At 39.0% G+C, this 112500-nt stretch overlaps 2 protein-coding genes across 2 annotated transcripts in view; one reads left to right on the forward strand and one right to left on the reverse strand.

Annotated features, from left to right (window-relative positions):
* LOC144970270 (uncharacterized) overlaps positions 1–17046 on the forward strand; it is a 52306-nt gene extending 35260 nt beyond the window's left edge. Inside the window, exons 11-12 of the mRNA XM_078909735.1 lie at positions 8834–9010; positions 9317–17046. Of these exons, the coding sequence (XP_078765861.1) occupies positions 8834–9010; positions 9317–12756 (3617 nt within the window). The 3' untranslated portion in view covers positions 12757–17046. The remainder of the gene's footprint in view (positions 1–8833; positions 9011–9316) is intronic.
* A 32821-nt stretch (positions 17047–49867) lies between these two features.
* Positions 49868–102181, reverse strand: LOC144970276 (presenilin-1-like). Its single transcript, XM_078909748.1, has 12 exons — positions 101955–102181; positions 99082–99253; positions 96319–96575; positions 94255–94396; positions 88758–88825; positions 74521–74741; positions 69336–69434; positions 65496–65591; positions 57878–58024; positions 56158–56322; positions 54550–54662; positions 49868–51772 (listed from the first exon to the last, which is right to left on the reverse strand). The coding sequence occupies exons 2-12, from the start codon at positions 99241–99243 to the stop codon at positions 51617–51619; spliced, it is 1626 nt and encodes a 541-aa protein (XP_078765874.1). The 5' UTR covers positions 99244–99253; positions 101955–102181; the 3' UTR covers positions 49868–51616.
* Positions 102182–112500: the final 10319 nt, after the last annotated feature.

Consider the following 112500-nt stretch of genomic DNA (forward strand, 5'->3'; position numbering starts at 1 on the left):
GGGCTTTCATGGGGAGCAGGGGGGAGAAATGTTGCATTCCACTCTTGCAAAGATAGAAAAACTGACATCAGGTTTAAGGTCAGAGAGTAGGAAACGTGCTTGCGTCATCGTGGAAGCTTCTTTATTACAAACAGATCCAGAGCTTTAAGTTTAAGTTTAAGTAAAAGGAATCCTTTCATCACGTTTCTTCTTCACACAGAAATCAGATGTTGCTATGCCATTGCTAATTAACAGAACAATTTATATCTATTGTAGATTTGGAAACTTACACAAAATTCCTAGATTTTATCTTTATCTGTCATTCTCCTGTCCAGTACTGATTTTATCAAGACCATGTATCTGGTTTTTTTTTCTCACCAACTCAAAAATTCTTGATAAACATGTGGGACACCCGTCAATCTCACTCAATGCACAGGCAGCTTATCATAAACACACAATAATAATAATAATAATAATAATAATAATAATAATAATAATAATAAAAATATCACAGGCAACTTATAAACACACAATAATAATAATAATAATAATAATAATAATAATAATAATAATAATAATAATAATAATAATATATCACAGGCAACTTATCATAAACACACAATAATAATAATAATAATAATAATAATAATAATAATAATAATAATAATATAATAATATACTACCATATATCACAGGCAACTTCACATAAACACACAATAATAATAATAATAATAATAATAATAATAATAATACTAATAATAATACAGTGGAACCTCCCGATTACGACACCTCCGAATAGCGACAACCTCCTGATAACGACATTGGCCCGTGGTCCCGATTTTTTTTCTATTTAAGATCAGTAAAGAAAACCTCCAAATAACGACGCACTTTTTGATAAAACCTCTGAATAACGACATCATTTTGGCGATTTTCGGCAGTTTTCGTAGATATCTGATACTAAAAATATCGAGTATGAGTACTCAAAGTTTATAATAACGATTCCTGCTTAAACCAATGATACCGCAGCTTTTGAAACCAATGAGAACGCAGCTTTTTTTTTGGACGAATCTTAGCTGATGTGCATTAACAAAAACCAAGGTAAAAATGTAAGTGTAAGCAAGTAAACACAAAATCTTGGAAAATGTGATATTATGTGGTGATAGTAATAGTAGTAGTAGTAGTAGTAGTAGTAGTAGTAGTTCTGTTTTTGTGGGAGGAGGAGGAAGAATTTTATCTAACTTGCAGCGTCCGAATTACCTGTTTTTGTTTGTTTTAAAGGGTTTTATAGCACTTGTGACTCATCTATGTCATATCAGCACCAGTAAAAAGGAAGAAAATTGGATAGTAAAAATCATTCTAGATTTACAATTGAAATAACATAAGAAAAAGTTAGACAAAGGGGAATGGTTTAAATAGGGAACAGATGTAGATTCCAGGAGCACACTATCAGTGTACTCAGTTCAGATCACCTAAAAGTCTCATCCAGACACACGCACAATTACCCTCTAAGAGGAATACACTACAATGTTTTATTTGTTTTGTCAATGTAATTAAAAACTGGTCCCGCGGGCCTTACCACGCCCACTTTGTCTGCCATCTTGGAAACCTCTAAATAACGGCACCTCCGGATAACGACATAAAAACTCAGTCCCGTGGCATGTCGTTATCAGGAGGTTCCACTGTAATAATAATAATAATAATAATAATATATCACAGGCAACTTCACATAAACACACAATAATAATAATAATAATAATAAAAATAATAATAATAATAATAATATACTACCATAATATATCCGTATACACAACGAGCGCAAACCACCAAACCTGCCTATAAAGTATTTTCTCATGTTATAAGACTAGGACAGCCAACATGGCAAAAGTGTTACTGCCATGGACAGCTGTGGTTATTTCATTAGACTTGCAGACAGAAAAGGAGTTAGTGGACTATATACTGTATCTATTTGCCTACAGTCATATCAAAATCCATCTGAATATTACGTGAACTTACGGTGCTATGATTTTTTTTGTCAAACAATTTATAATAAATGCAATTTACAATATATGCCATTTTTAAATGTGAAAATGTGATGTTATCTTGCCTGTATGAAAATTGTTGTATGCCTAGGCAGTCTTCTTGAAAATATATTTTCAATGATAAATCTGTAAATTTCGTCTTATATTTATAATTATTGCAAGATTTTTGATGACAAAAATGCAATCATCATACAACAGAAATAAGCTGTTATCCAAGTAAAATTCTTTCCTGCTCTGATAATCATTGACTGTGACGTGACCCCAAAAGGCACATGCTTGTAACTCTGCTGAAGGTAGACTAAGTCATGAGTCGAGATTTCCATGATGGCTGATTTACAAACAATACGAAGGAAAATGTGAGGGGGGGGGGGGGGGGGGTGGGGTTGGTAAAGGTGGGTTGTTACAGTGGAGTCCCATTATAACGAGGTGTAGAGTTGACCCATTGCTTGACAGCCCAATCTAAGGAAGTTTAATCCCAATAACCAAGGACAGGGAGATAACTGTTGCTGGAAATTTTACTACACAAAAAAAAAAAAAATCATTGTGCCATCTCTATTAGTGGTATTGTGTTAGATAGAGGAACAATTCATCTTCATTTTGATACCAAGAAACATATGTTAGATAGAGAAACAATTCATCTACATTTTGATACCAAGAAACATATGTTAGATAGAGAAACAATTCATCTACATTTTGATACCAAGAAACATATGTTAGATAGAGAAACAATTCATCTACATTTTGATACCAAGAAACATATGTTTGGCCCGAAAATGCCGAAAAATGTTCTAGTTTGACATTGTTTAGAATGTCTGAGTCTGACCACTCTGGGGTTGGTTCTGGATCACTATTTTCATCAATATCGGATTCTAACGATGTCTCTTCCATTTCAAAATTAACTTCAATGTCCGACTGATCACCAGAATCACTACCAACATTGTCACCATCATCTGACATGGACACAAGGACCAAACAGTTTAGGAAATCAAAGGCCATTTTTTCTGGTTTTTCACTTCTTTTTTATTCTTTGGACCACATTGAAAAATTTGCAACCTCGCTAATAATTGTCAGAATAAGATACAGGAAAAGTTACTTCCACATGCCCCTACAGAGAGAACATCAACATGGTTTTTGCGCATGCGTCTCTCGTCCTCGCTTCCGGTGAAACCGCGCGGTTCGTCAAATCGTTTCTCAGCGATCTTTAAGTTTTATCGAACTGTGTGTTTAATTCTAAACATTTTTTTCTCTCACCCCAATAACATTTTATTTTAAAGCTTGATATTACTTTTCATTCTTTAATTCTTTTTCATAATTAGTGAAATCTCTTTAACCAAAGGAAAGATATCCTCATTTGAAAAGTTATAAGTTTTTAAATTGTGATCTCTACAATGCGAAAGTTTGGTTAGTGCACCTTCGTTTTTACAACTTGTGCTGTAGGACCTTTTAGCATCACTGCAGTAGGCCTACCATCACCGTGCCCTCCACCAACTACTTATTGGCATTTTTGACGTATATCATGGCGCACAGACCAAGAGGTAAGATTGTGGTTTATTCGGGAACCTGTTCTTATAACTTGAAAAAATTTTTTTTTTAAATTGAGCTTTTATATAGCGCAATATCCGCTGAAAGCACTCAACGCATTTTACAAGGGTCTCAAGCCAACAGCAATACTTAACATGTAGGAAGAGACATGACGCCTGTTAGACGATATTAGAATTTTCCTGATAGAGATAACGGTGTTAACGGCCAGGTACTCATTTTACACCTGAGTACAGTAAGAGACTGTGAATAAAGAGCTTGCTCCAGGGACTTAACTATGCACTGCTCAGCACTCAAACCCAGGAGCTTCCAATCCAAAGGCAACTGGCATACCACTATGCCACATAGCCGCACATAATGTTAATTAGATACCTCTTTAATTTTACATAGGCTATAATAATGCCAAATATTAAATCTTAGTGGGAAATATTTTCATGCAAAATTGGGTCTTAACTTTGTGCTTTAAATAATCTATTTTTTATCATACTACACCTGTAACAAACTTTTTTCGGTACTTACTTAAAAATGTGGTCCTTGCCGAGCTGAGTAATTCTAGCGGTATTTTGTTAGCCATATGTTTTAACATGCCCTTACAGAGAGAACATCAACATGGTTTTGCGCATGCGTCTCTCATCCTCGCTTCCGGTGAAACCGTGTGGCTAGATAAATCGTTTCTCAGCGATTTTTAAGTTTTATCGAACCATGTGTTTAATTCTAAACATTTTTTTCTCTCACCCCAATAACATTAAATTTTAAAGGTTGATATTAATTTTCATTCTTTAATTCTTTTTCATAATTAGTGAAACCTCCTTAACCAAAGAAAATACGAGGGCTCTTTCATAATTAACCGAAAAATGCCTGTAAAATCCGCGTTTTTTATGCTATCAACAAAATTCTTGCACGTGTTCATACCTTGACTCGTCCTTCATTTCTCTACGTAATAGCCAAGTCTGTCGACACACTTCTGCCAACGCCGCACCATGGAATAGTTACCCTCTCGGAAGAAATTTCTGTCAAGGTTTTGTAGCCATTTCCGCACATGGTCAACAAGCTCTTCATCGACATCAAAGCGCTTTCCTGCCAGCTCACGTTTCAGTGGCCCAAAGAGGTGATAATCAGATGGTGCGAGGTCTGGACTGTGTGGTGGGTGTGGCAAAATCTCCCATCCATATTTCTCTAGCCAACCTTGCGTCACTCGTGCTGTGTGGGCACAGGCGTTTATTGCTTTCAGTTTAGTTCGCCAGGTAAATCTAGCCAGTCTAGTGATGATGAGTCATAGCTTTACACTGAGAGAGGGAGACAATTTTTTCGCCGTTTTGATCGATTATTTCTGAATTTCAAACTAATGTAGTATTGCCGTTATTATGTGTAGCAAAAATATTTTTATACTACCAAACAGTTTATTAACAGAGTTTTCATTGATTATATAATCATAATTATGATGGTGTTAAAAAGCAAGAGGGATAACCCATGAAATTGATACATAAATTTAAGTGAATTAAAATTTTTAAGAGAATATTTTAACATGTTCAACACCTAAGATTTTAAAATTAAAGTAATGGAAATAATGTTGAATATCTGTAGAATGTAGACATATAAATTTTATACCAGTAGATTGAGGCGTTTTTGAGATATCAGTTCACCTGTACGTAAAAGTAAGGATTTTGAGTCAGGTAAAATTGAAATCCAATCACAGCATTGTCTTAATAGACATTTTTCAATAAACCAGCAACATAGTCAAATGTGATTCACTTATATTTATCCCAGAATCAACGAATTATAATAATTCCATTAAAATTGTTATATAAGGACATTCATTTAAAGACAATCAAAACTACTAAGAAAATCTTAAAGAGTTCTTATAATTTTCATAACCTTATTTTTGAGATATCCATGCCCATTACTTTTTTTCATGTACTTGACTTGCACCTCTTTTAATTTGTGTGCCATATAGACTGCATATAGCACATCACTGGTGAAAGATTAGGATCATATTCACCTCATTAAGTATTGTTTCTTGTTCAGAGTTTTCTCATTGAACCAAAGGTATCAATACCTGCATCGCATTTCTTTAAATTATGTATCAGTGAGATACATTTCTCGCAAATCGAAATATTTAAATATGTCAGAATTTCACATTTATATTTATAGCAATTGTTGATAACGTCTAGAGTGTTTTAATCCTCTCAGCACGGCTCTGTACTCTTTCACAACAAATTCGACATATTTCATTTGTACTGGTGTGATGACCGTCTTTAGTGTGACTCTCCATAACCTGAACAGAACTTAAATAAGTAAATTTAAGAAATATCTAAAATTTCCGCTTAAATTCAATGAAATCAAATTAAATAAATGTCTCTTATCATCACTAGACTATCTAGTTTTATTATTGGGTTTCTAAGATATCATGAAATATTCTCCTCTTTGTTGGTAACAAAAATAATTATTGAGATTCCTTTCCACACCCTCTATTCTTAAATCCCTGAATCTACATAATAAAGTATATATCATATGAAAGATAATTTTATCTTCTTTTCTCTGATCCCTCACACTTGATGGTAAAAAGTGTTGGTTTGATATTTTGAATTTTTAAATTTTTCGTAAACTTATAATTTTAATATTTATTTCATAAAAAACTCTGATTATTCAAAAGAGCAAAACACAAACTTATCATTTAATGATGTAAATAAAAATAATTGCGTCTTGTAGAGGAAAAATTGGCCTTTCCATCCATATATGTTTGAAAATTATGAACAAGATGCTGCGTCCACAACGGGCAGAGAAAATTGAGTATTTTGATGAAATTTCTACTACTCTCTGCCTGAGAGAAATTCAAAGCGATGAGATTTACCTGCAGACATAATTTATTGCCAGTGCACCCCGTCTTGACAGGTGTTATCACTGTGGTTGACGGTGGATTGTTTACATTACTTGACGGTAGCCAATGAGGGAAGAAGTAACTAAACTGAAAGTTTGGGCCCTATTTAAACGGCTGTGTGGGGTGTAGTGTTGTCGTGTTGCAAAATGACCCCGTTGGTCAACAGCCCTGGGCGCTTTCTGCGAATGGCCTCCCTAAGCTTGTCAAGAGTTTGGCAGTACCTTGCAGCATTGATTGTTTCTCCAGGTTGTAAGGTTTCGAACAGAATAACACCACGACTGCCCCAGAAAACAGTTCCCATTATTTTCTTTGCTGACCGCATGACTTTGAATTTCTTCGCGACAGGTGAGGATGGATGTTTCCATGTCATCGAATCTTGCTTTGTTTCTGGGGTGCAATGGTGCAACCAAGTCTCATCACCGGTGACTATGCTGTCAAGAAAAGTCACATTGCATCCTAGAAAGTCTCCGCCGGCGTTGGCAGTATGCCCGTCAACCCTGCGTGAGCTCTTGCTTCTTCTCAAAAGTTCCCTGCAGATGTCCAATCTTTGTTCTTTATGATTGTCTGTCAATTGCTTAGGAAGCCATCTTGCGCTGACTTTTCTGTAGCCAAGTTCATCAAATACAATTCTATGGGCAGAAGTTTCCGAAATTTCAAGACTGCTTGCGATTTCATGAAGTTTCAACCTCCTGTCTTGACGAATAAGCTCATCAACTCGCTTCACATTGTCTTCTGACGTCGCAGTTATCGAACGCCATCTCCCTTCCCTGTCTGTCAAGTCGGAATGGTCGGCTTCAAACAAATTACACCAGTGATAGACTTGTGTACGGCTTATAACATGCTCACCATATACACTCTGAAGTTCTTTATGAATTTCGGTAGGATTCAGACTTTTGGCGTTCAAAAAACGTATGACAGCTCTGATTTTCTCCTTTGACCAAGTTTCAAGGTGGGCCGCCATCTTTAAAATCGTCTAGAAATTTATTGTGCAAAATGATGCACTTCATAATTTCTGGGAATATCCGTAAGGAAATAAGAAATATCATGTCGTTTACAGCATTTAAAAATCTCCACTGGTTGCTGAGCAACGGGCATTTTTCGGTTATTTCTGAAAGAGCCCTCGTATATCTACAGTTGAACAGTTATATTTTTAAATTTTGTGGTCGATAAGGTGCGAAAGTTTGGTTAGTGCACCTTCGTTTTTCCAATTTCTGTTTTAGTATCTTTCAACACCGCCCTTCACCGACTCCTTATTGGCATTTTTGACGTATTATGGAAGATAAAAGATATAAGAATTGTAAAATCGGAAGAAGTAGTAGTTATAGAATAAGTAGTAGTAGTAGTAGTACCGTTTTTCTTTGTTTTTTTTTTGTGTATTTCCTTCTCAAAGATTTGACCGCTGCTCTTAAAACCTTGCCCATTCAACCCCCCCCCCCTCCCCCCACCCCCTAATATTGACACTACTGCTGCTGCTACTACTACTTTTACTACTACTACTACTACTACTACTACTTCTACTACTATTACTACTTCTACTACTATTATTATTATTATTATTATTATTATTATTATTATTATTATTATTATTATTATTATTACTATGACTACTTCTAGTACTTTTATTTTATTTGTTTTCCGCCTGAATTTGTGTATTGTTGTGCTGACGAAGGGTTTGTACCCGAAACGTTCATTGTATGTATCGTTCCTATACGAAGCCTCTCCATTTTCACTCTTTCGTTAGTATTTTCACAATCACAGGCAGCCTCTACCGTTTTCTACTATAACAGTAAATAACGCTGCAGAATCGAGTGGTGTTCCGCTATCATGACTTATAAAGGAAAATAAATCATTAACTTTCATTTATTATGGAAATTTTGTGTTATGTCTACATCGAATAAAAGCACGCTTCGTCATGTTAAGGACGCCTAAGATGACCTTATTTGAAAGCGGCATGAGACACTTTACCGGAAGCGAGGACGAGAGATGCATGCGCAAAACCATTTTGATGTTCTCTCTGTAAGGGCATGTTATGTTTTATGTTGATCAAGAGAAAAAGCAGCCTTTTTTTATGTAACCATAAAAAAAAGTAGTCAATTTTTATTCATGTTGCCGAAAAAAAAAGGATCAATTTCTAACACAATGTTGCCAAGAAAAAGAAGGAAAAACAAATTCGAAAAGCTTTGCTAAAAATGAAATTACATTTGTACTGACTTGTGAAAATATGACTCAGGGTTGGTAGTCCACCCCCACCCCATTCATGATTATATTTTTTTTTTAGCTTAAAAAATTCTCCGTGTCTCAGTCAGAAAGAAGAAGATACCCCCCCCCCCCCCCTCACAAAATGAAAGTATAATCCGAATAATAAATTTGAATATTTTTTCTGCTTGACAAAATACAGGTCAGTCTCCTGACCGGAGATTTGAGCAGCCCCACAATTTTCAAGCAGAACAGAAATGGTTTTCATCCTGGTTTTTAAAACCACCTAGTATCGCTGGTGTTGACCGTGTAGAGGATTTGGATGATTTCAAAGACATCATTTGGAACAAACCCGGCAGAGTCATGCTTGCTGAATACGGTAAGTAAACTGCTCAGCTGAAATACAGTCGACAGATTGACTCTTACAACTGGCTGCATGCATTGAAAATGTTATTTTACTTTCAATCTTTGGCTAACTACTGTGACTTTTAAGTATCGATTTTACTCATGATTTCAACGTACGCGAGAGAGAGAGAGAGGGGGGGGTTGTGGTGGTGGGAGACAATGCTTTCGTACAGTTTCTTTCGTGCATGGTAACATATGAACAAAGTATTTTTCTAACTAAGTTTAACGGTGATAATGAACATTGTATAAATACTTACTCCTACTGTTTATATTTACGCAGGGTGCACTCCAGATGAAATGGCTCAACTCTGTAAAGAGGGCCAGGAAGGTTGGATAATGTCAGGCCACATTTCATATCTCCTGGAGGCAGCAAACCGTTGCCAGTACACTTCATTGTGTCTGTGCATGGGCGTGTCGTCCCCTGGGGAGTTAGGAACAATGATCCAGCGGCACAATTTGACCAACGTGGAGCAGCTGATTCTTTTGGCAAATGTGGGGAGGATGCCTGACAACAATGTCTATTTGTCGACACAACAGCAGTCAGGGTCACACTGGGTTCTTGTGACAGTTGAGTTAACCAAACGTCCCAGGGTTCTGTACTGTGATAGTATGGCTTGGGGGGTGCCACTAAATCTACTGGATGAACTTTCCCGCTACACGGCCCATTTTGGACTGCCAAGGCTATTCGAGGCTGACATTCAGCTGATGCACACTCCAACTCAACTTGGCCACAATCATACATGTTCCGAACACTGCAACTACTACCCATTACAAAATTGCGGCAATGTATGTGGCATTGTTGCCACAATATGTGGCGTTATAGCAGCCATTGACCATCCCATGTTCAGAAGGCTGACAAGCCCCAAAAGTGGACTAAGCGACATTTTTCTTGTAGACCCCACCAGATATGAAAAATATTTGCGGCGGGTCATGATGTACTGGTTTATTCACGGACTAGACATTACCCTTTTACAGCAAGGTCACAGCAATGACAGCTTCGATTCTGAAGTTGATGACTTCCAGTGTACAGAACGCTCTTACTCTCGGAAAAGAAAAGCACCCAATTCTGAAACAAAAAATCATGCACAATCAAGTTATCAAAGCAATCCCGGCAGTACTCACAGTCACAAGCAACCAAACAGTCGAGCAGAAGATCAAGACAGTAAATCCAATACAGCAGATTCAAGCAGTTGGACACACAATCCTGGAAAATACAAAACAATAAAGAGAACACAAGATCCTGCAAATACAGAAAATGGTCAGGTCTCCGATAGTAAGACTTCTGTCCCACTCAAACCAGGCCTACATGCTTGCAATAAAATACATGCCTCGCCAAACCTTGACATAACCCTTTTACAACAAGGCCACAGCAATGACAGCTTTGATTCTGAACTTGATGACTTCCATTTTACAGAACACTCTTACTCTCGGAAAAGAAAAGCACCCAATTCTGAAACAAAAAATCATGCACAATCAAGTTATCAAGGCAATCCCGGCAGTACTCACAGTCACAAGCAACCAAACAGTCGAGCAGAAGCAAGTTCACCTAAAATGCAAAATCAAACTAGTAAAGCATCTTTGCCCAATTCAAGAAAGAATGTCGGTACCAATGGAAGAGGAAATTCAATATGCCCATTTTGTAACAAATCCTTGGCAAGCAAACAATCACTGTACGAACACAAAAAAAAACAACACCGACAGCAGTTCTTAGAAGCACAAAGAACTTCTTCTCTTTATCATTGTCAGGCATGCGATTTCGATTTCAAGACAGTTAGAGATATGATTGACCACTACAACTCGCAACATAACAAAGACATTTTCATTTCCACGCGTAGATTTGACACTGAAAATGATTTCATGACATGGAAAAAAAATGTTGAAAAGGACACTTCCTCGCTGTATGTAAAACCCTGTGGTGCACGCACCACCGCAACATGCATACAAAATTATTTTTATTGTAAGAGATCAGGTACACAGAAATTATTAGCTGATCGCAAACGAGCTTTGAAATCTCAAGGATCATGCAAAATTGGATTTCGTTGTACAGCATATATGATCAGTTACAAGGACATTAAAAAGGGGACTGTGACAGTAGAATACTGCTTACAGCATGTTGGTCATGCTTCTACGCTTGCACATACAAAGCTGTCCGAAAATCTGAGGCTTTTGATTGCAGGGAAGTTGACACAAGGACTAGAAGTTGAAACAATATTAGATGAAATTTGTAACCAAATCACTGACGTCGATAGGGACAGTTTATTACCAAGGCAAGACATTGACAACGTTAGGAAACAGTTCAATGTCACAGGAACAGAGAGGCATTCTGAGGATGGGAGGAGTGTTGATTTATGGGTTCATGAGCTCCAAACTGATTCGGACAGCCCAATTGTATTCTACAAACCCCAAGATGCACCCCATGGAGTTCTTCAAGAAGAAGATTTTCTATTAGTTGTACAAACACATTACCAAAGAAACATGATGAAGATGTGCGGACACAAAATTATCTGTATCGACTCCACCCATTGCACAAACCAATACGATTTTCAATTAACAACAATCTTAGTCCTCGATGACTTTGAAGCAGCTGTTCCCGTTGCATGGGCGATTTCAAATAGAGAAGACGCAGACTTGTTAGCTGTCTTTTTTCATTCTCTTCTCGAGGCATGTGGTCAGGACGTTGTCACTGAGGTTTTTCTGAGTGATCTGGCCAACAATTTTTACAATGCTTGGTGCACAGTTTTTACAAAACCTACTAAACGTCTTTATTGCTCCTGGCATGTGGATATAAGCTGGCGCGAGAAAATTATAGAGTTGGTACAGTCTCGGGAGGATCAATGTAATATTTATTCATACTTGAAAGTGTTGCAACATGAAACTGACGAATCTACATTTCGAAATATTCTACAAGCAGCGTTAACAATCTTTCAAGATATTTCACCTGTCTTTTGCAATTATTTTAAAACCAATTATGTTCAGCAAAACAAAATTAATCTATGGGCAGCATGTTACAGAAAATGTTGCATTGCAAATACAAATAAGTTTGCTGAGGCATTCGACCATGTTTTGAAAGATGTATATCTCCATAAGAAACAAAATACGAGGCGTGATAGACTTTTAATCACTTTGTTGAAAATAACCAGGGATAAGACAATAGAACAATTCATTAAGTCAGAAAAGGGAGCTGTATCAAGTCGAGTAAAAGACATGAGATCCAGGCATACTAGCGCAAACGATGTCAAAGGAATTCAAAGGAATGATGACGACGGAGAGTGGACTGTACCATCTACAACAATTGAAGGAATGATTTATTTAGTTAAGAAAGTAGATGTTACGGCCTGTCATTGCAAAATAAAGTGTGATTCATGCCATGTCTGTGTCTGTATGTATGAATGCACATGCACTGATTTTTTAACAAAAACAGCTACTTGCAAACACATGCATGCTGTCCATATGCTCAGTTCACCACACGATCAAGCTGATCTCCACAGTCAAGATGATGATGACGATGACAAACAAGATTTTTTCAAAACTGTTTTATCTCGAGACAGGCCCGAAAATAGCAAGAATTTGGATTCAGTTAAAATGGCTGCTCTAAGCAAAGCAGGAGATATAATTGAATTTTTAAGAGATACTGATGACATCAGCATCGTTCAGAATGCATATAGGCAGCTAAAAAATGTTTTAAATATCTGCAAAGAGATGCAGCAAAATCCTGTATGAAATATGTTTGAGAAGAAGCAAGATTTTCCTCATAACAAGCATTTTGGGCATCAATGGCGTCTGTATTCCACGAAGAAAAAAAGTGTCACAGCAAAGAAATTTAAATTAAAGAAACCGGATATGCATGAAACACTGCAGATCCATGATGCATGATCATCTGTTATCCCCCTTTTCTGTGCGGTGTGCTGCTGTGAGAGAGATCATTCTGGCAGAGAAGACACTCATTGGGTCCAGTGTACCGCTTGTTTGTCATGGATTCATAAAGATTGTGACTTACGTGTGGTCAATGATGGAGATGGCCATGTGTTCTGTACCTGGAGATATAAGACGTAGAGGAAGAGGGAGTCGGTTCTAACAGTTTTCATTATTTCACGACCCCATAGACGCATAGTCACAATTTACAATTAAATCTACAGTGGATAACAACAAAGTTGAAGAGAGATATCAAATGCTTGGAAACTTCAAAAGCAGTTTTGAATGCACTTGCTATGGACTAGCTCGTCAGGATGATCTGTGTGTTTCCTTGATCTGCAACAAAGCCTTGGGAAGAAATGTGGAGTGAGTCGACCATCTTGTCGAAACCCTGCCGAGCCCAAGACGTGGTTGGGGGACGCAGGGCGATGACACAATATAAATGAATAGACAAGACATCATCCATGCTCCCAACCTAGACTTCCATCATAAAGATATTGACAAGTATACTTTGACTTCACCAAATGGAAACACACAAAAAAAACCATAGATCCTTATTAATAGAAAATTGAGAACAACTCTTCTTGATGTTAGAACAAGATGAAGTGCAAATATTGGAAGTGATCATGACCTCTTGATTTCTAAGTTGAAACTAAAATTGAGAGTCACAAAGAAAGGAGCGTTTAGAGAAAAGAAGGTTGACATCATTAAACTGAAAAATCTGGATGTTCTAAAGACCAACCTTGAACTGAGAAACAAATTCAATATTTGAATGGATCAAGAGGAAGAAATAATTATAGGAAATTTCACCCAGGAAATTATTGAGACTTGCCTAAAAGTCATAGGACACCTTGGCAGGAGGAAATAGCAATGGATACCAGATGCCTCTTGGAAGCTCATGGATGAAAGAAAGGAAGTTAAGAAGAAACTGTTAGGAACCAAATCAATGAGAGTTAAAGACCGATTACAAAAGGAGTATACAACAATGGACAAGGAAGTAAAACAAAAGGAGTATACAGTACAATGGACAAGGAAGTAAAACAAAAGGAGTATACGACAATGGACAAGGAAGTAAAACAAAAGGAGTATACAATACAATGGACAAGGAAGTAAAACAAAAGGAGTATACAATACAATGGACAAGGAAGTAAAACAAAAGGAGTATACAACAATGGACAAGGAAGTAAAACAAAAGGAGTATACAACAACGGACAAGGAAGTAAAACAAAAGGAGTATACAACAATGGACAAGGAAGTAAAACAAAAGGAGTATACAACAATGGACAAGGAAGTAAAACAAAAGGAGTATACAACAATGGACAAGGAAGTAAAACAAAAGGAGTGTACAATACAACAATGGACAAGGAAGTAACAAAGTCAACAAAAGCAGACAAAAGGATGTACTATGAAAACCTTGTACTGGAGGCAGAAAATGCAACTGCAAAAAAAGAAAAGTAAAAACGACATGAAAACGCTCTTCAGAATCACCAGAACACGATCATCTAACTTCAACTATAACGATGTACCTATCAAAGATACAAAAAGACAGGTAATCTCAAATGGTAAGTTGGAAAGATCACTTTTAATCTATTTTGAACAAAGATGCTACGAAACTGAAAGCAAATATTAAAGCGGCAGACACAGATCTTAATATAACCCCCCCCCCCCCCCAACAGCCGCAGAAATTAAAATTGCAATATACTCCCTACTAAACGGGAAAGCTGGAGCAGAAAATCAAATGACTGCAAAAATACTCAAAGCCGATGATAAAATTAGACGTCTACCCCGGAATTGCTTAGAAGGAATATTTGAAGATATCTGGAATGGTGAGAAAATACCAGCTTAATGGAGCACAGGTCTTCTTGAAAAACTTTCTAACATGGGCACAGGTCTTCTAGTAAAACTTTCTAAAAGGGGCAACTTTTCTGAATGAATGCAGAAATTGTCGGGGAATAATGCTCCTTTTAGTCACAACAAAGTCTTAAGTACATACTCCTAAACCTCATACATCCAAGTATAGAACCACAATTAAGAAAACAACAGGCAGGCTTTCGGATAGGACAGTCTTGCTCCGACCATATTTTCTCATTAAGGCAAATCATTGGAGCAATGAATGGAACGTATATTTATATGCAAATTTCGTAGACCTTGACAAAGCCTTTGACAGCATTCATCGCCAGGTTCTATGAACATCATGAGACACTACGGTCTGCCCCAAAAGATAGTAAACATTGTAAAAAAGCTTTATACTGACTTAAAGGCAAAAATAATTTGCAAACAAGGGCTCTCAGAAAACTTTCAAATAGAGACTGGTGTAAAACAAGGCTGTGTGTTATCCCCATTTCTCTTAAACAAACTTTGGAATGCCAAGAAAATTTCAACACACGTGGAATTATACTGAACTGTCTGTCCCACCTGGTCACCTGTTAACGGAAACTACCATATTACAGATTCATTCTTTTATTAAAGACAAACTGAGACCAGAGATATATATATATTTAAAAATAGACACACCTCGCTTGAACTTGGCGTCATTCTGCATCATGACAATGTACCTGTTCACAAGTAAAGAGTTGAGATCGAGCTTTTTAAGGGCGACTCGTAGGAATTTTTGGAACACTCAGCGTATTCACCTGATCTTGCTCCATGCGACTTCCATATCTTCCCAAGGTGAAAGAAATGCTGTGAGGTCAACGATTTGAAGACGAGGACCAGATTCAAGAGGCGATGAGGAATACAATCATGGCCTTGGACAAGCAGCCACTGGTCACCATTTTTGACTTTGATCGTTTGATACACCAAATGCAGAAGTGTGTTGAACTTAAAAGTTCTCATGTTGAATAAGTAATTGAATAAAGTTTCATTTGATACCAAATAAAACAAGATTACTTGTAATATTATGTGAGTACAGCGTGACAGGGAAACTTAATTCTGAGTCATATCTTGCATGTCAATAAGACTCTCATTGATGGGTCTAAAAATAAAAAAGGGGAATAACAGACAATTTTGGAAATACATCAAATCTGAATGAAATGGCAATGCATCTCCTGGTTATCGATGTATACCGGACCGGACCTTGAATTAACAACAGAAGGTAATTCAAACTTCTTTCCTGGATCTAAACAAAGCAAGTGGTCAAGATAACATTCCCAACGTGCTATGGAAAACTTGTGCAGCTGAGCTGGCACCTAAAATAAAATCGTTGTTTAAGCAAAACATGGATTCGGGAGACTTGCCATATATTAACCCTCAATGGAGAATAACATCTATACTTCTCTTCAAATGGATTTGGGTGTCAAAGGACTTGTAATTACAATTGATGACATAATGAAACATTATTATGAAAAAGGAGAAAACATCAAAGCCATTTTGACAGTTTCCCGTCACAGACTTTTCCACAAGCTTGAGCATTATGGAATAAGGTGAAACCTTCTAAAATGGATAGAATCGTTTCTGACACAGCGAAAACTGACACCATATAAAGTTATCTTCGGTGTACCCCAAGGTACAGTCGTGAGGCCACTTCTCGTATCATGCGGGACTGGAATCTCTTACCAAACACCCCCACCTCAGCCACCACTGCTGACACTTTTAAATCTGCTCTTTTGACTAAGGCAAAGGAATTAAAAGTTTTTTTTTGGAGAACATTGGAAATCTTCAGCATAATGCCTGCCATCATTGAGATCAACTGAGGTAACTTTTGCAGATTCAGCAGATACAGATACAGATGACAACAACCGCTGTATAAACTACACGCTTTTAACTTCAGGCATGCTTCATTACAAAACTATCTGATTCTGAGAGGTGTTATCGTATCCACCCACTTTCATAGACTGGTGAATTACCGGGCAGTGAACTTGTCCAAAATAAGACAGGGAAGGAGGCGACCCCAACTGATGATGGCGACCGAAATTCCTTGGAGCTGTTGTAAAGCTGGAGGCCTATTCGTGCTTGTATGGAATCAATTAGTCTCACATCTCAAACTAAATTCGAGGCAATCATAAGAGCATTGTTTCACATAGCAAGCAAAACTGCCGAATCGAGTGCTGTTCCGCTATCATGATTAATAAAGGTAAATAAATCATTAACTTTCATTTATGGAAATGTTTGTGTTATGTCTATTTGAATTAATGTTAAAGCACACTTTGTCATTTAAGGCCCGTAAAGCTGCCTCCAGATAACCGTGCTTGAAAGCCCCACGGCTTGCAGACCTGCCATACATACCGGATTTTCCAGGATTATCCCGATTTAAGCCGACATCCCGGAATTGTGCTGATAATTCTGGATTGTCAATGCCGGGTTGTTTTTTTTAAAATAAAAAATTCTTACACTATTTTTTATTTTTTTTTTTGCGAATTTTTAAAATGTATGAATACACGTGCGATTAAAGGCGTAATCGATTACGGAAAGACAGTAAGGTATTGGCTTATTATGTCTATATCGAATTAAAGCATGCTTCGTCATTTAAGGATGTCTAAGTTTCCTCCAGATGACCTTACTTGAAAGCGGCATGAGACACTTCACCGGAAACGAAGATGAGAGAGGCATGCGCAAAACCATGTTGACGTTCTTATGTAAGAGCATGTGTTACTTTCACTTTCATTCTTCTCGTACTTTCGGAAATTCGCATGTAAAAAATATAGTAATGTGTTTTCCCGACCAAAAAGAGCTTCAAAACAAAGCACTAGATATGGGAAATCACTGGTCGCAATCGGGCGTTCTGCCGTGACCGGGCTGGGAAATCAGCAGCCATAATCAGGTGTTCTGTCAAGCAATGGGTTTTGTGTCTTATTTCATTCAAAAAAATTGTTGATTACACACTCGGCATGCGAGATATTTAACCTACGAATCCGGTACCTAATCGCTACTAGTATTACTGTCATCTGCATTTTTTGCCAAATTGGGACCTAAAATTTGCCAAAATTTGCCCCCAAAAAACCCTAAATTTGCCAAGAAATTTGCCAAAAAGACCAAAATTTGCCGCACTTTGGGTCCTTATTTGAAGATTTTTTGACGAAACGATCCTACTGAAGTTGGAAGTGTAAGTGACTCGATTTATTTGACTTGAGAAATGAAATGACTGTGAATAGCGTTGTTACAAGGATTTTAAAGGATCATTATCCGTAGAGAGTAGCTTCCCTTGGTTTGGGACTAGGCAAAGCTGCAACATTTCTCAAGTTTCGCACTTTTTTTAAAGTTATTTTGTTTTCGCTTCTTTTTTTTCCCCAAAATTTGCCACGCGATTTGCCAATTTTCCCTAAATTTGCCACGATTTGCCAATTTTGGGAAATTTGCCAAAATTTGCGGATCGCCCTGGTATTTGCGGCCGCAAATTGCCATTTGCGGCCGCAAAAAATGCAGATGCCAGGTAGTAGGACTACCCACAATTATCTCTCCCATGCCTCTCTTCTTTCTCACCCTATCTTCCCCACACCTAATCACTTTTTAAAATTTGTATAGTATCACTATTTTTAAATCTAGATTGAACAATCATTTATTTGATGAGAAATCTCGTACACAGAGCCTTTTATTGTATTGTCATATCCACGTGGATTGAACAATCATTTATTTGATGAGAAATCTCGTACACAGAGCCTTTTATTGTATTGTCATATCCACGTGGATTGAACAATCATTCATTTGATGAGAAATCTCGTACACAGAGCCTTTTATTGTATTGTCATATCCACGTGGATTGAACAATCATTTATTTGATGAGAAATCTCGTACACAGAGTCTTTTATTGTATTGTCATATCCACGTGGATTGAACAATCATTCATTTGATGAGAAATCTCGTACACAAAGCCTTTTACTATTATTGTATTGTCATATCTACGTGGATTGAACAATCATTCATTTGATGAGAAATCTCGTACACAGAGCCTTTTACTATTATTGTATTGTCGTATCTACGTGGATTGAACCATCATTTAATGAGAAATCTCGTACACAAAGCCTTTTATTGTATTCTCGTATCTCCGCGGCGTGTTATTGATATGTGTCAATTAACAGTATCAGTGCAGTCTGGATCATTCCAATTTGATGGGAACCGCCTACTGACCAGGCTGTATCAAAATTCGATTTCTGGGTGGGGTTCCCGGCCTCCCATAGTGAGCAGGGAGGTATATACTGTGTCTTCTATCCCCTTATATCTCTGTTTTCCAACATGCTTTCTGTCTTTGTCTTGGAATGAGATTACTTGGTTTTGTCCTGGCCCTGGCTGGGAGGGAAAAAGCCAAATATGCATAGTTATTGTTTTGGGAGATGATATTTTTTTCTTTGTAAATCATCTCTCTGTTATGTATAATTATATTTGTTATTTTGAATGTATATTGTAAGAATTTGAGTGTATTCCTCTTTGTTGGGTCTTGTGCTTTTGTCCGGATTGGCCTTATAAGTGATCTCAAACTAAGTACACTGGTGGTGTTCTCTTGGAATCTACATCTGATCCCTATTTGTTCCCAGTTCCCCGTTGTCTTACTTTCTCTTGGGTGCTTTAATTGTAATTCCAGAACTTTTTACTATCCCATTTTCTTCCCTTTTAGTAAAAGTGAAAGTTTTACTGGCGCTGATATAACCTAAATGTGTTGCAAGCGCTGTAAAACCCTTAAAAACAAACAAAACAAAATGCGATTTATTGTCAAAAACAAGGGAAGAAACCAAATTTTAATCTTATGATGGTGTTAATAACTTTTTGAGCGCTGAGGCTATATTCGCATTTCCGTCACAAAATGGCTGACACCTGATACTGATAGAGGCAGCATGAGAATGACAAGCTAAGACAAAGCAGCATTTGATTTTGACGCAAAATCTCATTTAAAATACCGCTTAGGGCCAATTGAATGTTTTGACAAAAGAAATGATACAATTGGTTCATTTTATTTATAGTACTTTTATAGAAAGTAGGATTGGATTACATTATTATTTTTGCTTTTGATTCAGAAAAGTGAGTGGAGCAGGCACTTATGTTGGTAACAACAAGAGATGAAGTGAGTAGAAAAGTGCCAGAAGACAATAGAGAATAAAAAAAATTTTATTCTCTATTGTCTTCTGGCACTTTTCTACTCACTTCATCTCTTGTTGTTACCAACATAAGTGCCTACTCCACTCACTTTTCTGAATCAAAAATTCACCCCATATACCGGAGCACACTCAATGTCTCAATCGTTTCTATGTTATATGTTTGTGTTGAGAATATTGGCTATTAAGCTTAACTGCTGGTCAAGTAACTTCGCGATGGTTGGTTGGCGAGCGAGCCCGCGATCTCCAGAAGTGGGTGAGAGAGAGTTCTAGAAATGACCTGAGTTTGATACGAATATTTTTGTGTTCGTGGATAGCTCACACGGTAGAGCCACGCTCTCACCTGCCAGGCGGAGTTGTCGTACCAATAAGGTCGCAGGTTCAAACCCCACCAACGCCGCGAATAAATTTTTATTCTCTATTGTCTTCTGGCACTTTTCTACTCACTTCATCTCTTGTTGTTACCAACATAAGTGCCTACTCCACTCACTTTTCTGAATCAAAAATTCACCCCATATACCGGAGCACACTCAATGTCTCAATCGTTTCTATGTTATATGTTTGTGTTGAGAATATTGGCTATTAAGCTTAACTGCTGGTCAAGTAACTTCGCGATGGTTGGTTGGCGAGCGAGCCCGCGATCTCCAGAAGTGGGTGAGAGAGAGTTCTAGAAATGACCTGAGTTTGATACGAATATTTTTGTGTTCGTGGATAGCTCACACGGTAGAGCCACGCTCTCACCTGCCAGGCGGAGTTGTCGTACCAATAAGGTCGCAGGTTCAAACCCCACCAACGCCGCGAATAAATTTTTATTCTCTATTGTCTTCTGGCACTTTTCTACTCACTTCATCTCTTATTTTTGCTTTTCAAGACCGACCGCACTGTGCAGCCATTGGCCAGTAGAACTGAATCTGCTCTGGTCGCACAGTGCAGCCAATGGTGCTGAAAGAGTAAGTTAGTCCCTAAAGAAATGAAGCAAATTGAATGAATAGGTTAAGGTTGGACTAATGATCATAAAATGAGACACTGAGAGGACTCATTACACACCGTGGCTTAGCTCAATGGATAGCCAATAGCGTGCTGTTTTTTTGTGTGTTGGGAGCAAGCCGTCAAGCGTGCTGACTGCCAGTGGTGAGAGTAAAAGAGAACTTTTGCCTAACAATAACAATAGAACAAGTGATTATTTACTGTCTTGAGTGCTGTGTGTTGTTGAGAAAAAGAGAGGGGAAGTTTTGTATTATGCATAACCTTCATAAGACAACAGGCCACGCTAGCTATATGGATTTTGGAGAACAATGGGGGAGAATGCATAACAGACTTGTGACATTGTTATCGAGACGAGTAGGGAATAGCCGTAGCCAATGCATGATGGTGAACTGGCCATGCAGTATGGCGACACGCCTAATGTCCTGGAATTCTCGGATTTGTCCCGGAATTTTGAAAAAAATCATGTCTGTCTCGGAAAATACTTTTTTGTTTCGGTACTTTAAAAAATCGACCATTATTATTTTGGCTCCTCTGGAATCCTAATCGTAGTCTACTGTGAAATCATCATGTACATCCTACTCATCCCGATTACCACTATTACAGCAGCCACCTGGTACATACTATGTCTTCTCTCCTCCAATATCTGTTTTCCAACATGCTTTCTGTCTTTTGTCTTGGAATGGGATTACTTGGTTTTGTCCTGGCCCTGGCCGGATACTCTGACTGAGAGGGAAACAGTCAATTGTGTAGTTAGTTTTGGGAGATGATATTTTTTTCCTTGGAAATCGTCTCTCTGTTATGTACTGTATTATTTTTACTTTATGTATGATTTGTAAACAATTGAGTGTGTTCCTCTTGGCGGGGACCTGTTCTTATGTCTGGATGAGACATTTAGTGATCTCAAACTAAGTACACTGATGGTGTGCTCTTGGAATCTACATCTGTTCCCTATTTGACTGAACCAATTCCCCTTTGTCTGCCTGATTCTTGGATGCTTTAATTGTAATTCTAGAACTTTTTACTATCCCATTTTCTTCCTTTTTACTGGCGCTGATATGACCTAAATGTGTTGCAACTGGGTGGGTTCCTGACCTCCCATAGCGGGCAGGGAGGTACACACTGTGTCTTCTATCCCCTTATATCTGTTTTCCAATATGCTTTCTGTCTTTGTCTTGGAATGAGATTACTTAGTTTTTTTCCTGGCCCTGGTCGGAGTCCTGGCTGGGAGGGAAACAGTCAAATGCATAGTTATTGTTTTGGGAGATGATATTTTTTCCTTGTAAATCATCTCTCTGTTATGTATTAGTATATTTGTTATTTTGTAATGTATAATGTAAGCATTTGAGTGTGTTCCTCTTTGCTGGATTTTGTTCTTGTGTCCGGATGAGACTTATAGGTGATCTCAAACTAAGTACATTGGTGGTATGCTCTTGGAATCTACATCTGATCCCTATTTGTTCCCAGTTCCCCTATGTCTTACTTTCTCTTGGATGCTTCAATTGTAATTCTAGAACTTTTTACTATCCCATTTTCTTCCTTTTTACTGGCGCTGATATAACCTAAATGTGTTGCAAGCGCCGTAAAACCCTTAAAAACAAAATAAAAAATAATGTGTTGCAAGGGCCGTAAAACCCCTAAAAACAAAAACAAACAGCAGCCACCACCACATCATCATGATCCCCACCAGGCCACCAGCAAAACTACCACATCATCATCATCATCATCATCATCATCATCATCATCACCTTTTCCACAACTACTGCAACAACCACTGCATCACCATCATCTCTGCCACCACTACTACAACCACCACCACCACATCATCTCTACCACTACCACTACTATTGCAACACCCACCAAATCATCATCTCTACCACCACAACTACAACCACTCCACTACCACATTATCATTCCTACAACAACCACCACTACTACAACAACCAAGATTACTACAACCACCACAACTACAACAACCACCACAACCACAACAACCACCACAACTACAACAACAACCACTACTACAACAACCACAACTACAAGAACAACCACTACTACAACAACCACCACTACTACAACAACCACCACTACTACAACAACCACCACTACTACAACAACCACTACTACAACAACCACTACTACAACAACCACCACTACTACAACAACCACCACTACTACAACAACCACCACTACTACAAGAACAACCACAACTACAACAACCACCACAACTACAACAACCACCACTATTACAACAACCACCACCACTACTACAACCACCACCACTACTACAACCACCACCACTACAACAACCACCACTACTACAACAACCACCACAGCTACAACAACCACCACTACTACAACCACCACTACTACAACATCCACCACTAATACAACAACCACCACAACTACAACAACCACCACCACTACTACAACCACCACAACTACAACAACCACCACTACTACAACCACCACTACTACAACAACCACCACTACTACATCAACCACCACAACTACAACAACCACCACCACTACTACAACCACCACTACTACAACAACCACCAATACTACAACAACCACCACAACTACAACAACCACCACCACTACTACAACCACCACAACTACAACAACCACCACAACTACAACAACCACCACTACTACAACCACCACTACTACAACAACCACCACTACTACATCAACCACCACAACTACAACAACCACCACCACTACTACAACCACCACTACTACAACAACCACCAATACTACAACAACCACCACAACTACAACAACCACCACCACTACTACAACCACCACGACTACAACAACCGCCGCTACTACAACAACCGCCACTACTACAACAACCACCACTACTACAACAACCACCACTACTACAAGAACAACCACTAGTACTACAAGAACAACCACTACTACAACAACCACAACTACAACAACCACCACAACTACAAAAACCACCACAACTACAACAACCACCACTACTACAATAACCACCTATACTACAACAACCACTACTACAACAACTATCACTACTACAAGAACAACCGCTACTACAACAACCACCATTACTACAACAACCACCATTACTACAACAACCACCACCACTACAACAACCACCACTACTACAACAACCGCCACTACTGCAACAACCACCACTACTACAACAACCACCACTACTACAACAACCACCATTACTACAACAACCACCATTACTACAACAACCACCAATACTACAACAACCACCACTACTACTACAACCACCACTACTACAACAACCACTACTACTACAACCACCACTACTACAACAACCACCACTACTACAACAACCACCACTACTACATCCACCACCATTACTACAACAACCACCACTACTACAACCACCACTACTACAACAACCACCACTACAACAACCATCACTACTACAACAACCACCACTACTACAACAACCACCACCACTACTACAACCACCACTACTAAAACAACCACCACCACTACTAAAACCACCACTACTACTACAACCACCACTACTACTACAACAACCACCACTACTACTACAACCACCACTACTACAACAACCACCAATACTACAACAACCACCAACACTACTACAACCACCACCACTACTACAACAACCACCATTACTACAACAACCACCACTACTAAAACAACAACCACTACTAAAACAACAACCACTACTACAACAACCACCACTACTACAACAACCGCCACTACTACTACAACCACCACTACTACTACAACCACCACTACTACAACCTCACCACGACCCCATCCTTCCTAACACCACTGTTTTGCCAAATTGGGACCTAAATAAAATTTGCCAAAATTTTCCAAAAAGACCCCCAAAATTTGCCAAGAAATTTGCCGAGGAGAACTAAGCGTTTCAGTAAAAATTAACACGCAATACAAAAAAAAAAAAAATATATGTATATATAAAAGACAATTTATTACATTTAAGGAGGCTACATTTATTAATTTACACAATGTAAAGCGATTTATGCGCCCAAACTTTCAGACAATCACACACACACACACACACACACACACACACACACACACACACACAAACGTACACTTTCACTTTCAGTCAGTGGCGTGGCGTATTGACGGCATATGGTGGTGCCATGATTAGAAGAAGAAAAAAAATTCTAAAACAGTGAACAGGATTAAGAGGACAGAGGACATGTTAAAAACTCTCTTTTTTGGAAGGGGGGGGGGGGGTCGATGGTTTCTACGAGTGGACAAAACTCACAAAAACAAATAATTCATGAAAACAACAAGCCACAACACTGAGATACAAGTCCGGTGTGAAAAGGTCTTTGTAATTATTCTTTGTCCACCATTTGAAGGATTGGATTTGGTAGATGGTGCAATCAATATGTGATAAATGTAAATCAATAGAGAAAATAAACCTTTGACAGAAATTACTTACTTTTAGTACTTGTGAAGAAAATCTGCAAATCTTGTTATAATTTGTTTATTGAAATCTGGAATGGCATCTATTTCAGCTTTGTGAATTGACAGAATCATTAACGAATTTAACCGCTGCTGTTTCATTGAATTTCGCAAGAAATTTAATTTTTCACTCTTTTAGAGGTGCTAAAACAACGTTAAGGAGGTCCAGAAATACCATGGAAGTGGTTAAGGTCAATATAGCCTATAGATGTCTATGATTTGTCAGTGTTTGTTGTATCTGTAAAAAGAAGACAATAAAAACAAAAGAAACGTTTTTTCTAAACTAACTGTGAACCATTCATGTCTGTCATACCATGTCAGTGAAAAAGAGCGTTTTCGAGATTTCCACACCTGTGTTAATTCAAAATCAGTTGGTTGGTGAGAAACTAGTCTTTTCATTTCTAATTTGTCATCTAGTGTCAATCTCCCAAACGGCAAAGAGTCAACTTAATTCATTGCAATTCATTGTTTAACAAAACAAAATTTCAAAGTATATCTCAAATAATGGAAATCAGTGGAAGCATCACAAAGAAAAAAATCACTCCACTTAAGTACTACTTAAGAAATCAAAATACACACCAAAGTATAACTGATGACATTCTTCGCTTTCTTTCTCTGACTGACACAAATACACACGCACCAACACACACATACACACACACACACAAACACTCATACACACGTAACCAACTCGGCACTACAAGCAAGAAAAATGTTGGTAAATTCGTCCACAATGCTTCGTTGCAAATGATTACTTTATTCAATAATCGTGAAAAAGAGGTGGGGGGGGGGGGGGGGTTGATATGTCATATTTTAAAGTTTTACGTTGTTTTTCTTTGCTACTTACAAATAAACTTGACAATGATCAGTGTTTTTGACAGTTAATGTAATATTTTGGATGGCTGAATTTACCCAAATTATGACGTAAATGGTGCAACATTGGCGCATCCCTCCAGTCCCACGGTGGAGCTCTCAGATCCTGGCACAAGTCGAGGGGATTTCCGCTATTTGAAGATAGTATAATTCGACCCAGTTTCTCGCTCAATCAGCTGTAGCGATACTAATGGATAGAGCATTAACTGGAGCTTGGATTGCTTTGCACCACGGTGTTGATTCAGTCACTAATTCGCGCAGTGATGTCACCAACACACGAGTCGGCGCAGTGCGTGAATCGGAATCTTGAATAGAGCGGAGACTAAAAAGGCAGTATGTTATTGGTCAGTTGGCGAAAGAAAGTGGAGTTAAAATTTGTTTTATTATTAATTAAATTTTGCTGTTAATGATTTTTAAAAATTGGTATGCAGGGATGTAAATCTTTCAGAATTTTTCTGAATTCAGAATATTTCAATTCATGAGAAAAAAAATGAAAATAAAAAGAATATAAATAGATCAAATTGATAAAACAAAATATTTTAACAAAAACGTATTATTAAATACGACTGTAATATAATATGGTGCATATAGGCCCAGGCATGACAAGCACTTTCTGTGTGCACTGAAACACTCCACTTGCTGTTTGGTGCGGAAGAGGTTATTTTCACTACAAACGTGATAACGTTATTTCCAGGCCATGAATTCAGACAGAAAATTTCTGACTGATTCTGAACTACATAGCAGTAATAGAGGTTTTTCAGAAAAAAAAAATTCTGAAATTTTGTTCGGTAAATAGCCACTTTGGCTACATATCGAACATAATGTATAAATACCACTACCGGATGTTTTGTTTTCCTTTTTCGCAAATCAATGGATGCTTGTTGAAGTGTGGCGGAATTTGTGAATTTCTTCTTGGTTGAAACCCGAAGCTAAGTTGATATTTTTAGCAAATCTATTTTGTTACTGTCGCATGTGTTTGTTTTAAATTTATGTTACATTGATTTCTCTGGTTTTGGATTCGTAATTCTGATACTTAGATAAGATTCTAGAAAATTCTAGGACGATCCAATCACGTTGTTTTGTTTGGGTCTTAGTAAGAGAGTGAACTTACAGAATCAATCACAATCAGTCAATCAGATCTCGGCATCGGGTGATTTTTAAACTGAGAATCCTCAATCTTTATTTTAGATTCACCACTTTTCTTCACTTTAGTTCTTTGTAGTTATAAATTTAGACAGGCGTTTTTGAAAATGGCATCAACAAAGGTGACTGAATCAAAATCAAAACATCGATTTGTTGATAGACAATCTCCTATTGATGTTATAGATGTAACATCAACAAACAAATTTAGATGGGAATGGTTATCCCTTACTTAAAGACAATCTGGGGGATTTCTTTTCAAGTTACATCAGAAAGATAGAGAAGGATGGGTTTGCATGGTGTTGCCTTTGTAAATCTGAGATTAAATATAGTGGAGGTGGTGTTCGATGCCTAAAAGTTCACTCTAAAAGTAAATCACACGAACGTAACAGAGCCATAGATATTTCAAATCAAAGACTCCCAGCAGCCATGCAAGCTACCAGAGACAAAATAGATGGAACATTTTCATCTTCTAGTTTGACAACATTGCCTCTCCCATATGGAGCAGCTCCTAATTTAGATAGTTTAGGACTTGCTATGGAAGACTCCACTGTGCCTACTGGCCCCAGGCCAGTTTCACAAAAGGATAGAATTACTCACCAGGAGGCTTTCCTGTGTTCTTTTATGGCCGAGCATACTCTACCTCTTTCCATGGCACCTCACCTTATTCAATTTGCACAGGAATTAGCAAAAGATCAAAAATCATTAGCTCAAATGCACATGGAGAGACAAACAGCCACTTACAAGCTCCGCTATGGCTTATCTGAACTGGAGCATGTCCGCCTGGTCAAAGTCTTGCAAAATAGCCCCTTTTCACTTAATATTGATGAATCAACTTCTAAGGGGTCAAAAAAGAGAGTTCTTAATGTTTTAGTTTGTTACTATTGTAATCATTTGAAGAAAAGTGTTTGTGATTTATATGCTAGCATTGAAATGACAATTGTAAATGCAGAGACAGTGTTTGAGGCTGTTAGGAACCAGTTTTTAAAAGATCAGATACCTTTTACAAATTTGATTTCAGTGCTTTCTGACTCAGCTGCTTATATGAGGGGCTCATTAAATGGCTTTCAGACTAGATTAAAGGAAGTTGCACCTCACATCATTGATATTGATGGAGATGTTTGTCACCATATTCACAATGCTGTGAAGAAATTCACATCAATTCTTGATAGTAAGGGGATGCTTATCAGGCTCTTGGATGATTTATTTGGTGACTTTGATTATAGTTCAGATATACGAGATGACTTGAAGGAAATTTGTAGACTGATAGAGTTGCCAGAGCACACTCCCATTCAGAGAGCTGGACATAGATGGATGTCAATTTATGATGCCTCAGTTAGATTCTTAGAGATAAAAGATGCCCTTACAATTTTTTATTCAGTTTGGCTCACTGTAGAAGAAAAGAAAGAACAACAACAAAAAATATCTGCTCTTCTTAGACATGTAAAGAAAGAATCTAAGACTAGGATAATGCTCATTTTACACAGACTTAAAAACAAAAAACTTACACCAGCAGGTAGGGAGAGAAAAAGGAGGATAGTTTGCAAACTCTTTATGAAATCAAAAGAAAGTTTATTACTAGTTAATACCATTGTCAGCATTCTTCCTCTCTTTAAGAGTTTCATTCTTACCTTTGAAAAGAAAGAGCCAATGGTGCATCGACTTTTTGATGAGGCTGTGTTAGTTTTTAAGACTTTTTTGACTTGCTTCTTGACTCATGAATATGTAAATAAGTTTAGTAGGGACATCAGCAAAATCAGCATTGATTGTGATAAGATACATCCTTTGAAAAGAATTTATGTAGGTGATGCTACTCAGAAGATTTTAATTGACATGGATAGTCAGGAAGCAAATGCATTCAGGAAAACAGTGCTGTCAGCTTTCAGAGAGACAGGGAAATATCTTAAGTTCAAGCTTCCCATTACCAATAAAAACCTAGCTCTCCTTTCAACAATTGATCCAGAATTATGTGGTCATAGCAGGGCTTCATTAGGCTTACAAGATATTTATGATTTATTGCCAACCATAGTCAAACCTGAGGATAAAGATACATTTTCTACAGCAGCTTCCACCCTCCAAAGTGATACCAAATTTATTTCATCAATAAAAGAGAAGAAATTAGATAGGTGGTGGACAGAGGTGATATCAAACCCCCAATATGAAATACTAGGTCCGGTAATAAGAGCTTGTCTTTCTATCTTCACAGGGCCTAGAGTAGAATCATCTTTCAGTGTAATGAATAATATAATCACAGGCACAACAAACAGATTAGATGTAGGGACTTATGAAGCCATCCACAAGATTAAATACAAATTCCTTAAATGTGAAAAGAGCTGTGTAGAGTATTTCCATAGAGAAGATCCTGTACATAGTCCTGTCGATTCAGCCTTTGCTACTACATGCAAACAGCTGGAAAGAGAATGAAGACTAAACATGAAAAGCCAGCAAAGACAAAGGTTTCAAAAATTAAAAAAGTATCAGTCCATCAAAGAGCAGATGAAGTAAGGATAGCAATAGAGCAAAATAAGCCCACTGGTCCATTATCTAAAACAGAAGAAAAAGAAATTTCAATGCCTTCTTTGAAAAGGAAATTTGTTGATACTGATGTTTGTAGTAGTAGTAGTAGTAGTTGTGATAGTAGTAGGCCTACTTGTAGTGGTGGTAGCAGTGATAAAAGTATCATAATTAAACAACCATCCAAGAAGATGAAATCAGGTGATGATCTTAGATCTTTCTTTAAAGGAAAGTAGAAATCTCCACTTCATCAATAGGTCTTAGTTTTATGCAGTATACATATTATCATAGTGATAAATTGGCTACACATACTCTACTAGTTAAAATTAGCTTTTTACAAATACATCTGTAGTTTCAATTTTTTTAAAAGGAGTGTGCGAGTTGGTTTCAGAATTTTTTTTTATTTGCCATTTACATCCCTGGGTATGGTACCTGGCACCATTCGATCTAATGGCCCCACGCCACTGCCAGTCAGACTCATCAAAGGCCTAGTTTTCTTTTACTACTCAAAAAAAGAGGAATCGATAAACTTATTGTAGTCAAGGAAAACTAGTCCTTTGATGTTGTTTTCTGTGAGTCTACGCCTTCTGGAAGACAAGACAAGATTGTAAAGAGAAAAACTTCGCTCAGCATCAGCTGACGAGCATGTTGAGAAGGCATGCCGGGACGCCAATGCAGCGAGAGCTGGAACATAATCTGTCACAGACTTCCAAAATAGGGTCAGATCTATAATTCCAGTATCAGACTCTCTCAAAGCACTGGGCCCCAGTTTCTCAATATACCTCGTGAACTCATGCTGAGGAATATCACAAAAATTGGGAATTGCAGTGTATGCAGATACACTGCGAGGCATGAGATCATTATCCGTAGAGAGTAGCTTCCCTTGGTTTAGGCCCAGGCAAAGTTGCAATTTTTCTCAAGTTTCGCACCTTTTTTTTTTGTTATTTTGTTTTCGCTTCTTTATTTCCCCAGAATTTGCCACGTGATTTGCCAATTTTCCCAAAATTTGCCACGATTTGCCAATTTCGGGAAATTTGCCAAAATTTGCGGATCGCCCTGATATTTGCGGCCGCAAAAAATGCAGATCACAGACACCACACCAACATCATATTTCCTACCACCTACCACTACAACCACCACCACTACATCATCACCCCTTCCACCGCTACTACAACCACCACAAGTACAACAACCACCACTACTACAACCCACGGCTACTACAACCACCACTAGTACAACAACCACCACTACTACAACCACCACCACTACATCATCACCCCTTCCACCGCGACTACAACCACCACTCGTACAACAACCACCACTACAACAACCACCACCACTACATCATCACCCCTTCCACCGCTACTACAACCACCACCACTACTGCAACCAACACCACTACATCATCACCCCTTCCACCGCTACTACAACCACCACCACTACATCATCACCCCTTCCACTTCCACCGCTACTACAACCACCACTACTACAACCAACACTACTACAACCACCACCACTACATCATCACCCCTTCCACCGCTACTACAACCACGACATCATCAGCATCAACAGACCATGTATTATAATTTTGAAATTGGTACCTACATAAGCTATTCTCTATCACAGTGGTTGTAGAAAAATTTCCTCCTTTTTTGTGATCAGTTATTCCGATGGTGATGATGATGTCATCTTGATGAGTTATCTAAGTGATATTGATATTATATTCTTTAACCTCCCACAGTGGGCAGGGAGGTACATACTGTTTCTTCTATCCCCTTATTTCTGTTTTCCAACATGCTTTCTGTCTTTGTCTTGGAATGAGATTACTTGGTTTTGTCCTGGCCCTGCCCGGATACCCTACCTCGGAGGGAAACAGTCAAATGAATAGTTTTAGTTAGAGTTTTGGGAGATGATATTTTTTTCCTTGTAAATCATCTCTCTGTCATGCACTGTATTGTTTTGTTTACATATTATTTATAATTTGTAAACATTTGAGTGTATTCCTCTTAGTGGGGACCTGTGCTTGTGACTGGATACGACTTTTAGGTGATCTCAATCTAAGTACTTTGATAGTGTGCTCTTGGAATCTACGTTTCCTATTTGAACAAATCCCCCTTTGTCTTCCCTTTCCTTGGGTGCTTTAATTATAATTCTAGAACTTTTTACTATCCCATTTTCTTCCTTTTTACTGGCGCTGATATAACCTACTTAATGTGTTGCAAGCGCCGTAAAACCCTTGAAACCAAAAACAACAATATTCTTTAACCTGTAAGTGAGGAAGCCTGTCCAGGGGACAGCGTGGCTCTGCTGTACAGTTTGCTTCATCCCCGAAAAGTATGGAGTTCAATCACCCGCTGTTGCGTTGTGTGGCCTTGAGCAAGTCACCTCGCCCTAGCTCAATTTGCGGCGCTGCGCTGCGGCTGATGCCTGGGTTATTCCAGTCTTCCCTTGGAATAGACCCTTAAGACAAATTTCCCCTTAGGGATAAATAAAGGGAATTTTATTTTTATTTATCTTTTCGGAGTGGCTATTCGTCAGTACTGACCCCCAGGCGCTGGCACCTGCGGGTCAGTACTGACGAACAGGCACCGGCGTCTGGGGGTCAGTCCTGACTAATACTATTACTTGTACTGATGCCAATTGGTCAGTTCTGACCTGGCCACGGGCGTTGACGGTACCAAAATTATGGAAAAATGTCATTTTTTAAAATAACTTGCTCTACGACAAATAAATCATCATTTCCTGTCCCATACTAGTCGCAGGGAAGCCCTTGTTTTCACTAAATCTTTTTGTCGGTTTACGTGAGATTTGTTTAATAAATATATCAATTAATTAAACAAGTGAAATTGTCCAATCCTGAGAAAAAGACCAAATTTGGTGTTGAAACGCCAAACGGGAAGCCCTATATTTCGGTTCATCCAACGCGCATGCTCACTGCACTGATGCGTGGCGCCAGAACTGAAAGTGAAAGCTCTTTCATTGTCTCGTCTTTCTTCATTCCTGTCATTTGAAATTCGGCTTGCTCGCATCTTACTGAGACAGGAAAAGTAGAAAACGGTAAGGGCTGCCTGAAGCCGGTGATCGTAAAATACTAACGAAAGAGTGAAAATGAAAGGCTTCGTATGGGAACAAAACAGACAATGGACGTTTCGGGTACAAACCCTTCATTAACACAACAATACACAAATAAACGTGGAAAACAAATAAAATATAATGAAAAATAACTTGTATCGTCTGTACTCAATGGTGGTTGCAGTATGAATGAAATGTTAGCGTGGGTAGAGGATAGGGTGCCCCAGGGGGGTGATCTGATTGATAAGAAAAGGTCAGCGTCAGGGAACAGAACCTTCCAGAAAATAATGGAAGATAAAAGACATATAAGTAGTAGTAGTAGTAGTAGTAGTAGCAGTAGTGGTAGTAGTAGTGAGTGGTAGTAGTAGTAATAGAATGGACAAAGTATTATAAAAGAATCGTAACAGGAAATATTATATAACACATTTTCCTCTATTTTTCTTTAAATTAAGCTATAACGAAAATATACGGGGAAAAAAAAAACAATAAAAACAAAATAACCCAAAGAAATAGAATGGACAACATAAAATAAAAAAAGAATCTTACGGTGGCTTGAAATAACGAGTCATATCGTTGCCCCAACGGCATCTAACGCGTGAGAAATCAAACTTTATCTAAGTGACCAAGTGTTACTGTGTGCTATCAGATAAGTTGACCCGAGAGCCTGGAATTTTAATTGTTTTGTTTTTTTAATGGTGACGAATAAGTGCGAGGAGGTCTTTGCACTGACGAACAGGTCCGATGTTCGTCAGTGCTGATCAATGGTGGGCGGTGGCACAGACCGAAGAGAGGTTGTCTGTGGGCGGTGGCACCTGTTGTTCAATACTGACCAATAGACACCAGGTTATTGGTCAGTACTGACCTCCAGGCACTGGCGTCTGTTCGTCAGTACTGACCCGCATGTAGTGCTAGCGCCTGGGAGTCAGTACTGACCAATAGCCCTCGCCTTATCTTTTTGTAACTACTGACACCATTGTAATCATATTATTCCCTTATGCTGAAGAAGGGGTTTGAGCCCGAAACGTTCTGAGTTTGGTATTTTGTTGTTTTTTAAAGCTGTTCTATTCATTTTTATTTTATTTCTTTTCACACTTGATATTGTCTGACAAATGTTTATGAAGCAATCATAGTCAGGAAATGGATATATGTTTATTTATTTATTTGTATCATTTACATACTGATTTATTTATTTTATTAATTGCGGGTGGTTGGATGGGAGCATCACCCTTGAATCATATACCTATGATGTTCGCATGGGTGTACGATCCGATAGTGATGTCGTTTCTTCTTCTCTTTACTGCCTATCCTGCTTCTTTGGTTTGTGATTGTATTTTTGACAGGGGATATTTTTTTTTCTGTAAATCTTCTGCCTGTTTGTTCTTGGTTATTTATAATTTAGCTTATGATATCTTTAGGTTATGATTTTGATTTACATTTGTACTATTTTTGTTAGATTGCTTGTTTTTTTGTTTCAGCGGTCTCTCATATAACCTCATTTGTGTTGGAAGAGACCTAAAGCAATAAACAAACAAACAAAAATTTATTAATTAAGGTTTTGGTTTTTTATTACAGGTGGTCAGAGAGGAGGTCGAGGAGGAGGTCGTGGAGGATACCAAGATGGAGGGGGTCGAGGAGGAGGAGGAGGATTTCAAGATGGAGGAGGTCGAGGAGGAGGAGGATTTCAAGATGGAGGAGGTCGAAGTCGTGTCCAAGGTGGATGGGGGGACAGTCAACAAAACCAGAACATTGGTGGTAATTGGAATCAGGGTGGGGGCGGATATAGAGGGGGTGGGGCTAGAGGGAATTATCATCACAGTGGTGGTGGTGGGGGTGGCTATCAAGGTGGTGGGGGTGGCTATCAAGGTGGTGGTGGGGGTGGCTATCAAAGTGGTGGTGGTGGTGGTGGCTATCAAAGTGGTGGTGGGGGTGGTGGCTATCAAGGTGGTGGTGGGGGTGGCTATCAAGGTGGTGGTCGTGGCTATCAAGGTGGTCGTGGTGGGCGGGGATCAGGTGGTCGAGGTGGCAGAGGCGGGCGTGGTAGATTCTAATTCTAATCTCCTTCACTTTTCTGTTCATCCATTGGGTCACTTTGGATCTCCCCTTTGTGGATTGGATTCTCTCCCCTTAGTAGGATTGGATTCTCTCCCCTTTGTGGATTGGATTCTCTCCCCTTTGTAGGATTGGATTCTCTCCCCTTTGTGGATTGGATTCTCTCCCCTTTGTAGGATGTGGTCTGTGATGAATGTCTGTGCAGGTTGAGTGTTCTTCTAACACCCAATGATAATAATAATAGATTTGATGATGCGCTGTGGAGTATTCTGTCCTTATTGTGGTTTATAATTGTGCATTCTTCTAGCTGGGGTCTTTGGCTCTGAAATGACCTTAATGAATGTATCACAAACGTTATAAAGCCCTTAAAAAACAAACAAAGCAAACAGTTATGTGTTGGGCTGCGGTTTGGGGGTTGTTTTGTTTTTTTTTTTTTTTCAGTTGACAACATATCAGGAAAAAGCAGTTCTCTCTTTGGTAATGACACCAAGCTGCTAGAAGCTGTGGACTACAAAAGTAACAGACAAAAATGAGTATAACAGCTTCAAAAAAGAACAAAATGCCCAACAGGGAATGTTTCTGGCTCAAAACCCTTCTTCAACCAACAACAACAAAAAACAATAAAGACATAAATACATGATTAAATTTCATATTGATGAAGGACTATAATTATAATGTATTTACGTCTTTATAGTTTTTTTGTTGTTGGCTGAAGAAGGGTTTTGAGCCAGAAACATTCCGTGTTGCTGTTCTATTCATGTTTGTTCATTACTTTTATCCACAGCTTGGTATCATTTTGCCTTGTCTTCATTGATTAGGGCAAAAGTTTCGAACATGAAATGTACCGTGAACTGGGACTGGGATACATCTTTCCCTTCATGTGAAACTTTGCCCTTTCCAAATCCTGAATTTGGACCAACCAGAACTGGGTAGGGTTGATGACCTCCCATGGTGGGCAGGGAGGCACCTACTGTCTTCTACTTTCCATTTTGCCTTCTGTCTTTGTCGTGGAATGAGATTGCTTGGTTTTGTCCTTGGTTGGGAGGGAAACTTTCAAATGGGGAGTTATTGTTTTGGGAGATGATATTTTTTTTCCCTTGTAAATCATCTCTCTATTGTTATGTCTTATTATATTTGTTGTTTGGCATTGATAATGTAAGCATTTGAGTTTGAGTGAATTCCTCTTGGTGGAATCTTGGGGATGGTTCTTCAATTGGCGTGTCAGTCACCTAGTCTCTGACCTCCCCTGCTGGCCAGGTAGCTACGTACTGTGACTTCTATCCCCCTCTATCTGTTTTCCAATTTCTTTCTGTCTTTGTCTTGGAATGAGATTACTTGGTTTTGTCCTGACCATGTCCGGAGTTCTTGGCTGGGAGGGAAACAGTCGAATGTATAGTTATAGTTTTGGGAGATGATATTTTTTTTCCTTTTAAATCTGGAATGTACTGGGTTTTTTTTTGGATTTTTTTAAAACACGTGGCTTGTTTACATTTGAGATATTTCTTTCCTTGTAAATCATCTCTCTGTTATGCACTGTGTTATGGTTTGCTTATGTATGATTTGTAAACGTTTGAGTGTATTCCTCTTAGTTGGAACCTGTCCTTGTGTCTGGATGAAACTTTTACTTTTAGGTGATCTCAAACTAATTACACTGATAATGTGCTCTTGGAATTTACATCTATTCCCTATTTGAATACTCTCCCCTTATGTCTTTTATTTTCCTCAAGTCCTTTTAATTGTACATCTAGAATGTTTTTACTATCCAATTTACTTCCTTCTTACCGGCGCTGATATGAACTGAATGAGCTACAAGGGCCGTAAAACCCTTAAAAAAAACAAATCTGTGTGAGTGTTGATGATTAGAATTGTTGTTGTTATCATTATCACCAGTAAAGTGCTTATTTTACAAACTGAATTACAAGTTGTTCATTATATATACTGTTGCCTCGGGACCCCTTGTAAAGTGCGTTGAGCACATTCAGTGGATGTTACGCTATAAAAGCTCAAATTATAAAATAATGATTATTCCGTCCCTCTCAGTCCCAGTGGAAATTCTGTCATTTCTTAGTAAATATGGAATTGTTGAGTCATATAATGCTAATATTTATTTTTTTTGCTCACATTTTATTGGTGTGAAATTAGGTGTAAAAGACAGCTGATTGGTAATTATACATAATCTTTTGGTGCGCATGAATACAAATCCCTGGGTGGGTTCCTGGCCTCCCATAGTGGGCAGGGAGGTACATACTGTGTCTTCTATCCCCTTATATCTGTTTTCCAACATGCTTTCTGTCTTTGTCTTGGAATGAGATTACTTGGTTTTGTCCTGGCCCTGGCAGGAGTCCTAGCTGGGAGGGAAACTGTCAAATGCATAGTTATTGTTTTGGGAGATGATATTTTTTTCCTTGTAACTTATAAATCATCTCTCTGTTATGTATTATTATTATATTTATTTTGAATGTATAATGTAAGCATTTGAGTGTATTCCTCTTGTGTTGGATTTTGTGCTTGTGTCCGGATGAGACTTATAGGTGATCTCAAACTAAGTACATTGGTGATATGCTCTTGGAATCTACATCTGATCCCTATTTGTTCCCAGTTCCCTTTTGTCTTACTTTTTCTTGGGTGCTTTAATTGTAATTCTTGAAATTTTTACTATCCAATTTTCTTCCTTTTTACTGGCGCTGATATGACCTTAATGTGTTGCAAGCGCCGTAAAACCCTTAAAAACAAACAAACCAAACGAATACAAATCCAACATTTTTTCTTGATCTTTTTTTTTTTTTTTTTTTGGGTCAAATTGTCATTTAAGCATATGGTGAAAACCACAAATTATGGCGAATCGAAGTACTTCCACCATACAATTGGTCACGAAATATCTAACAATCCTGCTGGGAGGAGTGGAATAAACATCTTTTATTTGTTTGTACAGTGCAACCCATGGATAACGACATCGCACGGGACTGGAAAATGATGATGTCATCCAGGAGAGTCGTTATTCCGGGGTTTTCAAGAAGGCGACGGGAAAAGGGGGCGTGGTGAGATAAACAACAGTGCGCTGTGTGGACCAGTGCCTGAAAGAAGATACGTCTGTCCCCACAGCATGAGATTGTGTATTTCTCCTGTTTACAAAGGATATCCTAGTTACACTTTCACTTTCCAATGTGTAATGTCTGTTTACAAAGGGTATCCTAGTTACACTTTCACTTTCCAATGTGTCATGTCTGTTTACAAAGGGTATCCTAGTTACACTTTCACTTTCCAATGTGTAATGTCTGTTTACAAAGCGTATCCTAGTTACACTTTCACTTTCCAGTGTGTAATGTCTGTTTACAAAGGGTATCCTAGTTACACTTTCACTTTCCAATGTGTCATGTCTAGTCAGAGACAACTGATTCAACGGGAGAGGGTGTTTCAGGCCAGACTCAATCCCATCGATTCGTTTAACGACGGTGAAATATACGAACATTTCCGTTTTCATCGTGAACACATTTTTATAATTTGTGATCTTGTAAAGTTCATAAATTTGAAGAAAACTTGTTATAATAATTCCAAGATGGCGGACGTGTTTACATTTCTCTCCTGATTCAATCATCTTGATCTAAATTCTAGAAATATTTAGGCAGTGACAATATTACTAGAGTGGGAGGAAAGTGTTATTAGGTTGTCCAATAGCATTTTTAATCCAAGGATGGCGACATATAGCAAGAAATTAGACAAAAAAGCCCCTGGTGCGAGGAGAGGATCTGGCGCCAAAATTGGCCCAGGAATGAAAACAAAGGGAAAAGGCAAGGACAAAAAGGCAGTGCCACAAGCAGACACATGCAAAGTTTGTCTCACAGATTTCATTGAGGATGATGATCAGCTTCTGTTATGTGAGAGATGTGATTCGCATGTCTGCATATCTTGTGCGACATCACCGGTGCTGAGTATGGCATTCTACAGAAGTCCTCCCATCTACTTTGGTTCTGTGAGATTTGTGAGAATCCAGCCATGTCAGCGATCAGAGAAGAGCAGCTGATTGAAGGGAATTGTCTTGAACTTTTTTCTAATTTTAGACAGACGATTTTAGATGATGTGAAGAAGGAAATTTCTAGTTTGAAAGCTGACTTTGAGAAGTTGAAGAAAGCTCAGACAGAGGCAGTAGGAAATAAGGCAAAGGGAATTTCAGAGAAGGAGAGGGAGGATTTGTCAAGCAAAGCTAGTTCTGCAACTACTCAGGAGATGACTGACCGTATTCGTAGGGAATCAAACTTGGTGTTTTTTGGGGTCCCAGAAAGTCAGGCTGCAGAGCTGGAGGAGAGGCTTTCTGCTGACACTGAATATGTGAAAGACCTGTGTAGTCGCCAGTTGGGACAGTCAGTGGAAGTTGTGATATGCAAGAGACTTAGACCAAAGGATGGCAACATTGCAACCAGACCCATGTTAGTCACTGTCGAGGACAAAACGCAGGTTAATAGAGTCTTGAAGGAAGCTAGAAAACTGAAAGATGTAGATGAGTTCAAGAACGTGTACATTAAGAAAGACTCTAGAAAGGCAGGAAATGAAGCATTTGATCGAGTTGAGGAACAAAAAGCGAGAGGAAACCAAGAGTCAGGGGGGACGAGAATTGGATAGTGAGATATGGGAGAGTTGTCAATGCCACCAGAAAGCAAAACAAAGGACTAACAGCAGACATGTCGGGGGTGACCGAAGATTTCCCTCCGGTGGAAGAAAAGTAGGCAATAAGCCGAAAGACAGTGTCTCTAGTCATAAAAACAGTGTAAATAGTGTCTCTAGTCAAAAAAACAATGTAAATAGCATCTCTTGTCATAAAAACAGTGTAAATAGTGTATCAAGTCATAAATCCAGTGTACATAGCGTCTCCAGTCATAAAAACAGTGTACATAGTGTATAAAGTCATAAAACAGTACCTGTACATAATGGACCTTTAAAATGCTTTTACACAAATGCAAACTCTGTAATGAATAAAAGGAGTGAACTTTTAAGTGTGATAGCGCATGAAGGTGCAGACATTGTGTGTATTACAGAGACATTGCCAAAGAATCACAATGGAAGGATTGAACCAATTGAACTGCAGCTACAGGGCTATGATTGTATTCACAATATGGATCAGGACCAGTGCCATAGGGGTGTTGCAGTGTGGGTAAAAAGATGTCATGGTGCTCAACCTGTGAAGCTGGATAGCAAGAATCAAACAGCACAAGAGTCAGTGTGGTGTGAGATTTCTCTCAAGTCAAAAGATAGCCTTTTAGTGGGCACAGTGTATAGGTCTCCCAGTAGTTCAAAGAAAATGATGTTCTAGTAAATGAGCTTTTAGTCAAATTGTCAGTGGGCAGGTCTCATGTCTTGGTAGTTGGCGACTTCAACCATCCAGCACTAAAATGGGTTGATGAAATTTCTCCCAAAGACTGTGATCATCCATCGTCAAAGTTTATGGAAGCGGTTAGGGACAGCTTTCTTGTTCAGCATGTGAAAAAGCCGACACATTTTCCAAATGAACAGACCCCAAATGTTCTTGACTTAGTGTTCACCAGTGAGCAAGACATGATTGAGACAGTTAGACATAGTGCACCATTAGGCAAAAGCCATCATCAGACTTTACTATTTGGCTTGAAATGTTATACAGAGAGGAAGGCGCAGCTTGGGAATCGTTTCAATTATACAAAAGGTGACTATAACATGCTTAGGGACTCGGTGCGATCTCTTAACATTTCTGACAAAATTAGAGACATGGACATAACAGTTGCTTGGAATACAGTCAAGAAGGAGGTTATGTCTGTTATTGAGGTTTGCGTGCCTAAGGTGAAGATTGGTGTTGCTAGGTCCAGACCACAGTGGATGAACAGTGATGTGACTGCTATAATTCAGAAAAAGAAGCATGCTTATCAAAAGTATATGCAGTCAAGAGATGACAAGGACTACCTGCTATACACTAGTGCTAGGAACCAGGCTAAAAGTGCTTGTAGGTCCGCAGTTAGGAACTTGGAAAAGAATATTGCTCAGAATGCAAAGAAAAACCCCAAGGCATTTTTTGCTTACGCCAGGACAAAAACTAGAACACAAGAAGGAGTGGCTGACTTAAAGGATGGAGAAAGAAAAGTGTCATCTGATAAAGGAAAGGCAAACGTACTAAACTCCATTTTTAGTAGTGTTTTCACAAATGAGGACCTTAGTGATGTACCAGAATGTGAGATGAAAGACACTGGCACTAAACTGGAGAGTATAGCTATAGACAGTGAAGATGTTCGAAAGCGACTTCTTTCCTTGAATCCAAACAAGTCGCCAAGTCCGGATGGTTTCCACCCTAGGGTACTAAAGGAACTAGCTGTTCAGCTTGCTGGCCCTCTGGCTCTCGTGTTTGAGAAATCATTGAGGGAAGGTGTTCTTCCTTCAGACTGGAAAGAAGCGCAGGTCACACCCCTGTTTAAGAAAGGAGAAAAGAGTTCACCAGGAAATTATCGGCCTGTCAGCCTTACAAGTGTGATATGCAAAGTTATGGAAGGAATTGTTAGAGACAGTCTGATTGACCATCTGACCTCAAATGAACTGTTATCAGGTTGCCAACATGGCTTTGTGTCTGGGCGTTCATGTGTAACCAACTTGTTAACTACCCTAGAAGACTGGACATCTCTATTAGACAGTGGGTCTTCCGCAGACGCCATTTACCTAGATTTTTCAAAGGCATTTGACTCTGTCCCGCATGAGCGCCTAAAGGTCAAACTGAGGGCACTTGGAGTTCAAGGTGAAGTACTTGCATGGATTGTTAATTTTCTTACGGGCAGGCGTCAACGAGTTTGTGTTAACGGACAGTTGTCTGATTGGGCGTGTGTAAGGAGCAGGGTGCCACAAGGCAGTGTGCTTGGACCATCACTTTTCGTAGCATTTATCAATGATTTACCATAGACTGTATCAGGCTTGTGTTCTATGTATGCAGATGATAAGAAAGTGTATGGTGAGGCTGACAGTGAGGTTGATATAAAGAGACTTCAGAGTGATCTTGATAGTTTGGTCGATTGGGCTGATACTTGGCAGCTAAAGTTTAATGCCAACAAATGCAAAGTGCTCCATTTAGGCAACAAAAACCAGAAAGCAACCTACACAATGAAAAAACATGGGAGTGAGGAGATAATTGATTTACAAGAGACAACATTGGAGAAAGATCTGGGAGTTCATATGGACCCAGAGCTCAAGTTTTCACAGCATTTGGAAAGGCAGGTCAACAAAGCTAACAGAAAGCTTGGACTGATAAGGAGATCTTTTGACTATCTTGACTGTGACACTATGAAGTTAATGTTTGCAGCTTTGGTCCGACCACATTTGGAGTTCGGAAACTGTGTATGGGCACCTTATCTTGAAAAGGATAAGAAGCTTATAGAGAGTGTACTTATGCGAGCAACAAAGGTCATTGGTGGACTCAAGGACTTGAGTTATGAACAGCGCCTGAAAAGAGTAGGACTGCCAAGTATGGTCTATCGGCGTTTGAGAGGTGATATGATTGAGACCTATAAGTTCACACATTGCTTGTACGCGACTCAGGATAGGCTGCTCACAGTAGACAAAAAATCAGTCACCAGGGGCCACTCATATAAACTTCTGAAACCCAGAGTTAAAACCACCCTTCGCCAGAACTTTTTTACACAGAGAGTAATTGAACGTTGGAACGCATTGCCAGCAAATGTCGTTGAAGCGCCGAGTGTCAATGCTTTCAAGAATAGATTAGATGCTGTGATGGAAAGTTATGTGCATAGTGTAGAAGTGCCTCCCACCCAAAATAACTATGATCAAAAGATCAGTAGAGAAAGTGTAGTGTAGGCTAGCCCCTGATCACAAGATCAAGTAGGGAAATGTATTAGATCAGTTGTGAACAAGACATTCAGTGACTGGAAAGACTCGGCGACAGGCCAGTGGCCTAATCAAGCGACGTCGATACCTTCTATTCTATTCTATTCTATGTCTGTTTACAAAGGATATCCTAGTTACACTTTCACTTTCCAATGTGTAATGTCTGTTTACAAAGGGTATCCTAGTTACACTTTCACTTTCCAATGTGTCATGTCTGTTTACAAAGGGTATCCTAGTTACACTTTCACTTTCCAATGTGTAATGTCTGTTTACAAAGCGTATCCTAGTTACACCTTCACTTTCCAATGTGTAATGTCTGTTTACAAAGTGTATCCTAGTTACACTTTCACTTTCCAATGTGTAATGCCATTGGTTTAATGGCAAACAGTGCCCCGACGTCGTTTAACAAAACTAAGAATAAATCAAGAAAATCAAGTGCCACAAAAGAAAACAGATTTGTACATCTTCATCTAGTTTTGATTTGATTTGAATGAAAATCCATGCAATGCTGATGATGATGAGTTTTTGAATACCCAATTTTTTATTTAAGTTTAAGTGCATCGAAATTTACAAGCACTTAAAATTAGTAAAGTAGTTCCGTCCGCTAAGAGTCTTGTCACGCCTTACGAGAAAAAGGGGAATAATCTGTCCAAACACACACCATAAATAATACTGTCCCCGCGGTTTTTTGCCATTAAAAAATGGTAAAATTTGCCATCAAAAAAGCAAAATTTGCCAAGAATTTGCTAGTTTTACAAAAAATCAAACAATTAAAACAACATGTACGGTAAAAAAAATTGACACAAATAGGGCATTTTGTAGAATATTGATGTCACATGTCAACATGAAGTTATTTATATTTTGAATGGTTTGAAATAATAATAATATAATAATAATAATAGTAAGTAAGTAAGTTAAAAAAAGAAGGAAGTAATCAAAATATTTTATTAACGATTTAGCTTCTTAAAATTTTGTAAATCAAAGTGAACAATCGCATAAAAAATTCAAAATTGGAAAACCTAATTAAGGAGAGGGGAAAAAAATAACTATTCACAAGGAAAGAGAAACAAAATCCATTTTCCAATGCGGGCACATTAAATTTGTATTCCCTACTTGCTATCCAACTTTGAGCATTATTATTATTGCTTTATATTTTAATATAGGCCTAATGGGTTTTTGAATGAAGAACATGGAAAAAATCAGGAAAAATCATAATCATATCATAAAAACTAAGTGCAACTTGTGGCTAAAAATGAAATTGCATTTCATGAAAAATATTTTAATAGAACACATTTTGTTTACATAAATGATAAATGTGATAAATTTCTTAGGAAAAGAATTAATAATATAATAATAATAATATAATGAACTTATATAGCGCCTAGTTCCAATTTAGAATTGCTCACTGGCGCTTTACATCAACACATCATGTATGATATACAAATATAGAACTGGCATGTTAAAACCACACAAATTCGATGATAACATAATATATTATAATAAAATATAAAGAGTCCAAATTATATGCCCTACAGAAAAGCTCAGTTTTTAACCGTTTTCTAAAGATAAGTGGATTTTCACTATTTTTAGTTTCAATATTGATGGAGTTCCACAGTCGGGGGGCATGGTGGTCAAAGGATTTCTCATGAAAAACTAACGATTTTGGGGGTTCCCTTAGGATATTTAAATTAGCAGATCTTAACTTTCGACTGGGTTCATAAAGGTGGATAAGTTCCTGAAGGTAAATAGGAGCAGAATTGTTTAAGCAATTGAAAACATGGGTGATTATTTTAAATTCAATTCTAAACTTTACAATTAAACTTTGATAGACCTGTAAATTCTCAGTCAATTACAGTGCAACCCCGATGTAACGACATCCGTTATAGCGACATTCCCTGTATAACGACATGGTACTCAGGTCCCATTTTATTTTACTATATATCATTAGTAATAAAAACCCCTCTATAGCGACGTACATTTCAGCAAAACCCCTGTATAACGACATTTCTGGTCCGACAAACCTTGAAGGTGTTTGTCTACCATGAAATTGTTCGTCACTATTACAAGTGGTATCTTCCATTCTATGTATGTTGTCTACTCGTAATAAGCCCAGAGCTAGTTCTTATTGTAGCCAATGAAAACGCTTCTTTTTCAGCCAATCAATAGTCACATTTGTACAACACCGCAGCCAATCAGAAGGCTCGCCTTTCACCAATCAGAAGGCTCGCCTTTCACCCAATGAATGCCTGTGACAGGTCAACACTGGACTGTTTATAAATCCTTTGTCCACTCTCCATTCATTGCCGGTCCCAAGCCCGGATAAACTACAGAGGGAAAATGGGTGTATACATTCACTACACAAGACCCAAAACGCCTCCTGATATACACACATAGGAAACCTCTCTGTAACGACATCCCTCTATAACGACACGTTTTCCCGGTCCCGACGATGTCGTTATATCGAGGTTGCACTGTAACTGAAATCAGTCAATTTGTCAAATTCAAATATTTAAAAAAAAAAAGGAAAGAAAGAAAGAAGTGAAGACAGAAAGAATTCACAAATCGTAGTCGAATGACCGTAAAGTAATTAGGAGTGTTCCATAACGCTACGCATAGCTCATGGGAGCCGTTAATATTAACGATGGATTTATTGACAAGGCTAAGCGGCGCTTTTTAGAATTGGCGTGACTGAACACATCCCAGTGTAATTTCACACAGCCCTCGTTAAATTATTTTTTCACTTTCCAACCTGTCGTGATCCCAACGGTAGCCAATTTTAACTGAGCCACCGAGCGATAAATTTCACTGTTTCGTCTAAGCCAAAATTGACCACAATTACAAGCTGGGTTTTAAAAGTATAAAAAAATAAATAAAATGCGAATGCCGGAAGTAACATCTCTAGTAGATGATGGAGACACCTTTAAATCGAAAGTTAGATTAGGATAGATTGCGACAAGCACATTTCGATTGCCTCACATTGTAAACAAACTGGTTGACCGTTTCTTCACTGATTGAGTACCTGATTATAAGGAACAATGGTAAGTAGCCTAATTAATTCCCGTGCAAATCAGGACGTTTTCTGCCATTGTTTTGCTCAAGCCCAAGCGAGCTTGCTGTTTTGTGGCGATTTACCTTCATTTCGATTCTTTGAATTTTTCCGCTACGCCTGCCGAAGTTTCTTCTTGATAATTCACTTCTACTTAATAATTCAGTGTATTGGCCAGAAGTCATATTTATTTAGTTTTTTTTTCTCTGTCATTTACTGATTGAAAATCAAGTTTGCTCATTGCTACATTATTCTAATGTTCTAACAATGGCTGAGCTGTTCGTGGATCGCAATTCAGACTTGTCGAGCATCGATAAAGTTAAAGATGTGAGTGTGAGGAATAAATTCAATTGGTCATGGCTAGAAGTTAAAGATGATAATGGTGATTATTTTTCTGACTATGTCAAAAAAAATTCCAGAGGCAGGAATATGACTTTGATGAAGTCATCTTTACCTATATGAATGACATGCTTATTTAACATTCCTTCTACATCAAATTATGGCAGTCATACTTCCAGTAAGAAATAACACCCACTATTTTAATGTATTGTATTTATCACTCTCCTCTCCAATGATGCCCTTATTTTTTTAAAAAATAATTGAATCTTCAGTTTGTCGAAGAGTTTCAGTCAATTTTTATAGAGCTCATTTACAGGTCTACTTTGAAAAGTAAAATTTTGGAATGCAATAAAATAAAAATAGGAATTTCCTCATGAAATATCAAATCGTTTGTCAGTTCGTTAGCATTACTTGTCTCGATTGTAGATTCTTGAAACTAGATAATTCTATTTTCTGTAGTAGTTATAGTTATAGACAATCATAATAAAAAATAATAATTTATTACTTACTTAACAAGTAGATGGGAGGGGGGGGGGGGCGAAGTGGCTGAGTGGTTAAAGCATTGCACTGTGATCCGGATGACCTGGGTTCGAGCCCCGCTTCAGGCACTTTCGTTTTTTTCCTTGAGCAAGATTATTAACCCCCAATTTGCTCACTTGGACAACATGGGTGATTTCTGTTGACCACAGACATCTTGTTTGATGAGTTATCTTCATGGAATGCCTAGGCGACGATATCTTATGATATCGTGGCGCAAAAGGCATAATTTTTTTTTTTTTAACAAGTAGATAATCATTCAGAGAAATCATGTTATAAGAAACAATTTTGGATGGTAGCATTGAAAGTCGTCGTCTTTTCACGATTGTTCATAGCTTTTGTTTGTTTTGTTTTTTTAAACAAAAAATCGTCAATTTAGCCTAAAAACGGCGAAAATTGCTCCTTTTTGCGGCCAAATAAAAATTTGCGGCTTTTGCGGTCAAGGGGGAAATTTGCGGCCGCGAAAAACTGCTGGGACATTTAGTATATCATGAAAGCTAAGTGCAACTTGTGGCTAAAAATTAAAAATGAAATTGCATTTCATGAAAAATATTTTAATAGAACACATTTTGTTTACATAAATGATAAATGTGACAAATTTCTTAGGAAAAGAATTAAACTTTGAAAAGTAAAATTTTGGAATGCAATAAAATAAAAATAGGAATTTCCTTGTGAAATATCAAATCGTTTGTCAGTTCGTTAGCATTGATTGTCTCCATTGTAGATTCTTGAAACTAGATAATTCTATTTTCTGTAGTAGTTATAGTTATAGACAATCATAATAAAAAATAATAATTTATTACTTACTTAACAAGTAGATGGGGGGGGGGGTAGGCGAAGTGGCCGAGTGGTTAAGGCATTGCACTGTGATCCAGATGACCCGGGTTCGAGCCCCGCTTCAGGCACTTTCGTTTTTTTCCTTGAGCAAGATTATTAACCTCCAATTTGCTCACTTGGACAACATGGGTGATTCCTGTTGACATCAGACATCTTGTTTGATGAGTTATCTTCATGGAATGCCTAGGCGACGATATCTTATGATATCGTGGCGCAAAAGGCATAATTTTTTTTTTTAACAAGTAGATAATCATTCAGAGAAATCATGTTATAAGAAACAATTTTGGATGGTAGCATTGAAAGTCGTCGTCTTTTCACGATTTTTCATAGATTTTGTTTGTTTTGTGTTTTAATTTGCGGCCGCGAAAAACTGCGGGGACATTTAATTATATCATGAAAACTAAGTGCAACTTGTGGCTAAAAATTAAAAATGAAATTGCATTTCATGAAAAATATTTTAATAGAACACATTTTGTTTACATAAATGATAAATGTGACAAATTTCTTAGGAAAAGAATTAAACTTTGAAAAGTAAAATTTTGGAATGCAATAAAATAAAAATAGGAATTTCCTCATGAAATATCAAATCGTTTGTCAGTTCGTTAGTATTGATTGTCTCAATTGTAGATTCTTGAAACTAGAGAACACAAGATTATAAATTGAAAAACTTCTTCCTGCATCAGCAGAGTTTAAACAAGCATGAGACACGAGAACTCTTCAGTAAAAAGAAAAAAAAGACGAAAAACAAAGCTTGGGATCTCCAATAGTCTAGGCTAGGCCATAGAGGTGGGAGGCTAGGCCATAGAGGTGGGAGGCTAGGCCATAGATGTGGGAGGCTAGGCCATAGAGGTGGGAGGCGAGGCCATAAGGGTGGGAGGCTAGGCCATAGAGGTGGGAGGCTAGGCCATAGAGGTGGGAGGCTAGGCCATAGAGGTGGGAGGCTAGGCCATAGGGGTGGGAGGCTAGGCCATAGAGGTGGAAGGCTAGGCCATGGAGGTGGGAGGCTAGGCCATAGGGGTGGGAGGCTAGGCCATAGAGGTGGGAGGCTAGGCTTAGACATGTTTGTCCGTTATTTAGTGCCAATTTTGAATTGCTAGCATTGAAAGTCGCCGTCTTTTCACAATTTTTCATAGCTTTTGTTGGGGTTTTTAAAACAAAAAAAAAATCGTCAATTTAGCCTAAAAACTGCGAAAATTGCGGCTTTTTGCGACCAAATACATATTTGCGGTCAAGGGTGAAATTTGCCATTTGCGTCCGCGAAAAACTGCGGGGACAGATAATACCATTTTCAAAGAGCAATGTCGCAAAATCTGAAGACATGGTGGTATGTTTGGGTTGTCAACTGGCTTTTCCCTGGGAAAAAATATTATCCATGTTCTAGCATGCTGTTAAACAGATATAGGGAGATAGAAGACAGTAAGTGCCTCCCTGCCCACTATGGGAGGTCAGGAACCCAACCCAGATATAGGGGAATAGAAGACACAGAATGTACCTCCCTGCCCACTATGGGAGGTCAGGAACCCCACCCAGATATAGATGGATAGAAGACACAGTAAGTGCCTCCGTGCTCACTATGGGAGGTCAGGAACCCAACCCAGATATAGGGGGATAGAAGACACAGTAAGTACCTCCCTGCCCACTGTGGGAGGTCAGGAACCCAACCCAGATATAGGGGGATAGAAGACACAGGAAGTACCTCCCTGCCCTTATGGGAGGTCAGGAACCCCAGCCAGGATACAGGGGGATAGAAGACACAGTAAGTACCTCCCTGCCCACTATGGGAGGTCGGGAATCCCATCCAGATACAGGGGGATAGAAGACACAGTAAATGCCTCCCTGCCCACTATGGGAGGTCAGGAACACCAGCCAGATATAGGGGGATAGAAGTACCTCCCTGCCCACTATGGGAGGTCGGGAGCCCCACCCAGATATATTGGGGGGGGGGGGGGGTAGAAGACACAGTAAGTGCCTCCCTGCCCACTATGGGAGGTCGGGAACCCCACCCAGATATATAGGGGGGTTGGGGGGATAGAAGACACAGTAAGTGCCTCCCTGCCCAATATGGGAGGTCGGGAACCCCACCCAGATGGAGGCCTTATAAGAGACATCCTCCTCTCAATCACACACATACACACACACACACAAACTCACAGGGTAATTACAACACAAAATTGAGTTTCATTTTTTAAATTGATTTATTTATTACGTCACAAAATAAATGTTACAAAATCCCCTTTCCCCCATTGGCCCCAGCAAGTAAAAGAAAATAACAACACAAGACCTGAAATCAAGTATTAGATAAATTACTCAACAAAAATAAATTAAGAAAAACGAACAAAGCAGGAGAAAAAAAAAACGTTGGGCTGAAACCCTTCCTCAGCCAACAACAAGGTGAAAAATTCTTTAGCTGATGAGACGATGCATTGGAAAGCTCTGCTCTTTCCTGACTGTGTTTGTGTGTGTGTAGGCTACTTACCACTCTATGGTGTGTATAGGCTACTTACCACTCTATGGTGTGTATAGGCTACTTACCACTCTATGGTGTGTATAGGCTAATTACCACTCTATGGTGTGTATAGGCTAATTACCACTCTATGCTACAGTGTTTGTGTGTGTATAGGCTACTTACCACTCTACGCTACAGCGTTTGTGTGTGTATAGGCTACTTACCACTCTATGCTACAGTGTTTGTGTGTGTATAGGCTACTTACCACTCTATGCTACAGCGTTTGTGTGTGTATAGGCTACTTACCACTCTATGCTACAGTGTTTGTGTGTGTATAGGCTACTTACCACTCTATGCTACAGTGTTTGTGTGTGTATAGGCTACTTACCACTCTACGCTACAGCGTTTGTGTGTGTATAGGCTACTTACCACTCTATGCTACAGTGTTTGTGTGTGTATAGGCTACTTACCACTCTATGCTACAGCGTTTGTGTGTGTATAGGCTACTTACCACTCTATGCTACAGCGTTTGTGTGTGTATAGGCTACTTACCACTCTATGCTACAGCATTATAAACGGTGATTTTGGCCATTTTGGTTGTTTCCCTTGCAATTCGGCTATAACAGGGCTCGGTTATTATTATAATGGATTTTCATTGTTACTGTTATGCCAAGGTTTCACTGTATGTCTGTCGAGTTGCTCAAACCCACACTTTCTGTCTATTTCAATTCAAACCCACACTTTCTGTCTATTTCAATTCAAACCCACACTTTCTATCTATTTCAATTCAAACCCACACTTTCTGTCTATTTCAATTCAAACCCACACTTTCTGTCTATTTCAATTCAAACCCACACTTTCTGTCTATTTCAATTCAAACCCACACTTTCTGTCTATTTCAATTCAAACCCACACTTTCTGTCTATTTCAACTCAAACCCACACTTTCTGTCTATTTCAATTCAAACCCACACTTTCTGTCTATTTCAATTCAAACCCACTTTCTGTCTATTTCAACGAGTTTCTGTTAGGGTTGAGTGAGTTAATGATCTAAATCTTTCTGATGTTGCCAGGCTGTAATGCATCAGCTTGTCCCAATGTCATCTTGATGAACTGATGAATGGGAGGGATACATGCTGAAGGTGACCAGGGTTTCAGCCCATATTGGTCCTGGAGACATAGTTACTTTATAAAACTGAATATATATATATATAGATGGCCTGTTGATCTTAGCTCTGAAGTGGTATCTTTGCAATACTATACATGAGAAGTTAGATCAACGGGCTATCAATATATAGATATTCGTATATTCGTATATTATATATATATATATATATATATATATATATATATATATATATATATATATATATATATATATATATATATATATATATATATATATATATATATATATATATATAGGATATAATACAATTAATGTCAGTGACCAGTTTTGCTTGAGTCGTGTAGCCATTGGTCAAATGTAAACTTGTTCACTGGCCAGATTGTCCATGAAGGGTTGGACAACAGAGCTTGTGGCAAAATAGAACACCAGCCCAAAGGTCAGCGAGATGGGCAGGGCGGGCAAAGCTTTCCTGAAGATGGCCAGGAGGAGCAAAGTACAGCATAATCCCTGGGGGGGGGGGACAAAACAAAGACAGAATTGAGTTCTTTGGCAATCTAAGAGAGCGGAGCTGGGGTGGGGGACAAAAAGACAGAATTGAGTTCTTTGGCAATCTAAGAGAGCGGAGCTGGGAGGGGTTGATTTAAATCATGAAAATGAGTGACATAGAAATGTATTATGCAGGGTAATCTTGGGTAGGAACATAGCCGGGCATCTGAAAATGATGTCGTTATTCCAGGGTTTTCAAGGTGATGGTTTGTTTTGTTGTTTTTGTTTTTAAGGGTTTCACAGCGCTTGCAACACATTAAGGTCATATCAGCACCAGTAAAAAGGAAGAAAATTGGATAGTAAAAAGTTCTAGAATTACAATTAAAGCATCCAAGAAAAGGTAAGACAAAGGGGAATTCGTTCAAATAGGAAACAGATGTAGATTCCAAGATCAAATTATCAAAGTACTTAGTTTGAAATCACCTAAGAGTCTCATCCAGACACAAGCACAGGTCCCCACTAGGAGGAATACACTCAAATATTTACAAATCATATATCATATGTAAACAAAACACAATACAGTGCATAACAGAAAGATGATTTACAAGGAAAAAAATATCATCTCCCAAAACAAACTATACATTTGACTGTTCCCCTCTCAGCCACGACAAAACCAAGTAATCTCATTCCAAGACAAAGACAGGGGGATAGAAGATACAGTGTGCCTCCCCCTGCCCACAATGGGAGGTCAGGAACCCCAACCCCACCCAGCAAGGTGGTGGAGAGACTTGTATAGAATGATGCGATGTGCAGACCAATCAGTGCCTGTATTGACAAAGGGGTTACGAGTTACAGTTACACGTTCACTCTCTGTTGTGTATTATCGTTGTTTTGATCGTCAACAGTGCTCAACAGACTGCCTCAGGCTACTTTAAAGAAATATGATGATGAGTGACAAACCGAGACAAGATTTCGTCATTCAGAAAGAACCGGTTTATATTTCAAACTGATAAAATGCCAGGGATTTTTGAGGCTCCAAAGTTTTAAAACAGCATTTTGCTATCTTACATGCCAATTTTTTAATTGTTGGAGTGGTATAAGAATAAAACTGAAACGTCTCCATTTTAGATGATATCAAATTAAGCCCTGTAAATAATTTGATGTCAGAAGTATCAATACTGTGATGACCGGTATTTAAAAAGCTGTTACTGATCTCAACGCATGACATTAAAAAAAAAAAAATTTCAATGAAAAAGACATCTTTTGTGACCGCCAATCAATGATATGGTGATCTCCATAGTTCAGTTGGTAGAGCACTCGCTTCACACGCAAAAGGACCAAGATCAACCACGGGTGGAGATGAGACTTTTTCTGTCCACCCCCAGTTGTGATTGGGTAGCTGGTTCTGTCAGAGCTGGTGAAAAGTACTTTATGATAGACTAGCGTCCTATTTAAAGGATAGCGAGCAATTGCTATTGTCTGTTTTACGCTATAAACTCCAGCTCTATGGGCCTTGTGGCTCTAAAAATATAAAAAATCAATGCTATGCAATGATGATGAAATGTTTGCAAATAAAAGGTGAAAAGAATGGAGAGTCGAAAGGTGTGATGTGATTGCCTTGAAATTAAGTAACTCACTCAACCCTAACACCGGCTATAGCCGTAGTTTACCCGGTTTACTTTTACCCCATGCCTATTCATTAAATTTTTATGAGACAAATTATAGGCGTAGTATCAAAGCTAATGTTTTTCATTTTTACATGTTAGTGATAGTTGAATAAAAATATATATTATGCACATGCTAATTTTTAATACTTTTTTTATTTTTCAAATTTTGAAAAGTAGCAAAAATCTCTAGGATTGAGTGAGTTAATGGTATTATTAATGTGATTGTGTTGAAATTAATTAATGATATTGTTGTGATTGTGTTGAAAATAATTAATGATATTGTTATGATTGTATTGAAATTAATTAATGATATTGTTGTGATTGTGTTGAAATCAATTAATGATATTGTCGTGATTGTGTTGAAAATAATTAATGATATTGTTATGATTGTGTTGAAATTAATTAATGATATTGTTGTGATTGTGTTGAAATCAATTAATGATATTGTTGTGATTGTGTTGAAATTAATTAATGATATTGTTATGATTGTGTTGAAATTAATTAATGATATTGTTATGATTGTATTGAAATTAATTAATGATATTGTTGTGATTATATTGAAATTAATTAATGGTATTATTGTTGTGATTGTGTTGAAATTAATTAATGAATATAGGTCCTAAGGAACTAACCTTTCCTTTTCAACAAGATTGATTGAGTCAAAGAGACTATGCTGTTCTATAGCTGGAGTCCAAAATTCGTATTTTGATCTAGGCAGGTGTGCAGTCATTCATTGGCAGATTAAACAATAAAACACATTTGGATATGAAAGACATTAGACCTCATTGTTGGAGAGATTTAAAACCTTGAGCTTCTATACAGCGCAATATCCACTAAATGTGCTCAAAGCGCTTTTCAAAGGGTCCCTAGCCAACAGCAACACATAACTTAAAAGAACGATACATGACACCTGTTAGGCGAAATTACAATTTTTTTTTCCGACAAAGACAACACTGTTAACGGTCAGGTACTCATTTTACACCTGAGTATGGTCAGAGAATGTAAGTAAATATCCTTTTTCAAGGACTCAACTATGCGCTGAGCAAGGCTCAAACCCAGGAAACTTCCAATCTGAAAGCGAGTGTCATACCACAAGAGCACATCGCCGCACTGAACATTGAAAATGCTTACAATCAAAATGGCGACAAAACAAGCAAGAGTTGTATTCCAGTCTCCATTGGATGAAGCTTTTCCGACCAACACACCATAAAATATGAAATCCCCCAGTCCAAGCTTGACACCACCTGGAGATAAACAAAAACAACAACTTTATCAATTATCTAATGGCCGTCCGGGGGTCCCGTCAATTATCTAATGGCCATCCGGGGGTCCCGTCAATTATCTAATGGCCGTCCGGGGGTCCCGTCAATTATCTAATGGCTGTCCGGGGGTCCTGTCAATTATCTAATGGCCGTCCGGGGGTCCCGTCAATTATCTAATGGCCGTCCGGGGGTCCCGTCAATTATCTAATGGCCGTCCGGGGGTCCCGTCAATTATCTAATGGCCGTCCGGGGGTCCTGTCAATTATCTAATGGCCGTCCGGGGTTCCCGTCAATTATCTAATGGCCGTCCGGGGGTCCCGTCAATTATCTAATGGCCGTCCGGGGGTCCCGTCAATTATCTAATGGCCGTCCGGGGGTCCTGATAGCTCAGTTGGTAGAGCACTCACTTCACACACAAAGGACTGTGATCGATACAGTCGAGATTTTTTACTGTCCGTCTTTGAGTGAATGGGTAGATGGGCCTATCAGATCTGCTGGAAAGTGCTTTACAACAGATTGGCATCCTATCCAAAGGATAGCAAACAATTCCTATTGTCCGTTTTCACACTATAATGGCTCTGAAGTACCATTTTAATAGCCATGTTCACCCGTCAGTTAGAACTGTGACAAAACCCATCCCGAATCAAACCAGTCACTTGACACAAACATGTGCTGAAATACGAGAAATTAGGGAAGAAGGGAGCAGGCGTACATCGTATCGGTGTAAGATAAAGGAGGTCTGCAGTTCGACCCCCAGTCCAGGAAAAGTAAATTTTTGGGATGGTTTCTTTTCTTTCTTGCTTTGTCTGGCACCTTTCCTACACACTTGTTCAAATTAATTCTACCCATAGCAACGCAACTTGTGCCTGGATGGGATACAATTCTTGAATTATAATGAGCCAAAAATATACAAGTTCTACGACAAGAGATGAAGTGAGTAGAAAAGTGCCAGAAGACAATAGAGAATAAAAATTTTAATTTTCGCGGCGGTGGTGGGGTTTGAACCCGCGACCTTATTGGTACGACAACTCCGCCTGGCAGGTGAGAGCGTGGCTCTACCTTGTGAGCTATCCACGAATACAAAAATATTCGTATCAAACTCAGGTCATTTCTAGAGCTCTCTCTCACCCACTTCTGGAGACCGCGGGTTCGTTCACCACACAACCATCGCGAAGTTAATTGACCAGCAGTTAAGCTTAATAGCCAATATTCTCAACACAAACATATAACATAGAAACGATTGAGACATTGAGTATGCTCCGGTATATGGGGTGAATTTTTAGTTCAGAAAAGTGAGTGGAGCAGGCACTTATGTTGGTAACAACAAGAGATGAAGTGAGTAGAAAAGTGCCAAAAGACAATAGAGAATAAAAACAAGTTCTACGACCAACGCTGCAGAGACTCCAGTTTGGCCCAGTGGAAAACATGATCTACGTCTTATTTTCTTAAGTTGAAATTCTTTAACGGGTAAACTCACGTTCTTCCTCACTATCCGCTCCGTCCAAAGTCTCTGGCTGACTTCTGGACTCTGCATGGTGACCTTGACCCTGTCTTGGTCTTTGTCTCTGCTGCCGACTGGAAGGGTTATTGACGGCCACAGTTGTCTCCCCTTCGTTACCAGCAGGACCACTTCTTGCGGGATCTGGCCAGTGACAAAATATATATATATTTATTCTCATTCGTTTATTTTTCCTTCAGCATTTTTGTTGGGTTTTTTTGTGCGGCTATGTGGTCGTGTGATATGACACTCACTTTCGGATCGGAAGATCCTGGGTTCGAGCCTCACTCGGCACAAAGTTGAGTCCTTGGAAAAGGCTCTTTACTCACATTCTCTCACCGTACTCAGGTGTAAAATGACTACCTGGCCGTTAACAGCATTGTCTCTGTCGGAGATTGTATGTTTCATTGAGGACTATGATCCTATTATATTTTGAACAAAATACTGAGGAAGAATTTTACAATTGTACAGGCATTGCCTTGTTTCGATTTATTTTGTGAAAATGGCATAAGCGTTATCATTTTGAATCATCATCATTGGTATGCAGAACAGGCAACTTTTCAGAGAGATAAACTGGGATACTCGACCAGACCAGGAGCCACTGTCATGACCTAAAACGGCAATATGGTTGGACTATCTATACCCAACCACAAAAGTCTTGCACAAAAATTGAAATGGTTATGACTTTCGAACCGCTACATATATTTGGATCAAGTAAAAAGATTCACAATGACAAACGTCAGCCTCTGATCTATGGACAGCTGTGTTGCTATCCTATCTTGAAAATTAATAAATAAACAGTTGGACTGAATGCCCAATTAACTGACATGAAAATTTTAACTTCAAACTTAAATAGTGTTGGTTTGGCCACAAATTTTTTCTTGAAGAAAAAAGAAAAAAAGAAAAATTCTGGAAGTGCCAGAATTATTATTATTATTATTATTATTATTATTATTATTATTATTATTATTATTAGTTATTATTATTATTATTATTATTATTATTATTATTATTATTATTATTATTTTATTATTATTATTATTATTATTATTATTATATTATTATTATTATTATTATTATTATTATTATTATTATTATATTATTATTATTATTATTATTATTATTATTATTATTATTATTATTATTATTATTATTATTTTTTTTTTTTTTTTATTAGTTATTATTATTATTATTTTTTTTTTTTTTAATTAGTTATTAGTTATTATTATTATTATTATTATTATTATTATTATTATTATTATTATTATTATTATTATTATTATTATTAAAGTATTACTGATAATTAAAAATTTGTAATTTTTCATACAATATCGCATTTTCATAATTGACCATGACATTTATCTAAAATTCGTAAAATGACGAAAAATTTGTAAGATTCAGCAGGTATGCCTTTGTTTAGGATGATAAGGGTTGTGTCCTCATTTTGGTTCAGGATGTCATGGGTTAATATAGTCCATAGCAAAGCACAGCATTTTCTTTGTACTCCGATTGATACGAGTACCTGGCCATTAAGAGTATTGTCTCTGTCAAAATAATAAAATAAAAAAGTGACACCGCCTTAGAGGTGTCATGTACTCTCCAACATACAAAGTGTTGCTGTTGGTTTGGGACCCCTTGTGAAGCGCTTTGAGCATGCTTATTGAGCTATATACAAAATTGTTTGCCACTCCACACTTACTACTGGAGTTCATGTCCCCAAAGGCAGCCACGGCACTCCTTGCACTCTGGGAATCCATAGAGGAGTAACTCGTTTCAGCACCAGCGGCAAAATGATTGCTGAATCCGCCATCATCGTCGTCCTCGTCTTCAATGTTATCAAAAACCTCTAAAGACGGAATAAAAGGGTTGCTGTGAGAGGTTACATGGATTAACACCAATTAATCTATAAAGGGAATAAAAGGGTTGCTGTGAGAGGTTACATGAATTAACACCAATTAATCAATAGAGGGAATAAAAGGGTTGCTGTGAGAGGTTACATGAATTAACACCAATTAATCTATAGAGGGAATAAAGTTTGCTGTGAGAGGTTACATAGATTAATGGGGGGGGGGGGCAATATTCCAGATAGTATTGACAGTGCAGGATTTGATTCAACCATCAGGAAAGACAGACAAGGACAAACTCCATCCCCTCCTAATAAAATCTTGATAGGTTATCGGTAACAATGCAACTGACGAAAACAATTTCAACTTACTTTATGGTCTATCTTGACAGGGACACCATAATAATAACAATGTGGTTGAAGAAAGAAAAAGAAGCGAGACGGCTTCGTACATTGAGTAAATGCATGATTCGCAATTCAATTTTTCAGCTGGTCTCCGCTACAAACAACAAAAATTGAGCGGGGAGCGGATTTCAGATCCATGACCTGTGACCTAGGATGACGAAGGCAAGCGTATTTTCATCAACAGTAAAACCCATTAGCAGAAATTACTTATTTTCGGATTTTCTGGATGATGCTGTGTCTTCTGTCATGGATTACCATCCTATTAATCGGCTTGGGAGTTTCCATGAAAGAAAACAATGAAGGGTCTCAGCGTTGATATTTGAAAGACTGAAAACTTAAAATTGTTAAAAAGTCTGAAAATTTACAGGCCTGTAATAACTTAAAATACTTCCCTCATTGGGAAATCTTCGCCATCCCCCCCTTACTATTGCATCCACTCTACATCTACATCTTTTGCATTCATAATTGAAGTACAGCTATAGATTTTGTTATTATTTGTACTTAAAGACATACAGACACTCTGACGTATCAAAAGGTTCCTAAGGTCAACAACAACCTATTTCGTCAGTTTCATTGTGTATATTTCATGCCCTAAGGTCAACAACAACCTATTTCGTCAGTTTCATTGTGTATATTTCATGCCCTAAGGTCAACAACAACCTATTTCGTCAGTTTCATTGTGTATATTTCATTTCTATCTCAGTTGCATAAGCACCAAAGTACGTCTACACACTATACTAAAATATGTTCTAAACAATAAACAGTTAAGCATAAATAAATGAAATTGAAAGTTAATTTATCGCAAAATTTTGTCTCAATGCTTTCTCCTTGCCTTAACTCAGGGCTGTCAATTGAATGGCCTGTGATGGCTGATACTACTGAATGGCCTGTGATGGCTGATACTGAATGGCCTGTGATGGCTGATACTGAATGGCCTGTGATGGCTGATACTCAATGGCCTGTGATGGCTGATACTGAATGGCCTGCGATGGCTGATACTACTGAATGGCCTGTGATGGCTGATACTGAATGGCCTGTGATGGCTGATACTGAATGGCCTGTGATGGCTGATACTGAATGGCCTGTGATGGCTGATACTGAATGGCCTGTGATGGCTGATACTATGAATGGCCTGTGATGGCTGATACCGAATGGCCTGTGATGGCTGATACTGAATGGCCTGTGATGGCTGATACTATGAATGGCCTGTGATGGCTGATACTGAATGGCCTGTGATGGCTGATACTACTGAATGGCCTGTGATGGCTGATACTGAATAGCCTGTGATGGCTGATACTGAATGGCCTGTGATGGCTGATACTATGAATGGCCTGTGATGGTTGATACTACTGAATGGCCTGTGATGGCTGATACTACTGAATGGCCTGTGATGGCTGATACTGAATGGCCTGTGATGGCTGATACTCAATGGCCTGTGATGGCTGATACTGAATGGCCTGTGATGGCTGATACTATGAATGGCCTGTGATGGCTGATACTGAATGGCCTGTGATGGCTGATACTACTGAATGGCCTGTGATGGCTGATACTGAATGGACTGTGATGGCTGATACTATGAATGGCCTGTGATGGCAGATACTGAATGGTCTGTGATGGCAGATACTGAATGGCCTGTGATGGCTGATACTACTGAATGGCCTGTGATGGCAGATACTGAATGGCCTGTGATGGCTGATACTATGAATGGCCTGTGGTGGCTGATACTGAATGGCCTGTGATGGCTGATATTGAATGGCCTGTGATGGCTGATACTGAATGGCCTGTGATGGCTGATACTACTGAATGGCCTGTGATGGCAGATACTATGAATGGCCTGTGATGGCTGACACTGAATGGCCTGTGATTGCTGATACTGAATGGCCTGTGATGGCTGATACTGAATGGCCTGTGATGGCTGATACTACTGAATGGCCTGTGATGGCTGATACTGAATGGCCTGTGATGGCAGATACTATGAATGGCCTGTGATGGCTGATACTGAATGGCCTGTGATGGCTGATACTGAATGGCCTTCGATGGCTAATACTGAATGGCCTGTGATGGCTGATACTGAATGGCCTGTGATGGCAGATACTACTGAATGGCCTGTGATGGCTGATACTATGAATGGCCTGTGATGGCTGATACTGAATGGCCTGTGATGGCTGATACTACTGAATGGCCTGTGATGGCTGATACTACTGAATGGCCTGTGATGGCTGATACTACTGAATGGCCTGTGATGGCAGATACTGAATGGCCTGTGATGGCAGATACTATGAATGTCTTGTGATGGCTGAGACCGAATGGCCTGTGATGGCTGATACTGAATGGCCTGTGATGGCAGATACTGAATGGCCTGTGATGGCTGATACTACTAAATGGCCTGTGATGGCTGATACTATGAATGGCCTGTGATGGCTGATACTGAATGGCCTGTGATGGCTGATACTGAATGGCCTGTGATGGCTGATACTCAATGGCCTGTGATGGCTGATACTCAATGGCCTGTGATGGCTGATACTACTGAATGGCCTGTGATGGCTGATACTACTGAATGGCCTGTGATGGCTGATACTACTGAATGGCCTGTGATGGCTAATACTGAATGGCCTGTGATGGCTGATACTGAATGGCCTGTGATGGCTGATACTGAATGGCCTGTGATGGCTGATACTGAATGGCCTGTGATAGCTGATACTACTGAATGGCCTGTGATGGCTGATACTGAATGGCCTGTGATGGCTGATACTGAATGGCCTGTGATGGCTGATACTGAATGGCCTGTGATGGCTGATACTGAATGGCCTGTGATGGCAGATACTGAATGGCCTGTGATGGCAGATACTAATACTAATAATACTACTTATACTTATAACAATAATAATAATAATAATAATAATAATAATAATAATAATAATAATAATAATAATAATAATAATAATAATAATAATATAATATAATAATAATAATAATGATAGTAAGGAAAATAGCAACAATAATAATAATAATAATAATAATAATAATAATAATAATAATAATAATAATAATAATAATAATAATAATAATAATAATAATAGTGTACATTTAGATAACACCAATATCACAAATAATACAAGTTCTAAGCACTTTACAAAAATATCATTAGAAATGAACGATAGCTATAATATTTAGACGGATACATAAATATACCACCAACGTTTAAATCACAATAAACATAGAAATACAGGTAAATGTTATAAATGTACATCAAATATCAAACCAAGATATTCTAACTCGAAAGTAATTTGTCTTTAGCCTTCTTCTGAATCCTCCAGGAATTCTGAATTTCTCACCTCAAAGGGTAAAGGATTACAATTACAAAATTGACGAGTCAATCAGTGAAAAAGCTCTTTTCCCTGCATTGAATTTGTTCTGAGGAATGAGTACTGTAGTAGGATGAACACACCTGAGAACCGGTAGTATGAACACACCTGAGAACCGGTAGGATGAACACACCTGAGAACCGGTAGGATGAACAAACCTGAGAACCGGTAGGATGAACAAACCTGAGAACCGGTAGGATGAACACACCTGAGAACCGGTAGTATGAACACACCTGAGAACCGGTAGTATGAACACACCTGAGAACCGGTAGTATGAACACACCTGAGAACCGGTAGGATGAACACACCTGAGAACCGGTTGTATGAACACACCTGAGAACCGGTAGAACCGGTAGTATGAAAACACCTGAGAACCGGTAGTATGAACACACCTGAGAACCGGTAGTATTTGTTTGTTTTTTGTTTTTAAGGGTTTTACAGCGCAACACATTAAGGTCATATCAGCGCCAGTAAAAAGGAAGAAAATGGGATAGTAAAAAGTTCTAGAATTACAATTAAAGCACAAAAGAAAAGGTAAGACAGAGGGGAATTGGTTCAAATAGGGAACAGTAACAGATGTAGATTCCAAGAGCACACCGTCAAAGTACTTAGTTTGAGATACCTAAAAGTCTCATCCAGACACAAGCACAGGTCCCAACTAAGAGGAATACACTCAAATGTTTACCAATCATATAATATAATATGTAAACTAAACATAATACAATGCATAACAGAGAGATGATTTACAAGGAAAAAAATATTATCTCCCAAAACTATACAACTATACATTTGACTGTTTCCCTCTCAGTAAGGCCAACATGCCGGGGCCAGGACAAAACCAAGTAATCTCATTCCAAGACAACGACAGGAAACAATTGGAAAACGGGTATGGGGGGATAGAAGACACAGCGACACAGCATGTACCTCCCTGCCCACTATGGGAGGTCAGGATCCCCACCCAGGAACCGGTAGTATGAACACACCTGAGAACGACGTAAGGATTTCAATACAATCAGATCATTATCTCTCTCTCTTGAGTTCACCATAATTGAAAACTGAACAAAGGTTTGATTTGCCATCCATATGAACTCAAAAGAGTTCAATTATTTTGGATCAGATCCATGGAGGCACTTAAAAACCAGTTTTGCTATTTTGTTGTCAATCCTATAAATTACGTGTAGTAGTGCATCTCTAAAAGGAGAGGTGTTGCTTCCTGTCACTTAATTTTCCTAAGACGACTCTGGCTGCTTTGTTGTGAGTGACTTCCAGTGTTTTTAGTTTTTGTCATTTGATATGCCGGACAAAAATGAATTACAGTTACATCGTAGAAAACAACAGACTCTGTAACAAAAAAACAAAAAAGGAACATCGCCTATGTCTCGTTCTACATGTTGCTGTTGGTCAGGGACCCTTGTAAAGTGCTTTGAGCACATTTAGTGGATATTGCGCTCTATCTGCCTTCTGAATGAAAAAGACCGTATGCAGCCTCTTATTACAATTAAACACATACAGTCTTTTTCCTCTTATTAAAAGTAAACACATACGGTCTTTTTCCTCTTATTACAAGTAAACACATACGGCCTTTTTCCTCTTATTACAAGTAAACACATACTGCCTTTTTCCTCTTATTACAAGTAAACACATACGGCCTTTTTCCTCTTATTACAATAAAACACATACGGCCTTTTTCCTCTTATTACAAGTAAACACATAGTCTTTTTCCTCTTATTACAAGTAAACACATACAGTTTTTTTCCTCTTATTACAAGTAAACACATACGGTCTTTTTCCTCTTATTACAAGAAAACACATAGTCTTTTTCCTCTTATTACAAGTAAACACATACAGCCTTTTTCCTCTTATTACAAGTAAACACATACGGCCTTTTTCCTCTTATTACAAGTAAACACATAGTCATTTCCTCTTATTACAAGTAAACACATACGGTCTTTTTCCTCTTATTACAAGTAAACACATACGGTCTTTTTCCTCTTATTACAAGTAAACACATACAGTCTTTTTCCTCTTATTACAAGTAAACACATACGGTCTTTTTCCTCTTATTACAAGTAAACACAAACGTTCTTTTTCCTCTTATTACAAGTAAACACATACGGTCTTTTTCCTCTTATTACAAGTAAACACATACAGTCTTTTTCCTCTTATTACAAGTAAACACATACGGTCTTTTTCCTCTTATTACAAGTAAACACATACGGTCTTTTTCCTCTTATTACAAGTAAACACATACGGCCTTTTTCCTCTTATTACAAGTAAACACATAGTCATTTCCTCTTATTACAAGTAAACACATACGGTCTTTTTCCTCTTATTACAAATAAACACATACGGTCTTTTTCCTCTTATTACAAGTAAACACATACGGCCTTTTTCCTCTTATTACAAGTAAACACATACGTTCTTTTTCCTCTTATTACAAGTAAACACATACGGCCTTTTTCCTCTTATTACAAGTAAACACAAACGTTCTTTTTCCTCTTATTACAAGTAAACACATACGGTCTTTTTCCTCTTATTACAAGTAAACACATACGGTCTTTTTCCTTAAGACAGCAGATATAAAAGCTCAACTTTATTTTTTCAACTTGAAGAAGGAGAGTGTAGAGTGGAGGGAACTCCTAACTTTGATTTTGAAAAGAAAACGTTTTACTCTAACCAAGCAAGAAAAGAACTTGTTTGACAAAGCAACGTCAAAGAATAAAAACTGAACATAATAAAGTAACTCGAATTTTTAACCATAGATTAACGTAAACAAAAACCGCACACAGCAAAGGGAACAGGGAATGGCAATGTAAAATCTACTTTGAATAATTAAAATATATTACACTATCAGAATAAAAAATGGCAAAAATGCATGGGCCTCAAACCAGAATAATTTAAAAAAGGAGGAATATTTCACTGCTTCAGCAGAATGCATATTTTATCATAAATAACGTGGCACAATATGCACTCATTATTAACAATACTGGTGAAATATAGAATGATTGGCGTTATAGAATTATTGGCATTATAGAATATAGAATTATTGGCATTATAGAATATAGAATTATTGTCGTTATAGAATATAGAATTATTGGCATTATAGAATATAGAATTATTGGCATTATAGAATATAGAATTATTGGCATTATAGAATATAGAATTATTGGCATTATAGAATATAGAATTATTGGCATATAGAATATAGAATTATTGGCATTATAGAATATAGAATTATTGGCATTATAGAATATAGAATTATTGGCGTTATAGAATTATTGGCATTATAGAATTGTTGGCATTATAGAATTATTGGCGTTATAGAATATAGAATTATTGGCATTATAGAATATAGAATTATTGGCATTATAGAATATAGAATTATTGGCGTTATAGAACTATTGGCATGATAGAATTATTGGCATTATAGAATTATTGGCATTATAGAATTATTAGCATACAAATCATATTATAAAAAGAAAAAAACTGTTAAAAAACAAATAAACATGTATTACCTCCCTTCCAGACCGTTTACAATGATTTTTGAAGATGTGTAGATACTACTGAAGGCCTGGAGCCGCAGCGGAAGAAATTAGTGGAGGACCAGAAATAGCGGAAATCCGTTAAATAGTGGAAATTTAAGACCCATGAATATGAAAGTCTTAATCATGTCAAAGACTTTTTTAAAAAACAAAAAAACGAACCTCTGGATGCTCCTTGTGAACTGTCGTGATTTTTTTTCTTTTTTGACTTTTTGCCGTCGCCTTCGTCAGCCATTGTGATAAGCCACACCATGGTAGCTGAAGGAGGTGGGGGAGGGGGGAGGGGGTGCAAACATAGGAATAGCTCAATTCAGTTCGAGAATTCATTTTAGATCATGCGTAAAAAAAACCATAACATCTATCTGAACAAATTATTCTAAATAACAATAATAAAGGTATAAGATATTTGTATCAATCGTCACTGATCAATTCTTTAGTCGCCACAGTCAGCATCCAAAAAAGACATTTCCAGCGAGATTCTAGTTGCCAGCTACATGGATTAATATTTTAGAAAGTTGCCGACTACCTACAAGTATTCATGAATATTTCTGACTACCTACAAGTATTCATGAATATTTCCGACTACCTACAAGTATTCATGAATATTTCCAACTACATATAAGTATTCATGAATATTTCTGACTACCTACAAGTATTCATGAATATTTCCGACTACCTACAAGTATTTATGAATATTTCTGACTACCTACAAGTATTCATGAATATTTCTGACTACATATAAGTATTCATGAATATTTCTGACTACCTACAAGTATTCATGAATATTTCCGACTACCTACAAGTATTCATGAATATTTCTGACTACCTACAAGTATTATGAATATTTCTGACTACCTACAAGTATTCGTGAATATTTCCGACTACCTACAAGTATTCATGAATATTTCCGACTACCTATAAGTATTCATGAATATTTCTGACTTCCTACAAGTATTCATGAATATTTCTGACTACTTACAAGTATTCATGAATATTTCCGACTACCTACAAGTATTCATGAATATTTCCGACTACCTACAAGTATTCATAAATATTTCTGAACAAAAGAGAAACTGAGGCTAAAACTTCTCAAAATCAAATTTTCCAGATTTTTTTCAGAGCAAGCTTTTGAAAATTGGTGGTACATGATTCAGTGAACAATCTAATTTCTTGAACAAGACTGAGAGACGGGATAATTTTTACAACCAAACGTAACGTTTACCATAAATCTGACATCAGTTGATGACAACAAATACCAGGTCTGAAATATTCAAGCACAAACCGGATAAAAACTATTCAAAGACAGAGTCGTATTTCACCCACCATAAGGCAGAACGGGAGGTCACCAGATAAGAAAGGTCAATCTTTTTCACGAACGTGTTAGAATTTCTTTGATTATTGTTCCCGTCAAGTATAAAAATATTAGATCTTGGTCTATTTACTGAAAATGCTCTGGCCGGATTGAAACGTATTCATGAATACTTTTGATCTGGGGTGCAGGTTATCGACTCCTACTATTCGCTGCTTGAAATCAGTTGACCTGGGATTCATTCACATATTCATCACAGCCCTAACGTACAGCAACGCTGATCGATGATGTCAGGCCAATATTTTAATTATACGAGCGCATGACAAAGTGCTCGACTGCTTTGTCTCACGGACGAGACTAAGAATTGAGATCAACGAATGCAGATGTTGAATCTGAAAGTAACTACAATGCTGATGAGGGGATTCAAGACGAAAATTTGGGTAATCAAACCAGAGGGGGGCGTGGCAGGAATGCAGCAGGGGAAAGTGATCAGTGGATTTGGAATGTTTGAACAGATGGCGAGACAGATAATCCTGCTGAAAGTGAAAGGCTTATTGACTTTAGAGAGAGTTCAGGAGAACTGAATATTGGATTCAGTGAAGAGGAAAAAGCAATACCAGTAAAATATTTTTAACTTTACCTTCCAGATGCTTTGGCAGAAAAAATTTCCTCTATATTTTTACGTAACAACACAAAGAAAGAAGTACAGTAAATGAAAAGATATCACAATTTTTTTCTATACTCTATTTTCAAACCTCGCACATCAATATCCAACAATAAAATTTATTTTATATACATTTATGGGGGAGATATATGTCAAAATTTATACAAATATAAAAATACACCAAAATGAACATTATAAAATTTCCAAGATGGCTGTCAAGGACATGTGACCTACTTTGCATATCTGATTACGTCACAATATACCTAAGTCCAGTCACACACATCCATGTCAATTTGAGCAAGGTGTGATGATTTGATTATTTCTTGTGATTTTTTTTTTTCTGAATGAATTTTAATCCATTTTGCCAAAAAGGCACAGCTGGAAATTATTTTAGGGCCTCATCTTATTCTATCTCCATTTTCCATTTGTCTTCAACTCAAACAAAATCTTATCTACGATAGGTGTGTGTAGTATATGACAAAGTAGAATTGAGTTTTTTATTTTGTTTGTTTCTAATCTGTTGAAACGATTCCCATCTTCCCCCTCGCCAAATTAAACCAAGTTTTTATTTGTCATAAATGTCTGATTTATGACTGCATATCTACCAAGAAAAGAAATGTGGTCTGTCTAAGAGCAAATGGGGTAACAGAGAAATATATGAAAGTTATCCAAGATGTGTACAAAGGAAACAAAACAGTGGTAAGGACAGCTGTTGGCTCAACTGATCCATTTAATGTAAGAGTTGTGTTACACCAGGGATCTGCTGTTTGCAATAGTAATGGATGTTCTAACAGAACCCATTTGGCGAGAGGCACCATGGAATATGATGTATGCTGATGATGTAGTACTTTTGAATGATACAATAGCTGAGGCGGAAAAGGAACTGAAGGGTTGGAAACGGGAGCTGGAAAGGAGGGGATTAAGGGTACGCACATCGAAGACAAAGTATTTGTGCATCGGACAACAGAGAGCAGGACCACCAATAAAGATAGGAGAAGAGGATGTGCCAGAGACAAATAAATTCAAATACTTAGGGACAACTGTTCAAAGAGATGACAACAAAGAAACAAGATAAAGAAGTTGAGGTGGCAGAAATGAGGATGTTGAGATGGTCACTTGGCTGGACAAGAAAAGATAAAGTGAGAGATGAACAAATCCGAAGGTTGACTGAAGTGAAGAATGTATCAATAAAGATGATCTGATTTATATTTTTACACATCTAATCCAATCTGATTTATATTTTTACACATCTAATCCAATCTGATTTATCACTCCACATCTAATCCAATCTGATTTATCACTCCACATCTAATCCAATCTGATTAATCACTCCACATCTAATCCAATCTGATTTATATTTTTACACATCTAATCCAATCTGATTAATCACTCCACATCTAATCCAATCTGATTTATATTTTTACACATCTAATCCAATCTGATTAATCACTCCACATCTAATCCAATCTGATTTATATTTTTACACATCTAATCCAATCTGATTTATCACTCCACATCTAATCCAATCTGATTTATATTTTTACACATCTAATCCAATCTGATTTATATTTTTACACATCTAATCCAATCTGATTTATATTTTTACACATCTAATCCAATCTGATTTATATTTTTACACATCTAATCCAATCTGATTTATCACTCCACATCTAATCCAATCTGATTTATCACTCCACATCTAATCCAATCTGATTTATATTTTTACACATCTAATCCAATCTGATTTATCACTCCGCATCTAATCCAATCTGATTTATCACTCCACATCTAATCCAATCTGATTTATATTTTTTACATATCTAATCAAATCGACTTTTACAAAATATGGCTCACCCCCCCCCCCCCCTCCACATGTGTGAAATGACTGACACTGACACGACTCATCCCATCCCCCCCCCTCCCCCTCCCCACAACACACACACACGTGTGAAATGACTGACACTGACACGACTCACCAACCACCCCCCCCCCCCACATGTGTGAAATGACTGACACTGACACGACTTACAAGAATAAATTAAGGCAGGAAAGATGGGCTCATTTCTTGTCTGTGCTTCTTCGACGAGCATCTTGAGGGGACCCTTGGGACACAAAACAGCCACGAGATCTGGAGAAACACGTATTTTAAAATCAAACCATCAACACAATCCAATGGAGAGAACAAGTCTGGAAAAAATGATTTCATATCAATCTCTACCAGCGTAAACTTCTGAATTTCTCATTCTACCCTCCCTATATATAGCAAACCTAAGATTACAAAAAGTTCGTAGAATTACAAAATGTTGGCTCCAGTCTCAGAGCTTCATGAGCATCTCTAAATTGAAAGTGAAAGTTGACGCCAGACGACAGAATTTTAAGGGTTTTGAAGTGTTATTTAATCCTTGTGATGGTAAAACTGTGGATTTTAAAATTTAACTATAGCAACTACAGTTTTTATCTGCTAAAAATAACGAATTTTTAAATGTTCAAGTAATAGGCACGTCTGCCTTAGAGTGATTGCAGACTGGAATAAATGACTTGAAGAAATTACATCAGCTCCAAACTTAGAAACCTTCACAAGCCCCCGCTCAAATTTTACTTCCTCAACACGATGAACACATTTTACAGCCAATGGACCAGAAAAAAAACAAACAAACAAAAAAAAATGAGCTTTTATTAAGCACAATATCCACTAAACATGCTCACAGTGTTTTACAAGGGGTCCCTATCCAACAGCAACACTTGACATGTAGTACATGCCAGAGACAACGCTGTTAAAGGCCAGGTACTCATTTTACACCTGAGTATGACAGCAGGGATTTGCAGTCACTGTTACCACTCTATTCCAAGATCAAGCCAGTTAGACAATTTAATATATTATAGTCTTCACAAAGATTGTTGTTGCTGTTTGTTTTTAAGGGCTTTACGGCGCTTGCGACACATTTAAGTCATATCAGTAAAAAGGAAGAAAAGGGGATAGTATAAAAGTTCTATAATTACAATTAAAGCACTCTAGAAAATGTAAAACAAAGGGGAATTGGTTCAAAAAGGGAACAGATGTAGATTCCAAGAGCATACCATCATTGTGCATAGTTTGAGATCACCTAAAAGTCTCATCCAGACACGAGCACAGGATACCACTAAGAGGAATACACTCAAATGCTCACACTATAAATTCAAAACAACAAATATAATAACATATAACAGAGAGATGATTTACAAGGAAAAAAATATCATCTCCCAATATAATAACAATACATTTGACTGTTTCCCTGCCAGCCAAGGACTCTGGCCAGGGCCAGGTCAAAACAATCTCATTCCAAGACGAAGACAGAAGGCAAATTGGAAAACAGCTACAGAGTGATAGAAGACACAGTAAGTGCCTCCCTGCCCAATATGGAAGGTCATGAACCCCACCCAGTTCTTCACAAAGAGTAATCATGTTTTACTACATAAGGAATACATGTCTATCAGTTCTCTATCAGTTCCTGTGAGTTTAACCCTTTCCTTGCTAACAGGTTCACCATAAGTCAGGCTGAATTGCTAAGGGAAATTCACAGATCCACCCCCAATTGCTAAGCCAAGGGACATAACTCTAAATTCAAATACACTTATTTTTTTTTAAAAATCATATAAAATCACCAAATTCATTTAGAATCAAATTTAATACACCATATTAAAGCCAAAAGAATGCAGTTTAAGAAAATATATACTTTGTTTGGGTTTCTTGTCCACAATGTCTTGTAAAAAATTAATAAAATCCAAAAAATGAAAAAAGCGGATATGAAAAGGCAGTGTTTTTGTTCTTTCTTACTGTTTTTCTGTCACTTTTTTAAATTTTCATGAAATTTTGAATAACATGATCCTCCATGAAGATGGATGTTGCACAAATGGCACCCTGTCGTGGTCTCCCTTGTTCTGCCACTTGCCATTTTGATGCCATCCACAGCACACTGATAGCAGCGTCGCTTGCGTCCAGGAATAGCTGACAAGGAGTGTGTTGATGCATAAGGCCTAGATTGTCCTGCAGCTGATGGTTCCTCAGTTGGATTTTTTTTTTATGCTGCTCTCCTTAGTAGTGACTTAACAATGGAAGTCCTGAACAGCAGGTGACTTGAGGCTGATGTGCCCCGTGGTGCACGTGGGCGAGCAGATCTCAAGAGTTGAAATGAATTGATGATGCAGACCTGAAGTAAATACCACACCACATAGCGCCACCATTTTCTCCCTGATCTACCCACAGAGTAGTAGGACCTGTATTGGTCATTTAAATCTACACCAAACATCCCTGAATTGTAATCGTGAACAGGTCGTGGAATCTCCAGGTTCACAACTCCGACCTTGGAACGACGAGGAACAACAGTTGTGGAAGGGTCCGATGAAGTAGAAATCACATTGATTTGCCTCTTGTCCATCCACTGGGTAGCAACCATAAGGCCATTTTGCTTCATGGCCACATCCCCTCTCCTCTGTTTCTGTTTGCGAAGAGGCCATCCCTTCCTGTTGGGTCGAATTGTCCCACAACAGTATGTACCCCGCCGGAGGAGGTCAGCAGCCAGACGTGGAGAGCTAAAAAAATTGTCAAAATACACGATGTGATGAAGATCCAGATAAGGTTGCACCATAGAAAACACAACGTCATAGCCCTGGCCATGGGGAGATGCTGCCTCGTTTTTACCGGTGTAGACCCTGAAGTTTAGCAGGTAGCCAGTGTCAGACTCGGCGAGACACCAGATTTTGATGCCCCATGGAGTTGGTTTATTTTTTATGTATTGTTTGAATGACAGTCGACCCGTGAAACCCACCATTTCTTCATCTACTGCAAGTTTTTGTTTGGGTTTGTAGAGGGCGTAGCATTGTCCCCTGACATGGTCGAGGAGAGGACGCACTTTGTACAGAGGATCAAACGTCGGAAGATCACGAGTTGGTTGTTGCGAACTATCCGCCAAGTGAAAATATTGGTGGATCTTGGTAAAACGTTGACGACCCATTACATCAGCAATAGCTGGCTCACGCCAAAAGGGATCAGAGGACCAGTAGAGTGCAGTTTGAGGAAGCTTTTTGAGGCCGAAGAAGATGTTGATTGCGATGTACGTGCAGATGTCGCTGTAGTCAACTGGCTTCCAATATTTGTCTTCTTCGCCTTTTCCTTGCTGCTGTTGTTGGGCATATATGTTTGTTTCTGTCACCATCCTCTCCAACTGCTCATCACCAATAAACAGTTGGAATAAGTCAAAAGGCTCATCCCCTTCAAGTGAATGGACAGGTCCTGAGGCCTCGGTGAAGGGTTGCATCCGTGGTGTCACGTCGGATAGAATGTCTGACCAAGTGATTTCCTGATCGCCCGTCGCCGCTTGTCCATCATCAGATGCTGACATGAAAGAAAAAAAAGAAGAAAAATGGATTTAGTAATAGGTCAGTGACTGATTAAATAGGTTGAAAATGTAGAGAAAGAGGAAGAGATGGAGAGTTCTGAATGACAACATAAAGGACAAAATGATAGATAATGAATGATGATGTGTTCAGGGAGGTCCCAGCAACGTGTAGGTATTTGCTTATAAAGGCCTAACATGTGTTGCTTAGTGGAAGGATGGGGGAGCTAAGTAATTACTGATGTCATATTACTGTGAAATATTCTTAACTTACAAATAAACTGTATTATATCTATCTATTTAGAAGCCAAACACAAAGCAACTCAAGTTTAGTTATCAATATCACTTGAATAACGTCATTTTCTTTGTTTACACTCACCTTGGCTGTCAGAATCAGAGTCCGAGTTAGATCTAAACTCTGGTTCTAGATTCTCTGGCTCCACATCGATGTCTGATTCATTATCATCTTCCTCAAAATCGTTCTCAAAAACAATAGAATTCAAAAATTCGAAGGCCATTGCAACCAGATTCTGTCTCAAACTTTGCTTGGAACAACGTGAAAGTAGGCTATTTTCAACTGGGCACAGTTTCAAAACGAAACTGAATAAACACATCCGGTTTCGATATACGGAATCGTCAAACCCGATTAAAAACGTGGATTTCGCACTGAAACGAAGTTTCTCGAGAGCTCGTTGCTATGTTACGCTAAAACGAGGCCGTTCGCGAGAGACGCATCCAGTCTCATTAGCATGTGATCGGTAATGTCGCATCCAGTCGCATTAGCAAGTAATCGGTAATGTCGCATCCAGTCGCATTAGTAGGGAAAGGGTTAAAGAAAAGAAAAAAAAACCCCATAGAATCTGGGGTCTGCCCCATCAAGAATCACTGAAATATCTTCTCAATATATGACGGGGGGGGGAGGGGGGGGGGAATTCAGACAAAATAATCAACTCCCCCCTCTTGTTTTCAACAGTTTGAGACGATTTTCCTGCTATCATTTTCATCAGTTTGAGACGATATTCCTGCTATCATTTTCATCAGTTTGAGACGATTTTCCTGCTATCTTTTTCATCAGTTTGAGACGATATTCCTGCTATCATTTTCATCAGTTTGAGACGATATTCCTGCTATTATTTTCATACCAGTCTCTCAAGTTTTCAATCAATCGTGATTATTTCATTATTTAAACCGCACTATCGAAGACTGGAACGCTCTCCACAAATCATGTGTAAACACAACAGATTTAGAAACTTTCAAATGAGGATTATCAAAATTCTTCATCCTAAACACCAACAACGGCTACTGTCTCATTCAACAACTTTCTGCGCCCTCGAATACAAATACTCAGAATTGAGTCGACTTCGAGTAACAATCAGATTCAGATACTGATGAAATATCTATGTGATTTGTGTATAATCCTAATGACACCTTTTGCTGATGACTTATACATCCCAATAAAATGTGCTTTAACTTACAATTATAAAGATTTAAACCATAACTACTCTTGTGGAAAAAAGTCATTTTGGAATTTGGCAGTTTCTAAAAATTGGTAGTAATTTAAAATTTAAAAAAAAAAAAAAAAAAATCTAGTTTGGAGTATGAAAGGAAGAAAAAAAAAAAAGATAAGAACGAAGAAAAAAGAGATAAAGGACAACTTGTACAGGTCTGGTAACCGAGATTGTCATGGGCTCATTCTTATAATAGAAAGACCTTCAAACCAAGGTAAAATATTGTTCATTACAACAATTTTAAAACAGGCCCGATAACTGCATTCGGTTATCAGACCTGCAATGATGTGCATCTTGATAAAGAGGGAAAAGAAAAAGATGGAGGCAGACTGACCCCAGACCACCATGACCCCGAGCACCGTCCAGGTGGTCCATCCAGGGAGATACTTAATGAACATCAAAGCCAGTAAGGAACTGATAATGATGAGGTAGCCTTGCTGTAAGAGTAACGGCCCTTTCCAATGGATGCAGAACAATCCGCCCACACCAAAATTCCAGATCAGGATGGCCACGGTGATGTAATCCATCGGAACGTTGTAGGCTCGTAGGATTTGTCTGGAGAGGCAAGTCAAGACACCAAACCTTATCAGTCAACATCAACCCACGTGTACTTGTGTAGGCAGGTCTGGTAACCCAAATTGTTAAGGGCTCGTTGTTGTCATGGAAATACCCTCAAACCTATGTCAATTATTTTCCATGACGAGGCCATAATTATGTTTGGTTATCAGATCTGCCAATGTGTGCACATCGACATCAAGCATTCAAAAAGATTTTAGTTTTATTATTGCTAAATTTAGAATATAGGCTTATCTTCTTTATTGCACCCCCCCCCCTCCTCCCTTTTTTTATTTATTTTTTTGACCTATGACACTTACCATATAGAGGTTCATCTTTGCCCTTTTCAAGGAGTTCGTTCTTCATGGGCATTGCATTGCTTTGACTTGCATTTCATCGAGAGCGTTTATATAGCACAATATCCACTAAACATGCTAAAGCGCTTTACAAAGGGTCCCTAGCCAACAACAACACTTGACACGTAAGGTGAGACATGGCACCTGTTAGGCGATACTACAGTTTGTGCAAACAGAGACAACGCTGTTAGGCATGCCTAACATCAAGTTCAAATTTCAGGGACATTTTACAGATAATAAAACCTTAAATTTCAGGGACATTTTACAGATGATAAAACCTTAAATTTCAGGGACATTTTACAAATGATAAAACCTTAAATTTCAGGGACATTTTACAGATAATAAAACCTTAAATTTCAGGGACATTTTACAGATAATAAAACCTTAAATTTCAGGAACATTTTACAGATAATAAAACCTTTAATTTCAGAGACATTTTACAGATAATAAAACCTTAAATTTCAGGGACATTTTACAAATAATAAAACCTTAAATTTCAGGGACATTTTACAGATGATAAAACCTTAAAAGTTAAATTTCATGGACATTTTTCTCCAACCATTGCGAGAAAGAATAGCTTATAAATTTCAAAATTATACGGTTTGTTGATGGCTGATGATCTGGTGGTGGGGGTGGTTGTAGTGGTGGTGGTAGGGGAGATGGTGTGGCGGTGGTGAAGGTTGTGGTAGTGGTGGTCGGAATGATGATGTGGTGATAGTTGTAGTAGTTGTGGTAGGGATGATGATGTGGTGGTAGGGATGATGTGGTGTTGGGAAGATGATGTGGTTGTGGTAATTTTGGTAGTGGTGGTAGAGATGATGAGGTCTTGTAGCAGTGGTTATCGAGATGTTGAGTAGTTGTAGTAGTGGTGGTAGAAATGATGATGTGATAGAGTAGTTGTAGTAGTGGGATGATGATGTGGTAGTATTTTTGGTAATAGTGGTGGTAGGGAAGACAATGTGGTGGTGAAAATTTTTGTAGTTGTGGTATAGATGATGATATGCTGGTAGTTGTTGTAGTGGTGGTGGTGGTATAGATGATGATATGGTAGTATGTAGTTGTTGTAGTAGTGATGGTAGGGATGATGATGTGGTAGTGGTTGTTGTAGTAGTGATTTTTTTTGTTTGTTTGTTGCTTTAGGTCTCTTCCAACACAATTGAGGTTATATGAGAGACCGCTGAAACAAAAAAACAAGCAATCTAACAAAAATAGTACAAATGTAAATCAAAATCATAACCTAAAGATATCATAAGCTAAACTATAAATAACCAAGAACAAACAGGCAGAAGATTTACAGAAAAAAAAAATCCCCTGTCAAAAATACAATCACAAACCAAAGAAACAGGATAGGCTAGTAACGAGAAGAAGAAACGACATCACTATCGGATCGTACACCCATGCGAACATCATAGGTAGTATCAGCGCCAGTAAAAAGGAAGAAAATGGGATAGTAAAAAGTTCTAGAATTACAATTAAAGCAGCCAAGAGAAAGTAAGACAAAGGGGAATTGGTTCAAATAGGTATCAGATGTAGATTCCAAGAGCACTCTATCAAAGTACTTAATTTGAGACCACCTATAAGTCTCATCCACACAAGCACAAATTCCAACAAAGAGGAACACACTCAAATGTTTACATTATACATTTAAAATAACAAATATAATAATACATGACAGAGAGATGATTTACAAGGAAAAAAATATCATCTCCGAAAACAATAACTATACATTTGACTGTTTCCCTCCCAGCCAGGACTCCGGCTAGGGCCAGGACAAAACCAAGTCATCTCATTCCAAGACAAAGACAGAAAGCATGTTGGAAAACAGATATAAGGGGATAGAAGACACAGTATGTACCCCCCTGCCCATAGTGGTAGTAGGGATGATGATGTGGTAGTAGTTGTTCTCGTAGTGGTGGTAGGGATGATGATGTGGTGGTGGTTGTTGTAGTAGTGGTGATAGGGATGATGATGTGGTGGTGGTAGTTGTAGTAGTGGTGATAGGGATGATAATGTGGTGGTGGTAGTTGTAGTAGTGGTGATAGGGATGATGTGGTGGTGGTAGTTGTAGTAGTGGTGATAGGGATGATGATGTGGTGGTGGTAGTTGTAGTTGTAGTTGTAGTAGTGGTGATAGGGATGATGATGTGGTGGTGGTAGTTGTAGTAGTGGTGATAGGGATGATGATGTGGTGGTGGTAGTTGTAGTTGTAGTTGTAGTAGTGGTGATAGGGATGATGATGTGGTGGTGGTAGTTGTAGTTGTGGTGGTAGGGATGATGATGTGGTGGTGGTAGTTGTAGTTGTAGTAGTGGTGGTAGGGATGATGATGTGGTGGTGGTAGTTGTAGTTGTGGTGGTAGGGATGATGATGTGGTGGTGGTAGTTGTATTTGTAGTAGTGGTGGTAGGGATGATGATGTGGTGGTAGTTGTAGTTGTAGTAGTGGTGGTAGGGATGATGATGTGGTGGTGGTAGATGTAGTTGTAGTAGTGGTGGTAGGGATGATGTTGTGGTGGTGGTAGTTGTAGTTGTAGTAGTGGTGGTAGGGATGATGATGTGGTGGTGGTAGATGTAGTTGTAGTAGTGGTGGTAGGGATGATGATATGGTGGTGGTAGATGTAGTTGTAGTAGTGGTGGTAGGGATGATGATGTGGTGGTGGTAGTTGTGGTTGTAGTAGTGGTGGTAGGGATGATGATGATGTGTGGTGGTAGTTGGTGTAGTGGTGGTAGGGATGATGATGTGATGGTGGTAGTTGTAGTTGTAGTAGTGGTGGTAGGGATGATGATGATGTGGTGGTAGTTGTAGTTGTAGTAGTGGTGGTAGGGATGATGATGTGGTGGTGTAGTTGTAGTTGTAGTAGTGGTGGTAGGATGATGTTGTGGTGGTGGTAGTTGTAGTAGTGGTGGTAGGGATGATGATGTGGTGGTGGTAGTTGTAGTAGTGGTGGTAGGGATGATGTTGTGGTGGTGGTAGTTGTAGTAGTGGTGGTAGGGATGATGTTGTGGTGGTGGTAGTTGTAGTAGTGGTGGTAGGTATGATGTGGTGGTGGTAGTTGTAGTAGTTGTGGTAGGGATGATGATGTGGTTGTGGTAGTTGTAGTTGTAGTAGTGGTGGTAGGATGATGATGTGTGGTAGTTGTAGTTGTAGTAGTGGTGGTAGGGATGATGATGTGGTGGTAGTATAATGGTTGATTTTTTAAATTTCTGTGACAAAAAGTGAACTTCCGTATTTTCCGAGACAGCCATTATTTTTTACCAATTCCTGTGACAAATCCAGAAATTCCGGGACGGTTGGAATTATTGTGCTGTTACCGGCCAGGTACTCATTTTAACCTGAGTAGATGAGAGATTGAGAGTAAAGAGCCTTTTCAATCTGTCTCGAACCCAGAACCTTCTACTCCAAAGGCAACAGTCATACCACTAGACGACACAGCCACACATGGGAAAAAAAAAACAATGAACTCTGTTTTGTTTTTGTTTTTAAATGTTTTACGGCGCTCTCAACACATTTAGGTTATATCAGCGCTAGTAAAAAGGAAGAAAATTGGATAGTATAAAGTTCTAGAATTACAATTAAAATACCCAAGAAAAGGAAAGACAAAGGGAATTGGTTCAAATAGGAACCAGGTGTAGATTCCAAGAGCACACTATCCCTAGTTTGAGATCACCTAAAAGTCTCATCCAGACACAAGCACAGGTCCCCACCACCAGGAACACACTGAACTGTGTACAAATCATACATATGTAAATGGAAAAATAATATAGTGCATAACAGAGAGAAAGAATAGCTTACAAATTTCAAAATTATACGGTTTGTTGATGGCTGATGATCTGGTGGTGGGGGTGGTTGTAGTGGTGGTGGTAGGGGAGATGGTGTGGCGGTGGTGAAGGTTGTGGTAGTGGTGGTCGGAATGATGATGTGGTGATAGTTGTAGTAGTTGTGGTAGGGATGATGATGTGGTGGTAGGGATGATGTGGTGTTGGGAAGATGATGTGGTTGTGGTAATTTTGGTAGTGGTGGTAGAGATGATGAGGTCTTGTAGCAGTGGTTATCGAGATGTTGAGTAGTTGTAGTAGTGGTGGTAGAAATGATGATGTGATAGAGTAGTTGTAGTAGTGGGATGATGATGTGGTAGTATTTTTGGTAATAGTGGTGGTAGGGAAGACAATGTGGTGGTGAAAATTTTTGTAGTTGTGGTATAGATGATGATATGCTGGTAGTTGTTGTAGTGGTGGTGGTGGTATAGATGATGATATGGTAGTATGTAGTTGTTGTAGTAGTGATGGTAGGGATGATGATGTGGTAGTGGTTGTTGTAGTAGTGATGGCAGGGATGATAATGTGGTAGTAGTTGTTGTAGTAGTGATGGTACGGATGATGATGTGGTAGTAGGCGTGGTAGGGATGATGATGTGGTAGTAGTTGTTGTAGTATGATGTAGGATGATGATGTGGTAGTAGTTGTTGTAGTAGTGATGGTAGGGATGATGATGTGGTAGTAGTTGTTGTAGTATTGGTAGTATGTTTGTTTGTTTTTAAGGGTTTAACGGCGCTTGCAACACATTTAGGTTATATCAGCGCCAGTAAAAAGGAAGAAAATGGGATAGTAAAAAGTTCTAGAATTACAATTAAAGCAGCCAAGAGAAAGTAAGACAAAGGGGAATTGGTTCAAATAGGGATCAGATGTAGATTCCAAGAGCACTCTATCAAAGTACTTAATTTGAGACCACCTATAAGTCTCATCCACACAAGCACAAATTCCAACAAAGAGGAACACACTCAAATGTTTACATTATACATTTAAAATAACAAATATAATAATACATGACAGAGAGATGATTTACAACGAAAAAAATATCATCTCCGAAAACAATAACTATACATTTGACTGTTTCCCTCACAGCCAGGACTCCGGCTAGGGCCAGGACAAAACCAAGTCATCTCATTCCAAGACAAAGACAGAAAGCATGTTGGAAAACAGATATAAGGGGATAGAAGACACAGTATGTACCCCCCTGCCCATAGTGGTAGTAGGGATGATGATGTGGTAGTAGTTGTTCTCGTAGTGGTGGTAGGGATGATGATGTGGTGGTGGTTGTTGTAGTAGTGGTGATAGGGATGATGATGTGGTGGTGTAGTTGTAGTAGTGGATAGGGATGATAATGTGGTGGTGGTAGTTGTAGTAGTGGTGATAGGGATGATGTGGTGGTGGTAGTTGTAGTAGTGGTGATAGGGATGATGATGTGGTGGTGGTAGTTGTAGTTGTAGTTGTAGTAGTGTGATAGGATGATGATGTGGTGGTGGTAGTTGTAGTAGTGTGATAGGGATGATGATGTGGTGGTGGTAGTTGTAGTTGTAGTAGTGGTGATAGGGATGATGATGTGGTGGTGGTAGTTGTAGTTGTGGTGGTAGGATGATGATGTGTGGTGGTAGTTGTAGTTGTAGTAGTGTGGTAGGGATGATGATGTGGTGGTGGTAGTTGTAGTTGTGGTGGTAGGGATGATGATGTGGTGGTGGTAGTTGTATTTGTAGTAGTGGTGGTAGGGATGATGATGTGGTGGTAGTTGTAGTTGTAGTAGTGGTGGTAGGGATGATGATGTGGTGGTGGTAGATGTAGTTGTAGTAGTGGTGGTTGGGATGATGTGTGGTGGTGGTAGTTGTAGTTGTAGTAGTGGTGGTAGGGATGATGATGTGGTGGTGGTAGATGTAGTTGTAGTAGTGGTGGTAGGGATGATGATGTGGTGGTGGTAGATGTAGTTGTAGTAGTGGTGGTAGGGATGATGATGTGGTGGTGGTAGTTGTGGTTGTAGTAGTGGTGGTAGGGATGATGATGATGTGTGGTGGTAGTTGTGGTGTAGTGGTGGTAGGGATGATGATGTGATGGTGGTAGTTGTAGTTGTAGTAGTGGTGGTAGGGATGATGAGTGTGGTGGTAGTTGTAGTTGTAGTAGTGGTGGTAGGGATGATGATGTGTGGTGGTAGTTGTAGTTGTAGTAGTGGTGGTAGGGATGATGTTGTGGTGGTGGTAGTTGTAGTAGTGGTGGTAGGGATGATGTTGTGTGGTGGTAGTTGTAGTAGTGGTGGTAGGGATGATGTTGTGTGGTGGTAGTTGTAGTAGTGGTGGTAGGGATGATGTTGTGGTGGTGGTAGTTGTAGTAGTGTGTAGGTGATGATGTGGTGGTGGTAGTTGTAGTAGTTGTGGTAGGGATAGTGATGTGTTGTGGTAGTTGTAGTTGTAGTAGTGGTGGTAGGGATGATGAGTGGTGGTGGTAGTTGTAGTTGTAGTAGGGGTGGTAGGGATGATGATGTGGTGGTAGTATAATGGTTGATTTTTTAAATTTCCGTGACAAAAAGTGAACTTCCGTATTTTCCGAGACAGCCATTATTTTTTACCAATTCCTGGGACAAATCCAGAAATTCCGGGACGGTTGGAATTATTGTGCTGTTACCGGCCAGGTACTCATTTAACCTGAGTAGATGAGAGATTGAGAGTAAAGAGCCTTTTCAATCTGTCTCGAACCCAGAACCTTCTACTCCAAAGGCAACAGTCATACCACTAGACCACACAGCCACACATGGGAAAAAAAAACAATGAACTCTGTTTTGTTTTTGTTTTTAAGGGTTTTACGGCGCTCTCAACACATTTAGGTTATATCAGCGCCAGTAAAAAGGAAGAAAATTGGATAGTATAAAGTTCTAGAATTACAATTAAAATACCCAAGAAAAGGAAAGACAAAGGGGAATTGGTTCAAATAGGAACCAGGTGTAGATTCCAAGAGCACACTATCCCTAGTTTGAGATCACCTAAAAGTCTCATCCAGACACAAGCACAGGTCCCCACCACCAGGAACACACTGAACTGTGTACAAATCATACATATGTAAATGGAAAAATAATATAGTGCATAACAGAGAGAAAGAATAGCTTACAAATTTCAAAATTATACGGTTTGTTGATGGCTGATGATCTGGTGGTGGGGGTGGTTGTAGTGGTGGTGGTAGGGGAGATGGTGTGGCGGTGGTGAAGGTTGTGGTAGTGGTGGTCGGAATGATGATGTGGTGATAGTTGTAGTAGTTGTGGTAGGGATGATGATGTGGTGGTAGGGATGATGTGGTGTTGGGAAGATGATGTGGTTGTGGTAATTTTGGTAGTGGTGGTAGAGATGATGAGGTCTTGTAGCAGTGGTTATCGAGATGTTGAGTAGTTGTAGTAGTGGTGGTAGAAATGATGATGTGATAGAGTAGTTGTAGTAGTGGATGATGATGTGGTATATTTTTGGTAATAGTGGTGGTAGGGAAGACAATGTGGTGGTGAAAATTTTTGTAGTTGTGGTATAGATGATGATATGCTGGTAGTTGTTGTAGTGGTGGTGGTGGTATAGATGATGATATGGTAGTATGTAGTTGTTGTAGTAGTGATGGTAGGGATGATGATGTGGTAGTGGTTGTTGTAGTAGTGATGGCAGGGATGATAATGTGGTAGTAGTTGTTGTAGTAGTGATGGTACGGATGATGATGTGGTAGTAGGCGTGGTAGGGATGATGATGTGGTAGTAGTTGTTGTAGTAGTGATGGTAGGGATGATGATGTGGTAGTGGTTATTGTAGTAGTGGTGGTAGGGATGATGATGTGGTAGTAGTTGTAGTATTGGTAGTATGTTTGTTTGTTTTTAAGGGTTTTACGGCGCTTGCAACACATTTAGGTTATATCAGCGCCAGTAAAAAGGAAGAAAATGGGATAGTAAAAAGTTCTAGAATTACAATTAAAGCAGCCAAGAGAAAGTAAGACAAAGGGAATTGGTTCAAATAGGTATCAGATGTAGATTCCAAGAGCACTCTATCAAAGTACTTAATTTGACACCACCTATAAGTCTCATCCACACAAGCACAAATTCCAACAAAGAGGAACACACTCAAATGTTTACATTATACATTTAAAATAACAAATATAATAATACATGACAGAGAGATGATTTACAACGAAAAAAATATCATCTCCGAAAACAATAACTATACATTTGACTGTTTCCCTCACAGCCAGGACTCCGGCTAGGGCCAGGACAAAACCAAGTCATCTCATTCCAAGACAAAGACAGAAAGCATGTTGGAAAACAGATATAAGGGGATAGAAGACACAGTATGTACCCCCCTGCCCATAGTGGTAGTAGGGATGATGATGTGGTAGTAGTTGTTCTCGTTACGTAGTGTGTGTTGGTAGATGGATGATGATGTGGTGTGTGTTGTTGTAGTATGTGGTGATAGGGATGATAGATGTGTGGTGGTGGTAGTTGTAGTAGTGGTGATAGGGATGATAATGTGGTGGTGGTAGTTGTAGTAGTGGTGATAGGGATGATGTGGTGGTGGTAGTTGTAGTATGGTGATAGGATGATGATGTGTGTGGTAGTTGTAGTTGTAGTGTGATAGGGATGATGATGTGGTGGTGTAGTTGTAGTAGTGGTGATAGGGATGATGATGTGGTGGTGGTAGTTGTAGTTGTAGTGTAGTGTGGTATAGGGATGATGATGTGGTGGTGGTAGTTGTAGTTGTGGTGGTAGGGATGATGATGGTGGTGGTAGTTGTAGTTGTAGTAGTGGTGGTAGGGATGATGATGTGGTGGTGGTAGTTGTAGTTGTGGTGGTAGGGATGATGATGTGGTGGTGGTAGTTGTATTTGTAGTAGTGTGGTAGGGATGATGATGTGTGGTGGTAGTTGTAGTTGTAGTAGTGGTGGTAGGGATGATGATGTGGTGGTGGTAGATGTAGTTGTAGTAGTGGTGGTTGGGATGATGTGTGGTGGTGGTAGTTGTAGTTGTAGTAGTGGTGGTAGGGATGATGATGTGGTGGTGGTAGATGTAGTTTGTAGTAGTGGTGGTAGGGATGATGATGTGGTGGTGGTAGATGTAGTTGTAGTAGTGGTGGTAGGGATGATGATGTGGTGGTGGTAGTTGTGGTTGTAGTAGTGGTGGTAGGGATGATGATGATGTGTGGTGGTAGTTGTGTTGGTAGTGGTGGTAGGGATGATGATGTGATGGTGGTAGTTGTAGTTGTAGTAGTGGTGGTAGGGATGATGATGATGTGGTGGTAGTTGTAGTTGTAGTAGTGGTGGTAGGATGATGATGTGTGGTGGTAGTTGTAGTTGTAGTAGTGGTGGTAGGGATGATGTTTGTGTGTGGTAGTTGTAGTAGTGTGGTAGGGATGAGATGTGGTGGTGGTAGTTGTAGTAGTGGTGGTAGGGATGATGTTGTGGTGGTGGTAGTTGTAGTAGTGGTGGTAGGATGATGTTGTGGTGGTGGTAGTTGTAGTGGTGGTAGGTATGATGTGGTGTGGTAGTTGTAGTAGTTGTGGTAGGGATGATGATGTGGTTGTGGTAGTTGTAGTTGTAGTAGTGGTGGTAGGGATGATGATGTGGTGGTGGTAGTTGTAGTTGTAGTAGTGGTGGTAGGGATGATGATGTGGTGGTAGTATAATGGTTGATTTTTTAAATTTCCGTGACAAAAAGTGAACTTCCGTATTTTCCGAGACAGCCATTATTTTTTACCAATTCCTGGGACAAATCCAGAAATTCCGGGACGGTTGGAATTATTGTGCTGTTACCGGCCAGGTACTCATTTTAACCTGAGTAGATGAGAGATTGAGAGTAAAGAGCCTTTTCAATCTGTCTCGAACCCAGAACCTTCTACTCCAAAGGCAACAGTCATACCACTAGACCACACAGCCACACATGGGAAAAAAAAACAATGAACTCTGTTTTGTTTTTGTTTTTAAGGGTTTTACGGCGCTCTCAACACATTTAGGTTATATCAGCGCCAGTAAAAAGGAAGAAAATTGGATAGTATAAAGTTCTAGAATTACAATTAAAATACCCAAGAAAAGGAAAGACAAAGGGGAATTGGTTCAAATAGGAACCAGGTGTAGATTCCAAGAGCACACTATCCCTAGTTTGAGATCACCTAAAAGTCTCATCCAGACACAAGCACAGGTCCCCACCACCAGGAACACACTGAACTGTGTACAAATCATACATATGTAAATGGAAAAATAATATAGTGCATAACAGAGAGAAAGAATAGCTTACAAATTTCAAAATTATACGGTTTGTTGATGGCTGATGATCTGGTGGTGGGGTGGTTGTAGTGGTGGTGGTAGGGGAGATGGTGTGGCGGTGGTGAAGGTTGTGGTAGTGGTGGTCGGAATGATGATGTGGTGATATTGTATAGTTGTGTAGGTATGTGGTGGTAGGGATGATGTGGTGTTGGGAAGATGATGTGGTTGTGGTAATTTTTGGTAGTGGTGGTAGAGATGATGAGGTCTTGTAGCAGTGGTTATCGAGATGTTGAGTAGTTGTAGTAGTGGTGGTAGAAATGATGATGTGATAGAGTAGTTGTAGTAGTGGGATGATGATGTGGTAGTATTTTTGGTAATAGTGGTGGTAGGGAAGACAATGTGGTGGTGAAAATTTTTGTAGTTGTGGTATAGATGATGATATGCTGGTAGTTGTTGTAGTGGTGGTGGTGGTATAGATGATGATATGGTAGTATGTAGTTGTTGTAGTAGTGATGGTAGGATGATGATGTGGTAGTGGTTGTTGTAGTAGTGATGGCAGGGATGATAATGTGGTAGTAGTTGTTGTAGTAGTGATGGTACGGATGATGATGTGGTAGTAGGCGTGGTAGGGATGATGATGTGGTAGTAGTTGTTGTAGTAGTGATGGTAGGGATGATGATGTGGTAGTGGTTATTGTAGTAGTGGTGGTAGGATGATGATGTGGTAGTAGTTGTAGTATTGGTAGTATGTTTGTTTGTTTTTAAGGGTTTTACGGCGCTTGCAACACATTTAGGTTATATCAGCGCCAGTAAAAAGGAAGAAAATGGGATAGTAAAAAGTTCTAGAATTACAATTAAAGCAGCCAAGAGAAAGTAAGACAAAGGGGAATTGGTTCAAATAGGTATCAGATGTAGATTCCAAGAGCACTCTATCAAAGTACTTAATTTGACACCACCTATAAGTCTCATCCACACAAGCACAAATTCCAACAAAGAGGAACACACTCAAATGTTTACATTATACATTTAAAATAACAAATATAATAATACATGACAGAGAGATGATTTACAACGAAAAAAATATCATCTCCGAAAACAATAACTATACATTTGACTGTTTCCCTCACAGCCAGGACTCCGGCTAGGGCCAGGACAAAACCAAGTCATCTCATTCCAAGACAAAGACAGAAAGCATGTTGGAAAACAGATATAAGGGGATAGAAGACACAGTATGTACCCCCCTGCCCATAGTGGTAGTAGGGATGATGATGTGGTAGTAGTTGTTCTCGTAGTGGTGGTAGGGATGATGATGTGGTGGTGGTTGTTGTAGTAGTGGTGATAGGGATGATGATGTGGTGGTGGTAGTTGTAGTAGTGGTGATAGGGATGATAATGTGGTGGTGGTAGTTGTAGTAGTGGTGATAGGGATGATGTGGTGGTGGTAGTTGTAGTAGTGGTGATAGGGATGATGATGTGGTGGTGGTAGTTGTAGTTGTAGTAGTGGTGATAGGGATGATGATGTGGTGGTGGTAGTTGTAGTAGTGGTGATAGGGATGATGATGTGGTGGTGGTAGTTGTAGTTGTAGTTGTAGTAGTGGTGATAGGGATGATGATGTGGTGGTGTAGTTGTAGTTGTGGTGGTAGGGATGATGATGTGGTGGTGGTAGTTGTAGTTGTAGTAGTGGTGGTAGGGATGATGATGTGGTGGTGGTAGTTGTAGTTGTGGTGGTAGGGATGATGATGTGGTGGTGGTAGTTGTATTTGTAGTAGTGGTGGTAGGGATGATGATGTGGTGGTAGTTGTAGTTGTAGTAGTGGTGGTAGGGATGATGATGTGGTGGTGGTAGATGTAGTTGTAGTAGTGGTGGTTGGGATGATGTTGTGGTGGTGGTAGTTGTAGTTGTAGTAGTGGTGGTAGGGATGATGATGTGGTGGTGGTAGATGTAGTTGTAGTAGTGGTGGTAGGGATGATGATGTGGTGGTGGTAGATGTAGTTGTAGTAGTGGTGGTAGGGATGATGATGTGGTGGTGGTAGTTGTGGTTGTAGTAGTGGTGGTAGGGATGATGATGATGTGTGGTGGTAGTTGGTGTAGTGGTGGTAGGGATGATGATGTGATGGTGGTAGTTGTAGTTGTAGTAGTGGTGGTAGGGATGATGATGATGTGGTGGTAGTTGTAGTTGTAGTAGTGGTGGTAGGGATGATGATGTGGTGGTGGTAGTTGTAGTTGTAGTAGTGGTGGTAGGGATGATGTTGTGGTGGTGGTAGTTGTAGTAGTGGTGGTAGGGATGATGATGTGGTGGTGGTAGTTGTAGTAGTGGTGGTAGGGATGATGTTGTGGTGGTGGTAGTTGTAGTAGTGGTGGTAGGGATGATGTTGTGGTGGTGGTAGTTGTAGTAGTGGTGGTAGGTATGATGTGGTGGTGGTAGTTGTAGTAGTTGTGGTAGGGATGATGATGTGGTTGTGGTAGTTGTAGTTGTAGTAGTGGTGGTAGGGATGATGATGTGGTGGTGGTAGTTGTAGTTGTAGTAGTGGTGGTAGGGATGATGATGTGGTGGTAGTATAATGGTTGATTTTTTAAATTTCCGTGACAAAAAGTGAACTTCCGTATTTTCCGAGACAGCCATTATTTTATACCAATTCCTGGGACAAATCCAGAAATTCCGGGACGGTTGGAATTATTGTGCTGTTACCGGCCAGGTACTCATTTTAACCTGAGTAGATGAGAGATTGAGAGTAAAGAGCCTTTTCAATCTGTCTCGAACCCAGAACCTTCTACTCCAAAGGCAACAGTCATACCACTAGACCACACAGCCACACATGGAAAAAAAAACAATGAACTCTGTTTTGTTTTTGTTTTTAAGGGTTTTACGGCGCTCTCAACACATTTAGGTTATATCAGCGCCAGTAAAAAGGAAGAAAATTGGATAGTATAAAGTTCTAGAATTACAATTAAAATACCCAAGAAAAGGAAAGACAAAGGGGAATTGGTTCAAATAGGAACCAGGTGTAGATTCCAAGAGCACACTATCCCTAGTTTGAGATCACCTAAAAGTCTCATCCAGACACAAGCACAGGTCCCCACCACCATGAACACACTAAACTGTGTACAAATCATACATATGTAAATGGAAAAATAATATAGTGCATAACAGAGAGATGATTTAAAAGGAAAAAAATATCATCTACCAAAACTAACTATACATTTAATTGTTTCCCTCCCAACCAGGACCAGGATAAAAACAAGTAATCTCATTCCAAGACAAAGACAGAAAGCATGTTGGAAAACAGATATGGGGGGATAGAAGACACAGTAAGTACCTCCCTGCCCACCACCGGAGGTCAGGAACCCCACAGATAGAGAGGGGCAGAGAGACAGAGAGAGAGAGAGAGAAAGAAAGAAATAGAGAGAGACAGAAACAGAGAGAGAGAGAGACAGAGAGAGAGAGAGAGACAGAGAGAGAGAGAGAGAGAGAGAGAGAGAGAGAGAGAGAGAGAGAGACAGAGAGAGAGACAGAGAGAGAGAGACAGAGAGAGAGAGAGAGAGAGACAAAGAGAGAGAGAGAGAGAGAGAGAGAGAGAGAGAGAGAGAGAGAGACAGAGAGAGAGAGAGAGAGAGAGATAACTACTTACTCCAGGTACATGTATGAGAAGATGAAGAGCAGCAATACTGACGACAAGACAAGCCATCCGTGAATGACCTGAAATAAACCAAATGGATCATTCCACCTTTTAGACAATCTCGTGAATGACCTGAAATAAACCAAATGGATCATTCCACCTTTTAGACAATCTCGTGAATGACCTGAAATAAACCTAATGGATCATTCCACCTTTTAGACAATCTCGTGAATGACCTGAAATAAACCAAATGGATCATTCCACCTTTTAGACAATCTCGTGAATGACCTGAAATAAACCAAATGGATCATTCCACCTATGAGACAATCTCGTGAATGACCTGAAATAAACCAAATGGATCATTCCACCTTTTAGACAATCTACACTAAACAGGCTCAAATCACTTTCAAAGGCATCCTCAGCCAACAGTGCCATTTTGGACGCTTTTAAGGACAAGTGGGCTATCCCAGATTTTACTGTTTTGAGAAAATCAACATTGAAGATTTCGATCCATTAAAATGGCCAATTACTCGATTACTATTCAATATTTTTTTCCAAAACTTTCTGTGTGGAATGATAATTGTACTTGACGATGATAGTCATAAAAGAAAACAACAAATACATTACTGAGCAAAGAATTTACATTATGTAATAAGGGCTATCCCACCCAATTTGCACATCGGGCCATCCCTAGTTAAATGGGCTATCCTGTCTTACACATGGACATGTCTGTTGCGAAATAATGGGCTGTCCCTCTCACACATGCAGTCAATTTAATCAAATTTCCTACATTAAACGCATTATTAATGCCTTAAATTATATTTTTTACGCGTCTTAACACATTACACTAACAATTGAAAAGCAAAACATTATCTGATATGATGGCATTGTTGTTTGGTGGGGAGTTTTCTTCATGCAGTCATGAATTCGACATGTCTCGTATTGAAGCCATGTTTGAAGGGTTAGCCCACTTACACTTATGTATACATTGTTTTTTCAGTTAAAACACAAGGCAGTTTATACCGATAACGAAGCAAATAAACGAAATTGATGCTTGAAACCTTTCAGGGGGTAGGGCAACGCCCACTTTGGACCCCTATGTAATGATTTAAAAGACCGAAAAATCTGGGATAGCCCACTTGTCCTAAAAAGCGTCCATTTATCATAAAGGATGAGACATGACGCCTGCTAGGCGATAACACACTTCTGTTCAAAGACAACACCATTACTAAAGGCCAGGTACTAATTTTACATTTGAGAACGGTGAGAGAATGTGGTTACTGAGCCTTTTCCAAGGACTCAATTTTGCACAGCTGAAAATGGGACTCGAACTTAGGCCCCTCCTATCAAAAGGCGAGTGTCATACCACTAATGATGGTACGTTTTGCAAGACCCAGGTTTGAGAGTTTTTGCCATGAGGGTCATTTCAATCAAACACAAGTTGAAGAACAAATTTTTTTAAAACGCGTTTCTTCAGAGCTCGACTATATACTGAGTGACATCGGGTGATGTCTGGTGATGGGTCATATATAGTGATGGGTCATATATGGTGATGGGTGATATATGGTGATGGGTCATATATGGTGATGGGTCATATATGGTGATGGGTCATCTATGGTGATGGGTCATATATAGTGATGAGTCATATATGGTGATGGGTCATATATGGTGATGGGTCATATATGGTGATGGGCCATCTATGGTGATGGGTCATATATGGTGATGCAAGGCACTGGTGGAATTAGGAATTAGAAGGATAATGACATGAAAATAAATTGATATAAAAAGATGGGGAGACCTTCCTCAGATTCCTCGAGCTAAAGGAACCAACCCAAGTATTCCTTTAACTAACCCTAAAAGAAAAAATAAAACCTAGTACCTTTACCCATAATAGGAAATACAAAGGGCCTATGACCTTTACTACGACCTACAGCTAACACTGCTCTGTTCTGTTTTGGTTTTAAAGGGATTTGCGGTGCTTTCAACTCGTTCAGGTCATTAGAGCGCCAGTAAACAAGAAATTGTCAAATTGGGCAAGATCTGTGCTATATGCAGAGTGCTGTAGGGTCGGAAGTTTGATTCGAATTAATGCGCCTTGATTTGACGACCAGTGTGTGGCTGTGCATTGTCATTCTACATGTGTGTGGCTGTGCATTGGCATTCTACATGTGTGTGGCTGTGCATTGTCATACTATCAGTGTGTGGCTGTGCATTGGCATTCTACATGTGTGTGGCTGTGCATTGGCATTCTACATGTGTGTGGCTGTGCATTGTCATACTACCAGTGTGTGGCTGTGCATTGTCATACTACTATGTTAAGAGTTTATGACTCATTGATTAAAAGTGTAATTGCGTTTGGCTGCACCATATGGTTTGGAGGATGCCGACTTAAAGATAAATCAAAAATTTCAAAATCTATCAAAGAGGCATCAAAAATAATAAACCATCCTCTTGATGGAGTAGAAAGAATTCATGGAAAAGCAATAGAAAGGAAAGCATTCTCAATTACCAACAATAAAAAACATATTTTATACCATGAATTTAGTCTTTTACCATCTGGGAGAAGGTTTTGTCAGATTAAATGTAGAACTAACAAGTATAAATCAACGTTCGTTCCATCAGCAATAAAAATTTTGAATATTTCATATGGTACAGAAAAACCAAGGATTGATTCGTTGACTGATTAACTGATTAATTTATTTAATGTAAGATTAACTGACCAATTGATAATGATGATAATTTTTGGTGTCGAATTGCCACAATCGTAACAAATTGAAAACGAAATGAATATGTTTATGTTGTGTATATCGCACGTGTGAAAGAAAGAAAGAGAGAGAGAGAGAGAAAGAGAGAGAGAGAGAGAGAGAGAGAAAATAAGTAGGAGTGAAATATCTGTTCAATCTTAGTTATCGTTTAACATTATAATAAGTGTAACTAAATGACAAATTGCCATATTTATGGACAATAAAGATCTATTATTATTATTATTATTATTACTACCAGTGTGTGTGTGTGTGTGTGGCTATGCATTGTCATACTGCCAGTGTGTGGCTGTGCATTGTCATACTACCAGTGTGTGGCTGTACATTGTCATACTACCAGTGTTGTCATACTACCAGTGTGTGTGTGTGGCTGTGCATTGTCATACTACCAGTATGTGGCTGTGCATTGTCATACTGCCAGTGTGTGGCTGTGCATTGTCATACTACCAGTGTGTGTGTGGCTGTGCATTGTCAAAATACCAGTGTGTGGCTGTGCATTGTCATACTACCAGTGTGTGTGTGTGTGTGGCTGTGCATTGTCATACTACCAGTGTGTGGCTGTGCATTGTCATACTACCAGTGTGTGGCTATGCATTGTCATACCACATGTGTGTGGCTGTGCATTGTCATACTACCAGTGTGTGGCCGTGCATTGTCATACTACCAGTGTGTGTGTGGCTGTGCATTGTCATACTACCAGTGTGTGGCTGTGCATTGTCACACTACCAGTGTGTGGCTATGCATTGTCATACTACCAGTGTGTGTGTGTGGCTGTGCATTGTCATACTACCAGTGTGTGGCTATGCATTGCCATATTACATGTGTGTGGCTGTGCATTGTCATACTACCAGTGTGTGGCTGTGCATTGTCATACTACCAGTGTGTGGCTGTGCATTGTCATACTACCAGTGTGTGTGTGTGGCTGTGCATTGTCATACTACCAGTGTGTGGCTGTGCATTGTCATACTACCAGTGTGTGGCTGTGCATTGTCATACTACCAGTGTGTGTGTGGCTGTGCATTGTCATACTACATGTGTGTGGCTGTGCATTGTCATACTACCAGTGTGTGGCTATGCATTGTCATACTACAAGTGTGTGGCTGTGCATTGTCATACTACATGTGTGTGGCTGTGCATTGTCATACTACTAGCGTGTGGCTGTGCATTGTCATACTACCAGTGTGTGTGTGTGGCTGTGCATTGTCATACTACCTGTGTGTGTGTGGCTGTGCATTGTCATACTACCAGTGTGTGGCTGTGCATTGTCATACTACCAGTGTGTGGCTGTGCATTGTCATACGACCAGAGAGAGAGAGAGAGAGAGAGAGAGAGAGAGAGAGAGAGAGAGAGAGAGAGAGAGAGAGAGAGAGAGAGAGAGAGAGAGAGAGAGAGAGAGAGAGAGAGATGATGTACAAGACAAAAAATATAAACTCCTAAAACTATAACTATACATTTCACTGTTTCCCTCTCCGCCAGGGATCCTGGTATCCGACCAGGGCCTGGACAAAACCAAGTAATCTCATTCCAAACCAAAGACAGAAAGCAAGTTGGAAAACAGATATAGGGGGATAGAAGACACAGAACCCCACCCAGAAAAAAAGACCTTTCTGGCAGAGACAATAACTCTAAATTTACTTGGGCTTGGAGAAGATTTATGTCTTTACTACACTGGCTGAACTTGGTTTCCAGGTCGTAGTGGTAGACCCAAGATCCATCACCAGTCACGATTTTCTACAAAAAAAAAGTCTCTCTTTCCTTGTCGTATCATTTCAAATGTTGTGTAAAAATGTCTTTTCTCTGCCCTTTCATTTCTGAAGTTAGCTGTCTTGAGACCAGGCAGAGACTTTTCTGTCGCCCAAGAGAAAAGTCACGATATGGTGTATTCGTTCTTTTGAAATCCCAACTTCATCAGCAATATCTTTTTGTTTTACCTTTCGATTTGCCATAATTATAAATATTAATCAATTGATTCATGATTACTGTATCGGATGCAGAGAGTGGCCAACCTGAGCGTTTGCGATTAAACACCTTTGTCGCGGGAAATCTCATTTGAAAATTCTAACTCACTTTCAAAAAATGGTATTCATGGCTTGACGGATGATTGCTGCACAATTCTATAACAGAGCTCTGTTTGACGAGAAGTTCATAATGTGTTGCCATTTCCTCAACTGCGCTGCCTTAGTAAGATTGTGACGTCACTCAATTATGAGCGGAAATGATGCCACATGAATTAGTTATTGCACACGAGTGTAGAAGAATAGTTTGAGTGTGTGTGTGTGTGAAGTTTCATGATTGCCCTAAAATATGTTTTGATTTATAGGCAAAAGGTACTTATATATCAGCCCACCCTCGTACATAAAATAAATAATGACATTAGATGAATTGGCCATAAAAATATACATTAAATAAATAATGACATGAAATGGATTGGCCATAAAATATACAATAAATAATGACATAAAATGAATTGGCCATAAAAATATACAATAAATAAATAATGACATAAAATGAATTGGCCATAAAAATATACAATAAATAAATAATGACATAAAATGAATTGGCCATAAAAATATACAATAAATAAATAATGACATAAGATGAATTGGCCAATTTTTAAAATGCCATAAATAGATAAGGACATCCAAAAACATAAAATAAATATGAGATGGAAAAAGCCATTTCACACATTGTGATGATGATGATGATGATGATGATGATGATGATGATGAGGATGGAAGCTAACAAACCTTATAAAACTTGTATTTGTACAAGACAAGCAGGACGATTGTCATGACGACTATAAAGCCAAGCAGGATGAAGGCATTGGCCATGGATTGCCACAGTTTGGTACCCGTGTCCTCAGTCGGGTCGTGGAATGGCGTGTACAAACTGACACGACATAAATGGAATACAAATCATAACCAAGCAAATTCATTCATTCATTGAAGAAAATAATGTAGAAAAATGAATAATAATATAACACTTTAAACTACAACAAAATGCTAAACACAGAATGTTTCAGGCTCAAAACCCTTCTTCAGCTAATAACAAAAACAATTTAAAATGTATTACATCTCATGAAGTGAAGACACAGACCGGCCTAATTGAAATTTTAAAATTCATAATTTTTAGGAAATAAAATTTTTATAAACTTTACTTTACTTTACAGATCAACAATTTACCAGCACAAAGATTTTAATCCTTCAAAATCCTTTTAACTCTCTCTTTACCAGCTATTTTTAGAATTTCCCCCAAGTCACACCCATCCAGCAAAAAAATAGACTTTTCTTACTCAAACAAAAAGTAACAAGTGAGTTCTATAACACAGTGTTTAGTATCTATAGCTGTAATCAAAGCATTTCTTTAAATGTCATGTTGTACAAGAGAAATCAGAATGAGAAAATTGTCGATTACATCGTAACGAATGTGACGATTTTCCTATGGGTGGTAAGGAGAGGGTTAAGAAAAAATAAATAAAAAAATAAGGGCGGGGTGGGGGAATGGTATACTACAATATACGATTCTTTAATCTCTTTGTATTTATTAAGCATATTTATTACTTATTATTTATTGTATTTATTATTTTTATCGTGCCCAATAACACAACGAGCTTGCCAGTATGAGTTAGTGCACGCTAAAAATATAACGATTTTAATAAATACAAAGAAATGAAAGAATAAGTTTATTCCACGCCTCCAAGTATGATTATTAGATATTTTGTAACCAAATGGTATGGTATTAATACTTCTATTCACCATAATTTGTATCTTTCCCCTGCTTGAATGACAATTTGACCCAAAACTAAAAACGTTGGATTTGCATTCATCGCCAATCAGTCGTCTTTTACACCTTATTTCACACCAATAAAATGTGCAAAATATTCTGCAATCATTGATTAAAATTTTTATTTAATGTATTCAAAGCATTATTCAACGATTATGCATTTACTAAGAACTGATAGGTTTTCCAATGGAATAAAAATCAAAATTATATCTTTGTTGCTCGTTTATTAGCATAAATGTAGTTGTTTGCTTCAAATGAGATACTCTAACCTTTCAAATAAATTATTTTAATGTTTTTTTGTCATCAGGTGGTGACATGGTTAAAATGCTGACTCAGTGTTTTACACATTACTTTATTTTGAGTAGATCTCAAAACACATCCCAGCTTAAGGCCTGGTATTTGGCATGACACTCCTAAGGCCATTCTCTAACACCTTACACAAGCTGGTTTTGGAGTCAGCCCGAAATTGTCCCATTGTCAGGCGTTATCAAAGTCTCTGAATTTAGAGGATAATTACAGAGAGAAAAAGTCCTAACTCAAAAACTTAAACTTATCATTTAAAAATCTCTTTACAAGGTGATAAATTTATATCTATTAAACCCTGTGGTAAAATTACAGCCAGTTCCCACAGTCACCGCTTGAGATCTACTTAAAATAATGAGACAAGTTAGTCAAAAATGGCATAGAGGTGTTTAGCCAGAATCACAAGTAACAAGTAAACTCCCTTATCTGTGTAATAGGAGATGGAGCTGATAGAAGTATTTAGCCAGACTTACAAATAAACTCCCATATCTGTGTAATAGGAGATGGAGCTGATAGAAGTATTTAGCCAGACTTACAAATAAACTCCCATATCTGTGTAATAGGAGATGGAGCTGAGGGAAGTATTTAGCCAGACTTACAAATAAACTCCCATATCTGTGTAATAGGAGATGGAGCTGATAGAAGTATTTAGCCAGACTTACAAATAAACTCCCTTATCTGTGTAATAGGAGATGGAGCTGAGGGAAGTATTTAGCCAGACTTACAAATAACCTCCATTATCTGTGTAATAGGAGATGGAGCTGACGGTGGCCACAACCACGGCCATACAGATGGTGACGGGCACAAATAACATGATGACGTGTTTGGCCCCATACATCAACATGTCTTCATCTTCCTCCTCATTAGTGTTTCTCTGAGGGGAGCTTTCTCTTCCTTGGCGTCTACTTGGTCTTGAATGTGTTCTTCGGGCATTCTGTCGTGCTCCAATGCGTTCAGCATCTTCAGTTGTCGGTGGTGGTTGCTGAATGTGGACAAAGAAAAGGTAAAGTCAACAGACCTAACCATAATGCTTGAGAACCAGTAGGCCCAGGAAGACAGAGTTAATCCCAATTTATATGGTGTGAAACTGACAATAGCAATTGATTGCCATCCTTTGGATAGGACTCTAGTCTATCGCAAAGTACTTTCCACTAGCTCTGACAGAACCAGCTGCCCAATCACTGCTGGGTGGACAGGGAAGAGAAAAATCTTGACTGCACTCAGGATCGACCATGGTCCCTTTGCATCGAGTACTCTACCAACTGAGCTATCAGGGACCTCATACTCATCGTTGACCTCATACTTATTGTTGACCTCATACCTATTGTTGACCTCATACTTATCGTTGACCTCATACTTATTGTTGACCATTCCTTCAATGGACTGATGCAGTCATGTCAAATGATTGAGCAGTGATTCCAGCTTCTATAGAATGAGAGCCCTTTCACACGTCTTACCCACAATACTTTAAAAACCGAGTGTCTTCACGAAATCCCACATAACTAACATTTTCTACAGGAAACTCATTTTCTTCAACAAAATTGAGAGAAAGGGAAAACATGCGAGTCCAAGTGAAATAGCCAAAGATAAAGAAGATTTTTTTTTTAATTGTGCCCTTGCTAAAAACAGAGTTTGGGGGATCTCGCTAAAAAACAGAGTGTGGGGGATCTCACTAAAAACAGAGTTTGGGGGATCTCGCTAAAAACAGAGTTTGGGGGATCTCACTAAAACAGAGTTTGGGGGATCTCGCTAAAAACAGAGTTTGGGGGATCTCGCTAAAAACAGATTTTGGGGATCTCACTAAAAACAGAGTTTGAGGGATCTCACTAAAAACAGAGTTTGGGGGAATCTAGCTAAAAACAGGGTTTGGGGGATCTCATCTTTCCGCTACTATCATCCAATCATGGGAATTTGTTTTGTATACGTTATTTCTCATGTGGGAAATGGATATATGTCCAACACCTTTTATCCCTTTTTGTCCCACTAAGAACGGGTATCTATAACTCAGTTGATAGAGCACTCGCTTCACATGCAAAGGGACTGAAATCGATCCCGGGTGCAGTCGAGATTTTATCTGACTCTTCCCCCCCCCCCCCCCCACCCAGCAGAGGTTGGGTAGCTGGGTCTAGTAGATCTGATGGAAAGTACTTTGAGAGATACTAGTGTCCTATCCAGAGGGTAGCAAGCAATTGCTACTGTCCGTTTCTTGCTATGGAAAATGAGATGGGACTAATGGCTTTGAAGGACTACCTTTTTTTTTTATTTGTGGGGGGGGGGGGGGAAGGGGGGTTGTCTCACTAACTGGTAAAAGAAAAGCATAAAATGTTTTAAATTCTCAAAAGCTATACAGATTTGGTAAACGGGGTGAAATTGTCAAGGAGTCAATTTTCTATCATGATGTCATGTGTCTGACTCGAACACAAACCTGGCTCTGGTGCAGACTCATCAATGAATAGGGCTAGACCATACTTAATTGTTGGGGGAGGGGTGGGGGAGGGATACAGCACAAAATCGTATTTGCTTCGTATCCAAAAGGTACCACGTTCGACTATCCGCTGTGCTGTGTGACCTTGAGCAAGTCACATCACCCTTGCTCACTTTGCAGCGCTGCACCAATGAAAAGGTGAAAATGGAAAGGCTTCAGGTGGGAACAGTCGTGCAGACCGTGACACTGCACTCTGGGATGATGCAGAAGTTTTTACAATCTACCCTTGTTTACTTGTTTATGTTTTTAAGGGTTTTACGGCGCCTGCAACACATTAGGTCATATCAATGCCAGTAAAAAGGAAGAAAATTTGATAGTAAAAAGCTCTAGAATTACAACTAAAGCACCCAAGAAAAGGTAAGACAAAGGGGAAATTGTTCAAATAAGAAACAGTTGTAGATTCCATAAGCACACTATCGAAGTACTTAGTTTGACATCACCTAAAAGATAGCTCAGGATAGAGAAGGATGGAAACTGTGGTTTGTCTGTGGCCTATACCCTGACCCAGGGTGAAAAAGGCAATGATGATGATGATGAAAAGTCTCATCTAGACACAAGCACAGGTCCCCACTAATAAGAGGAACACACTCAAATGTTTACAAATCATATATAATATGTAAACAAAACTTAATACAGTGCATAACAGAGAGATGATTAACAAGACAAAAAATATCATCTCCCAAAAATCTAACAATACATTTGACTGTTTCCCTCCCAGCTAGGGTATCCGGCCAGGGCCTGGACAAAACCAAATAATCTCATTCCAAGACAAAGAGAGAAAGCATGTTGGAAATCAGATATAGGGGGATAGAAGACACAGTAAGTGCCTCCCTGCCCACTGTGGGAGGTCAGAAACCCCATACAGAATCTACCCTTGGAATAATCCCTAAATACCAAAATTCCCCTTGGCTTGGAGATGAATAAAGAGTTTCTCTTTTAAATTTTCATATACCTATCTTTCTTGATTCATTCAATTGAAAAGATACAATGTTGAATTGTCTACCTGAGTTCCATCGACTTCAGAGCTAGTCCTGTGACTACGTGTTGCTGCGAGTCCATCCAAACCGTGACCGGTATCCAAAACGTGGTTATTCATCAGACTAGTCCGTTCCGTTGGAGAATGTTCTTCCAAATTACTTGGTGATGGTTCGTTGCTTGAATTCATTCACGACAATCTTAAAAAACAAAATAAAAAATTGAATACACATGATGGTTGGTTGGTTGAATCCATTCATTCTTACGACAATCTTAAAAAACAAAATAAAAAATTTACAGTTGCAGAATTTTTAATGAGGAAAATAATTTATAAATTTTGGTCTATGTCTGTTTTAACTTTGAATCTTCTTCTTTAAAATTACTCCATACCTACAATTTTTAAACATCAATTTATAAAATCACTTACTACAACATTACAATTTACCTATTTAATCTATATTAGCCATGTAATTTATATTATGTAATTTTTCTCAGTCAATTTCCAATATTATTATACTGTATCAAATTCTTAGCTTTTTACTAATTTTTTTTCTTATACGTTGACATCAATATACATTGACTAGATATCTATATCTTTACAATTATATAATCTGTACATCCCTTGAAATTTATACTATGTAATTATTCTTACAGCTTACAATATTATTAAACTAAACCTATTACCCAATTTTACTTTACATTTATTTACGTGTATATTATGTTTATATGTATGTATCATTGTCTGCATTTAATACGTCTGTACAAAAATTTCCTTTTGGATGAATAAAGTACATTATTATAATTATAATTATTATTATAATATAATTATTATCATTATTATTATTATTATTATTATTATTATTATTATTATTATTATTATTATTATGGTTTGTTGGTTGAATTCACACATGACAATCTTACAAGCAATACTGATGATGATAAAAAGAGTGAAAAAGGACAAAACCAAGTAATCTCATTCCATGACAAGGACAGAGAAAGCATGTTGGAAAACATATAAGGGGATTTTTTAAAAACACAATAAGTGCCTCCCTGCCCACTATGGAAGGTCAAGAACCCCACCCAATTTTTAGAAAAGACCCAAACCGTGCCTTTAATAGTAATTCATTGTAACGAGGTTCTGACTGTTCCAGGCATTGGTTAAAGGAGCGAGGTCCCTGCCGCCATCTTGCTTTGTTTACACAGAGACAATGGCCAGATGGTTTAGAGTATTCCAAGACGTATTAAAACATGATAAAAAGTTTTTAAAAACAACAAAAACAGAAACGTGGTAAACAAATACTGATAATGATAAAGTATTACAAAATGATAACAATCGACATTTACACATACGCAGACGTGACATCTTAATGCTATCATGGGCCTAGTAATAATAATAATAATAATAATAATAATAATAATAATAATAATAATCAGAAGAAGAAGAAGAAGCATCATACCTTAAACCCAATACTACTCTATTAATTAGGATGCTAATAAAGAAGAATATTGTCTTAAAATTAAAATAAAAAATGGAGTGTCTACGTACACTGTAACTTTAGGCAGTTTAGTGAGCAGCAGCAGTGGGAGTCAAATTGTGACCCAACTCGCCCATAAGAAAGTTATGACTGGAAATTGCCGTTCGCTTTTCCTAAAAGTTTTAGACGGGTTCAATTAAAGATGCATAACTTCGTGATAAAGAGGAATATCACAGATATTTTGGTACCGGGCACCTAGTCTCAGGATCTACGTAAACGGTAACATTTATACACAGTAACCTTGAAGCTCGCCTTTAATGGGTTAAATTGTATTGTTTGAATTTAAAAATAACACACACACACGCACACATACAGAGCGAGGTCCATCCATTGCTTGTATTGTAGTGGCAAACTAGTTACCGGAGCTACCGTGTACACGTAGATCCTGAGGCTAGGTTACCTTGTACGGAGACTGCATAAAAATAAGTAAGAGAGAAGAGGACTGCAGATAAGAGAAGAAGATAAGAAGAGAGAGAGAGAGAGAGAGAGAGAGAGAGAGAGAGAGAGAGAGAGGGAGAGAGAGAGAGAGAGAGAGAGAGAGAGAGAGAAAGAGAGAGAGAGTTTAGTTTCATTTAGTATTTTTTTTTCAAAATACGCGCGCTCTCTCTCCGGGAGACCTTCCATAAGCTACTACATCCCAAGTATTCTTGTTCTAGTCTAGAGTAGGGGGTTTGGGAGGGGGGAAACTTTTTTTTTTTTAAAAAGTCTCCCCCCTCCCAACCCCCTACACTAGAACTTCTAGTAGGGGGGAGACTTTAATAAAAAAAAATTTTCCCCCTCCCAAAACCCCTACGAGAACAAGAATACTTAGGATGTAGTAGTAGCTTATGGAAGGTCTCCCCTCTCTCCCTCTCCTTTCGCATTCCTTCTCCTCATTTTGCCAAGGTGGTGCTTTGCTATATTTATCAAAAACAGCCAAGGTGGCAACTCAATCCCTGTGTAAATAAAGCAAGATGGCGGCAGGGACCTCGCGCCTATTAACTTAACCAATGCCACAGATTGACTTGGTCCTTGCCTTGGCAATAAACGTCAATAGACGATTTGTCAATTGTCAAGAAGGTCCTTGGCAATTGATACTTCCAATTTTAAAGTCTGCTGTCTTTGACTTTAGGGGCGCATCTCTCTCTCTCTCTCTCTCTCTCTCTCTCTCTCTCTCTCTCTCTCTCTCTCTCTCTCTCTCTCCTCTCTCTCTCTCTCTCTCTGCGGTTGGTAAATTCATATTATCATGAAAGAAAAGCATTATCATTATAATTAGTCATCATCATGACCCTTATATAACAACTCTTCTACTTCTACGTCTAAATCTAAAAATAAAAATAATTTTATTAGTTAGATTCAACAAACTCAAGAGTCTTAAAAAGCTTACTTTTGACAAATCTGCTTCATTTGTTGACGGTCTAATATATGAATGGAATCATAATTCATGTATCAATTGTAATTCCGTTCTCTTATTTATACTTCCGAACTATTTCCATTCAATTCCAATGTTTACAATCAAGATTTCGATAAGATAGAATCAGTTCAATGGTTAGATCGAGTGGACGAGTGGACGAGTACTACTGGGCATATCGTATCGAAATATCATTTCAAAACACCAAATCGATATTATTGTATTATCTGACACGGGAACTAGAGAGTGTCGAATCGATGTGTTTGATCAGAGTGTCATATCTGGAACACATAACTAATAAGGCGGTTCTTGGAGATGTGGAAAATCTAGCGGGAAGACAGTAGAGGGACCTTTGTTTAAACACTGAAACTTGCATGGTTTGGACATCTGGTCAGACGTGACAGCTTGTGCAAGACAGTCATGCAAGGTACGGTGGAAGGTCAAAGAAGAAGAATAGGAAGAGAAAGGAAAATGTGGCTGGATGCCATCGAAGAATGGACAGGATTGACGCTGACAGAGAAAGCAATGACCCCGATGTGTGACACTGTGTTGTGATAGCTGCACCCCGCAAGTTAATCTTCAAATATGTTTTGATTAATAAATAACTAAAATAAAACAATTATTTTTAAAAAATTAAATACACGTTTTTCATCCACAAGGAATTTGATTGTACAAACGTGAATTACAAAAATGATTGAATAAATTAAGGTTATAAACTATATTATATTGACATAATTTTATAAAGCAATATATGAAATAAACCCTAAATGTAATGTTAAAAGTAAAAGCACAGCTAATACTAATATCTATATTAATACAAAAAATTTCTTATATGATTTGTTTATTGCATGATATATAGTAGATTATATATTATTATTATTATTATTATTATATTATTATTATTATTATTATTATTATTAATTATTATTATTATTATTATCATTATTATTTTAATATTCACCACAATGTTAGAGTCAGTCTACATCGATGTTTCAGGCCTTTTAAGCCATCTTCAGGACTGTCTGAAAAGGCCTGAAACATCGATCTAGACTGACTCCAACATTGTGGTAAATATTAAAATAATAATTCGCTCCATTGCTACATGTCGAGCACTATTCGTACCATATTCGTATCCAACACGATTCAATATAAATATGAAAGTTTGTTGTTGGATTGCTTCGAAATTTGTTTTGACCTGATTGGGATTGTGAAATGTGTATGCTTTAATATAATTTTGTATTATATTGATTCCGCCACTCTTATTAGAGCTTTTGATAAGTATGCAACCAATATTATTGGCGCAAAAATCAACAGCGATAAAAAAAAACACACAAAAAAAGGAAACGAATAAATAAACGATCCAGAAATAAATAATTAAAGAAAGACATAAAGAGAGAAAGAAAGAACTTTTTCGTGACTGTTGGAAGGGTAGCCGATTTATCGAAAATCTTAACGCGATAAATATCGATATATTAACAGGAAGTAAATTTTGGAAGGCAAGTTTTCACTGTAACAAGTGAAACAAAATTGATCAGCATTTTTTTCACAGTAATGTTTTTTATCGAAAAGAGCTCTATAATCGCCATGCTGCTCTCAACTGCTATACTGCAATAGATACATGCCTTCACAGAAAGAACGTGAACATAGCATTGCGGGGTGTGTCTTTTTTACGAAATCCGACGAAACCCGGGAAGTAGGTAGCAGTGGGGAGTGAACCTTGGACTCAGGGAAGTGTACACCTTTGGGGAGTAAACCTGGGGCTGGGTTTCGTAAAATGCAATTATTGCATTTTTTACGAAACCCGACAATAAGTTATGAGAATTAGACAACTGTGGGGAGTGAACCTGAGACTCAGGGAAGTGTACACCAGTCGGGAGTGAACCTGAGACTATGGTTATCAGTGGGTTTGGGCGGGTGTCGTAATAAAGCATTTATTCCTGTTTTTCGAAACCCGACAATATCCGGCAAAGTTATGGGAAGTAGACAACTGTGGGGAGTGAACCTGAGACTGTAGTTATCGGCGGGTTTCGTATAAAAATAAAAACAAGCAATAATTACTTTTCTACGAAACCTGACAATATCCGACAAAGTTATGGGAAGTAGGCAACAGTTGGGAGTGAACCTGAGACTCGGGGAAGTGTACACCTGTGGGGAGTGAACCTGGGACTATAGTTATCGGTGGGTTTCGTAAAAAAGACACACCTGCATTGCGCAGAGTATGTGTCTCTCTTATCAACAAAGGAAATCTATCGTTTTGTTAACTGAGTACCAAATCCGATATGCGGTACGATCAGCTGATTTCGAATGGGCTGACGTCTGTGGGATCGTCTAGCAATAGCGAGGGGGAGAATCATTTATCGACACATTCACACCGACATAACGATAACTGAGCTAAAAAAAAAAAAATTAAAGAAGAAGACTAAAGAATGGCAAAATACATCAAATGAAGAACGAATCTGTAATTTGTAACCCCCGTCTGCCAATAAAACCCCAATTGAATCGACGATTGAACTGATCTTATGAATACGGAGTTATAGTTACACGCCGAAGCAGACCGACCGATCGACTTACCCAACACGTGACCATTTTTTCTCGCGTCCTCTCGTCTAATCTTATCACTCCGGAATAGAAAGAGGAGGCGGAGCTTATATGATATAACGCAATGAAAGTTCTGTCCGATGACTGGTGGGGCAATATCACCTCTCCAAAACTTACCTTATTATATGACATCTTGAGATTCTTATCCAACCATCGATTGCTCGTTTGACAGTTCGCTTGTGAACAGTTAGGAGATCATCTCTTGATTTATGGGCAGGCGGGTTTGCGTAAAGGCGGCGAGTGTTGTATAAGACCATCAAAGAGTACCGCAGACCGATGGGTAAATAGTGGTTGTGTAACCCAAAAGCCCTGCCGTCTCGACTGCAAGGTCTTGTATGTAATAGTTGCGTCACCATCTCAACGCTCAGGAATTAATTAGTGAGGCAGGACTCTCAGCATATATATATATATATTAAAAAAAACAAACAACGCTTTTGAATCACACGAGATACATCAGTGTGCTCGTCGCATTGAGAATTGAAAAATGAGATATAAATCAAGAAAATCGACCGGAAAATAAAGAAACTATCATTAAATTTTAAAAAATTGAGCAATATTTTTTTCAAAATCAATCTACTAGAAAAAATTTTTGTTTCTAAACCTATTTTTGTGAAACATAGATAAATGTTCTCCTTTTTGCAAGCTGATTCAAACAATGTGGTTTTCAAATTTATCGTATACGTAATCATTTGGAAACTACAGAGAAAGGTGTTTTTGTGTAATCCCTTTCACACACACGCGCACACACACACACACACACACACAAACATATACAAACAATACACAAACAATACACATCCCTGGTCATCTATTGCCTATATTATTAATGTTAATGTATACATCCCATGCTGATTGTCACTACCCCCCCCCCCTACCCCCAACCATTTCCACCATCCAAGTACCAGCGGCCTTTTCTCTTTGATTTCGTATCATGGTCTACCCGAAGCATAGAGAATACAAGACCTAGTCTGTGACCCGAAGCCCAACACCTCTGTCGTTTGTGGGTCAACCTACCCCCACCTTCCCCCGTAATAAATTTATAATTTTCTCTCCGTATAGGGCTCCACATGCACAATTATATACTATTGAATGACACTGACCTTGCCCCTCCCCTAACACATGGCAGGGGGAGGCCTGAGTTAGTCTCCATTCTTTCCTTCTCCGTTTCTTGTCAACTGAAGCCAACAGCAACTCAAGCTATCCTCTATCACGTGACCTTAGATCCAATGCTGCACACCGCTTGAGAGTCTTCACTATCCAGATCTCGTTCATGGTCACGTGAGAAGGCTATATCCGTTCGGGTTCGGCGTTCGGCGTCTCGTTCGGCCCGATTTCGTTAAAAGCCTAATAACTCAATTTCTACTTAGTTCGAAATGTCTCCGTACTTCGCTCGAAATGTCTCCGTACTTAGTTTCGAAATGTCTCCGTACTTCGTTCGAAATGTCTCCGTACTTCGTTCGAAATGTCTCCGTACTTAGTTCGAAATGTCTCCGTACTTAGTTTCGAAATGTCTCCGTACTTAGTTCGAAATGTCTCCGTGCTTGGTTCGAAATGTCTCGGACACAGTCACAGAGCGGATCCAGAAAAGATAGGAGTACCAGTGATATTGTATGGGCTCATAGGTGGTTGAAAGCCAGAACTGAAAAATACAGAGAAGAGTTCACTATATTGGGCATTGCCATGAGCTCTGCCTTTGATACAATCTGCAGAACAAAACTTTTGAAGGTACTAAATTCATTTCTCGAAATGATCACTGCTGGCAAATACAACACTTACGTTTACATCTGATGCGGAAACAGTTTCACTATTAACATCGTTGGGAACTCCCCAAGGAGACAGTCTGAGCCCAATCCTTTTTGCCGTATATTTGGAAGCAGCACTAAAAGAATCAAGACAAAAACTGCCGATTCCTCAAATCCTTACCCGCGAACTGATTTACGCAGACGATGTTGATGTCACATTTGATATAGCAGACCTGGCGAAATAGCACATACCAATAATATCAAATACATTGGAATCTAAAGGTAAACGAATCCAAAACAGAAATAACAGTGGTTAACAAGAAACAAGCGGAATAAAAAAGTGTAAGATAACTCGGAAACTTGATTAATGAGAATGAAGACATCAAACGGAGAAAAATACTAGCTCAAACTGCCTTCAGAGAACTACACAACGTTAAGAACAGGACGAACATCGATGGAAATAAAAGAATAACGTCTTTAAGAAGAGCAAGTGCTGCCAATGCTTATGTACAATTGGATTCATTCGTCTGATGTCACCCCGCCTGGCAACGGCGGCCATCTTGGTTCTAAACAAAGTAAATCATTACTTTTTATTCTTCAAGCTGGCTAGAACTTTTCATATGTCTTGTGATCAGAATGTGTAAAAATCAAAACATGATCAAATTTATGTTTTTTTCCTCTGGATACGCTTTTATGCTCGCCGGAGAAATATTTCATACGGACGTCCGCCATTGTTCCGATAGTTTAGAGCCGTCATTAGGAAGGAGGTAACGTTACGACTATTGAATCCTATTGCGGTACATGGTACGTCTTACAAAATTCACTTCCAACAACATTGAATCAAGATCTCAAAAAATATCAAATACATTTAGAAACAACAACTGAAGAACTGATTTCAGCAACACAAGGAAACATCCAACTGCCTCAGCACCTTGTAGTAACTACCGTGATTGCCAGAACTCGGTATTCTGGCTGTAGGACTCCATGGCTAGGATGGGTCCAGATGGCCGGTGAATCACGGATTTACTGAGTTAAAACTAGTTATTAAATAGATAGATAAAGTTAAAGTATAAAAATATAGCTTACCCTGAATCTAGGCATATGGTATGGAAGGAAGGAGTGTTAGAAGGTCTGAAAGTGTGAGTCTGTAAAGGAGTTGAGTAGGTGAAGAGAGTCTGTTGAGTGTAGAGCTTGAAGTGTCCAGAAGTAAGTGTCGTCTAAGAGTGTATAAAGTGCGTCGTCTGTTGTATCGAAGTGTAGAGCTTGAAGTGTAGGAGTAAGTGTACAGTAGGTAAGTGTGGAAGTAAGTGTTTTTATCGAGAGGTCCACTCGGCTTTATATGAGCCCGGTCAGCTCGGGACGAGGCAGAGCGGAAGTAGGAATGACCATTGCCAAGGTCACTAGCCGTACGATTGTTTACGGCTAGAGATCCCTACACTGCTCCCCCCTCAAAAAGGGCAGGATGGCTGGATGTGGGATACTCACCTGCACCTTTCTGGAGCTCTCGGTATTACAGTGAACTAAAGGAGAGGAGCCCTAACCTAGGGCGTAGCAACAAAAAAAAAAAAAGGGGGGGGGGAGTAAAATAAAATGAGGAAGGCCCTTTCCTAGGGCCGAACAAAAAAATAAAGAAGGCCCTTACCTAGGGCTGAAATAAAAGGAAAACCCTTTCCTGGGGCTGGTGCAAAAATAAATCTATTTACACGGTTGCTCGCCCTAGCACCTAGCTGTATAAGACTGAGCTGTGGAGGGACAGCTCCATCGAGGGCTCTCTCTCCTTCATTCTTTTATTCTCCTCCCGGAGACGGGTGACCTCAGCCGCCTTGGTCCGGAGGGAGGCCAGCTCCTGCCTGGCCCTCTTAAGCTGATTCCGCAGGCTGCGGAAGTCCCCCCGGCGGCGGCGAGATCTGTCTCGGCGGTTGGCTTGCTCCTGGCCCTCCCACCTATGCCTGCTGGGAGGCCGATCGCGGCTCTGTCGGGTCGGGGTACTCGTTCTGTGGGCCCCTACGGGGCGAGCGGGACCGTCTCCTACGGTCACGGGGCCTCCGTTCCTGGTTAGAGTTAGAAGCGACGGGGGAGGTCCGGGATCTACTCCCAAGTCTCGAGGTGATTGGAGGAGTCCTCGAGCGTCTACGGGAATTTCTCCAGGGTTGCCTGCGATTCCGAATCGCGTGCTCCGGGTTACGCCCCGGAGGAGAGCGCCTGCCGGCCGCTCTCGGCATTTCTTCTCGGAATCGCAAGAAATCCCGGAAGAGGGTCACATCCCGTGAGAAAGAGGTCATCTGCGGAGATTAAAGAAAAAGATTACTGAGAACAGGATGGGCAAATGAAAGTGTTCAGTTGCCTCGCTTGGCTCCTCGTCAGGTTGACACACCTGCCGTGGAACCAGTCGAAACACCTGTCACACGCAACCATGAGGTCTCCATCGTCTGGCTTTCCACAAGTGCAGTAAGTAATTTCCTGGCCAGACTCGATGGCCTCCCTTTCCTTTCGGATCCAGGCTGGGATAATCCGGTCCCAACATGGCTTCAGGTGGTCATGGTTGACTATCTTAATCTCCGAGTTCCTAAATTTGACAACGTATGTGGCGGGGGTCAGGACCGTGGAGATGATGGCTGGTCCAGTCCATACAGGTTTCAGCTTACTGGACTTTCCTTTCACATTCGATTTATCCAGGTAATAAACCGCCTGTCCCCCCTTGAAGGAATGGACTTGGGCTTTGATGTCGTAGTCCCCCTTCGTCCTCTTGAGCTCAGTTCGGAGGTGGTTTTCGCAGTCTCATGGGCTATCTTTAACCCCTGCTGTAGAGAATTGACATATTCTTCAGGAGACTGTGGGTTTGTACGTTTCCCTGGTATAACCAATTCCACCGGTGTGCTCAATTCCCTTCCTAACATCAATTTGTTAAAGACGTAGGTATGACAAGGAGGTCTCGTGGGCCTTCGTCTTTTCTGTATAAGGCTCCATCGATCAGGAAGAAGAGGTTGCGGTGCACCCAGTAGAACTTTTCTTCCTGGCCGGACAGCATCAAGTCCGACATTTCTGGGTCTGCTCCTAATTTCAACCATAATAGCAGATGGATCATGTGATGATCATCCGACTGCAGCTTCCTGACATCCTCCATGTCAATGTTGTCAAGGCCAACTTGTGTCGAGTCGTCTTGTCTTACGACTTGTATTTTGTGTCCATCCTCATTTGTAATATTCAACCCATTGACAATTGTGTCAGGGGACCTGAGGAGGACAGCACAGCTCACTCCTGACGTCATCCGGGTAGAGTTGTTCAATCCTCTGATCTGTCGCACTTTGCGTCCACCCTCGTTTATGATATTCGACCCAGTGACAATTGTGTCAGGGGACCCGAGGGGGATAGTGCAGCTCCTTCCTGACGTCATTCGAGCAGTGTCGTCCAATCTTCTGAGTTGTGTTCTACGTCCGCCCTCGTTTATAATATCCAACCCAGTGACAATTGTGTCAGGGAACCCGAGGGGGACGACGTAGTCTACTTCTGATTCAAAGGTTCCCCATCTCTCCTGTGTTCGGGCGCAATATGCGCATCCGCCACAAGGCAATTCTGATAACGCCTTGTGACGACGGTAGTGTTGGCAAATGTCCGTCGTGGGAGGTCGAGATAAGGCATCAGCATTCATGTGCAGTGAACTAGAGCGGTGAACTATCCTCATGTTGTATTGACTGAGTTCTTCGATCCATCGGGCCAGTTGGCCCTCAATCCTCTTGAAGTTCATGAGCCAAGTAAGGCAGCGATGATCCGTTCGTACAGTGAATTCGCTACCTAAGAGGTAGTGACGGAAGTGATTGGTAAAGCGCACAATTGCAAGTAGCTCCTTCCTGGTAGTGCAATAGCGCCACTGAAGGGGTGTCAGGGTGAAGCTCCCATATGCAATCACCTTCTCTTCCTCTTCTTGGATCTGAATCAACTCGGCTCCGATGGCGAAATCTGAAGCATCAGTATCGAGGATGAAGTGACCTGTCGTATTGGGAATGGCCAAGATCGGTGGTGAAGTAAGGCGTAGCTTGATCTCCTCAAAGGCTGCCTGCTGCTCATCACCCCAGATGAAACTTTTCTTTCTCAGACGTCGTGTGAGGGGTTCTGATATTCCGGCAAAATCTTTTACGAAGAAGCGGTGGTAATTAGCTAAGCCCAAAAACTACTCTATTTCCTTAATGGACGTAGGTGCTGACCGATCCCGTACAGTGGCAATTGATTCCTCTGTCATAGACAACTGGTTTCTTCCTACCTTCCTACCAAGAAATTTAGTTTCTGTCCTGAGAGCTTGCATTTCCTGGGTATGAGCTTCAGCCGGAAGGCACGAAATCTGGAGAACACTTCTCTCAAGTTGATGAAGTGGTCCTGAAAGGATTTCCCCAGTACACAGATGTCGTCCAAGTAGGCCAAGACAGAGTTCCGGTGTAAGTCCTTCAAGACGAGGTCTATTACTCTGCTGTAGGTGCTTATAGAATTGCAGAGTCCAAATGGCAGCTTGTTGAATTCAAATAGGCCCCTCCTCGTCCTGAATGCAGTCTAGATGGTGGGGCTTCTTTACATTTCTGCACTCTGGTGCTGGGTTCGAATCCCCACTGTCTCCTATTGCCAAGGCTTCCTTATGTCTTATATCAACAGTGGTCGGCTGCATCGAAAGGGTCCTTGGGTTTTGGAGCATCAGTGAAGTTATTTTCGTTTTGGGCACCGTTAGTGAAAAGTAATAATTGGCTTCCTGAGGCTGTAGAGACTTCATAAGCTTATCTATGTTCTTGATACTACAGAGGTCTTTCTTGGTCATCTTTACTCTCCTGATAGGGCAGGACAAACTGTCTGGCAGTCTGCCCAGAGACAATAATTCATGGGCTGCTCTAAAGAGTAGTAGTCCATTAGAATTCATTCACCATGATGTTCTCCGACACGATTACCCTAATCTTCTGAGAATAGACTATGGGAAACAGTGTCAGTAACAAGGAAGCAAATCATAGTGTAACCTCAAGGAACTATTACGCCACTGCAAGCAATCAATGCAAGCTAAAAGCACAAAACAAAAATCAAGCGGGCTTAAAGCCAGGTAATAAAACTAGCACAAGCATGAAGCCAAAAACAATATAAATAGGCCAAGCTCATGCCAAAGCAACCAGCCAATCAAGCTATCGCATGCAAACAAGCTACGCTCTGTAAAAATATAATATATGAACATTTGTATATAATAGAGTAAAGATCACAGAGCAATTTAATGATAATAACCATCTATACATCTTCACAACAAAACAATTGCTCCAGGTCGCAGTCATGGCCATGTCGTGCACCAACACTTCACTGACCCATGGTGCGCGACCTGAGCATAAACATCACAATCTGTATCATGTGATTCACTGAGAGTTAGGTCCTCCAACTCGAACCTTGGTCGCAACAGATAATACACCAACATCTCTCTGCGCAGGCCACCAAGCTCGAGTGACCATCAAACTCAGTGAATCCAAACTATCATCCGATGGTTGCCTGCGAGTGGTCGTCTCCACAGCTGCAGCCATGGTCAGGACATGCTCCGACATGTCACTGCACCATGCTGCCCAATCACAGTGGACACTCGAAAGCAAATCTAGGGAACTAAAATTATCTATTGTTTGATCTGTCACTCGAGGCCACAGCATGGTCAGGTCATGCTACAACATCTCGCTGCACCATGCTCTCTGACCTGAGTGACCTCCAACCAGTAAAACCACAAAGTAATTATTAATTATAAAATGGGGTTGTTTATTGCAGGATAGTCGCTCCCTAGGCCGCAGCCATAGTCGGATTATGCTCCGACATCTCACCGCACCATGCTGCCTGGCCCGAGTGACCGTCAAACAATAGATCAAAATTTAAATGCTCAAAGAACTATCAAATCAAAAGCCATGACAAGCAACATACAAATAATTATGTGTAGTCTATTGAAAGATAGGCCACTCCTCAAGGCCGCAGCCATGGTCGGATCATGCTCCAACATCTCACCGCACCATGCTGCCTGGCCCAAGTGACCATAAAACAATAAATCAAAATTATACAAATACTAAATTAAAAAATTAGGTATGGTCTTTTGAAAGATAGGCCACTCCTCAAGGCCGCAGCCGTGGTCGGATCATGCTCCAACATCTCACCGCACCATGCTGCCGGGCCCGAGTGATCATCAAACA

This window comes from Berghia stephanieae, chromosome 1, assembly GCF_034508935.2.
Source record: "Berghia stephanieae isolate SIO BIC M18660-M18661 chromosome 1, UCSD_Bste_1.3, whole genome shotgun sequence".
Classification (NCBI taxonomy): Eukaryota; Metazoa; Mollusca; class Gastropoda; order Nudibranchia; family Aeolidiidae; genus Berghia; species Berghia stephanieae.

Bases quoted from the DNA above. Each gene is read 5' to 3' on its own strand.
- LOC144970276 (XM_078909748.1), bottom strand. From the start codon at position 99,243: ATGAATTCAAGCAACGAACCATCACCAAGTAATTTGGAAGAACATTCT. The intron at 56,323-57,877 runs GTAAGTGTGGAG...GTCACTGGCCAG, and splicing joins TGGGGACATGAACTCCAGTA to ATCCCGCAAGAAGTGGTCCT. The intron at 51,773-54,549 runs GTAAGCATTTTC...CCCCCCCCCCAG, and splicing joins GTTTTGTCGCCATTTTGATT to GGATTATGCTGTACTTTGCT.